Source organism: Zalophus californianus, chromosome 16 (genome assembly GCF_009762305.2).
Source record: "Zalophus californianus isolate mZalCal1 chromosome 16, mZalCal1.pri.v2, whole genome shotgun sequence".
Taxonomy (NCBI): Eukaryota; Metazoa; Chordata; class Mammalia; order Carnivora; family Otariidae; genus Zalophus; species Zalophus californianus.
Window position 1 is genome coordinate 61,583,141 of NC_045610.1, and position 125,997 is coordinate 61,709,137.

Below are 125,997 nucleotides of genomic sequence, written 5' to 3' on the forward strand. Positions count from 1 at the left end.
GTTTTTCTCCAGAAAAACCTTCCTCTTTATTTGTATTCACTTCCTTTGTTATGAAAGGCCACCACCACTAGTTTTAGGACTCATCATCAATTTAATAACTTGGCAGGAAGAAAAGAAACACCCACATTAAATGTACACGTTGGGCTGTAGTAACATCCTCATTTCAGAAATGGTACGACATAGAAAAAAATGCTTTCGTACTTTTGAGAGTTTGCATTTGATACGTTGCATTTGAGGGTGTGTTTTCTCATCTCCTATGTGGGGCTCCCTCAGCTAGAATATGAATTCCTTAAGGTCAAGACCAGTTTCTCTGTGTCCTTCCCCCAGTGCCGGTAGAGCAAGGGTCAGCAAAGGTGGTTATATCCGTTGTGATATGTCTTCGCAGGGATGACTTGACGGGAGCTGGGACTTTTGGCACAGAAAGGCTATGAACATGTGCCTGGCAGGTGCTGGCCTCCACCCCAGCTTCCGAGGGGCCCTGGCCTGGTGGGTCAATGGATGAATGACAGTTCTTCATAACTAATAATTGCAAGCAAAGTCCCCTTTGCTCTCTGGGGAATGGGGGGTAGTTGCTTCATGGCTGCTGTCTTAACGCCAGTGTTTTTGTAATTGCCATGACCCTTATTTTACAGACCACAATTTGGGGCCTGATGTAAGGGATATTTGTATCTTGTCTAGATTTCAGAGGTGCTCATGGGACCAGTGTTTATAGATGCCTGCATATTGGGGCTTGAGTTTTTTCTGCTGATGGGGACAGAGTGAAGAGATTTAAGATACCATGATGTTCATTAGTTCATGATGGTTTGGAGTAGCTTCACCCCAGAGCATACAGTCTTGACAAAAGATGAGAACTTTGGGATCAAGGGGAGAACAGACCAGACAAAGATCCAGTTGTGGCTGTGAATGAGCCTTACTCTCTTTTGAGTCTGTACCTCCATGGCTGCAGCTGAGCGTGGTGGGCGCATCTCGACGCAGGTGATGACCGTGCAGCCCGGGTGGCCACAGCGGGGCCCAAGCAAGGCTCTGGCCTGAACGGGGCACGGTGTCTTGGTATCTTGGTTGCACTGAAGTGCCTTCTCAAGGTGCCTGCTCATCTTGAATTGGCCTCATGTACCAACCTGTGAAGGAGCAGCAAAGTGGGGTTCTCAGCTGGAAGGAGGGCTATTTTGGGGAAGGTCTGAGATCCCCAGTTGCTGTGAGGTTGGTCCCAGAACACAGGGGGGTTTACTGAACACCTCTGCAGACCTCAGCTTTGAGGGGAGAGCTGGCATCCACCTCCTCCCTAAGACCCCTTCACATACCTTACGAAAGCAGCTCCAGAGAGAGGCCATGGGGCTATGTTCACCTTGTACCCTGGGCCCTGAGCTGGAATGTGCCCTGGGAGGTCAGCCCCCGCCCCGCCCCACCCCTGTGACTGTGGCGCTGGGGTCTCGGGGACCAGAACCACTGCTTCACGGCACCCTCCAGGCATCTCTCATTCTCTGAGGAGGTGCCCATTAAATCTCCTGTGAACTACTTACTAAGTGATAAGATGTTTTGATAAATACTATTCTCAAAAATGGAGTTCTCGGGTTGCTTAGGTGGCTCAGTCAGTGAAGCGTCTGCCTTTGGCTCAGGTCATGATCCTGGAGTTGGCTTCTCCCTCTCCCTCTGCCCTCCTGCTCACGCTTGTTCTCTCTCAAATAGATAAAATCTTTTCTTGTTTTTTAAATAGAGTTCTCAGAATAAAACTTTCCAATCTGTGATAGGAGAGGAGGTGTTGAGGGAGTCAACAGCAGGCTCATGGACACGCTGGGCTACTGAAGGACAGCTGGGCCACAGTGTCCCACTGCCGGGCAGGACCGCACAGCCCCGCACACGTGCATGCTGCGGCGCAGTGGGGAGCTGTGGCCCTGGGGGAGGGCGCGGAAGGGGGTCCTGATTATGGAGTGGGACAGTGTGGGGCATGAAGTTTATTATAAATCACAGTAATTGGTGATTAATCAGTCACATCAGAGGTCCTAACCTGGCATCCACCGGCACCTGCTTGGTGGAAGAAGGGCCCATCTGGGGGTAGATGAGGAGGGGGCAGCTTGGGGCTTCCTAGGGGACATGGACAGAGGGCGGGGTGGGAGAGGACCACAGGCACAGGCCCCAGGCTGTACAGACAGGTTCAAAGCGAAACCAGGAGGATTGGTTTAGACTTGGGACCCAGGGGACACGTCTCGCAAGTCCTGCGGACACCGCCCTATGTGGCCCTTCACCTGGGGAGGGGCCGGAGCAAAGTCCTGGCTCTTGGCAAGGTGCCCGTACAACTCAGCACTTAGGGTCTGAGTTCACATGTGTGACTAAAGCTGGGGAAGTCCATGGCCTGACAGAGCCTCAGAAGGCCCTGGCCCACTGAGCTGCTGACGGCACGATGACCCTGGATTTAGATTTTTTTTTTTTTAAAGATTTTATGTATTTATTTGACAGAGACAGAGACACAGCGAGAGAGGGAACACAGGCAGGGGGAGTGGGGGAGGGAGAAGCAGGCCTCCTGCCGAGCAGGGAGCCCGATGCGGGGCTCGATCCCAGGACCCTGGGACCATGACCTGAGCCGGAGGCAGACGCTTAACGGCTGAGCCACCCAGGCGCCCTGGATTTAGATTTTCACTGGACCCTTGAGGAGATGTGCTGGGAGAGGTGTGGCCGTGGCCGGCCCCAGAGCTGCAATGGGCCCACGGAGCTGCGAGCTGCTGCCTGGCTACACCTCTGGGGGCAGGGGGGAGTTTCATAGGTAGCTGGTCCGAGTTCAGTGGAAAAGGCGCCCAGACCCAGAGCCCGGAACGGTGTAGCCCCACTGGCTCTTCCTGTTCGAGCCTGTGCCACCTGACTTGGGGCAGGCCCGCTCTGTACCTCTGTGGCATGTGGAATCAAGAGCCCGGGCCTCGGCTGCTTGCTGCGGCGGCTCTCGGACCTGTGTTTGGGCAAGAAGTGCCACTTCCCTTGTCATCCAGCAGGGGGCGCTGGCGAGCGGGGCCGAGGCGGTGGCCAGCCCGCGGAAGCGGCCCGTCCACCCCAGCCCCAGCCGGCGACAAGCTGCTGGCAGAGCACACCCTGCTGGTAAGCACTGGGAGGAGGGGTGTGGCCAGCAGCCTCTAAGAGAGCAGCTTCCCGTCCCCACCACGTGTGGCACAAAACCCCTTTGCTAACCCACTCAGACGGCGGGGAGACAGGTTTCACAACAGGCCTCAGGCCAGACGAGAGGGTTTCTGGAGCTTAGGTTCCCCATCTGCCCTTTTTCCGTCCTGGGGCTGGGGAGGGGGCACATAGTTGCTAACGCCCTCGGGTGGTGGGGGGGCCAGGGTCATCCTTCCCCCCCCACCACCCCCAGGGTCCAATAGAGGCCTTGTTGGCAATGGGACTGGCTGTCCTTCAGGGGTCCCTCTTGCTGCCCTTCTGCACCTCGAAGCAGTGAGGGTCCCCCAGTCTCCTCCTGGCTACCCCACCTCACCCGTTCCACCTTTGGACCCCTGATCCCGTGGGGCCCTCCAGAGCCCTGCCGCCCACAGCACCGACCTCCCGGCGCCCTCCTGCCCCCACCGCAGGGCAGCCCGGCCACACCATGCAGGGACCCCCTCACCCCCTCCCTCCACGGACTGCCTCTGGCACAGGTCTCATCTCCAGCAAGCTTCCCCTTCTTCAGGGTTGCGGCATTTCCTCCATGGAGCCCGTGCTCCAGACTCCCAGACAGACCTGTGCACCCACCCCACACTGGCCGAGAACGGGGTAACTTGGGCAATTTGGGGAGACGTCAGGCCTACACCCAGTGAAGCACCGGCCAGATGAAACTGGTACGAAAGCCTTCCATTCACTCTTCCACAGCCACAAGTGCAGTGGCTGTGGCCCAGGGGGAAGCCCCAGTACCACCCCATGCACCCCAGCCGCCCCCCACCCCCCTCCAGAGACAAGCAGCAGACACCCTGGCTCCTTTGGGGGAGTTTATTTCCCGGTCAGAAAAAGAGAAGCAGGGTCAGGCTCCTGAACATTCTAGGCCCGGGCCCAACAAGGAAGGCAAGGGGAGGGGAGGCACAGGGGAGGGCTCCGACTGTGCGCGCTTGGTCCCGCAGTTGTCCTGGCTGGGTCCGGGGAGGGCCTGCCGGGGATGGTGGCACCGAGCCTGGGGGCAGAGGTGGCAGGCCAGGGGGCCCAGAGGACGGCACATATGGAGGCAATAAATACTGACAGGCCAGGCACGCGACTCCAGGCCGGCAGGCCCCGGTGGGACAAGTAAGGCTCGGCCGCCGGCTTTGTCTGCCGAGGGCTGGCTGCTGGGGCCGCGGGCTCCAGCACTGCCCACTGGGACAAAGAAGGCAGAGGCATGAGGACACCTGGCCTCCCAGATGGGAACGGAGGCAACTTCAGTTTTGGCAATTTGGCTTTCCCCCAGCCCCTGGAGCCGTCTGCACAGCCCTGGCCGGGGGAGGGGGCTGGCCAGGCCCTGACGGGCAGGGGGGGGAAAGAGCAGCACACCCCACACCTCCCCGGGCCACGGGGACTGCAGATGGGGCAAGGACCAGGGGGACCACATGCTCATGCAGACATGGGGGGGTTAGAGGTTAGTGACGGCCCCCACAGCACACGTTCCACATGTTAAGGCATCATGGTTAGACAGTTACTGACAGCGATGGAGGAACTGACCGGGGACAGGTGAAAGCAGGAGGGTGGCTGGCCCCCAAGAGGCCTCGAATCATGCACCCCACCCCACCCCCACCCCGGAAGAAAAGAACGAACAGGATTCGGGGCAACTGCAAAGGCCCACAGGGACCTGAGCACCCCATGAGATTCCCTCGGAAAAGCCAGGGCCTCAGGTCAGGACAGGTGGGGGAGCCCGAAGGGGTACGGAAGGGGAGGTGGAGGCCTGGCCTGGAGGCTCCCTCCCCCCGCTACCCCCCCAGCAGGGGCAGAAGCAGCTAGGCGAAGACCACCGAGGAGGCTGGGGCCTGCGGGGCAGGGCCCGGAGGGACGGGTAGGGTCGGCCAGGGGGGCAGACCCGTCAGCACTTTGGTAAGGGGTTGGGATGGGGGGGGGGGGGGGGGCGCGTCAGACAGGTCCGTCTGTCTGTCCGAAGGCCTGCCCGCTTCCCGGGCCAGGGCTCAGTCCTTCCACTCCTTTTTGATGGTAAGGTTCCACTCCCAGGACAGGTGGTCAGTCTTGTCGTCGTCTGTGAACCGGGACTTGATGTTGTAGCTGCCTCGAGCCAACATACCCTTGGGCGCCTCCTCCGTGGGGGTCAGAAACTCATATTCCTCTGCCCGGGGCCCGTAGCTCCCCACCATGTAGTCGGTCTTGTCAACTGTGTGCAGGAGACGAGCTGGTCACCAGAGCTGCCTGACCCCACCCAGGGCCGAGGGCACACACTGCCTCCTTCCTCTCTCTCCTGATCCCAGAGCCCTTGGGCGGCCACCTCCACCTTGCCCCTTCCCACAGGCCAGCCAAGGGGCAGCCACTGCATCTTGGAGGCAGGGGTCAAGCACCGCCGCCCCCCGCCCCCCCCCACTCACTCTTGACGCCTTTCCTGTACGTGTGCTGGATGTACTTCATGCCGGACACGATCTCCCGGTTCACCTGCAGAGAGAGAGCCCAGGCAGAGCTCGGTGGGGGCCCTCCAGGCCCAAGGCCTCCCAGCACCTCCCACAGCGTCTGCCTTACTCGGAAAGAGATTTTTATCCGGTACTCCACGCCCTCCTTCAGTACAAAGGACTGCTTCTTGAAGCTCTCCAGGTCGCCTGCGCCCGAGAAAAAAACTACACTAAAAGGCTCAGCTACAGGAAGCTGCTCACCCCAGCACCCCCCACCTGCAGGCGCACGCGCTCCTTCCTTCCCGCCCTCACCCACAAGGCCCCACCCAGGACCCAGGCCGCTCCAAAGCCAGAGCGGGCCGACTTCCTGGTTGCACTTCCTCCGCCCCCCACAAGAGGGCACCCGCGTTCTGAGAAACAGCAGGGTGCCAGCCGCCAAGGACCTCAGCGATGCCACTCACCTGTCAGGTCCAGCTCCAGGGGGCCGGGGGCTGTGCTACACACCAGGGTCAAGCGGGTCACAACAACATTGGGGACGCTGGGGTCTGCGGACAAGGGCAGGTCAGAGCTCCATCCCACCCGACCTGCCGCTGGCGGGCAGGGGGGCTGGCAGCAGAAACCCAGAGGTGACGGGTCAGTCCGCTTACCTGCAGACACAGTTACGCGGCCCAGCAGGGCCTCCTTGTACTTGCGCAGACTCTCGTCGTCCTTGTCCAGCTCCTGGATCTCCTGGATGCTCTTCTGGGCGGGGGGCTTATAGTTGACCGAGTGCTCGTCCTCCTCATTCTCAGCTGCAATCTGTGCCAGCTGCTCAGCCGTGGGCTCCTGCTCAGCCATGCTCACCTCTCGCTGGTCTGAGACACCTGTGGGCAAGGACAGGGCTGTGGCAGCCTGAAGGGACGCAGCGCTTCCCTCCCCGGCCCCTCAGCGAGCCCACCGCCGGCACACGTACAATGTACTGACAGACCCTCCGAGGGTAACCGGACCCCGTATTCCGGTCCAAGGGAACATATGCCTTTTGGGGGAAAGCTACCGCACACAGAGCTTTGCACAAGTCCCAGCACAGGCTCCTGAAGCCCAGAGAGGGCCTCACTCCTTGCCTTGCCCACCTCGGGGACCCGGCTGGAAGTCCTGGCAGAGCATCCCCAAGTAGGACCTGCTCAGCCCTGCTCCCCAAGAAGACCCAGCATACATCGCCCACGCCTGGGGGAGGAGACAGCACCCCCAGCCCCCACTGACAGGGTGGGGTCACCTCGAAAGTCCTGCGATTCTTTCGAAGCTGCCCAGACCCGCTGCCGAGGAACACCTCCTCCTGGGTCTCCCTGACCAAACGCACTCACTGGGCTCTGTCCTACAGTGAAGCAAGGCCCCATCCTGCAAACGCAGGGTTCTCCTGGAGCTCAGATGACCGCGCCAGCCTGAGCCCCACAGGTGGGTCCCAGACGGGCATGAGGAACTCTAACCATCTGCCAACCTTCTTTCCAATTTGTGAGAGTATGTGACCTAGAGTTTGGGAAGTGCTGCAATGCCCACCTGGTCTCAGGACCCTCTCCTCCTGGATCCTGGCCCAGAAGAGCTCGGGACAGCGCTGGGGGAGCAAGGGGCAGCGCAGGGGACAGCCCCCTGGGCTCCCTAAGGTTAAGGATCCCCGTCGCACCCCCCGCTAGAATCGCTGAGGAACAGCTGAAGCCCACTCAGATCCTCTGGCCGGCACAGGAGCGGCCCAGAGCCCAGGCCACGCTAGACCTCAGCTTGCCCCGGAAAGATGAGCAACGCCTCTCCCCACGGGGCCGGGCTGGCTGCCTGGGGCTGCCCGAGCACCAGACCTCACAAAGGGCCGCCGGGAGCGCGAGCCGGCCGGCCGGCCGCCACAGGTGGGGTGGGGCCCGCCCGCTTCTCCAGGCCTCCCGGCCGCTTCCTCTGGAATTCCTCTATGAGGCGCACGCCCTGACGCCACCCAAGTGTGTCCGCAGGCGACAGGCTCCTCCGAGTGCGATGGCCGCGGCCCACACTTCCTTCCGCAAGGCTCCGCAATCTGGGCGGGCGGGCGCACCGCGCGGGGTGCTCGGGGACCACGCCGCTCGGGCCGGGCGCCGCGCCCGCATCCCCGGGGAGGGGGCGCCAGGCCTGGGTCCGGCCGGCGCGCATCTGCGCGGGCGGGGGCGCCGCGAGGCACGGGCGGCGGCCCCTAAGGAGGCCCGCGCCCACCCCCGGCGAGCGGCGCGAACAAAGGCGCGGCGCCCCCAGCCCCAAGGCGTCCCCCTCCCCGGCCCCGCCCCGCCCCGCCCCACTCCACCCCACCCTGCCCGCCGCCGCCGCCGCCGCCGCCGCCGCCGCTCACCGGAGGGTCGACCGCGCCGCTCTCGCGCTCCCTCCCGCACGGAATGACGAACGTCGCCGCCCCGCCCGCGCGCGCCCGGCCGGCCACTTCCGGGGTCACGCGACTTCCGCTCGCGCCGGGCGGGCGGCGGAGGGCGCATGCGCGCGCGCGCGCGGGCTGCCGGGAGCGCGCCGCCACCATCTTGTGGAGGCGGCCTCGTGGGCGCGTCCCGCGAGCTCGGGCCGGCCTGGGGCTTTCCGCGCCCTGCTGCCATTGTTTTCTGGTCCTGGGCGTCCTCGGGGCTCGGCCGCCAGCCGAGGGCATGGGGCAGTGTCACGGCCTCGCGTGCGTCCCCCGTACGTCATGACCTGGCCCCGAGGAGCCCTGACGCGCGTCTGTGAAGCGCGGGGACCGGCGGTCTCGGTCGTCCGACTGCTCCCCGGCCGCCCTGGGCTCCCGGCGCGGCGAGGGGGGAGCCTGTGCCCGAGGCGCTCGTCGCCGCGCGACCTCGGAGGCTCCCCGGCGCGGGTGGCCCCGGTCGCTTCCGTCCGCTGTTCCCCGTGCGCGAAAGAAGCCCCCGGCTGCGGCCGGTGTCCGACCTGTGCCGCGCGCAGACCGAGGGACACTCGAGCCCCCAGCAGGTCCCGGGGCGCCTGCCCACCTGCGCCGCTGCCCTCGGCCTCGGTCCGACCCGCGGGGCCTGGCGGGGATCGCGGCCGGCACGGGCCGGCGCACGGCCCATTCATGGTGTGGAGGGCGTGTTCGGCCACGAACTGAATGCAAAATAGGAACCTGGCTATCTTTGGGAGATTTTTTGATATTTGAGGAATATTGCGGATTTTGGGTATAACTTAGCAGTCGCGCCGTGCGCTTACTGTGCGGCACGGTTCCATGTGTTGCTTGGGAGGCTTCCTGTCGTAAACCCGGAAGCCACAGCCCGCGAATTGCAGGTAGAGGAAAAGGCGCTTTCACATAACGCAGGGGCTTTTATTTATTTACTTGCTTTTTATTTATTTATTTATTTATTAAGATTTTATTTATTCATCCGAGAGCGCACAAGCAGGGGGAGCGGGAGCGGGAGAAGCAGACGCCCCGCTGAGCAGGCAGCCGGATGCGGGTTTCCCTCTGGGACCTGGGATCCCGACCTGAGCCGAAGGCAGCCGCTTAGCCATCAGAGCCGCCCAGGCGCCGCCCCTCCTTTTTTTTTTTTTAATTTTTTTTAAAGATTTTATTTATTTATTAGAGACAGAGAATGAGAGAGAGCACAAGAGGGAAGAGGGTCAGAGGGAGAAGCAGACTCCCCGCCGAGCAGGGAGCCCGATGCGGGACTCGGTCCCGGGACTCCAGGATCATGACCTGAGCCGAAGGCGGTCGCTTAACCAACCGAGCCACCCAGGCGCCCCGCCGCCCCTCCTTAAGTGCTTTTAAAAAAAGTAAGACAGAAATCAATCCTGTCGTAGAAAGTTTCAAACATGGATTTTATTCGGAATCTGTTACTGTGTAAAAACATGCACCCTTCATTTAGCGGCTTAAAACAACAGTTACTCTACAGTTCCTGAGGATCAGGGAGCTGCTTGGCAGGCGGTCCTGGCTCCTGGTCTCCAGAGGTTGCAGCAAGCTGTTGGCCAGAGCGGTCGCCCCTAAGATCTGCTGGAATGCCAAGCTCTTGCAAATGCTGTGAGCAGGAGGCTCAGTTCTTTGTGGGCTGGAGTGATTTAGTGCCCTGGCACCTACAACTCCTGGCCTCTCCAGAGGGCTGCGCACAGCAGGGTAGCTGGCTTCCCCCAGGTGAGGCCTCAGAGGGAGGTGGACAGAGAACAAGAGCCAGGGAAACAGCAAGCACTCAAGACGAAGCCGTGCTGTCTCTAGTAACCTGAATCTCAGAAGCAGGGTCCCTCCTGCACTCTTCTGGCCACACCGACCTGCCCTAGGACGGTGTAGGAGGGGCCACAGGGATGAATACCGGCAGGCGAGGCGTTGGGCCTCTCTTGGAGGTGGCCCACCACAGCACCAAAGTAGAAAGAACGGTGTTATGAGCCCGTGCACCTGCCGCCTAGTTTCAGCAGTTACCAGCCTGGGACCTGTCTGGTTCCACTGTGCCCTCCCTCCTCCCCATACATGCAGCCGGTTTGAAGCAAACATCAGAGGGTATTTCCACCGTCACTATTTGAGCGCATATCTATCTCAAAGGAAGGGGATCCTTTCTGGGGAGAAGCAACAACCACAGTACCATCATCCACTCTGTTCACGCATCCACTGCTGTGTGAGAGACCACTCCAGAATGCAGGGGCTTGGAGCAGGGAGTCACAACTCTCTGCTATTCTTGGGCTGAGTGTAGCTGCAGTCACATCAGGTCCACACTGGGGCCCCAACCCGAGGCCCTTCCGCACGACTCCTGTGCAATTTTGGCAGCCAGATTCCAAGAGCCCATGTTCTTTTTTTTTTTTAAGATTTTATTTATTTATTTGAGTGAGAGAATGAGAGATAGAGAGCATGAGAGGGAAGAGGGTCAGAGGGAGAAGCAGACTCCCTGCTGAGCAGGGAACCCGATGTGGGACTCGATCCCGGGACTCCAGGATCATGACCTGAGCCGAAGGCAGTCGCTCAACCAACTGAGCCACCCAGGCGCCCCATGTTCTTTTTTTTAAAGATTTTTTTATTTATTTATTCATGAGAGAGAGAGAGGCAGAGGGAAAAGCAGGCTCGCAAGGAGCAGGGAGCCCGATGCGGGACTCGATCCCAGGACCCTGGGATCATGACCTGAGCCGAAGGCAGACACTTAACCATCTGAGCCACCCAGGCGCCCAAGAGCCCATGTTCTGAGAGGCCTGTTCACAAGCCTCCATGTGAACCCACGAGGAAGTGCCAGGAGCCAAACTCCTGCAGCTTTTCACTGGTAAAGCCCAGAACTTGAGCCGGCCCAGGTTTAAGGGCAGGGAGTTAGAGTCCACCTCTTTCGAAGGGAAGAAAAGCAAAGAACATGTGGCCCGCACATTCCCCTTCTGTAAACACAATGCCTCCCAGGACCCCCAAAGATCTCCTCCTGTTTTGGCCTCTGCTCAGGGCGCAGGTGAGAGAGAGGCAGGGGTGTGGCTTTTCTTAATCTGAAAATTGGGGCTCACAACCCAGAAGCCCTGCCCCACAGCACCAGATAAACCATCCCATCCCCCTGCCTGAACTGCACCATCTGTGAGGGTGATAGAGAAACGCATTTGCTTCCCACTGGGTTTTGGGTAATTTCTTACGGAGTGGTCAGCATCTGGAATACCAACCAGGAAAAGTCTCAACAGTCCTAAGCATCATTAGAGATCCAAACAGTATTTTCCTTGATTGCCTTGTGAAGGTTCTTTCACTTTTTGGTGGAATCGGAATCAAGTTAAACTGCACGCGTTACAGTTAGATGTGTGCCTGTGTCTTAATCCATAGAATCATCCTCTCTGCTCCATGTAGTGTCCTGTTGAAGGGCCCTGGGGTCCTGTAGAGCCCCCCACGGCTGAGACCCTGGGGGCAGCACCCCAGCCCAGCACTGAGCCATTCCTGTCCCCTGTCCTTTCTGTGGGGGTGGAGAGCGGACCTGTGGGAACCAGCCCGTGGGGAATGTGGTGTGGTGCTTCCTTTAGTGTTTGCACCGTCACAAGGGGGCCGTGACACTATTTTGAACTTTTTATCAAATTAGCAAAGAACCTAAGAGAGGTGAGAGTGCAGATAACAGCATGGCCTTACCTGACACGGGGGTGGCTGGTGGGGCTGGGAGCACGCCGTGAACAGACACCTTACAGTGTAACAGTGTTCAGATGGCGTGTCTCAGCAAGGACCCGTTTACAAACGTACCCTGAGGAAATCACCATGGATGGGAGCAGGGGTTTGGTGACAAGGTTTACTGCAGCATTTTTACGGCATCAAACATTTTCCTCAGATGCACCTGAAAAGCGTGCAACAGCCTCGGGACAGACCACCGAGGGGCCCCGTGCTCTCCCATGTCACAGGAATATCTACGAGGTAATTAATAAATGTTAATGCACAGTACTTAAAAAAACCCTGTGAATTAAAACTTTCCACAGCATTCAAATAAAATAGTAAATGACATAGACAAACTAATTTTTTTACAGCTTTATCAAGGTATAATTTACAAAATCCATCCATCCAAAGTTTATAATTCAATTATTTTTTAGTAACTGTGTAGAGTCGTAGAAACATGACTCCAAACTTTTTTGTTGAGCTATTTGTCCTTGTTGCCTGTTCCCAGCAGCCCCTCTCTCCCAGACCCTGGCAACCGCTGTCCTTTCTGTACCTATAAATGTGGAGTCGTACAACCAACAGTCTTAGGCTGTCTTGTGGTCCCCCTGGAGTGATGTTGGCCCAGAATGTGTACTTTGTCCTGTTTATTGTATAAGTAATAGCACATTGTCTTTTACTCATTTGCCAATTGATGGACTTTTTGTTTCCTTTTGTCGATTGTGAACATTTGCATTTGTCCTTGTGTGAACATATGTTCATTTCTCTCGGGTAGATTCCCAAAAGTGGAATTCCCCGTGTTTTCCAAGGTGGAGGTACCATTTTACAATCCTGCTGACGATATAAGAAGTTTCCAGTCAGGCACACCCTTGATGATACTTGGCATTGTCTGTCTTTTTGATTAAAGCCCAGTGTGATGTGGTGTCTCGTGGGTTTGACTTGCATTTCCCTGATGAAGAGTCTTCCTTGGAACATCTACTCAAGGCTCTTGTCCAGTATTAAATTGGGTTGTCTTATTCAGGTGTAATAGTATTTATATGTTCTGGATATCTTTTACCAGGTGTATGATTTGGAAATATATATATATATATATTTTATAATATCTTTTTTTTTTTTTTTACATTTTATTTATTTACATGAGAGAAAGAGAGCACATGGTGGGGAGGGTCAGAGGGAGAAGCAACTCCCCGCTGAGCAGGGAGCCAGATGCGGGACACTATCCCAGGACTCCAGGATCATGACCTGAGCCGAAGGCAGACACTTAACGTCTGAGCCACTCAGGCGCCCCGGAAGTATATATATTTTTAAGATTTTATTTTTACGTCATCTCTACACCCAACATGGGGCTTGAACTCACAACCCTGAGATCAAGAGTCACATGCTCCACCTACTGAGCCAGCCAGGCAGCCCTGATTTGAAATATTTTCTATGGCTTGACTTTCATTTTCTTTTCTTTCTTTTTTAATTCTATTTATTATTTATTTGAGAGAGAGAGAGAGACCTCAAGTGGGGCGGGGTGGGAGGGGTAGAGGCAGAGGGAGAAGCAGACTCCCCGCCGAGCAGGGAGCCCGATGCGGGGCTCCATCCCAGGACCCCGGGATCATGACCTGAGCCGAAGGCAGACGCTTAACCGACTGAGCCACCCAGGCGCCCCTTGACTTTCATTTTCTTTCTTTTTTTTTTTAAGTACTATATCTTAATTTATTTTTAATTTTTTTTTTAAGATTTTATTTATTTATTTGACAGAGAGAGACACAGCGAGAGAGGGAACACAAGCAGGGGGAGTGGGAGAGGGAGAAGGCTTCCCGTGGAGCAGGAGCCTGATACGGGGCTCGATCCCAGGACCCCGGGATCATGACCTGAGCCAAAGGCAGACATTTAATGACTGAGCCACCCAGGTGCCCCAAAGATTTTAGTTTTAAATAATCTCTGTACCCAACATGGGGCTCAAACTCATAACCCTGAGATCAAGAGTCACACACTCCACTGACTGAGCCAGCCAGGCACCCCAAAAAGGGCATATTTTCTTGTTTCTTTTGTGAATTGCCTATTCATGTTTGGTCTTAAATTTTTGGAATTTTTTGATTTATATAAGTTTTTAGAAGCCCTCCCTGCCCTAAGTTTTTAATTTTTTTGAGCTTCTGCTTTTTTCCATTTCACCTGCAAAAATAGGGATTCTTATTTTCAATATAACAATACCATTAACATACCTACCAAAGTTAACAATGCTTTCTTAGTATTATCAAATACTAAGTGTTCAATTTTTCCGTCTCAGAACTCTTGTTCAAGGGACGCCTGGGTGGCTCAGGTTGGATCTGCCTGATCAGACCCTCCAGGGGTGGCGTGGTGTGTTCCTCTACCATTTTGCTGGCTGAGCCCCAGGTCAGCTTTCAGAGGGCTGTCGGCTTCCCACCTCTTCACCTCAGGGTACACTCTGCTCGTCCCACCTGGAGTGAGGTGTAGCCGGCTCTGGGACCTCAGGCTGGCCCCCCTGTCATCAATTGCCACATCGACCTTTCATCCAATGGCTTCAGCAGCCTCTAAGGATTGTTCTCAACAAGTATTGTTTTATTAGGCATCATAAAATGGTGATTTTCTAATACTTCTGCATTTCTTAGCTGGAATTCTTTTTAAAAAAACCTGGACTCCCTGGCTATGTTATCCCTTCAAAATACAATTTGTATAGAAAAAGAGATTGATTTTTTTCTGTTTATCTGCCAATTTTTAGAATAAATTAGAGCCCAAGTAACCTCCAATGATGAAAATTAGATTTTTTTTTTTCTTAAGTATCAAGGGGCGCCTGGTTAAGTATCCAACTCTTGACTTGGGCTCAGGTCATGATCTCAGGGTCCTGGGATCAAGCCCCATGTTGGGATCCCTGCTCACCGAGGAGTCTGCTTCTGCCTCTCCCCCAGCTTGGGCTTGCTCTCTCTCTCTAAAATAAATAAATAAATCTTTTTTTTTTTTAAAGGTATCATTATAATCACCTGGATGTGTATATATTTGACAGGGCCAATAACAAAAGGAAATGTTAAAGTCTATAAAATCATTAATGGTAACTCGAATGACTTGTGATGGATTTGTACACTAAAAATCCCGGCATGCTCCCGTTAATTAATTAGCATGCTAACACATTTTATAATTTATTTTTACAACTTGCATAGATTACATAAAAATTGGCTCTGGCCTAGCTTAGGCTAAATGATCACGGACAAATTGATATATTTTAAATTAATGAGCTTATTTCCTGGTACTCTGATGGTTTTATTTTTGCATTAAAATCTTTAACTACATATTATTTATTGCTGTTTTCCTCCAATGGTGGGTTGATCCCAGAGTGAGTCATTGATAATAACAGCCAATTAGTGTAAGTCAGATAAACATTTATGAACATTACACAACCATGTAGATCTGGGTTTATTATTTTTTTATTTTTTTATTTTTTTTTAAGATTTTTATTTATTTGACTGAGAGAGACACAGCGAGAGAGGGAACACAAGCAGGGGGCGTGGCAGAGGGAGAAGCAGTCTTCCCGCCGAGCAGGGAGCCCGATGCGGGGCTCGATCCCAGGACCCCGGGATCATGACCTGAGCCGAAGGCAGCCGCTTAATGACTGAGCCACCCAGGCGCCCCTACACAACCATGTATAATTCTGCAACAACTAATATATTTAAGTTACCCCCCCCCCAAAAATCCCCCAGGATATGTGGGTAAGCCACAGTGGAATACAAAGTGTAACCAATGAACCTAACTATAGTACCAATTACACCTAAGGGGCAGAGAAGAAAAGGACTCACCGAACAGCTTTGGAAAACAGTACTTTTTTACTAGATACTCCATAGCTCAACACAAAAGTAACAGAACTCAATACCTTGCGTACCCTGGTTAGTGATCGTGTCTCGCAGGGTTCTCGGTTAGCAGTTCTGAAACTAAATTAGGTAAACACTCATTTTTTTTTAAAGATTTTTATTTATTCATTTGAGACAGAAATAGAGAGAGAGCACAAGCCGGAGGAGCAGCAGAGGGAGAGGGAGAAGCAGGCTTCCCGCTGAGCAGGGAGCCCCATGCGGGACTCGATCCCAGGACCCTGGGATCATGACCTGAGCTGAAGGCAGACGCTTAAGGACTGAGCCACCCAGGCGCCCCCACAGTAGGTTCCTGATGGCTGAAGCTAAAACAGTCTGAGCAACAAAGTAACAGCTCCCAGGTTATGACTCATAGAATCAAATAAATATCCTTGAGTCTATGCTGATATAAATAACCAAATAAGTGGTTAGAAATGGTCTTGCTTAGGAAAGAATTCCAATTAAAGTTGAAGGGGGCGCCTGGGTGGCTGAGTCAGTGAAGCATCTGCCTTCGGCTCAGGTCATGATCTCAGGTCCTGGGATCGAGCCCCGCGTCGGGCTCCCTGCTCCGCGGGAAGTCTGCTTCTCCCTCTGCCACTCCCCCTGCTCGTGTGTGTGTGTGTGTGTGTGTGTGTGTGTGTGTGTGTGTGTGTGTGTGTGTGTGTGCGCGCTCTCTCAAATGAATGAATAAAATCTTTTAGAAAAAAAGTTGAAGGAATGAGGGGAATGTAAAGACACCATGAGACAGTATGGTGACAATGTTTGCCCAACAGGATGCTAAGAATACTGGGCAGAACTTGGAGAAACAGGTATTCACTTAATCTCACACTGTCTCCCTCAAGATAATTGTGGGTCACCAAGTGGAGAGCAGTCACTCTGTAGTAGACACCCAGGGCAGCTCCTACCTGGACCAGTGAGCAAGACCACCTCACCGATAACTAGACAGACCGCCATCCCGGACCCCATAGGATGTGCTGGGAACAGCGCATCTGTGGTATTCTTAACAGGAATGCATAACCCTGGTCTATTCATAAAAAAGCGAGACAATCCCTGATGGGGTCAAACTTCAAAAGTGTCACAAAAGAGAAGGCAAGGCTGAAGACAACCACAGACGCCTTGAGGTCAGCGGACAGGGCACTCCTTTCCCTGTGGACAGGAAAAGCATGTAGGACACAGGCCAACTGGCTAAACTGAAGCAGATCTGCAGTTCAGATAATGGCATAGTGTCACAGTGTCTGATTATGTGAAAGAATATCCTTGTGGTTTTTGTTTTGTTTTTTAAGAGAGGGCGTGGGAGAAGGGCAGAGGGAGAGAGAGAGAATCTCAAGCTGACTCCGGGCCGAGCGCAGAGCCCAACACGGGGCTCGATCTCACGACCCTGAGATGACGACCTGAGCCGAAACCAAGAGTCAGATGCTTCACCGATGGAGCCACACAGGGCCCCCAAGAATATCCTTGTTTTTATTTTTTAATTAATTATTTTGGGTAAAGCGATAGAAGTTTATTAAGTGAAGATACAGAAGCAGCTCTCAAGAGTGAGAGGAGTCCCAACAGGGTTGCCCTATTTTTTATTTTCTGAATATCCTTGTTTTTAAGGAAATAGACACAGAAGGATTTGGGGTAAAGTGGCCTCATGCTGCACTCACTCTCCCATCAGTTCAGATTAAAAAAGTGGAAAATGCCAGCATTTGGGGAATCTGGGTGAGAAGCCCGCGGGAACACCCCATACTGTTCTCACTTCTTTCCTATAAATCCGAGCATCAACACTACAAAGTAACACCTAAGGACATTAACAGTTGAACAGAGAAATAGGCTGACATTACTAGAAATGATAAGGCTAAGACCGAACAGAAATTGGTAGCTGTATCAACTTCAGGAAGAGCTTAACATGTCTGAGACTATTTCCGTAAAATTTACGTAACACGAGGCACTGCCAAGAGATGTGCTTCGTCACATCCAACAAAACCAACCTTTAGTGACTCTGTCGAGCGTGGTGCACGCTGCTAACAGGACACTGAGCTCCACTCCGGCCTCCAGTGCTCCCAGGTGGAGTCCAGGGAGGCGCATCTTATCCGTGATCACGATTATTCGATCCAGATTTTATTTTTTAAAGGATAAGAATAATAAAGAAAAGAAAGTGCAAGCGAAACCACGGGGAGATCCCTCTTCGCACCTGACGTTTGGCTAAGATAAGGCAGACAGGGCGAGCTGGGAACCCCGCGCCTGGCCGGCGGGCAAGCGTGTGCCGGAGCAGCCCTCCGACCCAGCAACTCCTGTCCTAGAGACACGTGTTCACGGAAGACCCAGCACCCCCCCACGCCCGGTGGCAACAGCCCAAAGGCAGGTCCACTGCACAGTGCGGGCAACAAAGCCGTCCATGGTCACAGAGGGTCAGGCAAGAAAAACACTTAAGTGTCGATCCGTGCTAGCAAACGGGTCAACTTTGAAAACGTGACGCCAAGTGAGAGGAGCCTGACACAGAAGGTTACGTGTGGTACGATTCCGTTTACGTGCCACCTCTCAGATCGGCAAATCCGCAGACAGAAAACAGGCTCGTGCACGCCAGGGACTGGGGGAGGAGTAGGGGGTCACTGCTAGTGCGTTTCTTTTTGGGGTGATGAAAATATTCTGGAATTTGAATGTGGTGCTGGGTTATGAGCCTGTGAATACCATAAAGTCACTGCAAAATTAAAATTCTACCTTCCAAATGGGGAAACTTTATGGTATGTCAATTATGTCTCACTAAAGCTGTCCTTTAAAAAAAAGTCCTGTAGGGGCATCTGGTTGGCTCAGTGTAGAGCATGTGACTCTCGATCCCAGGGTTGCAAGTTTGAGCCCCACGTTGGGAGTCGAGGTGACAAAAAAATAATAAAAATAAATAAGTAAAACAGAGCGCCTACAGTAGTAACAAGGTCTGGAGAGCACTGGGGAATCAGTTCTGTTGGTGCCATCACCCTCTGTGTTGATGGAATATGTTATTTTTTTAAGCGTATCTTTTTTCAAGATTTTATTTTATTTGAGAGAGCGAGCGAGCGCGCACACAAGAAGGGGGAGGGGCAGAAGGAGAAGCAGACTCTCCTGCTGAGCAGGGAGCCCCATGCAGGGCTCGATCCCAGGACCCTGGGGTCACGAGCTGAGCAAAAGGCAGATAGATGCCCAACCGACTGAGCCACCCAGGTGTCCCTATTTTTTAAGTGACTCTATCCCTAACGTGGGGCTCAAATCCATGACCCCAAGATCAAGAGTCACACACTCCGCCGATGGACCTGGCCGGGCACCCCTGACATCCTGTATTCCCCTCCCTGCCGCCAGTCTGGCCCCCATCAGAGCGGACATCTGTGAGGGCAGGGATTTGTTTCCAGCACAAGGGGATGGCGCCTGGCGCGTGGCAGGCACGCACGAGATGTGCACGGAAGGCCCGGCAGTGCGGGAGGCACGGACCTTCGACGGCTAGTAGCTGTGGGGACAAAAGAGATGCTCTGAGGCTATGTTCCCACACTTCCTGGACCGTATCACAATTTCTCACTTTCGTCTCCCGTTAGACGCTCAGCTCCCTGAAGGCAAGACCCCAACCGTGCTCATTCCGGGGGTGTTCACAGACACACAGTAGATTAGGGGGCCCCGAGGGCGTCGGACGAGGGCAACCATGGCTCATTGAATCCAGCGCCCTGGCTCCGCTGTCTCCTACAGTCCTCAAGTGGAGAGGCCTGCTGCTTCTCATTCCAGATTGCTCCGTGACCACATGCATCTTTGCTCAACTAAGGAACAGCCAAGAATGTGCTCAGCAGCTGACTGGCCCCTCTCCTCACGAGCCATCTGATGACAAGTCAGGCCCAGGGGCTCCCATTGCTGCAGGCATCCTGCCGCTCCTCCCCGGGGCTGGCTTCCCGCTCATCACGTGAAGAGTAACTCGGACAGGCCAAGTGGATCACGTACCCACTCCTGGACCCACCACTGAGCTTCCACGCGGACCGCCGGCCAGGAAGAGGGCCGGACAGCGTCCCAAGTCCAGGCTAAGGAGGCAGCCCAGTCCACCGGGGTGGCTGTGAGGGGCGCTGGACAATTGCAGTTCAGCCTCTGAGCAGAGAATGCGATGCGCAGGAGAAAAACGTGTAAAACCACCAAATATTATCTCATCTTTCCCTCATTTAACTGTTACTTTGGGGGACGAAGAGTGCTGACCTTTGCAGGGACACCTGACACTGTCCTTTTGGTGGCCAGATGCCCAGTTTGCCTTGGATCACGGATGCCGTCTCTGCATACACAACAGCCCCCCTTCTCCCTCTCAGGAGCATCCCAGCATAGAGAGTTATAGGGTCCTCCAACTCCTGAAATAAAATGAGGTTTCCCGTTTCACAAATAAGGAGTTAAAAAGTTCAAGGCAATCGAGGCCGCTCCCGGCTCCTAACGAGGCTGCGTGGCATCCGGCTCCATCCACCCCCCTGGACTCATGAAGTCACAAGGTCATTTCCCCCCCGTCCGTGGTCTCCCCAGCTCCTGTGATGTCACCCCCTCCAGTTTCTCCTGTCACCTCCAAACCTCCCTGGGCCACACCACCTGCCGCTGCTTTGTTAGTGTCCACGTGTCCAGCTGCTAAACTGACGACGTCCGGCGCCAAGCACTCATGGGACACCTATCCGCGTCTGGGGTCTCTGCCTGCCTCCTAGATCCCACACTGGGCGTCGCCACTTCCCCTGCTTTCCTCTTGGGCCTTTCTCCCCACGCCTGGCACCCTCAGCCATGGCTCTAGCGCCTCTGAGCCGCCACCCCAGCCCCCCCCATTCCAGTGGCTGTCAGTCTGAGTGCCTGTGGCCTCTGGCCTGGGCCCACGGTCCCCCTCCAGCAGGTGTCCTCTTCAGGCAGCCCCCCACCCACCGCGTGGCTGCTCAGCCAGACACCACCTCCCAGGGACACCGCCCCACTGTGCCCGGATCATCTGACCTCAAGCCCGTCCCTCCCTTGCAGCCACAGCAGCCAAGGCCGGGCACATGCCGATCCCTTTCCGTGACACTGGGCTCCTCCAGGGCTGAGCCAGATCATGCCAGTCACCTTTCCATCCAGTGCCTAGTGTGAAGCAGGCCGTTCAAGCGACAGCCACTGGCTCCGCAGCAACAGTGGAGGACTGGCAGTTAAAGGCACCGCCAGCAACGTGGAAATCGCCCTGGGAGCAGCCTGAGCTGCAGGGCACGTCCCCGCCGTCCTGCCACGAAGCTCTGTGCTCCACGGCCCACCGGCCTTCCCAGAGCTCTCTGCTCCACAGCCACCACCACCTTCCACCCACCGCTGCACCCTACACTGTGCCTGTGGGCCGCGGATCTGGGGCCCCTAGGTCTCGCTGGCTTTTAGGCACAGCTGGCACCACCTCCAGAGCGGGGAGGGGAACCCTGAGGACTTCAGTGGGGTCTTCCTGCCCATCCCCCCACGGGGATCTCAGCTGCTTCCGAGCAGCACGGCAGGGCAAGTGACCAAGGGACATCTCTGGCCTGCTCTCTTCGGTCCCAGAGGGAGTCCAGATGGGGCAGCTGTCTACCAGCCCCTCCAGGTCTGTGCGCGTCACTCGACTCTGCCACAGCTCCCCCTAGCATTTCACCGGACACAAACAAGGGCACACTTGCTGGCTTGCTCCTGCTTTGATGTGAGAGAGAGAAACAGGAGAGGGTTATGCTGCAAAGTCAGGGGTGCTGATCCCTGTTTCTGAGAAGCAGAGCACCAGGAGGAGAGGGACAGCCCAACCTGGCCACCTGAAATCTGGCAACAACACGGGGTGCCACAACCCACCTCTCACTCCGCACAAGTGGCAGGTAATGGGGGCGGGAAGGGTGGAGCAGAGACGGGCAGGACTGTTCCCCATGCTCCCGTCAGGCCCAAGCGAGGACTGTGGCAGGGCACAAGTCACATGGCTCCAGTTCCACACACGTCTCTGTTTTATTATGGCAAAGGTGAAAACACCACCTTCCCCACAACAGCAACCGGTAACATTTATCCCAAAAATAACTCGGTACAAAACAGGGCTGCTTCAGAATTTAAAAAAAAAAAAAAAAAAAAAAAAAGGAAAGAAAAAAAAAACCTTTACATGAGTTTTTAAATCCTATTTTAAAACACAAAAGAAACAAATCCATCATTGGCTGCACAGCCCCAGTCCACGGGCCCCTCCCACCAGGGAGCACGGAGGAGACATCTGGGTCCTGCTCCACTCGAGGGTCTGCTGCTCTCCTTAACTGGTGTCCATCTGAAACGCACATGAAAACCGCTCACTCAAGAGGAGGCCCACGCTTCCGGTCGGTCCCCGTCCACCCCCCCGGCGCCCCTGGCCCGGGACTTACTCTCGCGTTGTAAGCATCCAGCTGCGCATCCAACTCCTCTGCAGAAAGCTGCTGCTTTGAACTCCGGCCGGTGCCTCTGCCTCGGCCCCGGCTTCCTCCACGAGTGCCTCTCCGGGTGCCGCCGCCGCCGAAAGCCCCGGAGCCACGGCTTCTAGTCATCCCGCCTCTGTTTACACTAGCAGGGAAGAGGGAACCCGCTCACGTGCTGCGGAAGGGCCTGCAGGACGAGCGCCCCCAGGCCCACGCGGCCCCCCAGCCCCAGAACTCACCTCTGCGTGGGTCTCCGCTGCGTGTCAATCTGTGACGTGACGAGCTGAATGTTCATGGGGCGGCCTGCGGCAGAGAATACAAGAGGTGCCCCAGTTAGGGGGCTCTGAGACGCACCAAGGGGGTGCCACACCCCGGTCTCCATGCAAGCACCGGAAAGGGGCTCTGTGTGTCTCCAAGGCTCCCAACAAGGGGAGCGGCCGAGCGATACCGGTGGGAGAACGAGGTGCTGCCAGTGACAACCCCACCGGAAACCTCCTCGCTCCTTCTCGGTCCGGACTAGGCGGGTGTCTGGCCAGGTGTCCGGGGTGCTCATGGGTGGAAAGGTGTGGGTGGCCTGACGGAAGAAGAACCGGTACCTTTGTCTTTACGACTACAGCCCCGCACTCAGAGGTGTACTATGGCGGTTCTGAGAAGGCTTCACAGAAGTGAGTCTTCCGGAAGGAGCTGAAGGAGGGGAGGGATGTAGCTTGCTGGATGGGGGTTCACAAGAGGTTGGTCCAGATGTGTGGGGCAGCATGAGAGGTGGCAGAATGGAAGAGAGAGACAAAGGGGCGAATGCAAAGTGTCCTCAGCCACAGGATAAGCCATACTCCTGCACGGATGGCTGCCAGCCCCAGAATCCACAAACGAGACGCAGCCCCGCCATCATCCTGGGTCCAACCTCAGACGCACCATCCAGGGGGACGCCGTTGTACTGTTTCATAGCTTTCAGGGCGTCTGCCTTCCGTTCAAAGTGCACGTCAGCTGTTCCTAAACTGCGCCCGGAGCGGTCGTAATGCACAGCCGCCTTCTTCAGAGTCCCGAATTCAGCGAAGAGCTCCTGGAGGCCGGAAAGAGCAACTATTAGTGAAGGGGCTTCCCTTCTGGTGGCCCAGGGCAGTTCCCTGGCAGTGTGAGCTGCTTTGGGGTCATTTCCCTGGGAGGCAGACACGTATGGGGACAGGGCAGTGGTAGTGGAAACCAGGGGAAGGGAGGGGCAGATGGGACAGCAACTTCCTGGAGCAGCTGGGCCTGAGGGCTCCTGCCAGTGCGGGGACCTTACATCTGTCCCAGGATGCAGGTAAAGGACCACAGAGCCCACCAGTGAAGGGAACAAGAGTAAGTCGCTATCTTCTCTAACAGCGGAAAATTGACAACACACCCAAGGACTGTACCAAGAAACAGCAAAGGCCAAGACTGCAGAGCAAGGGATGCTATCCGACACGTGGACCAGCTCCCAGGGCCCGGCGGTTCAGGAGCCCTGACCCAGCCCCTCCCCCAGGGCAGGTTCTGGCTCACCTTTCCCTCTCCTCCTACTCAAGCCTGCCGCAAAGGCTGAAGTCAAGCGCTGCCATGGAAACCGCCCTGACCTCAGGCAGGCTGGGAGTTGGAGAGGGAACCCGGGGTGTGGGGCTACTCCGGCCGCAGGCACACAGCGGGAAGAGGAGTTCACCAAAAGCGGTTTCCAGTGGATGCCAGAAACCACCTTAAAAAAAGTGTTGAGACACCGTGAGTGCTCACCGGCCTTGCTCTGCCCTCCCACGGTAGTCAAACAAATAGCTGGGCTCTGGGAAATTGAACCAGGAAGGCCCAGCACCCTGACCCAGCCATCTCTGGGACTGATCCCCAAAATGTCTTTACTTAATCAGAAAACGAGTTTATATGCCTTTGGAATTCAAACAAAAGAACTACAAAAACAAAAACAAAAACACCCCAAAAAACAGAAACACCCCCCCCCGAAAAACAGAAAACAAAAAAACCCCAAACAAAACAACAAAAAAAGAAGCTTCAACCAAAGTTGGGTTTGAGAATCATGCCACTAAAAAGACCACGGGAAAAACAAGGCACAAGTTCCGTAAGACACGGAGCTTGGGGCTCAAGGCAAATGGAGCAGGAAAGATGCCCAGCACCATCCTGCTTCTGTGCTTTGCTTCTAAATTTCCACAGAAAAAGATCTTTCTCCTCCCAACAAATCATTAAAACAAGTACAAAGTAAACAAAAGCCGAACATCCCAGGTGAGTCAGTAACACAGGGAACGCTCACAGTAGGCCGATCTTCCGCGCTAGGAACGGAAAGCTCCGGCAGAACGCATCTTAGGAAGAGCAGCAGCTCCTCACGCTAAGCTGGGCTCCCGTCTTCCAACACACTGACCTACTTGTCGGACTTTCAACTACAGTGCGACCTCTGCTTGCACTCCTGCGCCCCTGAGAGGGGCCAGGGGCTGGCCCTTGGGTGCCCGGGAGGGCTCACCGTCCTAAGGTGGGAGGGGATTCAAGACCACATCCCGGACAGGACCAATGCGGCGAGGGTCAAGCGCTCACCGGGAAACTCCCGTCCCTTACCTGAATATCGGCGTCGGACACTCCAAAATCCAGATTTGACACCAGCAGTTTCCCACCAGTCTCCACGCCTGCGCCACCCCCAAAGCCGCTGTCGAAAAGGTCATGCTGCCACTTGTCAGGAAGTTGTTTCGGCTGCAGAAGAAAGAAGACACAAGAGCAGACACAGACCCGTGAGGGTCTCTTCAAGACTCCCCCTCGCCCTCACAGCCAACGCTCTCCCGCCGGGCCGGGAGGGAAACGCCGAGACGGGCAGCGCGCCCCTTCCCGCCCACGCCGCGCCAGGCCGCCGCCGACCCAGCGGGACCCCACGGTCCCGCAGCTCCTCCGTTCCCTCCAACCAACTTCCCGCCGCCCGCGCGGCCGCGCCCAACGTCCCCTCGGCCGCCGCCGCCACGAGGCCCGGCGCCCAGCCGAGACAAAGGCCGGGAGGGTCTCCGCCTCCCGGGCCCGGCCCGCGCGCGACCTGCCCGCCCGGCCGGCGCCCGCGCCCACCGGCCCGGCGCAGCCCGCCATCCTACCCGCCGCGCGCCGCCCCTCCGGCCCGCCGCCCGCCGCGGCCCGCCGCCTCCGCACTCACCCTGCTGTAGGGCGCCGGCCGGTTCCTGCCGCCGCCGCCCGCCGCGCCGCGGGCGATGGCCGGCCGGTTCCGAATGGGCCCGCCGCCTCGGTTCACTCGCGCGGCGGCCTGCGCTCCGCCGCCACGGCCGCCCTGGGAGCCGGCCCTGCCGCGGCCCCGGCCTCCGCCGCGGCCGCCTCGCTGGCTCCGGTTCAGCTTAATGATGTCGTCCAGAGACATGTCCATTTTGTCGGCCATGGCGGGCGCGGAATCGGCCTCGGCTCGAGCCCGCGCGTCAGCACGCCGGCGCGTCACTTCCGGAGCCGCGCGCTGTCTTCCGGTGCCGAGTCCTTGGAGAGCCCCGGGATTGGCTGCGAGTGGGCGGTGAGGGCAGGGCGGCGCGTGCGCGCTAGGGACCGAGTTAGGCGAGCGCTGCTGTGAAGGTGCCGGGCAGTGGCCGGTCGTTTTTATACCTTCCCGCGCGGGCGCTGCCAACGGAAGGCGGGCGGGGCAGCGCGAGGTTAAGCCGGCGGGGGTGCGAGAGCGCGGGGCGGAGCGCGGCCGTTGGGGCGGGACGGGCGCGCCGCCCCTCCCCCGCCCTTGCCCACCCGGTGCCTTGAACCTGCGCTTCTCCCCCGCGCACCCACCCTCTCCCCAAGACGGAGCCTGCGCCCGGTCCCGCGCCCCACCCTCTCCTCGCGCTCCCGCGCCTTCGCCCTCACCCTCTTTCCCCGCGCCCCTGCGCCGTCCTACCCCTCACCCCTTCCCCGCGCTCTCGCGACTCCCCGCCACCCCGCACCGTCTCTCCTAACCCGCGCCCCGCCCCCTCCCCTCCCCTCCCCCCGCGCTCCCGTGCCTTCCCCGCACCCCACCCCTTCCCGGCACTTGGCCCTCCCCCCGCGCCCTGGTCCCGACCCGCATCCCCGTCCTCCGCACTCTTGTCTGGTGGTGGCGGCGGCGGCGTTCGCCCACCAGATCTCCGCTGACCGGGGCCGCAGGCTGAGCGTGCTGGGTGGTTGCTCCGTGGTGTGAACTCGTAGTCGGCTGGGTTGGGGTCTCTCTGTGAACCCTAAGTTAGTCATAACCCTTTGAAAAGCACCGTACGGTACGTTTTTGCAATTATTGGTGAAAGCCCATGCTCCGTTTCGTGGACGCAGGGCAGACCGTGCAGTCTTTGTAGATACCCTGAATGTGTAGGGAGCCTCCCTCTTGGGGCGCTCTCTCCCCCCAGGGGCACCCGGGCCCTGTCCGCGCCGTCCGTGCTGACGAATTTGTGCTTGTCCGTCCGGATTTCTCAGGGCTCTGGCAGCAGTCCCAGCCCATGCTGAACCTTGGGCTCAGAGCCGCGCCCCTTTGGGGCCTAGATGCTGTAGCTGTGCAGACTAAGTGTAGCCCCCTGACCTCTTTCCCTCCGCCTGTAGACTCCGCGGTCATGAAGGTGAAGATTAAGTGCTGGAATGGTGTGGCCACTTGGCTCTGGGTGGCCAACGACGAGAACTGTGGCATCTGCCGGATGGCCTTTAATGGATGCTGCCCGGACTGTGAGTGTACCCGGTGTCCCCTCCCTGTTGAGCGTTGCCTGCCGGCCTGGCGGTACCATCTCCCCAGAGATACCTGCACAAAGAGCTTGGGTTTGGGTGTCCCTTTTCTCAAGAAAAGTTGACACGAGAAAGCCAGGTGTTTTGGGCCCATGTTTGTGTAAAGAGCTCATCAAAAGTTTTCTAAGAAAAAGTGATGTCAGCTTTTATGCGATGTCAAAGTCCATGGGCCAGAAAGATATGTTAGAACTCTGGGTTTGAAGATTCTCAATCGAACAAAACCCAGGATATGGTAGGGCTACCCCTCCCCTCACCTGGCACACAGGATCACAGCGGCTAAGGGACCTTTCCATCTTTGCTTCAGGGTTTGGTAACCACTCACTAGGACGCCTGGTTCCACTTCAGCCGAGTCTCTAAAAGTAACTCCCGACTTTTTACGGGGAGTGCTGTCACATCAGAGGTGACGTGACGATGAGTCCCTAGAGTCACCCCCATTCCTAGTCCTTGCTTAGATTCTTCCCGTTGTCCGTAGATGTCTCTTCTCTGCGTGGTGTGAGCAGGATCCACGATTGCTTGCTTTGCTCTGCCCTGGCTGTTCAATATTAACATAGAACAAGCCCTTCCACTCCGCTCGCAACTTTTTCAAGGTGTCTGACCAGGTTTTATCAGATTTTTTCTTTGTGGTGGTTTTTGATTCATCTTTGTTCCCATTATGTTCTGTGAAGTAGAAACGCTTTGAGTGTATTTTTAAGTCAAAAACACATTTTTGCAGCAGTGAATTTTGTTTTTAGCCAAACCCGAGTGAACTTGAACAGAAGGAAGTTGATTCTTGGGGGGGCAAGGGCAGTCCCAAGAAGAAAACAGGACATGGGGTATACTGAGGGGCCACTCTGTCCTGTGAATGATGAGGCCTCTTTTCTGGGGTCAGGTGAGTGCCCAGGATAATAATAGGGCTTTACTTTTTTTTTTTTTAAGAATTTATCCATCAGGGAGAGAGTGAGAGAGGGAACACAAGCAGGGGGAGTGGGAGAGGGAGAAGCAGGCTCCCCGCTGAGCAGGGAGCCCAACACGGGGCTCGATCCAGGACCCCGGGATCATGACCCGAGCCAAAGGCAGACGCCTAAGGACTGAGCCACCCAGGCGCCCCAGTAGGGCTTTACATCTTTTTTTTTTTTTTTTTTTTTTTAAGACACGGCGAGAGAGGGGAACACAAGCTGGGGGAGTGGGAGAGAGAGAAGCAGGCTTCCCGCAGAGCAGGGAGCCCGATGCGGGGCTCGATCCCAGGACCCTGGGACCATGACTTGAGTCGAAGGCAGACACCTAATGACTGAACCACCAAGGCGCCCCATATTCTAGGCTTAATCTTCACATTTGCTTTGGCTGAAAGGAAATCTCATCTCCCAGGACTTAATCCGTCCTGATTTACTCAGATGGGTGGGATGTAATCTTAGGAGATCACTGACTGGTTCTAGTTGATTAAGTTTTACTTAGTAGTAACTCAGGATCTGGTTTTATTGAATCTACTTTAAATCACTCTTAAATGGTTCCTTAGGGACACAGCGAAGGCTGTGGGATCCTGGATGGGCACCTGGAGAAGTCCTGCCTAAACTGGCTGTGGGAGAGTGAGTGGTGTGGTCGGGGTGGCACGGGCGCAGAGCCTGGGCGCCCAGCTGCTGCTGTTGCAGCAGGGCCTGTGGCTGGCATCTCTGCACCTGCCAGTGTGCCCAGGTTTTGTGGAAGGGGGTCTGTCGGCCACGGAGTAGGGAGTTTAGAGCCTGATCTTCAGACCCAAGGTCAAATTTGAGAGCCAGTCGTAATGTGCCCAAGTGTCTGACAAGCCTAGGTGCTCTTTACACGGATGAGGTGACACTGGGTTTCTCTTGCTAAAATTGAGCTCTTGTGAGAACGCCAGAGTGACTGAGGCTGTAATAAATCCACCCCCAGTCCCAGAGATCTTTGGGAGTAAAAGTCTTTTTGAGAGGTGTTTTCATGACGAAGGATTTCCATCAAGACACAAGCAAGTGCTTGGGTGAGTCACCGTCACTGCCCCTGTGCTCATCACATGCCTCAGGCGGGCTGCCTGCTGGTGACATTACTGGAAATGGCTCTTGCCTCAGATGGACCGTGTGGCCTGTGTACTCCCCTGTTAGTGGCCACCAGGGCATCCCCTGCCCCCCACCAGTGTATCCTCTCCTTGCAGGGCTCTCTGATTCCAAGCTGAGTTCTGCTGGGCTCAGGAAGGCCCTGGGGGTGAGGGGGATGTAACCTCAGTCAGGTGTCACACCTAGTGGGCTCTCCTGGCACAGGGTCTCGCCCCCCCCCCGCCCCAGTGGCTAGGGAAGCAGAGTGAGTATAGTAATTCTGAGTAATTCTGTATTAGCCAAGTATATAGTTTTCTAGTTGTTTTGTCATCAAAGTTTCAGAGAGGCAGTGATGTTTTGTTACAAAAAAGATTTTTTAAAAGATTGAAGAACACCACCCCAAACAAGTGAATAAAAAGACGTAGTGGTAGTTGTCCTGACTTGGTGGGCTGCAGGCACCCCTGCGGGGCAGGGACTGCTCGGGGTTGCGGAGCTGCATGCTTTCAATAGACGTGGAAGGGTACCGAAGAGCCCACGTGTGTTCCTGACCTGGCGCCCACATGAGCCAAGTGGCTGGGATGCTGCCCTCTGGAAGTGGCATGTGCCCCGATGGACTGCGTGCCCGGGCCTCCTGTCCAGCCAGAGGGGTGACGTGGAAGTTTCCGAGTGCGGCTAGGTTGGCTGAGAGCACCACAAGGTTCGCAGCCACTCGGTCAGCGAGGAACAGGTGCCAGGTGGGAGCGTTGTGTTGTCTGTGGTATTATTCGCAGGATCGAGCATCCTGTGTTTGGTGTTGAGGAAGGATGGTGGTCACAGAGGTCCAGAGGCAGTCTCTGTCCTGCGAGGAGCCCCCAGCTCACATCTAGGACGTGTGTTGACTTAGAGCTGCTACTGGGACCAGGTGTCCTATTTGTCTGACCCTGGCTTGTCTATCTGGTGTTTGTGCATCAGTGACATTGGGGGTACAGTTAGCATTCCATAGGTGTAGAGGACCCCCAGGGCAGCGATGGGGGGGATGGCACCCCCAGGAGGGGTGGAGGCAGCAAGCCACGGCACTTCAGTGCTTGGGACGCTGACACAGCCTGAGGGAGGTCAGTGTGCTCTGTTGGCACCAGCTGTTTGATGGGAATTTCTTGCTCCTCGAAATCAGAAGAAATCAGAGACCCCTCTATTTTTTTTTTTCTTTAAAGATTTTATTTATTTGACAGAGAGACACAGTGAGAGAGGGAACACAAGCAGGGGGAGTGGGAGAGGGGGAAGCAGGCTTCCTGCAGAGCAGGGAGCCCGATGCGGGGCTCAATCCCAGGACCCCGGGATCATGACCTGAGCCGAAGGCAGACGCTTAACGACTGAGCCACCCAGGGGCCCCTGTCCTCTTCTGGTTACGGGCAGTGTGGCTGTCCCCCCTGTACCCACCCATGGAGGTAGCATTTCCATGCATGTGGAGTGGAGTGCTAGCAGCATGTGCCCTGGGCCCTGGAGGTGGGGCCCTTTCAGCCCCGAAATGAAAAAGAGGTGAAGGTAGCAGCATGCTCACTCCCGGCTGCTGACAGGTGGGGCCGTAAACACCACTCCTTCCACTGTACTGAGTCCCTGCTGCTTAGAAGAGGAGCCTCAGTCCCAAGGTGCCAGCTCTCCTACACTTGATCAGAAGAAAGAGTTCCCTGTTCAGATGGCGGGGGAGCGGGGTGTCCCCAGATGGTGGTGCTGGAGCCTTGGTGTCCCAGGTGAAGTGGCAAAGCTGTGGTGTGTCTGTAGATGGATCCAGACCCCGGGCGGCAGGGACCGTGGGCTAGGCCAGAGCCCTCCCTGCAGCCGAGCACCCCCTCGCAGGGGAGAGCAGAGTCAGGGCCACCACTGCAGGCGTGTGTGTGCGCGCGTGTGTGCGTGCGTGCGCGTGCGTGCGTGCGTGTGCGCGTGTCCTGCACAGCGTGCTCACACTCCTGATCTCCATCTTTCCTGGAACAAGGTGTGGGAGGCTCTGGACACGACGCCCCTGGGCTGCAGGGGGCTGGCTCAGGCGCCTGACGTCCTAGGCCCTGGGCCTTGGCCCCCGGCCGGCTTGACCCCGCCCTGTGTGACTGGCGTGATGCTCTCGCCCCCTCCCGCAGGCAAGGTCCCGGGTGACGACTGCCCCCTGGTGTGGGGCCAGTGCTCCCACTGCTTCCACATGCACTGCATCCTCAAGTGGCTCAACGCGCAGCAGGTGCAGCAGCATTGTCCCATGTGCCGCCAGGAGTGGAAGTTCAAGGAGTGAGGCACCCCCCAACCCCCAGCCGTGGACTGGCCGGCCGTGCTCTCCCCTGGGACGGCCCCCCTCTGGGCGGTGACAGGGTTGACACAAGGACTGGGGCTGCGTTTGTTTTCCTTCAAATGGTGACACTTTATCCAATAAGTAAAACTCATTAAATTACCTGAACCTTGCTGGAGGCCTCTGGTTGCCTGTTTTCTTGGTCCCGTTGCCGCCTCGCCGTGCGTTGATAGGAAAACTCATGAATAAACATCTTGATGAGATGCCACCAAAGCTCTGAGTCACAATCCCAGGAGGAGAAGGGGCGTAGGATCAGCCCGAAGAGCCTGGAGCCAGAGTAACTGGCTCTGGGGGCTTGAAAGGCCTGGTGGTGCAAAGGCGTGTGTGCCAACGGGGGAAACGGAACAGTGGCACTAAGGCCACTCACCTTGAAGCCAGGGACTGCCTTGCAGACAGGTCTGTGCGACTCTGGCCTGGCACAGCTATAGCAGCTGCTGCCCGCGGCCACCTCTGCTGAAAGGCCGTCCCTGAGCAGGTGCTGGTGATCTCGGTCCCTTCTCCCTTGTTCCAGCTTGAGCGTCTGGGCTGCGACGTACTGTACGTACTCAGATGTCAAGGCCATCTGTGTCTCCAGGTGTCTGAGGTCCTCTACTTAGAGAAGAACAGCCTGTGGAAAGCCCCTTTGGGCACCTCTGTTAGTCCACAGCTCCAGGTTGGGTGGCGTCTGGGGGCCATGACCCCAGCCCTGGGAGTCTTGGCTACTACTGGACAGACTGCTGCAGGCTGCATGTCCCTGTGAGCTGCAAGGAATCACTCGGCACTGGTTCCTTCCAGTCCATTCTCAAGGGACACCCCTTGGGGATCACTGCCCTGTGCCTCGTGGGTGGCCAGCTGCTGAGCACTCCGACGCTGCTTGTCCTCGGCACCCCGGTTTTGGCCTCCTGGTCAGTCACCTCTGGGGCTCCCTACTTGCTGTCTGGATGTTGTGCCCAGAGGGAAGGAAGCCCTGGGGACCATCACCCTTCCCCAAGCTGGAGGTCACATGCCCTGTGTCCAGAAACCCAGCTGCCAGGGCCCCGGGGCCGGGATCTGTCCTGGGAGGACACACCCAAAGGAAGACACATTGTGTCCAGGGTGTTTAGGGAGTGTGAGTGGAAGGAGGGGTGCCTGAGCAAGCCTACTGGCCCACGTCCTCTGGCAGCCACACCTGGTGCCCCTGGGGCCTGGGCTCAGCCCCCCTGGGTGCTCCCAGCAGCCCTGCAAACAAACTTAGGTCTGGCTTCCGGGTTTGGGCGGCTACTCTGTATTCTTGAGCCTTTGTGTCTACAATGTCTTCGGATCCGAGGAGTCCCAGGGAGGAGTTCACAGCCCACTAGGAGTGGTCTGCGGCCCTGCAGAAGGCCCCTTGGGGCAGCATGGCAGCCCTGTAGCATCCTGGAGTTTCCTGACCTTATCCCGGCCCCCCCCACCCCCTGCCCCACCTCCCCTGCCTGGGACTTTTCTCCTGTGACCCCGGACTGTGTGCCTGGGGCATCAGACCCTGAGTGCAGCCTCGCAGGCTTTCCGGCCTTGCCCTTTGGGGTGGATGTCCTCATTCTCAGAGGCGTCAACTTGCTCAAGGTCATGGCCCCTCCTGTAGACTGCCTACTCTGCCTACTTTCCTGCCACTTGGACTCCTCCGCACTGCGTGTCCTGGGCTCCAGCCTGGTCCCTGCAGGGCCTACTTGGCCTCAAGCTGGCCGTGCAGTTGCCCACCAGGTCCTGTCCACGTCCAGCCGTCTGTCTCCTCCCAGGAAGCTCAGGGCCCCTGCAGGGTCTTCTCAGGACTCCAGAACCTCAGCCCGCTCTCCCTCCCCCAGGACGCACAGGCTCACACCACCTGCCTTTGCAAACACTCCCCTGGCTTCCCGTTACCCCCCCCCCTCTGGCCCCCCTAGTGCTCCCTTATTTTCCCCTCTGGTGAGTGGCTCCAGCCAGCTGTGCTTTCCTGTTTGGCTGTGGCTTGAGTCAGGGACTGGGTCTGATTCATCTCCTGTTGAACACAGGTGTTCAGGAGAGAAGGCCTGAGGCCCCCGAGGGCAGCCTCCCCGAGGGCAGCCTCCCCGAGGGCAGCCTCCCCGAGGGCAGCCTCCCCGAGGGCAGAGCTGGGTGGGAGGGGCCTCTGGGCTCCTGTCAGCTGTCCGTTGGTCCGGTTTCCAGGGGTCAGGCCTGGCCTTGCTGTCCACCTCCTCCTAAAGGACCCCACCAGTAGTAACCCTGTTAGTAGAAGCTTCCCCCGTGGCTGTGAAACACAATGTGGCCCCGAGGCCCACTCAGACTTTGATGTCTCCTCAAGAAGCCCCGGCCCGGGCGCCTGGGTGGCTCAGTTGGTTAAGCGACTGCCTTCGGCTCAGGTCATGATCCTGGAGTCCCGGGGTCGAGTCTCGCATCGGGCTCCCTGCTCGGCAGGGCGTCTGCTTCTCCCTCTGACCCTACCCCCCTCTTGTGCTCTATCTCATTCTTTCTCTTAAATAAATAAATTAATTAAAAAAAAAAGAAGCCCGGGCCCTGGGATCAGATCCCCTTTAGGGCAGGAAAGTGTTGCCTGGGCACAGTCGTCTCTCCCCAGCCTCATGAGCACCGAGGACCTGGGAGGGGTGGGGGGTGGTAACTGTCAGGGCTGGGGCGCCCTAGGGCTAGCTGGGGGCTCAGTTGCTGCCCCACTTGCCCCCTGCTCGCACTGAGGCCCTATCCAGGCAGGACCTTGGGCAGCGGCCGCGGCATCGCTCCCCACCCCGCCCCCCGCTCCTGGAAGGTGCCGGCAGGGGCGGGGAGGATGGGGGCGTCGGATCCCCCCCACAGGCGCTGGCCCCCCCCACGGGAGGCACGGCTTCTTGCCGCGAGAGGGGGGGCCCGACGGCCGCTCTGCGCCCGCCCCCGCGCCCCGCTCCGCAGATATAAGGCGGCCGCCGCCGCGGCTCCGAGCCCCGCCGCCCGCCCGCCTCCCGCGTCCCCATGGCCCGGCCCGCGACGCTGGTGGCCGCCGCCCTGGCGCTGTGCCTGCTGCTGGCGCCAGCCGGCCTCGCGTGGTACAAGACGGCGGCGGGGCCCAGCTCCTACTCTGTGGGCCGCGCGGCGGGGCTGCTGTCCGGCTTCCGCAGGTCCCCGCACGCGCGCCGCTCCGAGCCCCCAGCGAGCGCGGGACCCCCGGGCCGGGCGGGCGCCGTCGTCGAGCCGTGTCCCCGCCTGCGGAGCCTGGTGAGTGCGGCCGGCGGGGCGGGCGGGGGCCGGGGGGGGGGCGCGCGCGCGGGACGCGGGGGGCGCGCGGGGAGGACCCTCAGCCTCCTCCCGCCCCCAGGCCGTGTGTGTCAAGGACGTGTCCCCGAAGCTGCGGAGCTGCGAGCGGCTCCCCGACGGCCGCGCCACCTTCCAGTGCCAGGCGGACGTCTTCCTGTCGCTGCGCGCGGCCGACTGTCGCAGCGCGTGAGCCCCGACCCCCGCGCCCGGACCTCGCTTGGCCCTCGCCGCCCAGCGCGGGCACCCCAGCGCCCCCCTCCACCCGCGCGCTGAACGGCTCCCTGAATAAACGAGAAGCGCAGCTGGCCTCCGAGTGGGCGCGGGCGGGGCGGGCAGGGACCCGCCAGTCCCCAGACCCCGACTCTGCCGCCAGACACCCCCGGCGCCCCCTACCCGCCGCCCCACAGGTCTCTCAGGCCACTAGCCTACCCCGGAACAGCCTGCACAGGGGCACCCCACGTCCCCGCTGTCTCCCCGCCTTTGTCCACACAGCTCCGGGATCCCCCAGTGTCCTCCAGGAGCCAGTTCCATGTTTGCCCTCACAGCCTCCTCCGACCACCCCACCCCAGGTGGCCCTCCTGCCTGGGAGGGTCCCACTCCAGGCCTGCCTTGCTCCCGGGGTTTCCCGAGGACAAAGCTCTTCCTTACTGGAGGGGCAGCTCCTCAGGTCACTCCTTTCTTGGTGTCCCCTCAACACACCGCAAAGTACTAGGCACAGGGCAGTGAATGCATGTGTTGAATGAGTGACTAGGCCAGGGCAGGATGGGGGGGCGGCTGGACACGAAGTTCCGGGGTGAGAAGGGGCTGCTCACAGGCCGGCCCAGCACTGACAAAGCTGGACGTGGCCTCTCCTGAGGCCGGCGGCTCTGCATTCACCTCTCCCCTGACCCACAGCGAAGCAGGCGGGTCCCCACAGCCGTGAGTGCTGACGCGTGGCTGCGAGGGACCACGGCTCTGCAGCAGTGGCCTCCCTTGCTCCACACTCAGGCTTAATTCCCTACTTTGCTTGTCAGAATCTGGGTTCATTCCTGCCCCCAGCCCCACTGAGGCTGCCCCTGAGTTCCCTTCGGAGCTGGGTTCCAGGGGGCAGGAAGGGGAAATGAGGCCCAGAGCTTGTCTTGGGGTGTCCCCCACCCATGGGGAGCGGCTGGCCAGCTGGGCCTCAGGGAGGCCAGGGGACTGGCCCTCCATTCAGAGGCTCTTGTGGGGGGGTCCCACAATCCCACTGCACCTGAATGGACGTGTCTCCGGGGGCACTGCCTTCCCGGACCCCCAGGATCTGGGCCTCCGCCAACCGTGTCCCAGAGGGCTCCCTGGCTGCCGCAGCCCCCAGCTTAGAGGCGTTGCTCCCGGGTCCTCACCCGTCCGAGTCAATGCAGGACTGGCTGGTCCCTCCTCGCCCCCCTGCTCAGGGAGCCCTGCAGCCCAGGGGTCCCGCAGTCTGAAGTGTGGGGAAGCCCAACACCACTGCACCCCTGAGGCTGGGGACCCAGATGGGGTGGGGGTCTAGGGAGGGCCCTGTGCCTCTCACAACTTACTACCCCAACTTGGGGAGGGAGGGAAGGAAAGCCGGTGGCGGCTGCCCAGCCGGGGGGGTGACGTGAGCTTCCACGGTCACTTCCCTTCCATTTCCCGCATGGGGTTCTAAGTTAGGCCTCGTGAGTAGTTACATCGGAAGAAAAAGACAGGCCAACCGATCAGAGGAAAGGATGCCAGCTCTCCACTTCCATGGGGCCGGGCTACAGGTGCCGGGCCCCACCTGGATCAGCAGCTGAAGGACGGATGCCCTTCTGGGGGAAGGGGCCGAAAAGACACCATCACAGTCCTCGCCTTTAAACAAAACCAACCAAACTATTGCCCCCACCCCATCCAAAACGAAGAGGTGACCAGGGTCGGTAGCCTGCAGCTGCTGGGCTGCTCCCAGTGGGCCCTGATTTGGAAACCCTGAGATTCTCTGGACCCAGTCAGGGAGCCTGAGCCAATTCCTTTCTGGATGCGTGGCCCTGCACAGAACCACGGGGAGCCAGCCTCCCACTGGCCTCGCGACAGACTCCGGGAACAAGCACCCACTGGGCTCTTGCCCCTCCCTCCGTTATGCTCCAAGGGAGGCACCTGAGGTGTCTGGGGGTCCTAAACTGGGGGATGCCTTGCTGCCAGGCTGCCTGCTTCCCCCCCTCGCCCCCCACCGTGTGGAGGGTGGTGCGGAGCAGGGCCAAGAGCCGGACACAGAATACCTCCCACCAGGTTTATTTGGTTGTTCACCAGCCAGTCAGATACAAAATCGAGAACAGTCTGTGGGGAGAGCAGCAAGGCTGGCCCGGGAAGTGGGGGGCACAGTGCCTAAGGGCCAGGCCCAGGGCACCAGGGAGCCCACACAGGAGGTGGCACAGTCTGTGCCCTGAGGAGGAAAGGGGGGTGCCCCCTTCAGGTCACTGCTCCCCTGAAGCCGGCTTCCGGTGAGGCCAGGAAGGCAAAGAGTGCCAGGCGGTAGGGGTGTCCTGGGTCTGCAGGGGCTTGGGGGCGGGGGGGGGGAGAAGCTGGGCCTTCACTGGCACACAGGGTGGCACCCCTCTGGCTGAAGGTGCCCGTGCTCATCCCGCCCACTGGGCCGCTCCCCCGTGCTGGTGCGGAGGGGGGCAGCATCCTCCAAGAGGAGGCCAGGTGGAGAGGGAACACTGCAGCCTTGCTGAAAACTGTGGAAACCAAACCCTCAAGGCATGGGAAGCAGAGCGGGGAGGGGGCTGGCCCGTGGGCACGCTGCGTGACCACCCTCTGCTCAGAAGTCACAGTCGCTCTCCCTCTCGCGCTGCACCTCCTGCCGCCTCCTGGCCTCCAGGAAAGCCAGCTCCTTGGCCTCTTTCTTCTGGTTCCGGGCCTCGTACTCTAGCCTGGGGGCCGGGCTGTGGTGAGCTGTGTGCCCAGGCCTGGGGCCTCAGTGGCTGGCTGCGCCCCCACCAGGCTCAGCCAGGACCTCTCCCTCACCTGTTCTTGATGATGCGCTGGACGATGAGGTCCGTGGTAAGGTCATTCCCGCTGTCGATCTGACAGAAGATGCCCCTTCTCTTAGGCTCCTGGAGGCCAGACGGTAGGGAAAGGAGATGAGGGCCCTCCTCTGGACCCCGAGGAGACTGCCCAGCTGCCTGGGCCTGGAGGGTCCTCAGCCCAGGAGGACCAGGACACCGGTAGGGTTATTCCCGCTGCTTAGCAACCCGCCTCCTCATCCCGGGAGGCCACTTGGCAGTTAACCCCCAGCCAAGCTCCCAGACAGGCACTGTGAGCCCGGGGGCTGAGGGGGCAGGAGGCTGGGGACATCACACAACATCCACCTCGTGCCCAGCATGACCCACCTGGTAAGGATCTGAGCCGTCCTTGTCAGGCACGATTTCCGTCTTCCCGTGACATACCAGGTCCACCTGGGGAGGGAACGGGGCTCAGGGAGACTGGCGCCCTGCACTCAGAGGGCCCTCCCTGGGACCTGGCCCACTAGGAGCCTCACCTTGAAGTGGTCCAGGAGCTCTGCTGTGACCGCATAGGGGGCCCCGATCACCACTTCTGACACATACTATGGGGACAGAGAACACAGACGGTTAGCTCGGACGCTGCTAGGTCAGAGAGTGGTGGGAGAGGGCGCTCAATGGTAAGGAAGCAGGGACTGGGGGGGAGGGGCGCAGCATGGTGGGGCTGGCTGGCCGGAAGCCTGAGGCTCCTGGATGCCCTCACTGCCCCCTCCTCCCTACCGGCTTGGGCAGGAGACCCCACCCAGTGCACCCGCCTTGGCACATACCCGGCAGGCCAGCACGCTCAGGGTCCGCTCATGCAGGTTCATGATGGGGTAGTTCTTCCCCTTGTAGTGGTTGACCTCCTAGAGCCAGAGTGAGCTCAGGTGAGCGGGCAGCCTCGGGCAGGCGGGGGCTGGAATCTCCCCGGCAGCCCCTCACGGGCGCTCGCTAGTGTGGGGAAGCCCCAGTCCCCAGGAAAAGGCCCCGGTGTGTCTCCTCTGCCTCTATCAGCACCCCAAGCCTCACCCCTGTGGGCCGCCTGCACCCAACCTCAACCCCAGGAGCCCCTCAAGGGCCCCCACACCCTATCAGCTGGCCAGGGAGCGAGACCTGGTCAAAGTGCAAGCCGGCGATGACGTATGGCCTCTCTGCCAGGCCGTGCACCTTCTCCAGGAAGTCCACATGGCCGATGTCTGTGCCCAGATTAAGAAGCAAGTAACAGGGAAAGGAGCAGCTGCCCGCAGGACCAGGGGCTCCAGCAGGTTCCTTCGAGCTCTGCCCCAGTCTGGGGGCCATCCCACGACCCAGGGGTGCACACAGGGCCAGGGCGGGGCTGCCCTCCCACTTGGTCCCAGAGGATACGGAACAGGTCGAAGGCGCCGGCCACGTAGATGACCGTCTCCCCTGGCTGAGGTTCCTTCCCGGAAGCAAACTGGATGATCTTCTGAGATGTCTGCAGAAACTGCGACACCCCTGTCCAGGGGTTCCGCCCCCCAGGGCACTGGAAGCCGAGAGCACTCTGGTCAGTGACCGATGCCTTGCAGGCACGTCCTTGATCTGTTCCCACCCCACAGCCCCTCTCCTGCGGCCGGGGCCGCCTGCACCTGCCTGTCTGTCTGGGAGCAGGTATGGGGGCGACAGCCCAGAACTCCAAAGCCCTAGCTCAGCCTGCCAGCTCACTCGGTCACGTGTGTGCTCTTAGCAGGCACACACCTCTGGCAGGACACCGTGGGCTAGCCAGCAGTGCCGAGCCCACACCAAGGCCAGGCTGGAGAAGACCCCGGTGACCAGCGGGACGTGTGGCCCAGGGGTGGACACTGCCCTTGTGGGGACCCAGTGCCCTGAGCCACCTTCTGGTCACCTGGGAGGAGCCTCCTGAGAGTGTCTCCCTGGCAGGGGTCAGGTGAGGGGACTACAACGGGAGAGAAGACCAGGCCGCCTGGTTAGAGGCCACCTGCTCGGAGGCAGTCCTTGCTCCTCCTCCGGGGGCCAGTACCCAGGCAGTGCCTGGAAGGCAGGAAGCTCGGTGAGCATCCCGGCCAGCCCTCCCCCGGGGGCAGCCTGGGGGGCACCAGGTACTGGCCTGGCTGGTATGGGCAACACTCACCTTACCAAAGCTGTCTGCATATTCCCGGTACTCAGAGGATATCTCCTGAATGGAAGGATGGGGGACGTTGAGGAGCCTCACCCCCCGAGCCATGGTCAACCCCAGGGCCTCACAACTTGCTGTCCTGGAGCCCACAGAGAGGCAAGGACAGGGCAGGTCGGGTGTTCCCTCCCTCCCAGCAGCGTCCTCAGCCCTGGGACCTCGGGGATCCCGCCCCCGGCCCCCCCAGACTCACGTGACCACTGTGATGGGCCTTGGTCACCAGCAACATGCGGCCCACGAGGTCCGTGGTGGACACGCCCTGGGTGCGCCGGCACTCTCTGGGGACAGAGGTGGGGTCAGGGCTCGCATCCTGGACATGCTCCAAAGTCCCCACCTGCAGCTCACCCCACCTGAGGGCGGCCCTGCTGTGGCCCAGCCCCCCACCACGCTGAGTGTGGACCAGGCAGCTCCGCGCTGCTCTCGGGCCGCGACAGAAACCAGGACCAGGAGCGCGGGGAAGGCCGCTACGCTTTCATCCACTGAAGGAAATGACAGAGCAGAAGCGTGGCTAAGTCCCAAGTGTGCAGGGCTGGGCGGGCAGGTGCCCACCACACCCATGTCCAGCAAGGCCGGGGGAACTCCAGGCCGCGCTGCTGGGGCAGAAGCCACCGGCCACCATGGCTGAGTTAGGTAACGAGAAAAACCCGCTCCCCGGCCACAGCCCCCATTCTTACTGCTGGCCAGCCACCCTGTGACTACACGGCACCACACGGGACGGCACAGGTCCACGACACTCGAAGCCCCACTAGGCAGCATGTCCACCCTGTTCCAGTCCTGGCCATTTTCCTCGCAGGCAGAAAGAGCCTGGGGGGAGCTTCAAGCCCCATTCCTGACGAGGTGGGGCCCTCACCGGGACTCACCTGTACCTCCCAGCCTGCTTCACTTCCTCGTAGGTGTCACGGCCATCTACAGTCAGCGTGATGTCATCTAAGGAGCATCACACGTGTGAGAACGAGGATTCTCAACCCAGACCACGTGGGCCTACAGGACCCTCAACCCTCATCCCAGGCCGGCCCCGGTGTGCATGGGTTCTTTCTGGGAAAGGACCCGAGGCCGTCTCGGATCCTCGAAAGGCTCGGTGCTGCTCCCCAAAGCGTGGGGAGGCCCCAGCCCCCGGCTGCCCTCCGGCCCGCCCAGAGGCCCCGGCACTCTGGGCCCCAGCCCCACCCACTCACTGCCATGGACACAGAAGTCGCAGCTGTACTTGTCCAGTGTCTCCAGCGTGGTAACGTAGGGAGCCGCCGGCACCACCTCGTCCACCCACTTGATGGCCTGCACCATTTTGTACCTCTCCTCCTGAGTGAACACCGGGGGCCCCTTGTGCTTGGAGATCTCCTCTAGAGCCAGAGACAAGACAGATGATCTCTGCAGGGCTGGACCACAGGCTTGCTGGCCTCGGGAGCCCCCTCCCAGCACCAAGCAGAGTCTGCAACCACATGTGAGCTCATAGCAGGCAGCTCTCTCCCCGGACCCTCAGCCTGTCACAAGGGCAGGACGCCACCCTGTCTCTAGGGGCCACTACAAGTGCTCAGGATGTGTTTGCTGGATAACTGCGTGGTTCCCTCACCCAACCAGAGTTCCAGACGAAGTCCTTAGACAACCAGGCGCTCCGTTCTCCAGGGTCCCGGGAACCAGGTTGTGCGGGGAGGGGAAGTGGGCAGCAGGGCCAGAAATGTGATCCCTTGGCTGCACTGCTCAACCGACCAGCTGAGCTGCAAGGTGGAAAGCCCTGAGTGGGCTCAGCCTGGGGCTGCAGGTGGCATGAAGCTGCTGGGCTGTGCTCTTCGCAAGGATGGCCTTGGGCCTGGCCTGACCCCTTACAGGGCCCTGTAAGCTCAAAGGCAGCAGCCCCAGCTTACCATCGGTGTGCACACCCACGATGAGGTAGTCGCCCATGGCCCGTGCCTGGCGCAGCTGGTTAGAGTGACCGTAATGCACCATGTCATAGCTGTGGAGAGGACAAAATGGTGAGTCCCTGTGCAGATGGGGGGATTGAGCAGCTGGGAGTGGGTGTGTGTGTGGGGGTGCAGCCTTGCTCCTCTGGGGCTTCCTCAGGAAGGCCTTTGAGCAGCTGCCACTGGGAATTGCTCCAGGGTCTGGCCAAGCCTGGGCTTTCAGAGGGGAGGTGGGCACTCAGCTCCCCACACCACTGGTCCCTGGCCCAGACTTAACAAGCACAGCAGGGGCTGGGCTGTGCCCAGGAACAAGGCCTGCTGGTCCCCAGGGCTGGTGAGCACACAGAACAGCCTCAGCTCCTCACAGGTGCCACAGAGCCCTGCCCTCTGCCCTCAGCCCCTCCTCTCACCAAACGCAAACAATGGGGGGCAGGCCCTTTAATCTGTAAACTGACATTAATTTAAACTGGGCTGGACTCTGTACTACCCTGAGGCAAGTGGACAGTCTTCGGGACCAACACGAAACAAAGTCTGACAAATGGGTGAAGGCTATTGCTAGTTTTGGAAATCCTGCTCACTCTCCCGTGGCCTCCAGAGACTCAGCGAGGCTTTGCTCTCTGGGGCCAACAACCACCTCCCTACCAACTGGTTCTAGAGCTCTTATCCTCAAATCTGCGCCTGATTAAGGAGTGACTTCTCAGCTAGAGGCCCACTTGCTCCGTGTGTGCTGCGGAGGACCCCCAGTTGGCCCCACACCAGCTCTGTTTCCTTCCAAAGCCTCACGTTGTCTCCTGAGTAGGTGACAGTGTCCCTGCTTCTCCAGGTGACTCAGGCCACCCGGTGCACAGAGCTCTTCCGCTCCCTGACACCTGTTACTCCCACCACAGCACACCAGGTCCCAGCACACAAGCCTGTGGGGTCACACGATTCTGGCCCTGGGGTGAGAGAAAAGGAGAGTCCAAATCCAGCAGCCTGGCTGGCCCCTGAGCTCACTGGACAGGCTGGGCTGGGGGTGCACAGTTCGGAATGCAGGGTGGTGCTGGGTCTGGGGTGTGTCCTAGTGGCCATGGGTGGCTTGCCGCGGCAGGGGCCTGGTCAGACCAGGGCCAAGGTCAGAGTCCACCAACATGAAGCCATGCTCCCTCTACCCAAGGTGACTCAGGCACAGCTGCAAAGGTATGACAGCCACCCCCCCACACACCGTCGCTCTCCTCTGAAACCATCAACTGTTCTTTCTCTGATTCCATCAGGTGAAGGGTATGAGCAAGCATCACAACAGACAAGCTATCAGTAGAGGTCAGTTTTCCTCTTATCCGCTGACAGCCCCAAACTTATCTGAAAACTACTCCAGGTCTCGGCCGGCCAGAGGAGAGAACGGATGGGCACTGTGGCCCTCCTGGGAGGGGCCCCGGAACCCAGGGGCTTCACTGGGGGTCGTGGACACAGGCAATTCCTGCCCCGACGCTTGCCCAGACACCCGGGAGAATCCCTCCGACTTTGCGGCAGGCAGGCTGGAGAGCCGGGCACGGAGACCGCCGCGAAGACGCTCCGGGCGCACGGCTCCCCGGGTATGAAGTGATCCCGCTCGTCGGGACCGGACACACTCGACTCGCGCCACCACCGGCCAGACTCAGGCGGCCAGGCGGGCGGCTCAGCGGCGGACCCCGGAGCAGGAGCGCCCGCGTCCCCAGGAGGGCGCCGGGACCGGGAGCCGTAGGCCCGGGCCGCCTCCGCCTGCCGCTCGCTACGCACGGCCGCCCCAGGGCTCCGGGCCCGGCCGTCCCCGCCCCCGGCCCGCCCGCCGCCGCCGCCGCCGCCGCGCTCACCAGCCGTCGCACCACACTCGCACGGCGCGCCTGCCTTCCGGACCCGGCGGCTGTGCACCGCCGGCCGCCCCGTGCCCGTTCCGGATCATGGCCCCGCAGCGGCGGCCCGGTGCGGCCGGCTCCGCGACTCCCAGCGGCCGCCGCCCGCCGGCCCCGAGCACGCCTCGGCCCGCCCCGCCCGGCGCACGCGCCGTCACGCGGGCCTCACCCGCCGCGCTGGGCCAATGGCGTGAGCCGCCGGAGCCGAGCCCCGCCCCGCCTGGCAGCCTACCGCGGGCCCCGGAGACCCCGCCCTCCGCCGCGCCGGGCCAATAGCTTGCGCGCACCTTGCCGAGGGGGCGGGGCAAGACCACGTGGGGCTCCAACCGCTTCCCCCGAGGAGCGCCCGCGTCCGTCTCCGCCCCCGCAGGGCAGTCATTCGAGGACACGCGCGAGACAGTGCAAAGACGTTTAATAACAAAAAGGCCTGCTGAGAGCCCAGGCTCAAAACCACCCCTCTGCCGCAAGCCCAATTCAGAAAAAGTTGCTATAAAGTCACCGTGTTTTAGTAAGAAGCAGTAGAAATAGGCTTGAGGCCCCTGAGACTAGCCCGGTGAAGGAGGAAAGGCAGCCGTGTGCTTCCTCCTGACTGGCCAGTTGTGAAATAACCCGAGTTCTGTTCTCGCACAAAGGCATGGCTGCCACCTCTCTAAGAAGAGGCTGGACAGGCCAGGTGTCCTCCGAAGGCCCATGCTCGAGGCGGCCACAACAGTGCAAGGGGCTCCCGCTAGGACCAAGGGCTAAGCAGTCCTCCCGGGAGGATGCTCACAGGACCAGGGGGCAGTCCTGGCCTTGCCCCTGAATCAGAGTTCCATCATCTGCAAAGTGCCAATTGTTCTTGTCCAGCACCAGGTTACGTTTTCTTTCTTTTTGTGCGTTTAGTGCAGCCCTTGCCAAACCAGCCACCTAGGACGGGGGCTGAGCTAAGTGGTGCACCCCGGTCTCCAGGCGGGGGCTCTTCCCGGCTTCTGCACAGCGATTTCCGTGTGTGGCTCCCTTCTTCACCTGCACATAGGGGAGTCGCCAGGGAGAAGATGGGGTCCTGCCACCTACCGAAAAGGGAAAGCTAGGTCAGGCATGCCTGGGAGCCTCTGGCGCAACCTGCCCCAGGGCGGGAAAGCTGACTGAGGTCGCCCTGCTTCCCTCCCCCTTGTCTTAACTGTGGCCAGGCTTTGCTTAGTGGCAGATCCACTGTTCCTGAGCTACAGAACAGCTACAAGAGGGGTAAGCTCCCCGAGTAACTCAAAGGTCAGCACTCACACTAGCTCAGCCTCTGCAGAACTCAGTGTCCTTGCTGGTGATGGAGCAGGGCGTGCACACCCAGGATGGGGCAGCAGTAGCCCCAAGAGGGGTGAATCACTAGTAACGCTGGACCCCACCTTTCACTTGTATGGCCAGGGGCAGGTGGACCAGACCCTCTCCCTCTTCCCAGACTGCAAGACTTGATGGGGGCGGGGGGGGAGGGGGGGGAAGGCCAGCTGACTAGGGAGGTGTGGCCTATAGACTACACCATGAAGAGATCATGTGTCTGACTGAGATGTAGAACCACATATTATAAACTTAAGATACAGATAAGCACTGATAAAGAAAATGAGCTAAGTTAATGTAAAAAAAAAAAAAAGTACAGTACACAATAGGCCCACATTACAGAACACCACAAACATAACATACAAGAATTGCCAGGCCCAGAAGGTGAAGGGATCCTTAATTCTTGAACCCTTTGATTAAAAGAAGTTATTGATTTCCCCTATAAGACCCTGAAAATTCACAGAGAAAGAAAGTGTAAACTTTTTACTCAATACATATACCACGTCTAAATTATCACAAATTCTGTATTAAGGTACAGTTTAAGCTTCCCCAAAGTATGCCAGCTCCCCAAACCAAGTGCACCAAGATTCTGTCTGACTGAAGTTGCCGAGACCACGTCCCTTCAAGGCACCTTCCCGTCCAGGCTGTCTTGAGGTAGAAGGGGGACTCTCCAGGTGCACACTGGCACATCCCCTCTCCCTGCAGGGAGTCACACCAGCCAGGGCGCCCTAGCTGATGCCTCAGCCGCTCCCTGCGGGGGCCACCAGGCTGCAGTCACACCTCAGACACCATCTGCAACAACTCAGAGCATTCTCTATGCTCAGTTCACGAGAAAAGACAGACATGGCCCATCCACACAGGGGCAGGAAAAGGGGGGGATGCACCCGTGCCCCCCTCACCTGCTATAGGGGGGAATCTCCAGGCCCAGCTCATCCATGAGGAGCTGCATGACGTCATCACACTTCCCGTGAAGCTTCAGGGCAGCCCAGTCATCCTTTGGGGTCCACTGGGGACAGGGGAAGGCGAGTGAGGACACCTCACTTCCTCCCAATGGCCCTTTCTCAGCCAGACCTCTGTGGCCCATGAGTTCAGGACACCAACGTCCCAGGAACTCTGTTTCTCCTGTTCTAAGGTCCAGATCTAAAGAGGTATCTCCCGGTGCGCAACTCACCTGCAAGTTCACAATGTAGAGCTTGGGCCGCCGGCTGGGGGGCTTGGTCATGCACCAGAGACGAGGATACTTCTTCAGAACCTGTAGGAATGGACGGACAGACAAAAACACCACACACACAATGGGGAATGAAGCTCTAGGAAGCTAGGGTCTAACACTGAACTGGCAAGGGGCTGGCAGGCTCACTCCCCTCCCATTCCATCCGTGGTGCTGTTCACGTACCTTTAAACTGGAACCTAAACATAGGATTGTGTCGGCTTTGCTGGCAGCCTGAGTGGCTGCCTCCCAGTTCAGAGGCTGCCCCAGCGTCCCCCTCTCCCCAAAGTGCACAATGGTGTCCCGGAGCTGGGCCCCGCACTTGTGGCAGGCCCGGCCCGTCTGGTGCCGGTGCAGGGCGGTGCGCTCGGTCACGTCAAACACCCTCACGTACTCCCTGTTGGGAGTGCAGGCTGTACAGACCTGAGGAGAGAGCACTGTGAGCAGGAGCCGATGGCCCGCACAGGCCCCCGAATCCCAGCGGGACCGCTCACTTCAATGTACATGTTCCCATGGAGCTCGGAGATGGCCGTGCGAGGCAGACCACTCCGCAGGTGGAGGCCATCGCAGTTCTGAGACACCACATGCTGCACCTGGACGGGAGACAAGAGCAAGGCAGCAAGGGGGCTGTGGGGGACTGTGTTCAGCAGGGACACCATCCTTAACCCCGCCCAGAGCCCCCAAGTCGGGGGCGACTCCAACCCTGCATGAAGCCTAAAAGGCAAAACGAGAGAGGCAGGCCGGCCCCAGCACAACTTGGGAGGGCCCTCGGTGGGAAGGGCCCCAGGCTGCCCACAACAGCTCTGAAGCACTTGGTGAGCTAGGAGGGCAGGTGTTTGCTCTCAGCTGGGAAGGGCCCAGACTGACACTCTCTTGGCTCATTAGGTTTCAAGTCACCGAAGGACCGGGAGGATGAATCCTTCCCCACTTGGCTGAAAGTACTCAGCAGAGGGTCCCCAAAGGTTTCCCATGAGCTTCCCCTTTATCTAGGTGGCTTCTGAGATCTGTGTGGACAATGTGATAGAAACACAGGGGAGAAAGAGCCACCAGCAGCTCTGGGCCTGAGGCAGACCCTATACATGATTCCTGAAAGACACTCAAGCCAGGAGTCTAAAACACTGGGTAAGCGCTCATCCCACGGGTCCAATGGCTGACAGAGACACGATGCAGTTGCTATTTGGGCACGAAGGTGGCTCTCCAGGTTCTGCATCAGGCACCCAGCAAGTATACTTGCTAGCCACATACTTGCTAGCCGCACCAGGTTCTTACCAGCTTTTGCTCGTGTAGGCGGGCGATGCTCATGTGGGTGAGGGTTGGCTCAGCCTCACTCAGGTCAGCAGCACTGCCAGGTGGAAGGGAAGCACAGGTGTGGGGAGCTGTGAGGGCAGGCCCATGCTGCCTCTGCTCGACTGAGTGGGAAGGCTGCCCTGGGCTGCTTACCTAACGCTTCTCCCTTTCTGAAGCAGTGTCCACACTCCATTAGGGCCCCGGTAATCTGGAATAGAGGCTGCCTGCACATTCAGAAAGAAAATAAACCCAGTGACAATGCATCACTGTAGGAACTGGCAAAATTCGCAAGAGTGAAAAGCAAACTTTTCTCTTAACGTGTTCCAGGCTTGTCTGTGCACTGGCCTCTATTCATTCCAGAGGCCCAGCGCTTCCTAGTGCAACCTGCCTAAACCCACACAGGGCGGCTCCTTCCCTCTGCTCAGACCCCTGCTCCCACCTGGTCTAGCTCATCCCTCCAGGTTCCAAGGAGTCCTAACGCCTCTGGGAACCTCTCCAGCACAGAGTACAACCTGGGCTCTGCAGCCACACCTGTCCTCTAAACCGAGGGAGAGGACCGGTCAGGCTCATCTGTGGGTCTCCAGGGCCTAGCCAGTGCTCCGGGAAAGTTTAGTAGATGGTGAAACCCCAGGTAGGAGCACTCATCCGTCCCGATTCTTACATCTGGATAGTGTTTCCTGCCCTGCCTTCACAAAGATAAATACCAACGAATTTCTCTAGTTCTCAACCCAGTGAAATAAAGTCACCATGAGAGAAGACAGAAGGTGTGCCAGGATCAAGGAGTCTTGTGTTCCCCAGGCTGTGAGTGACCTGCCTTCTGGGGAGCCCTGTCTCCTCCCCGTAGCTTAAGCTCAGAAAAATGCCCACCCTGGACAGTGTGGTTCTGAATCACATTGAAGAGGAATGTCAGAAATGAGAACGGTAATGCTCAGAGCAAACTACAGAGCAGCACTCCCACAGATGACAGGAACACACATGTGACTGCAAGGAGGAGACCCCACTACCAGGGCTCCAGGGTCTGCAAGTCAGGGTAGTCAGTGCCCCTTACACAATCTCACTGCTGGGCCTCTGAGCTCATCCCTGTTTGGAGGGTCTTACTCTCACCCTTGCCTATAAAACCTTACTCAGCTTTCAAGGCCTGGCCTCAATGCTGCTTTGCACAACAAGCAACTGGATGGCTTTCACAGCTCTGAGGGGGTGTGCGCGCATCTCCCCTCTAGCAACCTAGCACAGCCAGCTTTACCTTAGCTATCTGCTGACATGCCATATCCTCATCACTGACGGGCTTCCTGAGGACAGAAATCCTCAGGGTTCACCTCTGCTGGCCTACGTGTGAGTCGCACTCAACACGCACTCATTGAGCAGACAAATGGCACTCTCAAAGCTGACCATATTCCATGGTCCAAGACAGCCTCTCAATAAAACGTGCCCAAACCCAACGCATTTCTCTCCTTCACCGGGTGTACTCTACTTCTTACTGCCTTGCTTTCTACTTACTTTCTTTCAACGTTTAGAAAACACAACGAATGAGGAATCAGGAGACAGTTCTGCGCTTAGCTCTGCCCACATAATCTTGGGATAGTGATGAACCGTTTTGACTTCAAATGAGGAGGTGCCCACAAACACTGAGGTATTATGTCCTGTTTTATCCCTCTTCCTTTCTTGTTTCTAAATATGTATCACAAAAACTGCAAACGTTTAAAAAGTTGGCAGTTTCAAACCCCACCGAAGTTTCCAGCGGAGTCATTTCGAGTTTCTCTAAGAAAGAATATTTGGGGGCGGGGGGAGGGCGCCTGGGTGGCCGGGTCCGTTAAGCCTCAGACTCTCGGTTTCAGCTGAGGTCCTGATCTCAGGGTGGTGGGATCGAGCCCCGCCTGGCGTGGGGCCCCGCACTCAGCGGGCAGTCTGCTTGAGAGTGTGCTCCGTGCACGCACTCTGTCTCTCTAATAAATAAATAAGTCTTAAAAAGAGAAGAGAGAAGAAAAGAAAAAAAAAAAAAAGAGACGATTAGACCAGCGGGGCGCCTGGCCGGGTCAGCCGGAAGAGCGTGAGACTCTCGGTCTCAGGGTCGTGAGTTCCAGCCCCACATCGGCTGTAGAAATGACTTTTAAAAATAAATTAACTTGCAGAAAGAACATCAGGACTGTTTGTAAAGGGAGTTTTTTGCGAATCAGTACTGACAGAAGGCTCCGCTCGGTCCTGGGGCGAGTCACCCAGAAGGGGGCGCCCCACACCCGCCCCTTGCGCCCGCGGTCCGCCGGGGAGCCGAGCCGGGGGCGCGGCCGCCCTACCGTGCTGATCCCTGCGCCGGTGTAGACCACCAGGTACTTGGCGTTTCGGACAGCGCCGGCCAGCTCCCGGACTTTCCTCCGCAGCTCCTCCGGGTCGTCGCACACCTGCCGAGACGCCGAGGCCGGTCCTAAGCCCCGCCCCCGCCCCCGCCCGGCGAGAGGCCCGGCCCCGGGGGTCCGCGGACCGAGCCCCGCACCGACCGAGCCCCGGGCGCGCCGCAAGACTCGCCTCCTCCTGCCGCCGCTTCAGGCCCTCGCGCCGCCTGCTCCGGCCCTGCAGCTCGGTCACCAGGTCCTCGCTCTCGGCCAGGAGCCGGCCCTCCTCGGCGCTGCGCTCGGCCGCCGCTTTCCTCAGGATGCGCGACACCTGCGGGCGCGGGGCGGGCGGTGAGGGCCGCGCGGGCCGGGGGCGCGGCGCGGGGCGGGCGGCGGCGTACCTGGCGGAGGCGCTCCCGCTGCTGCTCCTCCCGCAGCCTCCGGACCCGCTCCGCCGCCTTGCGCTCCGAGCGGCTGGGACCCCCGGCTGCCATCGCTCCCGGGAGATCCGCGCTTCCGCTTCCGCCTCCCGGCAGGCCGCGCAGCAGCGCATGCGCGCGAGGCCCGCCCCGCCCTTCCGGCCCCGCCTGCGCAGCGCGCAAAGGAAGCACCTGACAGTCTCTTTAAAAGGTGTTTATTGATCATATACAAAATAAAGAAAACCTTATATATCACAAACATACACTATGTACAGCAATAAATACCCGGGGTCCGGCCCAGTGCCGCCCCCCTGGACAATAATTTAGCAATAAATACTGCACAGGGCAGGGTGGGCACTGAGGCCGAGGCCCGCCCCAGGGAGGCCCCTCCTCACCTGGATCTTCATCAACCCCTGCCACAGCCCCGGCAGGTCCCAGGGAACCGCCACATCCCCCTGGTTTCAGCCCTAGGCAGGACAGGCAGGGTCTGATCAACTCTGCTTGGACCCAGCCGCTCAGCGCCAGGAGAGCACCAGAGCTGGACACACTGGACAGCCCTTGTCCTGTTGCCCTAAGATGCCAGGAGAAGGCTTTCTGTACCCACTCCCGTTTGGTTAAAGGCTTCAGGGAGTAGCAAACTGAGGGGATGGGGAGAAGGGAGGGGCTGGGACACAAGGTTGCTGGAGGGGCTGTCCCCTCGCAGTTCATCGGGGGCACACTCTCCTACACTCCAGCTCGGGCTCGCCAGACACCCACGCACCAAGGCGCTGCTCCAGCCTGGGGTGGAAACGTGCGTGACTGGCCCAAAGGTACAGCACACGCTCAAAACACACAGGCCCGAAGCGGGACAGGCCATACCCCTGCCTCTGTGTGTCTTCCACCTCTCCCCACCTGCTCCCAAACTAGACAGCCAACAGGAACGCAATAACGCGCCAAAAAGAATTAGTCAGTGGCTTCTGGGGGGAAAAAAATCGTTACTGTGTTGGTTCCTTTCACCAAACCACAGCCTAAAAAAGTAACTTACAAGATCCCGGAGCGGAAATGGTGCTGCAGAGGCTGTGGCTTGGGCTTCCCAGCTGTGGACGGGAGCTTTAGCCAACTGGCCACCTCAGAGAGGGAGGCAACGGGGACAGGAGGGGGCTTGACCACCTGTCCCAAAGCAGGCTGCGGCCGATCAGAGCCGTGGGCTCAGGCACCGACCACAGGGGCTGCTGCTGACGGTCAGAGTTGCACACACAGACCAGAAGCGCGGACCAAGAGCAGAAGAGCCTCCAGGGGAGACCCGGCATCCGGCAGAAACCAGCACCCCACACAGCTGAGCAGCCGTGTCTTCTCACCTGTACAAACAGCAGTGCCACCGAGAGTGGCAGCAGCCAGGGCCTCAGCGAAGTCTCCCTGGGGTCATACTCAGGGCAGGAACTGACCTGCTCCCACAGGGTTCTCCTCTGAAATCTGAGTGTCCGTGTTGGGATAAGGGAGGAGTGGAGGGCAAGGGCGAGATGGGAAGGAAGGTGCACACCACGGTTTACTTAGCGGGCAAGTTTGGGAGACTTGGCTTCAGCCAAAGCCCTCGATTTACTGTGTCAGAAAAGCCGAGGAGAAAAAGAACACAACACCCTCACAGTAGGAAAACTGAATTAACAAGAATCAGAAAGACACCAAACCAGTCACGTGTGGACACAGGCTCTACTGTCAAGAAACCAAGGCGAAGGGGGAAAGGGGCAGAGTGCAGAGCGGCCCCGTGGGGCCGGCTTGATGGGAACGGGATGTTCCCCCAAACCCAAGGAACAGCTGCTCCAAATCCAAAGACCTTGAAAGGAAGCATGGCCTCACTAACTCCAGAAGCTTCTTCTACTACCTCAGCCAGACCTGCAATTTCTCTTCTACCTGTGCCCACCCTCCAACTCGCCTCTCACCTTCCAAACCTGCCTCCTTCCTCTGCTCTCCAGGTCTCCAGCCTGGCAGATGGCCGACTACCTCCCAGCCAGCACCAAAGTGGGGACCGTAATTAATGGATACGGAGGGCACGGGCTTCTCCCCCTCTTCAGAGATTCTTACAATGCGATTCCAACTCAGTGCTGCTACAACCAACATCAACAACTTTCATCTAGACCCTAGGTAGACAAAGCCACACAGCAGGGAGGGGCAGGAAGCCACTAAGTATTGAGAGTCAACGGTCAAAATCTCCACTGCAGGCTGACCCGGCACAACCAGGAACGACGGGGCATCTAGGGCCAAGAGAAGCCCATCCACATGACAGGAGCATGTCCCCGCTCCTATCCCATGGGTACCCTGGAGATGAAAACCCCGCTGCCCACGAAGTTATACCCTGCCAGGCCGCACTGAGTTTCTTTTCACCAGCCCACACGTCTGTGCTTTACAGGGTTCAGGGCCCCCAGAGAAGCCAACCAGCGACCTCCAGGAGAAGGTCTGGAGGCTGAGGCCCATGTGGCCAGAGACAGGGCAGTAGCCTCTTGAGGGCTGGCACTGCAGGCAGCTCCTGTCTCATGCCTAGGAGGAGCTTCCGGAGCCAAGTCTGGAAGACTAGCTGCCTCTGCCGAGGGGCCCTGGGGAGGTGGGCTCAGCCCTGGAGAGAAGCACCTCCACGAGCTGAGCAGTGTATCCCTGGAAGACACAGATCCCAAAGGGAGGCGACAGGAGGTCCAAAGCCAAGAGGTGGAGCATGTTCAGGGCAAGGTGAGGGACAGGACCTGGCCCTGTAGACCACAGCCTTTGTTTGGCACTGGTGGAGACCCCCCACCCCAGCCCTCAGGAAGGGAGAAGGGGCCACCCCAGACGCGCCCCAAAACCACCTGGCTTTGCTTGGGAAGCATTCCTTCACGGCATGGAAGCACTGCTGGGGTAAGTGGGCAGCAGGCCTGGAAACTCCCACATGGGCCTTGGGGTTCCCCTGATGAGGCCCACGTGAAGCCCATAGGAACAAAGCTGGGGTCAGCGGCCAGAGCCCACACGTGTTGACTAGAGGCCAAAAGGAAGACACCTGGGGGCACCTAGTGACTCTGTGGTCCCTGCAAGTCTGCCAGCCATGGCCAGAGGCCGTGGGCACGGAAGCAGTGGGGGGGGGGGGGCGGTGCTCTGGGATGGCCCCTCGTTTCACCTGCCCTGCCACTGGATCAGCCCAAGCCTTACACAGACATGCGAAGCCAAGGCTGTGCAGAGGTGAGAGCGGCAGAGCCCCGTTATCTGATCCTCTGGGGTCCTGGGTCAGGCACCGAGGCAGAAGGGGCTGGGCTGTTGGGCAGACCCCCAAGCTCTGCTGGAGCAGGCGCTGCCCAGCACCCCAGTCCAGGCCCAGCAAGCCAGCAGAAGCAAAAACACAGCCAAATCCAAAAAACGAACACGGGATTAACAGACACAAGAAGTGACACCCACAGGTCAAAGGTCACCAGAAGCACCAGCACGTGACGCGGCACAAGACCAGGCACAGACGACACCACGGCACCGGCAAGAGACGGAAGCAGGAAGGGCAAAGGAGTAAGTCACTTTCGGTACAATTGCAAAAGAGATAGCAAAGGGCGCCGGGACGCGCCCTGTGGTCGCTCACGGCTTGGCTTTTTTTTTTTTTTTTTTTGTCTTTTTTAAAACTAAGTTTTATAAATAACGTCTGATAACTCTGTGTATATAAAAACTAAACTCCAACAGCCACAAAGACTTGTCCATAAGTTTACAAGAAAGGGATTTTTTTGTTTGTTTGCTTTTCTCTTTTGTTAAACTAGCAAAGTTTCTATTATACTTTCTTTCCTCGTCCATACATACGGTCAAATGTTCTTGCTTGCTTTTTTTTTTTTTAAAAAGACAGTTTTATAAATACTCTGCAGCTCTTTTTTCTTTAGCTTTTAAACATATAATTTAATAACTTTGTAAAAGGAACTCCTCTCTTTTAAATAAAGGGCTATGTAACCACACAAACAGGTCATGTAAACAGTGACACGGGACCCATCGCAGGACACTGGACACACCCTTCACGTATGCTCACAACCTGTGATTTGGTCTTGTTCAGTGCAATGCGTCGGGCTCGAGCGCCGCGGCCCCTGGCCCAAAGCCACGGAACGCCCCATCCCTCCCAGCGCCTGTAGCGCCCAGGCTGGCGGCCCGCCCATCCCGGGCCCTCGAGGACACCCTACTCGTCGGAGCAGAGCCCATCTACGCCCGCTGGCCGCACTGAACCACAGCCCGCTGCCAGCCAGCAGCTGTCAGGGCCTGGGGGCCACCTGGGGGCGGACAGCAGCCCCTCCTGCCCCGCAGCCCTCCCTGCTCCGACACACGCGCCCCCCGCGCTCGTTCGGTCTTTCTCTGTTCCCACAGGGCCAACTCTGGACACCAAGCCCGCACGGCCTTAGTACAAGGGGGACTGGGGCAACCGCACGTCACCGCCGAACTGACCAATCCCAACGTACAAAACACGATGACAACGACGAGATCAAAGGGGCTCAGCCCAGCGCCCCTGGGGTGCAGGTTGTGCTTTGCAGGGAAGGGAGGAGGCAGGAGAGGAAGAAGAGGAGAGGAGAAAGAAGGGGACAGGGCTGCCAAACTCGCCATGCGCCTAACGGCCCCTTGCAGACCCGCCCAGGCAAGCGCGCGTCCCTACGACCGGGCGTCCGTCTTGGACTTTACTATTGTGATGACGCTGGTGGCGGCCACCTTGCCAGGGACGAGGGGCCCCAAGCCGGCAGCGAGGGGGCCCCGAGCCGGCGCCACGGGGCTGCGGGCCACGGTCCTGGCGAAGTTCTGCAGGGCCTCGTACTTGGAGCGCAGCGCGTCGAGCTCCAGCTTCATGCTCGCGTTCTCCGAGGCGAGCTTCTCCACCTCCTGCTGCAGCTCCGCCTTCTGCTTCTCCAGCTCCTCTTTTTGCGTCACCCGCTTGACGCGGCAGCTGGCGGCGTAGCCGCGGTTCTTGAGCGTGCGCCGCCGCTGCTTCAGCTGGATGATCTCCTCCTTGGACAAGCCCCGCAGGTGCTGGTTCAGCTCCCGCACCGACATGGTCACCAGCTCCTCATCAGTCAGGCTGGTGCCATTCTCGCCCGGCTCCCGCTTCACCTGCGGGTAGGACAGTGCACGAGGTCAAGGCTCGGGGGGGACTGCCCACCTTGTGGCCCGCCGCCCGCCCCACCCCTCAAGGCGCCGCCCACTCCGGCCGCTCACCTTCAAGGCCTTGTTTCCTTTATTGGGGGTCGTCATAACCCGGGGGCACAGCAAGCAGGCACTCTGCGAGACAGGGAGCAGAGGTCAGGACCCTGGAGACCACTCCCCTCTCCCTCTACAGGCCACAAAGAGCCTGGGGAAGGGGCCCAGCCCCCAGCCTCGCCTCTCATCTCACCATTCCCAATACCTGGCCCTGAGGACCACCTGCCACCCTTCGGCTAGGTTGCTCCCTGTCCGCCTGTCCCTAGGGAACCCAGTGGGTCTGAGGGGGGAAGGGGAACGGAAGGGCTGTTAGAAAGGCAGAGACCAGAAAAGGGCCTTGGGAAGGGATGAGAGGGATGCAGGAAGGGCCAGCCTAGAAGGAAGCTGGGAGCTTTAAAAATAACCCCAGTGTGCGCCCCGGAGCATGGCTGTTCCTGGCGAGTCATGCTGACTCAGCACATTGCTCCCGCTCCCGCTCCCTCACCAGCCTGGCCTGGCACTCCCCAAGGCTGCCAGCCAACACAGCCCCAGGGGACCCACAGCCTAAACAGAGCACTGCTAGGGCCAGGAAGGCCGGCCTGGCCAACAGCAGGTGAGGGCTGGGGCCAGTGAGCCTGCACCTGCCTACTCCAGGGCCCTACCTCCTATGGCCACCTCCCCTTAGCTGGCCCTGTCCCCACGAAGGCTTAGGGGCCAGTGGGGACTCAGGCCAAGAGGAGGATGCAGGAGAGTCCTGATTCTCCCACAAACTTTTCACTTTGAAGAGCTCAACTGTTTTCAGCATTGGTGGAAGCCCCACCCCCAAGGTAGCAGGCACCCCAGCAGAGGCCAGGCTCAGCCCACCTCCGTGGCTGATGGAGCAACCTTCCTGTGGCTTTGGGTTGCGGCATTTTGTGCCCCTGCCCCACCCCATCCATGCTATTTCCTAAGAGTGCCGGGTTGGCCACCCAGGGGGCCTGCTCAGCCCCATCCTGTCCCCCCCCCCCGCCCCCGGCCCCAGCCAGGGGTCACTGCCCACAGCGCAGGGAACAGCAACAAAAGGGCCTGGGGAGGGGTGGACCAAAGGGCCCCCTCACACCCATTCAGTTGCCCTTCCCACACCGGGCCCTCACTGTCTGCTTTCTCAAGCCCTGCCACGGGCATTTCTGCGCACCTAATCCTGCAATTCTGACTCAGCCAGCCCCCACCAAACCCTTAGGCAAGGACACTCCCTTTCAGCCCCCTACTTTCCAGGTTAGGCGCAGAAAGGTAAATGGCCGGAGGAAAAGTCGGACCACGGCCTCCCTGCTGCAGGAGGTCATAAGCGCTGCAGGCAATTCTGGGCTGGGGGGCCTTCTGACCCTCACTGGGGAGATAAAGCACGGGTTAGGGAGGTGGAGGTGCAAGGTGGCTCCAGGGTAGAGCCGCCACTTCACCTAGCCTCGCCCCGGAGGCGCCTCACCACAGCCAGCCAGGTCACCCAAGGCTCTCAGGCAGGCCCTGAGGCTGGAGTCCCACGGCTGTTCCGGAGCAGAGGGTGGAGAAGACAGTAGCTGGAGATCAGAAGATCCTCAGGGCCCCAAATGCACCCTGGGGGCCAGGATTTCACGGCCGAGCTGGAGGGGCGCCCCAGCCTCGAGTCTGAGTCGGGGTGCAGGGACACTCCTATGGGTCCTTCCATTGTCAGCCCGAAGGAGAAGTCCTGGCACCAGCTCTGCCCGCCAGCCATCCTCCCTCCTCCATCCCTGAATGCTGAGCACAACGGCGACTTCCTGAAGAGATCACACACAAAAGTGCCGAGCGTGGCGGCTGGGAGCTGAAAAGTGCCTCCTCGACAGATTTCACCCTCTGCAGAAGGCCTGAACTCAGCACAAGTGCAGCCACTCGCCTCCTAATCAAAGGTGTAGTGTGAGTGTGTGTGAGTGTGTGTGAGTGTGTGTGCGTGGGCGCGCGTGCATGCGGGGGGGGGGGCAGGGCTCAGCAGAGCCAGGGCTTCAGCCTCCTGACCTGGCCTCTGCCCACCTGGGAACACACACAGATGTGACAGTGATAGCCTTTGGGGATGGACTGAGAGAGACAGCTCAGGGCACCTCTAGAAGGCAGAAGCAGGGTATCCAGGAGGCAGGATTAAGGAAAAGCTTCCTGTTCTCGCAGTCCCAAAGACCGGTCCAGAGCTGGGGCCCAGTCATCCTTTCCCGCTCACCTTCCCCAGAGGCTGAGCCACACTAGTAGAGAAGGCATGGACAGCCCCACGGGCCTGAAATCACCAAGGTACCCTGGGCCACCCCCTCAGGCTGACAGCCAGCTGGGAAGGGAAAACAGGTTCGGACAGCTCCATCCCCTTACCTGGGCCCAGACTCTAGGCTGTGGACACTTGGCAAGAGGCAAGACAGTCAGCCCCTGCTCCTTCTCCTGGCCTGCAAACTCTAGCGGCCAAACCTCCCAAACAGCATAGCCCCAACCTAGCCTGACCTTCCTCCCACCCTGCCCTTCAGAACCACCTCCTGCAAAATCCCTCAGCCACGGAAAGCCATTCTGAAAAAAGTCGAAAACTTAATTTCCACCTAAGAATAAATGAGAAGACTTAAACAAGTACCCCCTTCAGGAATCTGCACTTTCCTAAGATATAAAATTCCAGCCAAAAGATCAGCTGAAGTGTTAAACATCTGGCATCTACAAGCCCAAGGCTAAGTATCTATGAGAGCGTGTGTGTGCTGGGGGGAAGGGGTGCCCCCGAAGGCAAACCACAAGGCCAGCCTGACCTAGCCACGAACCCCTAGGCAAGAATGGTCAGCTCTGGTCGAGACAAAACACCCTACTCCTGGAGTCCAGGAACCACCCACACATTCAGGAAAGGTAGCTCAGGCCACACCACCCTCAGGCTGTCACCCCCGAGAGGCCCGACACCCACCAAGGCCACAGTCCTTGCTAACACCCACACAGCACAGAGCCCCAACCTCAAGTGGGACAACTCTAGGGTGATTGCGAACTGCATTATTCTGCTCCATGCCTTCCACACCAGCCCACCAGCCATGCCCCAAAGGCCAGGCACCCTCAAAGCCACCGCCACCTACAGCTTTGCCCCATACCCCAAGGCCAGGCGGCAAAAGGGGCAGGGCCTGCTCACCAGACACCTCACTCCCCAGATGTCAAAGTCCTGCTGCTTCGGCTCATTGGCAGTTTCCTGGTAGAGCTGCACCTGCTTCCCCTGCCCTGTCCACTGTCCTCCAGGACTTGAGTACAGGCACCCCTTTTTCTCCCACTGACTCCCTCTCTGGCCGGGGTGTATCCCTCTCTTCCCCGCCCAGGGGCTGCCCAGCCTAGCCAACCAGACCAGTCACAGGGAAAGCCTGCTTCCCAGTCTGGCAAGCACGGCCTCCCTAAGCTCCTCCCCTCCTCTCACTCAGAGAACTATTTCCCAGTTTGGGGAACTGTCCCAGACGCTGGTCAGGGACCCACTGCCTAAGAAGACATGCCTGGGATGGGACGGGCAGGCCAGGGGCTTCACATTCTGCCCGGAAAGAAAACCTGCACCAAGGCCCCTCCACCTTCTCCTCACCCACCCTGCCTTCAACTCACATACCAGCCCAAACTTGAACCTCTGCCCCAGTCCCTGGGCCTGGCCCCTTCCTCAGTTTCCCTCCTACTCTTATCTCCCGGCCTTTCGGACCCCAGGCCCCTAGCTCAAATCCCCCCCGCCCCAGACATCAGAATGAGCATCGAGTGACCTCATGCTGATGACTCAGCAAGTCTCCTTCTGGGCTCTGGCACGCGTGTGTCGGAGCGAAGCCGGCGCGAGCAGGGTCTTCCGGGCCCCGCCACGTGCCGCCCCCTCCCCCCCCCCAGGCCCGCCGAGGACCCCTGCGCCCGGGGAGGCGGACACAGACACCTGATGAATCAGCAGCTAGAGCCGGGGCCCCGAGGCTCTTCCGCGGAGCCCTAGGCGCCCCGCTCGACCCCACCCTTTCCTCCCGCCACCACGGCCGCCCCTCCCACCAGGATGCCCGGGGCTCCGCCGAGAGAGCCCCGCGTACGCCCCGCCCCGCCCTCCTCCGTCCCCCGCGACCCACCCCCAGCGTCTCCGGCGCAAGGGCCAGGAGCTGCTCCTGACCCGCGGGGAAACCGAGGCACGGGCCGCCAGGAGGGCGCAGGGCAAACCCAAAGCCAGGAGCGCGCAGCCCGCGCCCCTCCCCGGCCCGCCAGGAGGAGCCGCGGCCCCGCCCGCCCCCACCCCGGGCCCAGAGCCCCCCTGCCCGCCGCCCGCCCGGCCCGCCGCCGCACTCACCCACCACACTGCGGGCCCGGGCGGGCCGAGGCCGGGGCGGGCGGGCGGGCGCTCCGAGGCCGCGCGGGGGCTCCGGGCCCGGGGTGGGGGCTCGCCGCCTGCGCGGGCCGGGCCGAGCGCGCTGGGAAGGCCGGGCCGGACCAGGCTCGGGAACCGCCGCCGCAGCCGCCGCCGCCGCCGCCGCCGCCGCTCCACAGACGTCACATGATGTTTGGTCACGTGGGTTCCATTCATGAAGCGGCGACGCGGCCGGCCGGGGCTTAAAGGGGAAGGAGCGGCGGCGGCGGCGGCGGCTGCGGCGGCCGCGGTGGCGGCGGCGCGGCGCGCCCGCACTGCGCCTGCGCGCCCGGAGCCGTGGCCCGGGCACCGCGCGCCGCGCCCTGCCCTAGCGGGGTCTCGCGGGACTGGCCCCGGGCGCGCGCTCCTCGGCAGGCCACGCTCCGGGCCGCGAGACGGGGGCTCCGGGGGTCCCGGGGGCGCGTGTCCCGCTTTCCTGACCCACGGGACCGGTGCGGCCCTGAGGTCCCCGCGCATCGCGGAGAGGGTCCTCGAGGTGCTTCCGATGCCGCATGGCGGGCACTGCGCGCGTTACCTCGCGTAATTGCCCAGCCGACCTCGGCCCTACCGGGCAGCCGTGGCCTGGTTCACAGAGGACCCGACAGCCTTGTCCAGGATTCAGAGTGGGGTCTGGCCAGGGCCACCGCCAAGGTCCTGCGAGGACTGGGGTGTGTCCTCCCCACCGCCCCGAGACCTCACGTTAGTGATGAGGCCTGGGGCAGCGGAAGGGACTGCACCGTAAACATCTGTTGAATAGTTGATGTGCCCGCCGCACCTTTCCTGTTTCATCCACATCTGTCTGGGACTCCGTTCCCACGAGCCCGCGTCTGCTCCCGCCCCTTCTGTAAGGACTTCTGGATGCTACTCAAAATTCCCAGAGACAGAGGCAACCAGGGGGAGTTGGGGGCACTGGAGCTATCCCATTCCCACTCCCAAGTCCTGGACTTCCCTTCTCCGGTGTAGAGCCAGGAAGGGTGTCACCCCGCGAGGCAGGGCAGTGTGACTCAAGGTGAGCTGGCAGAGGGAGCAGTGAGGGACAGGCGGCGGCCGGGTCTTTGTGGGAATTCAGTGCCACTGACTGATGAAGGCCATCCACGGAGGCCCCCAAAGCCAGGGGCATAAGGGCCCCGGCAGGACCCCCTGCCTGCCTCCAGGAACGTCCCTCTCCATCCCACCGTGCCTTGTACCCTGCTTTGTAGGGTTGTGTGTGGTTGTCTATCCCAAGGTGCTCTTTAAGGGCAGGGCATGACATTGTACTCCAGGGCCTTAATATATCTGGGGCATGACTTTTTTTTTTTTTTTTTTAAGATTTTATTTGTAGGGGGACGCCTAGGTGGCTCAGTCGTTAAGCGTTTGCCTTCGGCTCGGGTCATGATCCCAGGTTCCTGGGATCGAGCCCTGCATCGGGGTCTCTGCTCGGCTGGAGGGCCTGCTTCTCCCTCTCCCACTCCCCCTGCTTGTGTTCCCTATTTTGCTGTGTCTGTCTCTGTCAAATAAATAAAATCTTAAAAAAAAAAAGATTTTATTTGTAGGGGCACCTGGGTGGCTTAGTCGGTGACGCGTCTGCCTTCCGCTCAGGTCATGATCCCAGGTCCTGGGATAGAGCCCCACATTGGACTCTCTGCTCAGTAGGGAGTCTGCTTCTCCCTTTGCCACTCCCCCTGCTTGTGCTCACTCTCTCTCTCGCTCGCTCATTCTCTCAAATAAATAAAAGCTATAAAAAAATAAATATTTGGGCGCCTGGGTGGCTCAGTCGTAAGGCGTCTGTCTTCAGCTCAGGTCATGGTCCCGGGGTCCTGGGATGGAGCCCCGCATCAGGCTCCCCACTCAGCAGGAGGCCTGCTTCTCCCTCTCCCACTGCCTGCTTGTGTTCCCTCTCTGTGTCTCTATCAAATAAATAAAATCTTTTAAAAAAATAAAAATAAAAAAATAAAGATTTTATTTGTAAGTAATCTTTATAACCAAGGTGGGGCTTGAGCTCACAACCTCAAGGTTGCATGCTGTACCCACTGAGCCAGCCAGGTGCCAGGGGCATGACTTTTAAAGTCAACCAAATATAAAGAACTACAGAGGCTTGCCCGAGGACAAAAATGCAGTCCTGTGGGCTCCAGCTTCTCCAGCCTCCTCACCAGCACCACCAGCTCTGTTCTCCTGATCACACTTGATAGGGATGTAGGGCCTGAGCTACTGCTGGGCCTCAAGAGCCGCTCCACACAGCAGGACCCTGGCAGGCCACATGGGGTTGACTTGGTGCTACCCAGCTCAGGCCGGAACCACACCGCCATCAGGAAACATAGGTGATTGGCCCTGGGGCTGGGAGCCACCATGGGTGGAAGCTCACTGGCTAGTCCCCTCATGCCCCCAACACCCCTAACTCCTCAACCCTCACAGGATGGGGTCTGGCTGCCACTCATACGTGGGAGGTGACTGAGAGGCTGATTTATGTCAGGCTGCTGTTCTCCTCCCCCCCACGGGGTACACACCTGGCCACTTCTTCCATCTTGGAAGAGGGGACAGGCAGGCGTGAGGCTGCGCCCACCCAGGGCCACCAGAGAGGTCTGTGGGAAGTGAATTAGGGCCCAACTCACCTGGAGGCCAGTGACACTGTGTGGGTGTGAGGGCTGCCTCCTACAAACAGATGGCCCTGGGCCCTAAGGTCAGCCCTCCGGACATGTGATGGGGGTGCAGGGCTGCCCACCTTCTAATCTCTGGGACCTGTGGGGAGGGCAATGTTCCAGACCACCCAGGCTCCTTTGCTGCCCCATCACCCCAGACTCTTCTTCAGAGGCATGGGAAGAGTATGTGAACAGGGTCCTGATCACCTGCAGAGTAACAGGTAGCTGGTTTGTTGGCATGTCTGGGGGAGGCCATCAGGAAAGAGGACGTGCCATGTTGAAACACCCAAGATAGCCAAGCCTCCGGCGTCTGTCTCTGGGTCCAGCTGGAGAGCCCAAGAGAGTCCGTGGTTGGTCTCACCTGCCCTAAGTCTGGCTGGCCCCCACCCAGGAACAGCACTGCAGCCTTGCTTGGGAGTGATACTGCAAGGAAAGAGGCCCACAGGTTTCAGCATCCCTGCTGGTCCATGCAGCATCACCATGACCAGCTTCTGAGCTGCCTCTTGGGAGGAGACACCAAGACCTGGCTTTCTGGTCCGGCCTGGCCTTCCCTGGGCCTCCAGTGCACTGCTTCCCACTGCAGCTGGCCACTGCCCTCCTGCTGGCACCTCCCAGATGTCCCTCTTCAGCTTGCACCCTCCACGGGCAGATCTGGGGGCCCCGCTGGCTTCTCCTGGAGTTCAGCCAGCCCCCAAACTGACATTGCAAGGAGGCTCAGGGCACAAGGGGATGTGGTTGGTGTCCAAACGGACTGACTAGCCTTACTCCCACAGGGGTCCAGGCAGAGAGAGAGGCCCATGCCAGGGTCCCCCTAGGATGGACTTTTCCCTTCTCTGTCTGGCCAAGGGCTGCCGACCTGTTTGTTCCAGAGCCTGAGCCCAGCTCTCATGAGGGCCACGGGACAGGCGTCAGCCTGGTACAGGAAAGGACTGGCAGAGAGAAGCAGGGCAAGGGTCCCATCCAGGCAGGCAGGAGCCTAGGGCAAAATTCCAACTAGAAAACTGAGGCAGAAGCTGGACCAAGCAGAGGGAGCTGGTTCTTCCACCTGCCTCACCCGGCCCACTGGGCAAAGGGCAGGAAGTTCCTTCATGCCCCACTTGGTAGGTGTCAGAACTGGCAGCGACGGCAGCCAGGAAGGCATGCCAAACTGACCCTCCTCACTGGGACCCCTGTGGTGGCTTCTCTAGATGGTCGCATCGCAATGCTTCCCAGCTAGCATCCTGCAGCCCCTGGCCCTTGAGGCCCATCTCTGTTCTCAGCCTGCCCTGCACCCATGTGAAACAGGTCCCTGCTCCTCCCACAGGGCGGTCTGTGCTCATGCTTACAGTGGCGGCCCTGGATGTCTGTCCCCGTGGGACACTCAGGCCTCGTTCACCTCTGCAGCCTTCTTGCCGAGCTCACTCCCCTTCCTCAGGCTCCATCAGGCTCTCCTGCTTCCCCACCTGTGGAACTCTGGCTTGAGCCGAAACCACAGCTTGATAGCTCACAGGTCCCGTCTGCTGGAACCCAGTACATTCTTCGTGGGTCAGAGTAAAGCCTCCTTGCAAAGCTTGTCTGGACCCCTGTGCTTCCTCCAACACCATGACGTGCCTTTTTCACACTTCAGATCCACCTGCTCACTTCCCTCAGACCCAGAGCGTGTGGGGGCCACATGCCCCCTTGTCCTATCAACAGTGAGTGCTCAGCGAGACTAGCCTTGACTTGAACGGCGTGTCTGGAGGCCAGCCTTGGTCCTGGCCAGGCCTGTGGCCCGACCTCTTCTGGGAACATTTTTTTCCCCAGAGAGGCTGCCAAGGCTCTGTCCGAGAGAGGTGATTCTGGCTGCTCACTGCCCACCCTCATGCCCACTTCTGCACACACAGGGGGGACACAGGCCCTCCAGGCCCAGATATATACACATCTGCTGGTTCTGTGTCTCTGGAGAGCCCTAATATACCTCCCTAGGGGGCTCCTTCCTCACCTGCCCTTGCCCATGGGAGCGGAGGGGACATCTGCCCCCGCTAAGCTTGGAGGTGTGGAGGGTACAGAGGCTGGGCCCCTCACACAGCAGGGCATGCGAAGCCCAGCCTCCGGAGCCAGCTTCGGGTCCCGCCTCGTGACTGAGGCCCAAAGCACCACACTCTTCCCCAGAAGCTCTCTCTACCTGTGCTCACTGAGACTCAGTCCCCCGCAGCCAGGATGCCTTGCAATAAAGGGCTCTAGGACCTGTTGGCTGTGTCTAAGATGACACTCAACAAGGACCCTCTAGGGCCGCTGGGGCCCTCCCTCCACACGGGGTGATGGAAGTTCAAAACAAGGCACTGGGTTGGAAACCAATGTATTTCATCTAAAAGTCTAGGGAGAGAAGTGACAGGTTCTGTAAGCTGGGTGGGGAATGGGAGATATGGACCTCAGAAGTTGAGACTATCCAAAGAGCCCTTTTCTCAAATGCCAAACGGGGATAAGGCGGAGTTGACGGCCGTGGCCCTGCCCACCGGACTCAGGACACTTGGGACCCTCTGGTCCTTCTCACACTGAGGCGGCATACCCCCAAGTGGAGATTGGAGAAAAGGCCGGGGTGGGATGGGGTTTCCTCATTGGCTGGCCTTCCTGGCGGGGGGGGGGGGGCAGGGGAGGGAAACTTGACCTTTGTACTCAGGAGGGGCCAAGCCCCAAGCCAGCTGACCATGGGGAGTTAAGACCCCCAGGCCTCCTGAACTCCAGAAGAGATCCTGACCTGGTCTGGGGGCAGAGGAAGGGGGTCGCTGAGGTCGGAGAATCCATCTGTGTTCTGGGCCAGGAAGCAGTCAGTGACTGCACAAATTCCTGCTGGGAAGTGATGTGGCCCCTCCCTGGTTACAACCCCTGCTGACCCCTGAGTTGACCAGCGTGGCGGGCAGCGGGCTGCTGTGGGGACACCCTGTGTGGCCTGGGGCTAAGGACGGCCAGCACAGAAGCGTCCCAAGCCCAGCAGGGAGGAGGAGGTGGGGAGCAGCCTGGCGAGCATGTTGGACACCTCAGTTCTCCTTGCCTGCTGGGGCCAGGCTTTGGGGGACTGGCTTGGAGTGGCCAGAAGGGGTCAGTGAGGGCCCTGCAGAGGACTCCAGTTTCACCTTGTCCAGGATGGTCTTCTTGATGGAGGCGGGCGAGACCTTCTCCCGGTCAGCCATGGACTGCAGCTCCCTGGGGAGGCAGTGAAGAGGGCTGGCTCCCGGGCTCTGCCTCCCTCCTGGGCCCATCTGTCCACCAGGGAAGGAGGAGCGCCTGCTGGCCTGGGTGCTACTCTGCTGTCCCTCCCACCACAGCTCCCTCTGCTAGCCACCCCTCCCCAACACGGCCCTCTGTCCGCCCCTCACCTCATTCAGATCAGCTCAGGGCCACCAAATCTACTGGCTGCCCCAGCCCCTGAACCCTTCACGGGACGACGGCTCCAAGCCGAGCCACCAAACCCTGCTGTCCGACCGGCCTCTTCAATTCCTTTCTGCTGTCCCAGAGCGGGGGCGAGCGCACGCACACAGCGGAGCCTCCTGCCGGCTGACTGGCGAATCTCCCCAGGAGGAGGGCAGGGAGGAAGGGGTGACCCAGCCCACAGGGGTTCCCTCTGCTTCCCACTGGCCTGCCTCCCCGGCCTGGATGGTCACCCTGGTGTGCGGGCTGCAGGGGGTGACACTCTGTGGGAAGCACAGCGTGGGCCCACAGGGCAGCCCGTCCCCATGGGACAATGGCTGGTGGGGGGGGGCTATAAGCTATGACCCTGGGGGCGCCCCTGCCAGGCCTCGGTAAACGTCTGCTCAGGGAACGGCTGAGCAGAATGTGCGAGGCAGCACTGGGGGCCCACCGTGTGCGGATGCAGGAGGCCTCCACGGCGTTGATGAGGAGGGCGCGGAAACCCCCACTCTCCAGGACATGCAAGGCGTGGATGGTGGCCCCGCCAGGAGAGCAGACGTTGTCCTTGAGCTGGCCTGGGTGCTTCTCCGAGTCCAGTAGCATCTTGGAGGCCCCCTAGAGCCGAGCGAACAGCTGCAGGGTACCTCTCCGGCCTGCAGGCCACTGCCCCCAGCCCCAGCCCCCGTGCACCCGCTGATTCTCCACCCATCCGCCCCCACTGCAACAGCATCCGGCCCGGCAAGGAGTGGCTCCCACCAAAGGACCGGGAAAAACACTGACCAGCAGAGCCTGGGCCCCGAGGCGGACCGCCAGGCGCCTGGGAAGCCCCATCTTCACTCCCCCGTCAGCCAGGGCCTCCAGGGCTGTGAATGCCTGCAGGGAGAAGGCAGCTAAGCCCCGGCCCTAGGCCCTTCCTCCTTCTCCAAGCAACAGTGGGTCCAGCAGCTCTGCCCACAGCGGCCAGAGCAGGGAGCAGGGTGAGGATGTGCCCCCAAGGGCCTGGGAACTGTCCACCACCACCAGTGGCCGCCCATCCCCAGTCCTCACGTAGGCTGGGCCGCTGCCACTGAGCCCCGTGACGGCATCAATCAGGTCCTCCTCCACCTCCGTGCAGAAGCCCACGCTACCCATGAGCTGCTCCAGGAGCCTCCCGTCCTCCACCTGGGCGTGGGTGCCCGTGGCATACACGGTGGCTCCCTCTCGCACCACGACCGGTGTGTTGGTCATGCAGCGGATGACTTTGGGGGCTGGCTGGAACGCCGTCAGCTTCTGGAGGAGAAACCAGCTGTGTCTCTGTACTGCCCCTTGCCCAGCAGAGTGTGCGAGGCATGACTGAACGCACTCGCGCAACTGAGCATTTCCTGGCTTCTTGCTGTGGGCTGGGCCAATGTGCCCATTTCACAGCCAGAGCTCCTGACCACTGTGCAGCATACTGGCCTGGACCCACAGCGCTCACCTTCTCGATGGAGCTGATGGTGACCCCAGCGGCGCAGGACACCACGATGTGACGATCCTCAATGTCAGCGCCAATCTCGTCCAGGATAAAGGGGATGATGTGTGGCTTCACGGCCAGGAAGAGCACATCACTGTGCCGCACGGTCTCCTTGTTGTGGGGTGTCAGGTTCACTCCCAACTTCTGCAGGGAGCACCAACGTGGGCTCAGCCTGCCGGCGTTGCTGGCTGGCCCCCCTAGTATCCTCTCCAAGCTAAGAACCCCACACGTAGAAGAGCACAGAGGTTGCTGAGAACCGTGGACAGTCAGGAGAGGGGGCTCAGGGCATGGAGCTCTGACAGCCCCCAGCCACCCCTCCCACCCTGAGGTAGAAGAAGCTCTCCGCTCCGGAATACGTCCCTTTTGCAAACAGAAAAGGGGTATGTATCCATGCCACGGCCCTGATCCACCCCACCATGGGCGACCGTCCTCCAGGGGTGAGTGGTGTTATGGGTGGCAGGTTCCCAGCTTGACATCTGGAGCCCTGATTCAGCTGTGGCAAACCAAAGCTGTATTCAGTCCCCAGATGCGTTCAACCTGGCCCTGACACTGTGGTCCCAGCTGCCTGGCTCCCACAGCCCCTGTGGAGGCTCCGTTCGGGGAACCCCACTCCAGTCCGGCACACCCTCCCCACCAGCTGCATGTGTGCCTGTCACCCGGGGCCCAAGAGCCGAGCAAGGGGGGCCACCAGCAGGCCAGGAGGCAGGGTCTGCAGGACGCTACAGCATCTCATGGCGGGGGGGTCGCATGGTGTCTCCCACTGGCCCTTTACACCTGGGGCCCTCAGGGTCAAGGCTATCACACACTCTCCCCGGACACACCAACGAGCCCCTTCAGGGACTGCCTCCCTGTCCCCTTCCACTCTGCACCTACCCTGAGGGCAGAAACGGTGGCCAGGTCCATGTCTGGGGAGCTGGCCATGATCTTGTGGGCAGCCAGGATGCCTGTGGGTAACAGAGATCCTTCCTCAAGGCCTCTCCTGGTCTCCCCCATCACAGCCCCAGGACGGAGAGTGGAAATCCCGCCACCCAGAGTGAGAGCAGTTCCTACCCCACCCCAAACATCCCAAGGCTGCCATTTCCCACAGGACTGAAACAGGGCAAGTTTTCCAGACCCGTCCCTCACCCACAGCCGGTAGAAGGGTAATGGCCCACCCCTGCCCACTCCACGGCCTCCCGGCTGCAGGGCCTACCTGCAGCTGTGAAGCCCTTGGCCAAGGCAAAGGCCAGCTGGCCAGCTCCGATAAAGCCCACGCTCATGCTGTCTGGGGCCCCGCCCACAACCCTCGCAGCTGGCACGGGCGCTGGGGGACGCTGGAGGGGCAGCTGCGGGGCGAGATGGGGCAGGATCCAGAGCAAGAAGCTGGGCGGGCAGCGCCAGGCCTAGCCGCTGGCCCCGCGCCCATCTCCGCGCTCCCACCGCCATCCCGGCCGGTTCAACTTTCCCTGACGCCGCCCGCCCGCTCCGACGTGGCAATCACTCCAGTCTCCCCGTTCACAGTTTGCCCCCGACGGTCCGGGACAGAGGACACAGGGAGGGGCGTGCCGGCCTCCGGAAGGGGTCGGACGGCCGCGGGGGGCGACGGCTCGGAGCCCGGAGGCCCCCCCCACGTCCGAGCCCCCCACCTCACCCCCAGGCCGGAGCCGGTGTGCGGATGCGCCTCCCCCCGTGCACCGCCCCCACCCACACCTGACCCCAGCTCGGCGCCCACTCACCCACTCACTGCGCGCAGGTCGCCCGGGAACCGCGGAGCCGCGCCCGCCACGCGGCACCCGAGCCTCGTCGGCCCCGCCCCCGCCTGTTCAACCAATGGGCGGCGCGGCCGCCAGGCGCCGGCCAATCGAGGGGCGCGGGAGGCGCCGGGGCGGTTGCATCATCCTCTCGCCCGGCGCTCACGCCCCCGCCGCCCCGGCCCAGCCTCCCTGCGCCCCCGCCCCGGGTCCGCGCCCCCGCGACCGCGCGTGGGGACTGAGCTCGCCGGGGCTGCGGCTGGCGCGGGCCTTCGAGGAGCGGCCGGGGCGGAGGCTGCCCGCGCGGGGCCTGGTAGTGGGCCACGCGCACACGGGCACGCCAGGGGGTGTCCTCAATCGCGTGGCCCGTGCTAGCTGTTACTTGATCAAACTGTTTGGAGAAGCCCAAACTGTATAATATTTTTGCTTGCTTGCTTTTCTTTTTTTTTTTCTTTTCCGTTTTTTTTTCTTTGTGGGAGGCTTGAAAACAATTTGCAGAATGGAAACATTTTAAAATATAACACTATTTTTTTTAAAGATTTACTTATTTATTTTGAGAGAGTGAGAATGAGAGAGAGAGAGAGAGAGAGTACATGAGAGGCGGGAGGGTTAGAGGGAGGAGCAGGCTCCTCACCGAGCAGGGAACTCGATGCGGGACTCGATTCTGGGACTCCAGGATCATGACCTGAGCCAAAGGCAGTCGCTTAACCAACTGAGCCACCCAGGCGCCCAAATATAACACTATTTTGATACTGTTTTCTCACTTTAAAATGTGTTTATTGTACCGAGAAGCTTGGACATTGGAGAGGATAGCCTAAGCCTTTTCAGAATCTCAAAATCGGGGGCCCCCTGGGAGGTCTAGGTCAATCCCTTTGAGATCCAGACCCTCTTTTTCCCAACTGGGGTTTTCTCTGCAAGTCTTCCCCCCCCCACCCCCCCTCCAACCCGGCTCAGGCATGACGGAGGCCATAGCCTCCGTCCGTAGGAGGTTTACATGTAAACCTCCCCAAAGAGGTGCTTGGGGTGGGTAGTGATCAACCAGTCAACAGATCCCATAGTGCCCCCAGCTCCTGTGGAGCACCCCCATGTCTCCTGACATCTTGTCTGCAGTGTCCATGGAAATTTTTGCCCCTGCATTTGGAGAACAAGTCGTTTTTTCCCTGAGGATGTGCTCAGGGCTCAAGTGAGTTGAGTTTATTTGGGTTTTAGGACAGTCCAGGGTCCCGGTCAGCAGAAGGGTTAAGGGCAAAGTGAGAAGTAATAGTCATTGGCAATCCAACCACCACCACCATCCCCGCCCAGCCCCAGGGGAAGGGGTGACCCGCTTTATGTTTTCAGTTCTGTATCTTAAATGGTAACAAGCTGTCCTCAAACATGATCCAGCATTACCCTGATGTTTGTGCCCCAGAAGCAGGGCTGTGAGCTCTTGTGGACACAGTGGTGGCCACCAACACCAACAGAGCAGTGGGTAGTGATGGTGCATGCAAGGTGGATTTCCTGGCATCCACCACATGGGTGCATCTGAACATTTAGTCCTTACCTTCTGAGGGAGGGGCCATAGCAAGAGGCCCTTCTCCAGTTGGCACCCCCAGGATCCATGCCCATCAAACCTCACGACCCAAGTGCTCCCTGAGACTCCAGCCCACCAACATCTGCCCCCTGACCCCACCCTACTTGTCCGAAGTGGACTGTCTGGGGAGTGGTCCAAACTCAAATGCATAGGCATAAATCCAACAGCCCCCCTGAGTATTGCCTGATTGGACATAATCAAAAGACAGAACCCCTTCCTTTAAAAAGTACTGTTTTTCAGTGATAAGGACAAATAACTCCCTCCTCCAAAAAGAAAAGATCCTCCCACTCAGGGAGTGACTGTGGGCAGGAACAACCTAAGGCAAGCCTCCTGGAGGACTTCTGCCATGTTTATCTTGAGCCCTGGGTCCCCTCCTCCTTTGTCTCCCCCACAGGCCCTTTAACATTTAGGGTAGGTGGAGCACTGGGGGCACAAGGCCACTGGGCAACGAGGAGACTGGGGAGCTGCTGACCATTTCAGAAGTTTGGCTAGAAAAGGAGGAAGACTGGTCGGCGTGCAGGCCTCCCTGTGAGTTAGGAAGGACACGGTGCGTATGCTCATCTGTCACCTGGAGATGGACCCCCTGGCCTCCACGCTCCCCCGACCAGTGAGGGCCGTCAGGACACCTCAGGACACACCGGCTCCTGGTCCCTTTGGGGATCGACTGTTGAGCCAATAACACCTGCCCCCCTCCAGATAAAGGACCCCTGTCAGTGCACCGTCCCTACCAGGCAGGCGAGTCGCCCCCCTCGTGCTCTGCATGGTGCCAGCACAAGGGAGCCCATGGAACCCATGGCTATGCCCCTCCCGGCAAGCCCCTGCAGGAGTGTGGGGTGCTGGTGAACATCACTGGAAGGGGGGAGACCAGCTCGGCATCGCCCTCACCTCCCCACCCCCATTGCCCACAGAGGGAGAGGACAATGCCCGTTTCTTCCTCAGGAGGCTGCCCCTCAGCGCAGGGGGCACCTCCTCCCTCAGTCGGGCCCAGTCTCGGCCAGTCTCCGTGCTCACACTGGGTCACACTGGGGGGATGGCCCAGGAGGTGCCCCTGGCCATCGCCCCCTGGGCAGAGACTGCTCACCAGAGCCAGGATGCGTGTCAACATTGGCCTTTATTTCCTGCTCAAGGCCCCAGGACGGGCCACAGGGCTGCTGTACTCAGGGGCAGCCAGCAGCTTGATCTGGGGCGGCCCAGTCCGGGCTCCTGAGCAGGGGAAGCTGGCTGGAGTGCAGCGGGGGGCAGCCCCGGTGGGCTCTGGTGCCCAGCGGCCAGGTGAAAGGATACTTGAGCGGAGGTCGTGGGCCTGTGAGCACTAGGGAGGTGCCCAGCGCCCAGGCTCTGTGACCCAGTGGCTGCCCCAGGCTGAGCTCTCCCCCTGGGTCAGGGCTGCCCCAGACTCGCCTGTCTGGGGCCCACAGTAGGCACTGCAGAAGCTGCTGCACGGGGGCTGATGGTGGGTGCCTGGTGGGCACTCCCTCCCCGGGCGGGAACCCAGCTTCCCCTCGGCATTCTGCGCTCACTGTGGTCCTGCCAACCCCCTGTGGGCCCCTGCAGGCCCCTGGCACTGTCTCCAGCCTGCTGAAGCTGCAGTGTGTGACCACACCATGATTCCTGTTCTTCTTACAGCCACTCCAAGGTGGGCAGGGAGGGGTCCCCATGCCAGGCTCCTTCTCCTTGAGCTGGTACAGAGCCCCCCAGCAGTGCCCTGCTGAGAGCGCTGTCCTTCCCACACCCCCAGGAGCTGTCCCCTTTTCAACTCTACTTAGGTCACGGCCTGAATGTGGTCTCCAGACACTGGTGGGCACACGGGGCTGCCTCCAAACCCTAGCCTCGATGTCCTTATCTATAAAGTGGGTCACAACAGCATCTGCTTCAAAGGTTTCTCATGTTGCAGTGGGTAGCACTGAGCCAGGGAGGGCCAGGAAATGGAGCAAGAGAGAGAGAGAGAGAGAGATACAGACAGAGATAAGAGATACACAGAGAGATAGACCAAGAGACAGAGAGAAGGGCTGGGAGCTGCCTGGGGGAGGAGGGTGCTTGCCTGTGTCCTGCTCAGGGCCTTCTGCCCCTCTGTCTCCCCTCCCCCCGCCCCCAGCCTGGCCAGAAATCCAGGAGTGGCTCTGGTGGTTGCCTCCCTCGGGCTTGCTCCCTGGGCATCTGGGTTCACCCTGGTGGCCCTCACGGTGCCTGCGGCCCCTGGAGAGCCCTGGTGGGCAGGCAGCTACAAGGTGGGCACGAAGCGGATCCTCTGGGAGTAGGCGAGGTCAGCGATGTAGAGGAGCAGGTTGACGTAGGTGAAGGTGGCCACCACCAGCTGGCTGTCCCAGGAGCAGCTGCCTCGGGGGCAGTCGGGGGGCCGCCCAGGCTCACCGTACTTGGGGTCGAAACAGAAGACGGGCCAGATCACAGCTGCGCTGAGGTACAGGAGCACGGCCAGGAAGGTGTACACCACCACCACACGGTCGAAGGGGCAGCCCAGGCCCCCTGTGCGGCCTGTCACGCTCAGGGCCACCACGGCCACCGTGGCCAGGAAGCACAGGCTGTAGACGGCCACGCACCACTGGGTGGCCACGTAGCGCCCGTAATGGCTGTCGTGGACGAGCGCCCCGAAGATGATGCAGGCCACGAAGGCCTGGACGATCTTGAGGAGCCCCGAGACCGTGGCCATGTAGCTAGCCACCTGGCCCGGCCGGGCCCGTGTCAGGGCTACCTCCGCAGCGTAGGCCAGGAAGAGGAGCCCCGCAAAGACGCTGGCGGCCAGGCGGAAGTCCCTGGCTGCGCAGCCCGCGGGCTCGGGGGGGCACTCCAGCCGGGTGAAGTACAGGGGGTAGATGACCGCGGCCGTGGCGGACAGCAGTGTGGCCAGCATGGCGAAGGCTGCGGTGAAGTTGCCCCAGGACAGGTGCAGGCAGCTGTGCAGCCGGGTGAACTCACAGGCCACCACGAGGCCAGAGAGGGCGAAGCAGAAGCCCCACGCAGCCATGCAGAAGGTGCCCTGGACGCCCGCGAAGCCGCCCCGGTGGGCCACCAAGCTGAAGGTGGTGCAGCCAAAGGCCAGCTGCAGTACTCGGGCCGTGCCCACGGGGGACGTCACAGCGCCCAAGTGCAGGTACCCACCCCCGGGGGGCTCCATGGTGCTGCCCATCTGGCCGGCCTGGTCCTCCCCTCGCTGGCTGCCCGGTGGCCCTGGCGTCCTGGCCTGGCCGCGGCCCGGCTTTCCACTGTGCCCGCGGAGACAGGTGCCGGCAGCCTGCAGTGGCGGTGATGAGGACGCCGCCTGACATTGCAGCAGAGGGCGGCCTCTCCGCCGCCTGAGTGGGGCGGGCCGAGCACCCCGCCCCCCCGCACTATAAATAGGTGGTCACGATTTGAGCCCCGGAATAGCAGCAGGGTGTGTCTGTCCCCAACCCCCAGGGTCATCTGACGCCCCCCTCCGCGTCCCGCCGCGAAGCCCCTGCCAGGACCATTAACCCCTTGGCTGCTGGCACCGGCCCACCTCCGAAGCACCTGCCTCTGTCGGTCAGTTGGCTCCACGGCCTGCAGGGGACGGGGAGGGAGAGCAGCAGACAGGGAAGGTGGGCTCGGAAGCCTCCAGGGTCACCCCTGTGAGGAGGGAGGACGATGTCCGGGAGGCCGGGGGGAGCAGTGGGGGCTGGGATGGTTTCAGGACCCTGCCGTCCAAGTCCCTGGGGCTCTCGCTCAGCCTGATCTCCTGGAGGTGTTGGGACTGACCCCGGGGCACAGAGCTTTAGTTATTATTTGGGGGTTCGTTATGGAATTCTTCGCTTGTCTTTCCTCAACTTATAATAACGCCTAGAAAAAATTCAGGTCTCCCCTCTTCAGGCTGAAGTATTAACAGTATATGAAATGATTTTGAAAATGAAGAACAATTTTCTGACTGTAAAGGTTGTCCATGTGAAGGTTCTGTCAATACAGGAAAAGACAAAGAAAAATCCCCTGTGTTTCTGTTGCCCAGCTCAGCCACTGGGACCATCCTGTGTACAATATACAGCCTTATGCATATTTCTCTTGACTTTTCATTTAGAAAAATTTCAAAGTTACGGAAGAGTTGCAAGATAATACAGTGAACACTCAGATATCTTTCGCCTAGATTCAAAAATTATTATTGTTTTTAAAGATTTTATTTATTTATTTGTCAGAGAGAGAGTGAGAGTGCGCACAAGCAGGCTCCCTGCAGGGAGCCCGACACGGGCCTCAACCCCAGGGCCCCGGGATCGTGACCTGAGCCGAAGGCAGAAGCTTCGCCAGCCGAGCCGCCGAGGTGTCGAGAATTAACTGTAGATTCAAGAATTATTAATATTTTGCCCTATTTGTGTTCTCTCTCCCCCACACAATTAATAATTAATAATGCTAATTAATTCTGGGGACACCTGGGGGGCTCAGTCGGTTAAGCATCTGCCTTCGGCTCAGGTCACGATCCCAGGGTCCTGGGATCGAGTCCCGCATCGGGCTCCCTGCTCCGTGGGAAGCCTGCTGCTCCCTCTCCCACTCCCCCTGCCTGTGTTCCCTCTCTCGCTGTGTCTCCCTCTGTAAATAAATAAATAAAATCGTTAAAAAAATACTAGTTAATTCTGCAGATATGATGATTTGCCACTAGATCCTTCTATAGACACCTCTTAAGAACAAAGCCATTCTCCCACAGTTGGGAAATTTCTTTAAAAGATTTTATTTATTTATTTATTTTAAGATTTTATTTATTCACTTGACAGAGAGAGAGAGACAGTGAGAGAGGGAACACAAGCAGGGGGAGTGGGAGAGGGAGAAGCGGGCTTCCCGCAGAGCAGGGAGCCCGATGCGGGGCTCGATCCCAGGACCCTGGGACCATGACCTGAGCCGAAGGCAGACACCTAACGACTGAGCCACCCAGGCGCCTCTATTATTTATTTATTTATTTATTTATTTGACACAGAGAGAGTGAGAGAGAGAGCACAAGCAGGGGGAGCAGCAGAGGGAGAGGGAGAAGCAGGCTCCCCGCTGAGCAAGGTGTCCAACTAGGTGGGGGGGCAGCTCTCTCCCAGGACTTTGAGATCATGACTTGAGCCAAAGGCAGACCAACTGAGCCACCCAGGTGCCCCCACAATTGGGAAATTAAAGAATGATCACTTGATACATGGTCCTTACTCAATTTTCTCAATCTATCCCCAAAATATACTTTGTAACTTTTATTAATTTAATTAATTAATTTTATTATTATTATTTTTAAGTAGGCTCCACGCCCAGCATGGAGCCAAGTGCGGGGCCTGAACTCAGGACCCTGAGATCAAGACCTGAGTTGAGATCAAGTGTCAGACACTCAACCAACTGAACTACCCAGAGGCCCTGCGCTCTATGCCTTTTAAAACGTTTGCATCAGAATCTGATTGGGAGTATGCATTGCATCGGTCTGTCATGTCTCTCAGTTTCCTTTATTCCAGAATAGTCTCAACCCCCCCATACACACTGTCTTTTTGAAGACTTCAGGCCAGTGTCTTCATAGGCTGTCTTTCAGTGTGTATTGTCTGTCTGCCTGTTTCCCCACGGTTAGATTCTTTTTTTTTTTAAGATTTTATTTGTTTATTTATTTATTTGAGAGGGGGGGGAAACAGCAGGAGAGGGAAGAGGGTCAGAGGGAGAAGCAGGCTCCCCACCGAGCCGGGAGCCCGATGTGGGACTCGATCCCAGGACTCCGGGATCATGACCTGAGCCGAAGGCAGTTGCTTAACCAACTGAGCCACCCAGGCGCCCCCCGCGGTTAGATTCTGCTAAATGCTCTTGGCAGGAAAACCAGGGTATCTGTCGGGAGAATCGTGACAGGGAGGGTCCAGAGCATGGGAGCTGGGCCGTCTGCGTGGAGTGGTGTCCCCACTTCACGCGTCCACATCTCCATTTTCTGCCGCCCTCCCGGGGTCTCAGCAGCCGTGGGGGCCTCTCGTGGACAGTGTTCTCGGCGAACACACACACAACCCCCTCTAACAGTGGAACTGTGGTGGTCATGTGACCTGACGTGCCTGTTTATGAATCCTCCGGAACAGTTAATATAATCGTAAAATAAGGGATTCTCGTTGGTTCTCACGTCTTTAATCCTCTGAGATAGTGTCTGGACGCTACAGGGTGGGTAGGAAGGCCTCGCAAGGCAGCCCTTCCATGGAATGCCCTCATCCTGCTCACTGGGGAGCCAGGCCAGCTCACTCACCCTCAGGAGGAAGGCTCCGTCCCTGGTCAGCAACGTGTGTGCCCTTGGGAAGGATTGTCCGCTTCATTCCTCCAAGTGTCCTCCATGAGCTCCTGACCCTGGGCAAGGGAGCGAGGGGGACATGGGCCTCCGGCGTCGGGGGGGGGGTGCAGGGAGGATGGTTTCAGCTGCCACTGCCTTGAGACCACAGGGAGCTGGAAGGAAACCCTCTCGATCGGAGCAGTTTCATTTATCTCATGCAGACACGTGCCACGCTTCAGCCAAAGTTCATAACTCAGCAAACCCTAACAGTGAACCCAGCCGTGTTTCTCAACCACAGTAACGGTTGCTGGGGCACCACCCTCCCCGCCCTCACCCGAGGGGTCCAGCCTGGAGCACCTGAAACCTTGGGCATTTCGGGAAGACCGGGCTCAGCATTGCCAGCGCTGGGGGGTGTCCCTGGGTGCCCGGGGATGGCCAGCCCAAATATGCAGGCAGAAGGCAGCCTCCCAGGACGCTGGAGCAGGGGTGGTGAGTGAGGGGGTCCTCCCTTCCTGAGGAGACATGGTGGGGGCCTCCAACTGCCAGCGTGGAGATACCTGGAAATCAGGTAAACGTGGAGCGGGGAAATGCTGGGGAGGGACCGGCATGACAGCAACAAGAGTGTCCCAGGTAGCCTGGCCGGCAAGCTGACCTGACAGTGACCGCGGAGCCCAAGTACGGCAGCATCCCCGGGGGTCTGGACAGGGCAGCAGATGATGTGCAAGGGGTGGGGTCAGCAGGCGGGTGCTGAGCGGGAGACCTTCATGAGGGAGCTGGGTCTCAGATGCCAGGTATGCACACCCGTCTTTATCATCCTGCTCTCCGTGGGGAAACTGAGACCCGTGGCCACCCCCGGGGGAGGGGGTCCCCATGGTATGGGGGCCATGCCCAGACTCAGGTCCTCAGTGTCTGCCCTGGGCTTTGCTTCTCCTCATCCCTAAGGGGCTGCTGCCTAAGTCTGGGCGAAGCCCCTGCTGGCCACTGGACCCCCAGCTTTCCCCAGCCCCCCAGGGGGGTGGAGCCAAGCCCTGAGTTCTCTGTGATGAAGCAGGGCAGAGGCAGAGGGGTCGGCTCCGCTGTGGCCCTAGTGCTTGAGTCCTGTCTGTTTCCCCTTTCTCAGTTCTTACCCACTTCCTGTCTGTAAGGGACCTTCAGAGTTGGAGAGCAGATCACAGCAAAGTCTATGTCCTGTGCTTTGCCAGTAGGGCTTGCCTGCCCACAGCACCCATGGGCAGCCTTGGGGTCCTCCCCACGGTCTGTTGGCCACCCTACCCTGGGATCTGCTTCGTGGCTGGGACAGTGGTGAGGACCCCTGGGGGCCTGACACGGGACATGCTCCAGATTCCAGACTCCGACTCCCCACGTGCGTGGCGCAAGGCTGGTGACGACGTCTGTTCTCAAGCCTTCACTAACTTGTCACCATAGAAAAACACAGAGATTCTAGCTGCTCACAGTGTGGAAATAGCAACAAAATTTCAAGTGAATTTAGCCTTTTTGGGGGAGTCAGGGAAAGCCCCCATAAAGCAGGAACAACTTGGCTGGGAGCTCGATGATGACATTAAGCAGGTGTCCATGGGACAGAAAGGCAGGTGTAGCTGCTCTGTGTGCTCAGGGGACACAGAGGCTTGGTAGTCAGACTTCAGGGCCTGAGGGTTGATGGCGCAGGACCGCCTGCGGGGCCCGGAGGTCACAGCCGCTCTGACGACAGGGGGAGGGGAGGGCAGCCGTGTGAGCATCTTGCCCAGGCAGCTGCATCTTCTGGCTTTTTTTTTTAGCAGAATTTTTTTCTTTGGTGGGGGGAGTGCACGCATGCTTGCAAGCAGGGGGTGGAGGTGGCAGTGGGAAGGGCAGAGGCAGATGGAGAGAGAGAATCCTAAGCAGGATCCATGCCCAGCGTGGAGCCCGATGGGGCTTGAACTCAGGACCCTGAGATGACCTGAGCCAAAACCAAGAGTCAGACGCTTCACCGACTGAGCCACCCAGGTGCCCCCCCACTTTAAAAAAATATATATTTTATTTATTTGTTTGTTTATTTTAAAGATTTTATTTATTTATTTGACAGAGTCATAGTGAGAGAGGGAACACAAGCAGGGGGAGTGGGAGAGGGAGAAGCAGGCCTCCTGCCGAGCAGGGAGCCCCGTGCGGGGCTCGATCCCGGGACCCTGGGATCATGACCTGAGCTGAAGGCAGACGCCCAACGACTCAGCCCCCCAGGCGCCCCAGCCCCCCCCTTTTTAAAGCATATGCTGAGCATTTTTGCTCCTGCAGGAATCACATAAGGGAAACGTAAAGTAGCAATGTTTCCGGAGAAGCTGTGGCCTAAGTGTGCCCATGTCACATGGGCAGCCATGCCGAGTACTGCAGGTTTCATGGCAGCCATGACCTAGTGTGCCCGGGGCTTACTTTGTCACCAGCCTGGCAGTAAAGTGTGGCGAGGACTGACCACTTGCCTCTCTCTTATTTTGTCGGGAACACATGGAGAAAGGGTTTATTCCTTTGGTGGAAGGAGTCCCACCAGGCCTAAGCCACCGGTATGGTGCTCAGTGGGCCCGGCGCATCTGAGACACACAAAGCTGCCCGCTGACCCCTTCCGGGCCGCCTCAGGTGGAGCGAGACGTCTGCCTGCCCGCGCTGTCGCCACCCACCGCCCTTCTCTGCACAGAGCTGGTTAAAGGGCAGCAAGGCCTGAGTCCCCCGCCCAGCTCGACCGTGGCAGGCCCCTCCCTGTGAAGTCTCCCCTTTGGGGCGCTCCTTGGCTCCTTTCCCACTGGGAGCGCACCATCCATGGCTGTCTGGGGGCCCAGGAAGGGGCTGCACCCCAAAGCCAGCAGTCGGTCACTCCTGGATACACCTTCTTTCATCTCCAGCCTTTGGCCGCCCCATCCCGACCTCACTGTTGCCCTTGGCCACTGGGACTGCACGGGTTCCCACAGGGGACCATGGAGCAGTGGCCCATGGAGGGGACCACAGGTGGGCCACTCAGGGCCACCTGGGGAAGCCAACATGGGTGACCAGTGGGTCGAAGGTGGGGCGGGAGGCGGCCCCGGAACCCCTCAGCAGACGACCCCAGCACCCTGGGGTTCTGCTTGGGTCCCTCTCAGGCCCACGGTGGCCCCGAGGTGTGGGCAGAGCTGGTCAGACGCCCCGGGCATGGCCCCTGGCCTTGCAGGGAGTGAGGGTGTGGGGTCTCTGAGATTCTCCCCATTCTGGGGACGGGTCTGCCAACTCCTGCCATCTGCGGCAGGAGGCTGGGTGTGGAGCCCAGGCCGAGCTGGCAAGGACCCTGCCTCTGTCACATGGCCTCTCCAGGGGCTTTAATAAAACCCGCTCGAGGGCCGCTTGGGGCCACGCTCAGGTGCCCGAAGCAGGGAGTGCTCAGGAAGCCCAAAGGGCGGAGCAGTCCCACCCCTGGGGCTTTGACCCAGGCGCCTGGTGTGGGTGCACGTGTGCTGGGATGCCGGCCCCCCTGGGACCACCCGCAGCAACAGGAACACTTGCGCTCTGGGAAGCAGAGTGGGGACTGGGCCGGGGGAGGTTTCCTCCCCGAATCTGTATCTTCGCGTGTGCCTGGGGGAACTCGTGAGAACAGATGCGATGCAAACTTTTTAAGAACATGTTCTCTGGCGAAGGAGTGTTTCCCTGGGGTGACAAAAGGCCGCACTGAGGTCTCCAGGGCGACGCAGCGCTGGCAGTGCAGGGGTCCAAAGCACGGTTAGCGGCTCAGCGTGCGCCGTGTCCCCAGACGGAGAAGAGTCGGATGTGCCCACTGTGTTAGGGCCTGTGCCGTGCCCACGCCCCGTGCTTGCTGAGTGTGTGAATGGAAGGGTCTGGAACGGGACACAGGTAGGCGTGGGGCCCTGAACAGGACCTGTGTGTCCAGTGGTTGCCCCCCAGGATCCCTGATGCCCTGGGGGTGGGCTCAGGGGCTGTGCAGTGGGCAAGCGACCCATTCAAATAAAGACGCCTGCAGGGTGAGGCTCTTTTGTTGTCTTTTTTTTTTTCATTATTTAAAAAATATATGTTACAAAACAATATCATTAATCATATATTTCTTATTTTCCTTTTTAAAAAAATTAAAGTAATAAAAAAAGTCACTTTATAAAATAATACAAAAGGCCAGGAGAGTCTGAGGCTGGGGCTGGCCCGGGGGGCCCCCTGGGCTGGTGGGCCGGTGGGCCGGAACCCCGCACGGGGGGCTCCCCGGCGCAGGCAGGAGGGGGCTGGGGCTCCCGGCAGGACCCAGGACTCCCGGCTCTGGCTGGGCCTCCTGAAGGCAGTGGTAGAGGGGCAGTGAAGGCAGCTGTGGGGACACAGCCGGGGCTCTGTGTGCCCTAGGAGGGGCAGGGGAGCCCGGGGAGGTGGCCGGCCCCCAGGGCCAGCCCCCGGGGCTGGGAGCCCTAGCTCCCACTGCTGAGCATGCCCAGCAGTTTACTGGGCTCCAGGCCCTGCTGCTGTGCCACGGTCTGCACATCAAAGCCCATGTGCATGAGGAACTGGGCCACGTTCATCTCCTGCCCCGTGAACTGGTCCCGGATGGTGGGGCAGGAGGGGTTGCAGTGAGGCCAAGGGCAGCTGTCCACCAGGTGGACGGGGCAGCCCTTCAGGGGGGCTTTGCTGGCCTTGTGGCTGTCATGCAGGCTTCTGTCCCAGCAGTGCAGCGCCCGGGGCAGCGAGGTCCCCTTCACCTGGACGTCTGTCCAGTGGCTACAGACAGAAATCCAGGCGGGGGTCACTCGGTGTGGCCAAAGCAGGCTACCACGGGAGATGGGCTGGGTCTGAATTCTGGCCACACAGCTGGTTGTGGACGTGGCACTGACAGCCCTAGGAAGCCCTTCCACAGAGCCAGGGAAGGCAGGTGGCCAGTGGGTGGGGGCGGGGCTGGGGGTTCAGAGCGAGAGCCGGGGACACCATCTCTCCAGGAGCTGCGGACACTGACCTTCGGATGATGATCTCGTGAGAGAGGCAGGCGGGGGCGAAACTGGCCCTGTTGGGGAGGAGACAGCGGCTTATAGCGACCACCTGGGCCCCTTCCCTGCCCCACCCCGGTGCCCACTCCCCTGGGGACCTGTTCTCTCCTCGGCTCCCGCCTCCCTCGTGCAGCAGTGCCTGGCGAGCTGCTCCTCAGGACCAGGCCTCTCCCCGCCTGCCCACATGCTCCCGACTAACCCACGTCTCTCCCCGCCTCCAAACCCCGCTCCGAGTGCATCCCTTCCGGCTGGGCCGCGGTAGGAGGCTAACCCGGACATGTGAGGAGTTGGCTTTTTTTGTGTGTGATAGGCTTTATTTCTAGAGCAGTTTTAGGTTCATATCAAAATGGTGTGGGCAGTACAGTGATTTCCCGTGCGCGCCCGCCCCAACTCGCACAGCCTTCCCTGCAATCAGCGTCCCACCAGATGGTGTGTCTGTCACACTGAGGAGCCCGCACGGACCCAGGATCATCACCCAGAGCCCGGGGCGTACGTTAGGGCTCGCTCTCACTGCTGTGTGTTCTACGGATTTGCACAAATGTATGATGACGCTTGTCCACCCTCTTGTCTCAGGCAGAGCAGTTTCACTGTCCTGAAATTCCTCTGTGCTCCGTTCATCCTTTCCCGTTTCCAGTTCTATCCTTGGTACCAACTGATCTTCTTACTGCCTCACCGCTCTGCCGTTTCCCCTGAATGTCACGGGGTTGGAATCATAGGCCATGTAGCCTTTTCCAGATTGGCTCCTTGCTCCCAGTAACATGCATCTACGTTTCCTCCACGTCTTTCCGTGGTCTGAAAGCTCCCTTCTTTCTAGCACTGGCTAACACCCCTTGTCTGGACTGCTGGACGGCTGCTTCCGGTTCTGCCGTCTGTGAGACCCCTGTCTTTAAGCCCGAGGGTTTTTTTTTTCATTTTTTTATTATGTTAATCACCATACATTACATCATTAGTTCTTGATGTACTGTTCCATGATTCATTGTTTGTGCATAACACCCAGTGCTCCATGCACAACATGCCCTCCTTAATACCCGTCACCAGGCTAACCCATCCCCCCACCCCCTCCCCTCTAGAACCCTCGGTTTGTTTCTCAGAGTCCACAGTCTCTCATGGTTGGTCTCCCCCTCCGATTTCCCCCCCTTCATTCTTCCCCTCCTGCTATCTTCTTCTTTTTCTTTTTCTTAGCATATATTGCATTATTTGTTTCAGAGGTACAGGTCTGTGATTCAACAGTCTTGCGCAATTCACAGTGCTCACCACAGCACATACCCTCCCCAATGTCTATCACCCAGCCGCTCCATCCCTCCCATAACCCCGAGGGTTTGCTGCACATCTGGAGGGCTGAGACGGCGGCCCTCAGTTCACTCACGGCACATCCTTGAGCGTGTCCCGCAGCTCGCGGCCCAGGTTCTGGATGTACAGCCACTGGCCCTCCTGCACAGGCTGCCCCGTGAGGTGCACGTTGTCCACAGTCAGCTGGGCCTCGTCGAACAACCACTGCACCACAAACACTGGGCCTGGGGGGCAGAGCTCAGCTGGGCCTTGCCTCGGCACTCGGCCCCCCAGTCCGGGCTGAGGGCCTCTGAGGTCCCAGCCAGTGCCACGGTAGGCTCACAGACCGGCTGGGCTCCCCCCCAGAGTGCTGGTCACCAGCCCCCTGCAGCACCCTTGTTTGAGGAAGACCCTTGGCACCCACCCCCACCCCTCCCCCAGCCTGGCTCCCAGGGACTCCGCTTTGACCAAAGCTTGGTGATGCTGTCCCTTTGAGGGTGGAGAGGAGGAGGGTCAGCCAAGGCCCCATCAAGGGCAGCGCTGGCACTCGGCTGCCAAGCACATTCCTCACTGTGAATGTGGACGGGGTGACCAACTGTCCTGGTTTGTCTGGGACCAAGTGGACTTTCAACGCTGAGACCAGGAAGGTCCCAGGCAGACCCGGATGACTCAGGTACCCCACTCCCATGTAGGCGGGCAGGGGTCTGCAGACCGACTTCTAGACTCCAGGCTGGAGGAAGCCTAGACCGACACTCCCTGCCCCCCACCCCCCGCCCTGGCCCGTGGGCCCCTCCACGGCTGGCCCCTCACAGCGCAGTGTCGGGTAGACTTTGTAGCCAAAGAAGCAGTTCCACTCCTCTCCATCCTTGAACTGGTGCCGACAGCGCTCCGGGACCACCCCGTTCCAGTACCTGGGTACATGCCATGGGTCAGGCGGCCCCCAGCCCCCCCCGCCCCGCCCCCGCCCCCAGGCGCGCTGCACGGGAGCCGGTGGGCCCAGCCAGCATCCCAGCATCCGGCACCTGATGCCGCGGCGGATGGCCTCCGTGGGCGCGCAGGTGACCGTGTCGACGCAGTCTGTGCGCCGGTACTGCTTGTTGTCCAGGAACCAGCCCGAATCCGCCAGGCCCCGCACCTGGATGGCTGGGTAACCCAGCTCCTCCAGCTGCTCGGCCACGCGGTCCACGTTCAGCAGCACCCCTGTGCCCCCCGCGCTGCGGAGAAGGCAGCACGTGAGGCCAGGTGCGGCCCCAGAACCCGCCCTGCCCCCAGCCCAGCACCCCGGACAGGCAGGGATCCTGATGCATTCTGAACTGCCAACGGGCTCCGTGTCATGTGTGAGGCCCACAGGCTGTGTGGGGTCTCAGAGGCACTGACCCCGAGGCAACGAGCTAAGCGGCAGGCCACCCCACTTCCTCCCACTCCTCTTTCCCTTCTGTCTCACTCTCTGACTCAGTTTCCTTATCTGCAAACGAAGACGACATATGCGGCCTCAGGCCCCACCATCTCGTCTATAGATGTCCTCTGGGCCCCCTGCGCGCCCGCAACCAGGTGTGATCCCACTTACAGGGACCCCGGCCCCTGGAGAAGGTGCCCTGGTCCACCACCGACCCCTCACCGACTACCTAGGTCACTGTGGTCCAAGGCTTCCCAGGCATCCAGCCGCCCTCCCGCTGCCGCCGCCTGCCCAGGCTTGGTGAGGCCGGAGCCCCCGAGAGTCCCAGGCTCTGCCCCTCCTTGCGTTCCCATCCCCACTCCTGCCACAGCCCCTGCGCACTCACGCCCCGCCCTGCCTGGCTCACCTGCTCCCGGCCAGCAGCAGCACCTTGGCCCCGCTCAGTCCCTTGCCCAGGAGCTCTCGGACCACCTCCTGGATGATGAGGGCACCCATGAAGGCATACTCGTCTGCATGGGGGAGGAGAGCGGCTTCAAGTGGGGGCCTGGGCAGAGAGCAAGGCCTCCTGCCTCCAGGCTGGAAGGAGCAGGCGTTCTAGCAGGGGCCTGGAGGCCCTTCCAGGGGACGGGGCCAGGGCTGCGGTGAACTGGAGGGGGGTGGACAGGTGCCGAGGCTGTGCTGGGGGCCCCTCCCCAGGGAACAACCAGGAGTGCGGACCCCTGCAGGCACCAAGCCAGCCGTGGACACCCGGCAGCGGGTGCTTGGGGCAGGCACCCTGGGACACACTGTCAGGGGATTAGACGGAGTTACGAGACCGGCCTCCCGGCCTCGTCTTTCGGGGCCAGGGAAGAGAGAGGAAGGCAAGGGACTCACTCTTCTCAGACTTGGATGAAGCCCCACTCCAGACATCGCTGGAGCAGTAGGGGATGAAGCTGTGACACAAGGACAGGGTGAGCCTGCCGCCGTACTCCTCCGCTGCCCAAGGCCCTCAGGAAGGACCCCCTCCCCAGGAAAGATCCTGAGAACAGGACCCCCTAGGAAGGACCTCTCTGAGGACAAGACCCTCCCAAGGACAGGGCCGCCCAGGAAGGACTCCCCGCCGCCATAAGGGCCCTCCCCAAGGAGGACCACCCCCCACGGGACTCCCCAGGAAAGAAAGGACCCCCCCAGGAAGCATCGCTCTGCTCCCTCTTACACCATGTTGGCATTCCACCAGTGGGGGTTTTCCTCCGGCTGGGAAGACAGGATCCCTGTACCTGCGGGGGGGGCAGAGGCGTGGTCTTTCTGTGCGGCAACAGGGACTACAGGAAGGCGTGGGGTGTGGGCCATCCTACTTGGCCACAACGCAAGTGGATGGGACCCTGGCCCTCTCCCACCCTCCACCGGCTGCTTTGGCCTAGGGATGAGTGGGGGACAGAGCAGCCATGGTAAGCCCCCCCCCGGAGGTTACCTGTGGAACAAGAACGAGGGATGCTAGGTGGGGAGCCCCCGACCTTAGGAGGGCTAGAGAACTGGGGGGCGGGCGGGGTGGGGGCCTCCTCAGGGCTCTAGAAAGCGAGGAGGACAGGAGTTCTTCCAGAAATTGGAAGTGGGAGCCCAGCTTGCCCTGCCCAACCGGCAGTCGGCAGGCAGCCCCGGCCATCCGAGGCTTGCGACTTGCTGACCTGTGCGGGTGCGCGGCCAGTCTCTGGAGCTCATGAGGCGCCGCATGGTGTCATAGCGGGAGTCGCAGTTCTCCCGGTTGAAGCAGTACCAGCCACCTGCGGGCACAGCCACACTGTCAGCGCCCAAGCACCCAGGGGCCTCCGCCCACCTGGCCGCCTGGGCTCCTGGGACGCACCTTCCAGAAAAAGGAGCCACCGCCGACTGCCCTTGGATTCCTTCAGGTAGTAGCTGCAAGAGGGGAAGGAGGAACGGGCGGACAGGGTGGTCAGCCGGGGCTGCAGGACCCAGCTCTGGGGAGGAAAGGGTCATTCCACCTGTCGCCGGGCGCACGCGCCTGCCGCACGGGGGCGCCAGGGGCCAGGTCCCGCAGAGCGCGCGCGGCCCCGCCAGCGGTGGCCCGTCCCGGGAGGTGGCGCTCGCGGGGCGGAAAGGCCCGCGAGGGGCTGTGTGGTCCGTGGAAAATCCCCACGGCCCGCCCCGCGCGGGACCCGCTGTAACCTTGGCGCCAGCGGCCAGGCGGGGGGAGCGGTCTTCGCCGGCCTCGGGATCTCCTGGGACGCGCAGTGGTGCTTGGAGACTGAAAAGAGCCCTCGATAGAGGAGTGTGCGTGGCGCGGGGGCCCTGGGACCCGCCAGGAGGCCGTGGGAGGGCACGGGTGTCACCGGGCCCCGACCTAACGTCTGGTCCTCCGGCTGTCGACTAGCTGAGGGTGTGGGGGGCCCCTGACCCCTCCCCAACCCTCCCGCTTACATCCTTCCTTCATATACTTGGGGGCTGGAGAGGGGTGAATGCCGCACCCCAGGTCCTTCTGCCCCACCTGCGCCCCTTCCCTGTCCCTCTGGCTGGCTGGGATCCCAGGCAGTGCCGGCAGCAGCCGGGAGCAGACAGGGCTGGAGTGGAGCTGGGGTGGGGGTGGGGGTACAGCAGGACTCTCCCCGCCCCGCTGCGTCGCCTCCTCCTGCTGGTGCCAGGGCCACTCGAGGACTGCCATCTCCCCGCCCAGAGACCGAAGGACGCGAGCAGAGGGGCTGGGCACCAGTGGCCGAGGGGTCAGTGCCCGGCCTGGCTGGACGCCAGCCCTCCGAGCGCTGCCGCACCACACCCCACCCCCGCTGCGGGTCCCCGAGCCGGGCCCTCCCCAGGGCCGGCTCCTCTCCCCCGGGGGCGACCAGCGCAGAGACGCCGTGCGTCCGAGGGGGCACGGAGGCGGACGGCACTCGCGCCTTGGTGGCCAGGCGGCCGGAGCCGGTGCGGGCGGGTGCAGGGGCACGCCGGGCGGGTGCGGGCGGGTGCGGGCGGTGCGGGCGGGTGCGGGCGGTGCGGGCGGGTGCGGGCGGTGCGGGCGGGTGCGGGCGGTGCGGGCGGTGCGGGCGGTGCGGGCCTTACCCCGCGGGGCTACCGTCGTTGCAGGTCACGGACGTGTTGAGCAAGAGGTGCAGGCGCAGGTCCTCGTTGAGCTGCTGGGCCGAGCAGGGGTACAGGGACTGAGCCAGGCTTTTGACCTGCGCCATGAAGCTGTCCATGTTGCCCTCCACGGCGGTGAAGTCCAGCGGGAAGCTCTCCACCGGCTGCCCCGCCGCAGGGGCGGCCTCGGCACGAGGCGGGGGCGGCGGCGGGGGCGGCTGCTGGCCGCGGCGCCGCCAGGTCTTCCTGCCTTCGCCGCCCCCGGCCCAGTGCAGCAGGCCCAGCAGCAGCAGCACGCGCACCCCTCGGCCCATGGCCCCGCCGCTCGGGCCCGCGGCCACCTGCGGAGAGCGGGCGGCCTTGAGGCGGCTGCGGCGGCGGCGGGGGCGCCGGGCCGGGGGCGCCGGGCCGCGGGGCGCCAGCCGCGCCTGCTCGCTCGCACCGCTCCCCGCGCTGGGCCCGGCAGAGGAAGCGCAGGCGGCTCGGCGTCGAGGCTCCGGGGGCCGGGCGCCGTCGGCCTGGGCAGCTCGGGCTCCGCGCGCGGCCGGCGAGGGCAGAGCAGGGTCTGGGTGCGCTGGCTCCGGCCCGCGCCAATAAGCGGCGGGGGCCGAGCCTGGGCGTAGTTTGCGGGGGCCGCGGCGGCCCGGGTGCCCGCGCGTTAGATGTGCCGCCGCCGCCGCCGCCCGGCTCGGCGGAGGGGGAGGGGGCCGCATTCGCTCTTTTCTTGGCGGAGGCATCGCCTTTTCTTCCCAAACCGCAAGCCTGACGGAGGGGCCTGGCCTACCCCGCCGCGGCCGCCGGAGGCGCTCCCGGCCCGGCTCCGTGGGGGGCAGCGCGGCCCCGCGGTCCCGGCAGCTCCATTCCCCGCGGCCGGCCCGGCGCCGCCACCCCCGCCCCCGGGAGGCTGGAGGGGGCGGCGGGGGGGCGGCGCTGGCAGGATTGGGGCTTTTCCGCGCCGGGACTCCGCCTGCTGCGCAGGGGCCGGGCCCGACGGGCTGGGGGCGCAGGGCGGGCGCGCTCACCTGAGCCGCCGGGGTCCCCCCTCACCCCGCTGCCCAGACCCAGAGAAGCCCGCGGGCGACCCGGACTCCGGCCCGCCCCCCCTCCCGCCCCGATCCGGCCCGAGCCCCGCGCTCACCGCGGCCGGCCCCGCGGCCCCGGCTCCTCGGCGTCGCTCGCCCTGCGCCAGCCCGCTGGGACGCCGGCTCGGCTGCGCTCCCCCTCTGGCGCTGGCGCGGAGCCGCCCGGGACTTTTATCCAGCGGGGCCCCCGGGATCAAAGCGACGGCGGACACAGGGCCCCGCGCCGAGGGGCCGGCAGCAGCGGCGCCGGGGCCTCCAGGAGGAGCGGACAGGTGTGGCGCGGGCCCCGGCGCCCTTGGTGACCTGCGGGAGGCACCGGGCGTCCCCGGCACGGCGCCACGGGGGAGTCGCCCGATCCCGCCACCTGGATAGACACATTCTGGGCGGCGCTGGGAAGCAGTGGGGCGCTACCACTTACCGAGGTCGGTGGGCCTCGGGGTAGGCTCCTGGATCCTCTCTGCCCGAGCCCTGGCTGAGCGCTCCACCCCAGGGACCCCCAAGAATCTCTCCCTGCTCCAGCCACCACTGGGAGTTCAGGGGGCCAGGATCGATGAGTCGCCGGCTTGGTCTCCAGCCAACCTAGTTCATCGGCCCCATCAGCTCACCTTGCTGGTGCACCTCACTGAGGACAGAATGAGATTCTTTCTCAGAAATCAAAACGGGGGGGGGGGGGGGCAGGTGTTTGCTTAGGAGGCTTCTAGCGGGTGGGTGGGGAGAAAAAAAAAGCATTTATTCACCCTCCACACCCACAAAGTGCCATGAACATCTTTAGCAGACCTTTTCTCCTTAATCCCTCCCATCTACAGTCCAGTGGATGCCATTACACCCGTTTTTAAAGACAGGCCTTGCCTTTTGGGACAGGGGTCCAGAACTGGGGCAGGGCTTCCCGAGCCCCTCTCCTAATTCAGGGCAATGGGGAGGCTGTGTCCTCTGGGGAGCACCTGCAGCCCCTTGTGGGGCAAGAGATTAGAGGCTGCCAGGGGCTCTGGCAGCACCCTCCTAGCCCCCCCACCCACCCCACCCTGCCGACTGCCGTGGGCCCTGAGTGCTCTCTGTCCTCACCAGGCCTGAGGCTGAGTGCTGAGCTGCACACACAGCAGGCTGCTCTGGCTGGTATCCCAGTAAGACCAAACAGGGCCCCTAACAGCCCATGTTTGGGCCCTTGAGGGGTATGAGATGCTGTGGCAGAGCCCTCGAAACCTAAGATGAGTCTGAGGTGCCCCGGAGGTTGGCCTGGCCTGGGGTCATTCAACCAAGGAGAGGGCAGGCTGTGTCACACGCGTGGGTCCTCTCCACAGGCACCTTTGGGGTGGCTGTGTGCCCATTTTCTGGATGAGGGGAACTGAGACTCAGAGAGGCTAACAGAAGTGCTGAGAATGAGTTCTGTTCGTTCAGCAATCCACACTGGCTGTACCCCTGTTATTGAATCAGCTTAGAGGTCATACTTGGGACCAGCCAGCCAGAGGCAGTGGCTTCAAACTTCGGTTCCATCCAGAGAATTCCACCTTCCCCCTGGCCCCAGCTGACCTGGGTTTTGGGGAGAACCTGCCCAAGGAGCCCTCTCCCTCTAGGAGCCTGTTATCCCCGGTCCCAGGCAGGGGAGTGCTACTTTCAGCGGAATGGCGTGACCCAGTGGGGTTGTGCTTCACGCAGACCGGGCTCTGAGCCATTTCCTGGCTGGGAGATTCAGGGCAAGTCCTGTGACCTCTCTCTGTGCCTCCGTTTCCTCTTCTTTAAAGTGGGGTAATGACCGTACCTCTATCAGAGGTTCTTTTGTGGGATTACAGGAGCCCATGCGTGAAAGTGCTCGGCACGGTGCGCGGCAGGGATGGCAGTTACGATTGCCAACAAAATTCCAGGACAAGGGAAAAGCGTGCATATTATACCCACTGGTGTTTGCTCTAATGTGTCCTAGCCTGCACATTGAACCAAAATGAGTTCCCGTTTTGGTTTGTTCAACATAATTAGCAAAAGTGAACAGCTTTCCCCAGAACTTCCCCGTCCATCTGTGTCTCCACCTTCCCCATTCCTGCTCCTTTAGAACTGCACCCCTGACCCTGCTGTGGCAATTGGCTGCTTACCCGCATGCTTCCCCAGACGCAGACACTGGCCCTGCCTTGCGCTCCCGCCCCCGAGGGGCCGGCTTTACCTTCTGCACCCCAGACTCCTCCACTCAGAGTTTTCAACTCCTGGATGCTGGTGGGTCCTCCCAGGACAGCTGGGCTTTCAAGCCTCCCAGCGCTGGGCCTCTGCTTCCAGGCTGCCCTCACCCAGCCCAGAGGCCTCTGTGGCCCTGACTGGTGGGTGGAGGGAAAACCCTCAGCTGAGCAGCAGTGGGTCAGATACCACCTCCCAGCCAGTAGGATGGCCGTGGTCAGAAGTGGAGAACAGGTGTTGGCGAGGGTGTGGAGAGCCTGGAGCCTGCACGCTGCTGGTGGGAACGCAGGCTGAGGCGGCCACTGGGGGACACGGTCTGGTGGCTCCTCAGTAGCTGAAAGAGAATTATCATACGACCTAGCGATTCCACTTCTGGGCATAGTGTCAAAAGGATTGAAAACAAGTGTCCCAACGAAAGCTTGTACCTGGTCGTTCACGGCAACACTGTGTACAATCGTCTAAGGTGGAAAACCCAAATATCCATCACCAAATGAATGGATAAACAAAATGCGGTCTATATGTGTAATGCAATAGTCTTCAGACACGTGCTCCAAAATGGATGAACCTTAAAAGCGTCACACTGAGTGAAAGAAGCCAGATACAAAAGGCCACATATGTCATGATTCCACTTGTATGAGGTGTCCAGAATAGGTAAATCCATAGAGACAGAAAGCAAACTGCTGGTTGCCAGGGGACAGGGAGGAATGGGAAATGAGTGGTAACGGGTGCAAGGTTTCTTTTTGGGGTGATGAAAATGTTCTAATATAGACTGTGGTGGAGATTGTGCAACATTGTGAATGTACTAAACAATTCTACACTCCAAAGCGGTTAGTTTTATGTTGTGCGAATTTTACCTGAAAAACAAAAAAATCAAAACAAAAAACCTAGAGCTCCAATGAGTCTGGCCCATGGTGGTCACCAGGCTGGACCCCAGGTGGCAGAAGATGTGTGCTGGGTAAACTGAGTTGCCTGGGTTGGAACAGGGTGGGCTGCTCAAGCTCTGGAAATTCTCCTGGGACATGTGATGTGCATACCCCCCGTTTGCTCATTAGACAGATGTCTGGGGGATCCCCATGTTGGGGGATATGGCAGCGGGACTGAGTGCCTGATTTCCCAGCCTGTGGCTGCGTCTCTGATCTTTAGGTTTCTTATCTATAAAGTGGGGACAAGAATAGTACCTGCCTCCCAGGGTGGTGGGAACATAAAAAGAGGCAGGACCTCCAGAGGCCAGTGAGTGTGTGAAATACAATTATTATTTTGTCATGGATGCTGGCCATCCCTCAGCGACCAAGGTAGATTGAGGTCCTGAGTGCAAAGCGCTCATGGAATGTCTAGAGGGCAGACACTTAGGTTTGGGGACAAGGAGCGGGAACAATATTCCAAATCACCTCGCTGCAGTGGCCCGCAGGCCAGGGACACCACAGATGCTGGGTGTGGGGCTTGCCCTTCTCTGCCCACTCCCTGCCCCCAGCCGCATGCAATAGACTTCACATTATTCCTGCTTCTTTGCTTCTTGGCTCCCATTCAGGTGGGCAGCAGGTGCTTCTGGCTAAACTTAGATCTGGTGTATGCCCCGCGGCAAGGAAGCTGGGGAAATGAGAACCCAGAGGGGGGCCCTGTTTCCTTAGGAGGGTATCCACAGATATGGTTTGGGGGTGCGGGGGGCTGGCCCTTGGGGAGGAAGACATGGGCGAGAGCTAGCGACCTCAGATGAGCACACGGTTAACTGATGGGAGTTGCGATCCATGTGTGGACATGTGCGCAGTTCCTGGGAAAAGGCAGAGACCGAACATTTCAGGAAAAAAAAGAGCTAGGGCCCAAGTTGGGGCAGGTTCAGGGCCCAGGCTGGCTGATGGCACCGGGGAGGGAGGGAGGACGGCATGGCGGAGGGCCGTCAGCGTTGCAGGGGGTCCCACCTGAAACCCTGCGTGAGGCCCCTTCAGACCAATAATCCAGCCAGAGGCCTGGGCCTGCGGGACCTCAGCTATGGACCCAGTGCCCTTGCCCAGATGTGGGACTGCCCCGCACCACAGGGCTGGCTCCCTCCTGGGGCCCCTTGAGGGCCCTGAGACTGGGTTCAGTCACAGGAGGGCTGCTCCGAGCTCCAGCTGCGGCCTGCCGTCTGGGGCCCAGCTGCCGCCTGCCGGCCTTGGCCGCCTCGCCTCGCACAGCCACCTGGGCGGCTCCGCACCCCAGCTGCTGGCCTCTGAGGCCCAAGAGGGCGGGGAAGTGGGGGCAGACAATCCCACTTCCCGCAGCGGCTTGCTCTGAGAGGAGGCTCTGCTCCCCGGCCAGCCAAGAGCCCATCTCCAGCTAGGAGCCAGGAAGGGACCTTAAGGCCAGAGTCTGCAATCACGGAATTTGAACCCCCTTTTGGTTTTCCCCAGAGCCCCCCACCCCCATCCATTAGCTGGAAATCCCCCTTGGCCTCATATCCTGAGAACTTGATGAGCAAAACCCCTTGCTTGGTGCAGGGGGTGGGGGGGTATCTAGGCTCCTTATGGACGCTTCTAGGTCTGATGCTGGAACATCCTCTCCTGGGAATCGGGGCCATTCGCAGCCCTGGCCTGAGCAGCCTTGGGGTCACCTGGGAGAAGGGACCATATACACTCCTCACGCTAGGACTGAGAGCACGTGGGAGTTAGAGCCCCCCTCATTTGGGGGGAGAGCCTCCAGGGCTGTAGGAGGAAGCTGGGGTCTTGTGCCCCTTGTCATCCTGCTGTGAACTTCCCTCCCTACCCCCCCTCCCCCGTGCCGGAAAGAACAGGGGAGCAGTGTAGGGTTTTCTGGCCCCAAGCTCAACCCTTTGGGTCCCACTGGTAATTTGGCAGGACCTGCCTGCCTCTCAGCACCCCTGACCCATCCTGCCCTCCCCACAAAGCCTCAGCTGGTGGCCGATGGTCCTGGCTGAAGGACCCTCCCGCTCGCTCCTCGCTGGGCCGGAGTGTCAGGGTCCACCTGGAACGGCCACATTCCAAAGCTGGGAGGGATGGGAGGTGCTTCCTGAAAACCTGTGGAGACGGGGCTCTCTGGGGTGTCACGGGAGTGTCCCCAATATGCCAACATGCACTCCTTGCTGTGCAGATGAGGAAGGGCCTGGGGGGGCGGGTCAGGCTGCCCCAGGCCTTGTGGGGAGAGCCAGAGACGGCTCCTCCTTAGCTCTCCCAGCTGCTGGCTCCTCCGCACCCTGATGAGCTCCTGGCCGGCTGGTCCCCATCCGCGCGCGCGGCCTGCGGGTCCCCGTGCCGGCCACAGCGGCTGCAGGCCAGGGAGGCTGCCCATGTGACCTTCGGCCCGTCCTCCCTCCCACCCTGTGATCTGCACGTGGCCTCTGGGGAGGCAGAAACAAACCCTCAGATCTCCTGGCTGGGAACCTCTCAGCGCCAGCGACATCAAAGGGGGCAGTGGGGCGCGGGGGCGGCAGATGCTTCTCTTAAAGGGCCACACCACTGTTTAATTCAAAGCAGATCCTGGGAACAGCTGTCTAGCTACCGCCTGGGAGGGAGGACCCGGGCCAGAAGGAGCCGAGAAGGCAGCAGTCCCTGTCCTCCCCAGACCCCGCCGCCTGTGCTGCTCAGGGCTGGTTAGAGGCTAGGGTTGGGCCGGGGCCAGGAGACACCTTCAGCCCCCCCACCCCAGGCTTCCGTTCCCTGTCTCTGAGGAGGGCGCTGAGGGCCCAGCAAGCACTTAGGTGGGGCTATAGGTTATTCTGCTGGGCAGTACGGTGGCAACTGAGAAACTCCCCCCGTTTCATGAAATCGATGCTATGATCATTCCAGCCTGTGCACCTGTGAGCGGAGGCTCTTATCTGCCTGGGTGTCTGTCCTCCCTGGGGGCCGCCAACCCCAGCTCCCTGCCCTGAGCCCTGTCCCCAGGCTGTCTCCTGGGGCAGGGAGGGGTCTGAGAGAGTCCGGGCTGCCGGAGGGCCTCCGGGACATGATGTCAGGAGGTGAGAAAACAAGAAAGTGGACCAGAGCGGTGCCGTGTGTGGACAGTGGGAGGTTGCCTGGGTTTCATTCTTTGGCATGGGGCAGTCACCACCTTAACGATAATACAGGTAGCTTCCAGAAAGTTCTATGTCAGAAAGTAGATTAGGCTGGTTAAGCTAAAAGTGCTATAATCTTATCCATACATGCATGTAAACACACATATACACGTACGTATGTTTTAAACACATTTTGCTGAATTGTAAGGACGGCGTGGGGCAGGGCTGTGCCTCCCCCGGCCACTTGCTCCTGGAGGTAATAGGAGCTTCACTCCCCAGGCCAGCCAGGAGCTTACCTCTAACATATGACCTGAGGTCCTAAGAACCACAGTTTGGGACATCACGTCTTTGGAAAATACAGCCTTAGCCCCATTTGCGATGCCCAGGAAGATAACCCCCATTGACCTCCTCCTTCCTCGGCATTCGGGTTGGGCAGGGCCAGCCTGAGGAGATTCTGTGCAACCTGGGGCAAGGACCCCAAGCTGGTCTTTTGGCCAGGCTCAGGGCCAGCGGGGGCCACTGTGGGGCCCTCCCTGCCTTTGATGTTCTCCGTGACTCAGCAGCACGGAACCCCCGGCCCCTGAGTGCTGAGTGCTACTGCAGCTCCTTCTACAAGTGGGGAGCCAAGACCCGGGACTTCATGCCCGGACCACTCCCTAGGCTGCCCACGTGCTGAGACATCCCATATAGCATCTGATCCCCTTGGCGCTCTGGAAGCAGTGTAGGGAGGTAGAGGTCCGGGAGCAGGTCATGTGGGCCACAGTGAGAACAGATGAGGGTACATCCTGGGCCACCCACTGTGCAAGAAGGAAGGAGAGAATGAAGTTATGCCTATGTCTCCTTAGTATTCTGACACATACACCTGCTCTTCTTTGCAAAAAGAAACATGGGAAGGCCAACCCCAGAACTGAAAGAAGACTTTTTTTTTTAATTTTTAAAAAGATTTTATTTATTTATTTGACGGAGAGAGAGACACACAGCGAGAGAGGGAACACAAGCAGGGGGAGCGGGAGAGGGAGAAGCAGGCTTCCTGCTGAGCGGGGAGCCCGATGTGGGGCTCGATCCCAGGACCCTGGGACCATGACCTTAGCCAAAGGCAGACGCTTAATGACTGAGCCACCCAGGTGTCTCTGTATTTCTTTCTTTTTTTTTAAGATTTATTTATTTATTTGAAAGAGAGAGAGAGAGAGAGAGAGAGACCGCAAGTGGGGGGAGGGGCAGAGGGAGAAAATCTTCAAGCAGACCCCTCACAGAGTGTGGAGCCTCACACGCTGCTCGATCCCACAACCGGAGCTGAAATCAAGAATCAGACACTTAACCAACTGAGCCACCCAGGTGCCCTAGTGGTTTGTATTCTGAGGACAAAAACAACTACAAAGAGATCTTGAAATTTCCTTAGTAGGTCTGTAGTTAATAGATTGCTGTAGTCATTCCAAAGCTATTTGGAGGGCATTTTAGAACAGAGGATGTTAGTAAATATACTGATGTGACTGAAAACAAGCATTCTCACTTCGGAGAAAGGAATATTTGCTTGAACCATGTAGATTTGCATTTTTTTTTTGGTAGAACAAAAATGGCTGAATATTGGCAATTTCATATGATTCAACCACATATAAATATGGAATGAAGGAAGGGGAAGAAGCCTGAGGCGTGGTTTGGAGGGAGAGACATTCGATGCCTTCAGGATGTCAGCTGTGCCCCTGACGAGGCCGCGGAGGACAGAGGCACTCCACAGCGCTGAGCGCACTCAGCTCCAGGCCTTGGTTTCTAAATCCCATTCCCCTCTGTGGGAGACTGGGGCTTCCTTGAGAAATGGCACATTCAGGTCTGGGACAGGGAACATCCTGGGTGAGCCTAGGACATTGTAACTGGCAGAAGTGAAGAAGTGCTCAGAGAATACTGGAAACACGTGAAAAGGGGTGTATAGTAGTTCTGTGGTTGTGTAAGAGGATGGCTTTGCTCTTGGGAAGCAGGCACAAGTCCTGAGTGTCGTGCACAGGTGTCTCCAGCTTACTCTCAAATGGTTCAGAAAAAATCTACGTGTCTCTATGGGGAGAAGAAGATGATAAAGCAGGTGGGCGACACGTTACACCTGGTGAATCTAAGAGACACCCAGGAGCGCCTTGTACTGTTTTTGCAACTTTCTTTTAAATTTGAAACGATATAAAAATAAAAATCACCCCCCTCCAAAAAGAAGGGAGCCAGAATGAAGGGGTCTCATTGACCAAATCTGGATCAGTTTGAGCATCAAAAAGAATCTACGAATTCATATTAACATTTAAGAATTTTTTTTTAAGATTTTATTTATGGGGCGCCTGGGTGGCTAAGTTGGTTAAGCGACTGCCTTCGGCTCAGGTTATGATCCTGGAGTCCCGGGATCGAGTCCCGCATCGGGCTCCCTGCTCAGCAGGGAGGCTGCTTCTCCCTCGGACCCTTCCCCCTCTCATGCTCTCTCTCTCTATTTCATTCTCTCTCTCAAATAAATGAATAAAGTCTTTAAAAAAAGATTCTATTTATTTGTCAGAGAGAAAGAGCACAAGCAGGGGGAGTGGCAGAGGGAGAAGCAGGCTTCCCCCGACGCGGGGCTCGATCCCAGGACCCTGAGATCATGACCTGAGCCGAAGGCAGATGCCCAACTGAGCCACCCAGGCATCCCAAGAATTTTTTTTTTAAAGGAGGGAAAGCGTTTCTCAACAAAACAAAAAACAAAAAACAAAAAACAAAACAAAAAACCAAACAGCCTATTACGTGTAAAGGAAATGATAAAATTAGGAAGTCATGACTTTGCAGTCATAAACGTAATGAAGGATTCAGACAACAACCATCATCGGATGCTAAAGCCACTGGGTAAATGGCTATTGGAAAAACGTATTTACAGTCTCAAAGATTTGCCCCGCACATGGCTTATTCACTCTATGAAGGACCTTGACCGTGGAGAAATCTGGCAGACCCACCTTGACCAAGTGTCCAGATTTGCTCCCCACTAACAGGACAAGTCGATGTCCTGGATCCCCTGATCTGCTGTCGCCCCTGCATTGCCTCACTGCTCTGAACATTTAGCCCCAGAAGGCAGATCCAGACTACGGAATGGTCTACAGAAAATGGGTCTGGGTTCCTCACAAAATGTGAGTGTCATGAAAAATTAAAACAAGCAAAACAAAAGATGGAGGGTCTGTTGTGGATTAAAGGAGCACAAACAGATGTGTCGACCAAATGCAATGTGACAGCCAGCTGTAAAGGACCATTTTGGGACAAGGGCAAGCCTAAAGTGAAGTGTGTGTTAGATAATATCATTGCATCCATGACTATATGCTTGTTGGGTGCAGGGACAGGTTACGGTGAGGTAGGAGAAGGTCCTGGTTCGTAGGAGGTGCTGCTGGGTGATTTGGACGGGAAGCGCCAGGATATCGTCAGCTGACTTTCAAATATAAATACAAGTGCAGACACAAATGCACGGAGAGAAGGCAAATGTGACAAGCTGCTAACGGTGGTCATCTAGAAGAAAGTATAGAGAAGGAATGGAAAGTGCTGGTTTACTGTATTAAGGGTTTAGCTTTCTTTAAATGTCATTTTTTTTAAGTTTTGTTTTTGTTTTTTTTTTTTAACAAGGGGGGGATGGCGCCTGGTTGGCTCAGTCGGTTAAATGTCTGCCTCCAGCTCAGGTTATGATCCCGGGGCCCTGGGATGGTGTCCCGTGTTGGGCTCCCTGCTCAGTGGGGAGCCTGCTTCCCCCTCTCCCTCTGCCATTTTTTTTTTTTTTTTAAGATTTTGTTTATTTGACAGAGAGGGAGAGAGAGGGAGCACAAGCAGGGGGAGCAGCAGAGGGAGAAGGAGAAGCAGACTCCCCGCTGAGCAAGGAGCCCAATGCGGGACTCCATCCCAGGACCCTGGGATCATGACCTGAGCCAAAGGCAGATGCTTAACCGACTGAGCCACCCAGGTGTCCCTTAAAATTTTTATTTAAGTAATCCTCTACACTGAACATCGTGCTCGAACTCATGATCCTGAGACCCAGAGTCGCACACTCCTCCGACTGAGCCAGCCGGGAGCCCCTACAGATGCCATTTTTTAATTGAAAATTTTGTTGAGATCATGATAGAATCATGTGGAATCGTAAGAAATGATACGGAGCCAGCCCTTGCACACTTTGCCCCCTTTCCAGCGATCATAACATTTGGCAGAACCATGGACAATATCACCACCAGGACAGTGATGTGGATACAGTGTACCCCCCTTGATGTTTCCCTGAGGGTCCCTGGCTTTGCCCTCCTATAGTCACATTGGCTTCACCTCCCCCTCCCCCAACAAACCATTGCCCCAACATCTGGCAACGCTTCCTTGGTCCACCATGTCTAAAATGCTGCCATTTCCAAAAGGCTGTATAAATGCAGCTCTACCATATGCCTGTAGCCTCTGGAGAATGGCTTTTCATGTCTCAGTACACTTCCCTGGGGAGCCACCCAGGTTGCTGGACCCGCAGCTTGTCCTTTTGGATTGCTGAGTGGTGTCCCGCAGGGGGACTGTGCCACAGTGTGTTCAAGCACTCACCCGTTGAAGGACATCCGGGCTCATTCCAGATTTTGGCTATCACAAATAAAGCTGCTGTGAACATTAATGGGCAGAACTGCTCTTCTCTGAGATATCAAATTGGGCAAGAAAAACACGAGCTGCACACAGATGCTGAACAAAACACCTAGGTAAAGACTCCCCTTCCTGGCCTTGCAAACTTCCCAAAGATGACCTTTGACCCCACGGTCTTCTCTGGTGGACTCTGCTGTGATGGGTCCTGGAATCTGGGTAGATCAAGGCTGTGCAGGAAATGCCTGCAGGAGGTGATGGAGTGCTAAGTAAATGTGCTGAGTTGCAGAGAGGAGCCTAGGAAGGCAGGCCTCTCAGGAGAGCAAACACGTGGTCCCAGTGTGTGTGTTCAGCCCCGAGTGTGCAGTCACCAAAGGCAGGTGAGGGGCCTTCCCACTGTGGGGGAGCTGGCACACCCAGGACCTGAATGTTTGGCTCTGGCCTGAAATCAACCCCTGTCCAACGGGGAGCCCCTTTTGGGTGTTTCTTGCCTTCGGAGACTTGTCAAGCTGTGGGTCCAGCACCCCAGGGCTCCAAGCCAGCATGCAGTGTCTCTGGGCTGTGTTCACAGATGCCTCACTGTGTCCTGGTCCAGCCCAGACAGGCCACTAAGGGGAGGTGGCTCTGCCCTGACTCCCGCACTCCCACTGCCAGTGCCCCAACGCAGATCCCACAGAGTTTGGGGCACCCTGCCTCTGATAGGTGAGGATCAGCGGTGGCAGGGGAAGACCCAGTTAGGGGGAGCCATGTGTTTGTTGTACCAGCAACGGTCAAACACCTGCCCCATGCCAGGGTCGGCTCGGCTTACTGTGCCCTCTGAACTGGCACCGTGAAGGGCTCCACAGACAGAAAGAACAGTAAACAAGTGAGCGAGCATGAAAGGCCTATCCTTGTGGAGATGAGGCGGCGAGGGAACCCCTGCAGGCCGACATGCCCAAGAGGCGGGGCTGGGGACAGCTTGGGGTGCAGGGCGCTGTCTCCCACAGAACTGCCTGTGGGGGCGTGATGGGCCGAAGGGTGTGGTGGGAGAGCTTGACCCCGCAGCGACCACAAATGCCCCAAGAGTGTGTGTGCCCAGCCACACACAGACACTGAGACCCACGTGAGAGGCAGAAGTGGATAAGGCCATAGCAAGGAAGGGACAGGGCAGGAGCCTTGTCTCTGAGCCAGTGAAGACCTCGCAGTGGCTGGTATTGGGGCTGGACCACATGACCTTCCAAGTGCTTCCCTTGTGACATCGCCAATGTCCTGTGATGCTCTGTGGCCTCAGGGGAGGGGCTCACCAATGGTGAGAGGGCTCAGTGGGACACTCAGGTCACACTGGGCTTTGCACTGCTGCCTGGACCCTGGACCATGAGGCTGGACCACGAGGGGTGTCCCTGGAGCTGCAGCTACCCTGAAACTTTCCCCAGTTTCCCTCCATTTGCAGGCACGTGTCTGTGTTCCTCAGTCAGTGGGTTCGCAAGAGGTGTGTGTCACCGATGTGAAGGTGAGACAGCACCCACACCGGAGGGGTAGTAGGATTCCACGCGCCCCTCCTCCCCGACCTTCCACAGACTCCCACTGCGGGGAGCTGGAATCGCGGACAAGTTCTCGCTCAGCGTACAGCAGCTGGTTACAGCGAGTCCAGCACCCAGCGTGTAGAACGCAGGTCTCCGACTTTCAGCGAATGCACTCTCTCTGGTCCGGAGCCTGTGGCCGACCTTTACCCTGAGCCGGTCCCTGACCTTCACACCACCCCCCCAGGGCCGCAGGCGGAGGTGACCACAGGGGACTGGGGGGAAGTGGGCAGGAAGTGGGGCAGGTGGGCGAGCGTTGGAGACGGGGGTGTGTGTGTGTGTGGGGGGGTGGGAGGCCGAAGGGCAATCGAGGCCCAGGCCGGCGAGGCGCTGTGGCCCGGTGGGAACCCGGAGCCCAGGCCACGCGAACTCGCGGCCCGCAGCCACGCGGCGCCCGTTGGGGTGTCCGCGGCGGACCAAGCGCGCCGCTAGCGCTCTGGGGTTCAGATAAGGCGTCGGGGCGGGGCCCGAGTCGGGGGCGGGACCCAGACGTCGGGGCGGGCCCGGAAACGAGCGCTAACTCCGCCCCCCAGGCTCCGCCCCGCCACCGCGTGGCTGTGCGTCCGGGCTGTTAGCGAGAAAGTGGTTTGACGCCGAGCTGGCGGCGGCGGGTCACGTGAGCGGAAGATGGCGGCCCCGGCTGGCGGCGGGGGCTCAGCGGTGTCGGTGCTGGCCCCGAACGGGCGGCGCCACACGGTGAAGGTGACGCCGAGCACCGTGCTGCTGCAGGTGCGGCGGCGGCGGGCCGTGGCGGCGGCCGGGCGAGCGGCGGCGGGGGCGCGGTACCGGGCCCGCGCCTGCGGTTGGCTCCGGAAGGCCACGGGGGCGGGGCCTGAGGGGCGGGGGCCCGCGGCGGCCAATGAGCGGCCTGCTGGCGCGGCGGGCCCGCCCCCTTCCGCGCAGGGCTCCCGGCTCTGGGGCTCCGCGGGTCCCCGCGGGGCTGGGGTCGGGCTGGCGGGAGTCGGGGGGCCGCACCTCCTTCCGCCCCACGGAGTCCGCGACAGAGTCCCGAGCCGTGTCCCCATTTCGGGGCGTCCTCCGGCCCGGTGTCCCCCTGGGTGTGCGGCCTTGGCGCCTGGGAACTGATGTGCTGAGTCACTCGCTGCACTTTCTCCGGGACAGCTGTTGCATTCAAGAGGCTTCTCGGGCCCCGCTGTCCAGGGGCCGGTGCGCGTACCGGGAGGGTACGCCGGGGTGGGGCGGTGGCGGACTGAGCAGTGTGCTTTCGGGGCCCAGAAGCGGGGGGCCGTCTGTGCCGGCGACTCGTGGGGAGGACGGTGAAGCCCTGCGGGCGGTGGGGCCCGAGGCTGACCTTTATTCCCAAAGCGCGTAGCAAGAGGCCTGGTGGTGGGCTGTGACGAGGCAGGCCCCGTGAGGACAGGCAGGGTGAACAGGAGTTGCAGGTGAGGTGTGTGCATCTGTGGAGTGGACAGTCCAGCATGGGGTCTGGACTGCGCTTGGTCTGGCAAAGCCAGTTAGCTCATCAAGAGATGGCAACCCAGCCACCAGGCCAGACACGGGGGCTCACAGGCCTGTCGTCTGACTCCTAGGTTCTGGAGGACACGTGCCGCCGACAGGACTTCAACCCCAGCGAATACGATCTGAAGTGAGTTTGCTAGGGTCCCAAGTCCGTGCACCCCTCCCCAGCGCCCTGCCTGGGGCTTAAGCCAACACGTTCATTTTCTCACAGAAACCCAAAGTCAAGGAGTTGGCAGGGCCACACTCCCTGCAAGCCTCCAGGAGAGGAGCCTCCCTTATCTCCCGCAGCTTCTGGTAGCTTCCGGGCTTGCGCTCAGCCTCTACCTCCTTCTCAGGCCGCCTTTTCCCTCTGTGTTGTGTGTCTTTTCCTCTTCTGTCTCCTATAAGGACACTTGTCATTGGATTTAGGGCCCACCCCAATCCAGGATGACCTCATCTCGAGATCCTTAACTGAGTTTTATCTGCAAAGTCCCTATTTTCAAGTAAGGTCACATTCCCGGGTTCGGGGGGTTAGGCTGTGGATGTGTCTTTTTTTAGGGGTCTCTGCAGAGGGTTTTTGTGCATTTGGTGGGGCTCTGAGGGCAAGAAGACGTGGTCTTGCAGAAAAATGGGAAAAACTCAGCAAACTGGGTGGCTCTGGCAGCCTCTCGGCCCTGGAGTTGCATGCATGGGTCTCTGTGCGTTGGCATTTTTCTAGAGAGAGGGCTTTCACCGGATTCTCAAGTGGTCTAAAACAACAAAAGGGTCAGAACCCTGCCTTGGTAGGGTGTGGGTTTCTGTCCCGCCTGAGGAGCTTTTCACCTTAGCAGCATGTCTTAACGGTACGGGTGTCTTCACATCAGGGACAGAGAGGAACCCGTGGTGCGGGAGCCTGCTTTCTTGGGCCTCGCCAGTGCTGCCACTCAGAATCCCAGGGCTGTGCTCTGGGCTGGCTGTCCCCTGGCATGCTGTTACAGAGCCGTGTGCTCTTTCTTTCCCCCTCCCCCCCCCCACACCTGTCAGAAGCAGGTTAGAACTTTCTGAGCAGAGCTAGGTACACGCCCCTCAGTTGCCCCGGGTGTGTTTTTATTTTCTGAGCCTGTACTTGGGCCTGTTGCTGCTTTAGGCCTGGTGGGGTGGGCAGCCCCTTGGTCTGCCCCAGAGGGTGACCCGTTTCTGGTTTCTCCCTCTTGCTCTGTCCCTGTATGCTCGAAGCTGAGTCAGTGCCCACTTTCTCTTTTCATTGGAAGACCCACTGCAGACAGGGACCCGCTCTGTCCCTGCAAGCTTGCGGGCTGTACCTCTCTGTTCCTGCAGCCTTGGGGGCACTGGCTGGGGAGTTGGCTGCATGGACATGCACATCACTCAGCTTGTCCCCTGCTCCTGGCAGGGCTGTGCCAGGCGCTGTATGGAAGCTGGCCTATGTTAGGATCTGCAGGGCAGCCTGTGAGCTGTGGCTTGTTTTGCAGGTTTCAGAGGAATGTGCTTGACCTCTCTCTCCAGTGGAGATTTGCCAATCTGCCCAATAATGCCAAGCTGGAGATGGTGCCCATCTCCCGGAGCCGCGAGGGGCCTGAGAACATGGTAGGTGGCTCTCAGGGAGCGGCCAGCGACACTGCTGCTTCTGGCTCTTTCGTTCAGGCTGTTTGGGCTGCAGGATGCTTCGACATGCTGAGCAGACAGGATGGTCTGTTGCAGCGGTTGGAGGAGCGTGAGGGTAAATGGAGGGCAGTGTGCTGGGTGAGGCCCGTGTCCTCACACCCACACTGCTGTCTGGGGGTCAGCAGTGGATTGGAAGTGAGCCTTTTCAGTCTTTGCTCTGACTTTATATCTCTGGGGGAGGTTACTTGTGCTCTGTCAGCAGCACTTGCCCAGCCTGATGACTCTGGTCATAGAATCGCTAAGCGATTGGAGCCTGCAGAGTTCTGTGGGATGTCGAGTGCAGCCTAGTTTTGGGCGGAGGACCTCACAGGCCTCACCTGGACCACGGCCCGAGTCTTGGACCACGGCCTGCGGTGGTCCACCATATCAGTAGCTTTTAGGTTCTAGAGATTGAGTGGACGACCCCACGGTCATCATGGGTGTAGACGACCACAGTGCTGGTTGCTCACTTCTGTGTGTCTCTGTGGGCCCTGCAGACACTGCAGGGAAGGCAGCCTCCATCCCTGTCAAGAGGCAAGGAAGCTTGGCCCCTGAGGACGTCAGCTCTCTGGAGCTCACCAGGAGTTGGGCGGTGGGGACTGGCCCCAGCATCCCTCTTTTTCTCATGACTGTGGTTCTCAAACTTTCAAGTGGAAGGAACCCTGACTTCCCTTGGGGCTTCCTTGGGGCTGCTGGGGGTCATAGGAAGATTCTCTTGCACCTGCACCCAGAGCACTCCCCCTTTGTTATTGGGATTCGGTGCAGATGTGCCCTTGACCATGTGTCTGGCCAGAGCGGTAGTAGGACTGGAGAACCCAGCGCTCAGCCGTGACAGGTGGGGCTGAGGGAGGTGCTTGTGGGTGTTGGACACACGCTCGCCTCCGGGCTCTGTGCATGTGTGCCCCACTGTGTCTGTCACTCTGCAGAGGGACCAGAGAGGAATTTCTTTTTTTTGGGTTATAGACCCAAGTCCCTACTTACGGACGTAGTTGTTAACCACAAAGCTGCAAACTTGCGCTCATTTGTGAAGAAAGCTCAGGAGACATACCACGCTTGTGATCTATTGCTGCACGACAGGTTAACCCCAGGTACGGCAACTTACAGCAACAAGCAGACGTTTGCGGAGTGTTCAGGGGGCAGCTTCCCATGTGCCCACAAGGTCTTTGCAGCCCCAAAGGACAGGGCTCTCTTCCCCGTGTGCCCTGAGACTGGGACGTGGGCCCGGGGTGGGCCAGCTGCTTTCCTTCCTGACTTGGTTTCCTACACCTGCACCCCTCAGGTTCGCATCGCTCTGCAGCTGGATGATGGCTCTAGGTTGCAAGACACTTTCTGTTCGGGCCAGACGCTCTGGGAGCTTCTCAGCCATTTTGCACAGACCAGGTGAGCGTTCGTGGGCAGGTTCTGCGCTCTGCCCCACTGTGTGGAGAGGGTGCTGCTGGGTCAGTGGGGCTGGTCCAGAGCCACAGCCCTGCGGTTTGCCGTGGCCCGAGGCCGTACCTTTTGGGCTCTGTGATCCTGGTGAGAGGACTGGTTTGAGATGAGGGAGGTGCCTATCCAGCAGGTCCTGGCTGCCCGCAGCTCATCTTTTTTACTGGGTTTCCTCTCATGACGGGGCGATCTGTGTCCTCCTGGAAGGGCAAAGCTGTGCTTCTATCCTTATGGGGGGCTCAGTGAGCAGTGAGGGAACAGGGGGCTCTGGGCTCCTCAGTGGACCAATGCTTTAGGTATAAAACTTCCTTGTCGTGAAAACGGGTCACGTTTAAAAAGAAAATCTTAATGGTATTTGATGTGTCTGTTTCCATCTGGTAATTAACGGTTTAAATGTTATTTCTGAAGGCTTCAGAGCAGTAGCACTTTACATGTTGGTCTTTCATTTTGGCGTGGAAGTCTTTGTCCGCTTGTGAAAGTCTTGGCCCGCAGAGTGGAAGGGACCGTGGGAGGGTGTGGTGGTCACTGTGTGGCCCCGGGCTGGTTGTGTGTGGGCCTCCCAAGGGCGATGTGAGGATGGGGTGAGCGAATGTGTCTCCAGTCCTGAGAACAGGCCTGGCCCTGAGGTTTGTGTGTGTGGAAGAGGGGCCTCCGGGTAGGGCCCTCCTGGTGACAGAGCCTCGCCATAGGACAGCCCACACTGATCGCGGTGCCCATGGCCCCTGCTGTCCCAGAAGCGGACTCCTGCCCCCCCGCAACCTGAGCTGTTCTGTTGGGGCTCCTCCCGTTTCTGATGTGCTGGTCCTTTTATTTATTTATTTATTAAATGCTTTTTTTTTAAAGATTTTATTTATTCGACAGAGGGAGACACAGCGAGAGAGGGAACACAAGCAGGGGGAGTGGCAGAGGGAGAAGCAGGCTTCCCACTGAGCAGGGAGCCCGATGCGGGGCTCGATCCCAGGACCCTGGGACCATGACCCGAGCCGAAGGCAGATGCTCAATGACTGAGCCCCCCAGGCGCCCCAGTGTGCTGGTTCTTTTAATGACATGGTTGTGGGGGCTGCTGTGCCAAGACCACGTGGTTCCCTTCCGCTCCCCACCGAGCCTGGGCCCTGGCAGCCTGTCTTCCTCCCCGGTGCTTCCAGGGAGGACTTGGCAGCCCCCCCGTTCGCTGGCCAGCCACAGTGGTGGCCTCCCTGCGCTGCCAGTGGTGTGTTGTCTGACCTGTGCTTCCCATTAGCTGGGTGAGGCCGGGCTTCTATTACCCTGCTTCCGGAGGAAGGATGGGGTACCTGGAGGGGGAGGTGCTCCTCAAAGCTCAGGGGCCGGGGCTGCGGGTGCTTGCCCTCAGTGGCTGTGTCTGTTTGTCCTTCCTTCGTCTGGACCGCTCCGGCCTGGCGGGGCTGCAGCAAGCAGCCGGGGTACAGAGCTACAAGAAGATGTCACGGAGCAGAAGGGAGGGCACCCTGGGAGGCCATGGGGCAACATTTTCTGGCTGGCGGGGGAGGTCTCAGCTGCACCAGGATCTGGGAAGGAGCCTTCTGGGCCAAGGAGACAGCAAGTGCAAAGGCCCTGCAGCAGAAATGAGCAACAGGAAGGATTCACGGGATAATGTGTATTGTTGCTCTTCCTCCTGAAAGGCACCTAGACCAACACTGAAGGGTTTCGTAAAGATACAAGTCAGAGCCCAGGCAGTGGCTGCACGGGATCATGGGTGGGGTGGGTGATGGCTGGGCAAGGAGGCAAGGGAGGGGGGGAGACAGTGATAGATGAGGTGTAAGGAGGCAGGGGCCTTAGCTCCCCTCCTGCTTTGTGCTGCTGGTACTGGAGGTGTGGTGTTCTGGGCTCTCTGGACTGGGGGTGCTGTTCCAAGAATGGGGGCATACGTGAGCGTGATTCCCCCTCCACCCCGGTGGCTCCCACAGGCAAGTGAGCAGGACAGCGGGGCCTCAGACCCATGGGCTTCGGCACACACAGCTGTGGCTGACCAGTCCCCCCTGTGAAGCACCAGGAGCTGCGGTCAAAGGGTCCATTCCCAATGCTCAGAAACACGGCAGGCCCGCAGAAGGGCCTCAGGTCCCCGGCCACAGCACTGGGAAGGCGGCTGAGCAGGGCCTTCAAAAACTGTAGGAAAACTGTTTATTCTAGAATCACCTATTTGTCAAAGTGTCGGTGAGAGGGGAGGATGGAACAAAGCCGTTTCTAGGCCTGGCATCGCCCGTGCTCGGAGGAGGCTGCCGAGACTGCTCCGCCAAAGGGCAGGTGGGGTCCGCCGGGAGGAGCGGGACGTGGTGCGGGCTGGGAGTCCTGCCTGGGGGTGGGGACACACCAGGCCCTGCTCTCGAGCTGGGCCTGGCTGGTGAGGAGTAGCCCAGAGTCAGGGAGCCCGGCCGTCCTGCCGTGAGGATGCTCCCTCCAGAGGAGGCACCCATAGGTACAACTAAAAACAAAACGAGCTGCACTGGAAACTGAAATCCTAAAGGAATCAGCATCCCTTGTGGCGATGCGCCTTTCAGGACCGCCTGCTGGGGAAACTGCCGATGGAGTTTGAGGAACCGAATGGGGTGGACACAGCTCTTGGGAGAAGTGGCCTCACACCAGGAGGAGCTGAGCATCTCTAATCGACGGGGGTGCCCATGAATGTGCGCCCACGTGGGTGCCCCTTGTTGTGCACGGAGCAGTCTGCATCCTGCGCATCGTTCTCTCTAGAAGCGGCCTCCCAGCGCCTGTCCGCCACCAGCTCTGGCCAGCTGCCCGTCTGGGCCCCCAGGTCCCCGCTGGCGGTGCATTCTCGGGGAAGGGTGCGAGGCCAGCAGATAGGCCCTGCGCTGAGTTTCATCTCAAAGGTTGTGCAGCTTTTCTCGGGAGCTGGTGTTCACTAACCACAGGGCGGGATTCACGTGAGGGAGGGCAGGTGGCATCTTCGGCCCCGGGTCACGGCCTGCACCTGATTAGCTGGTGATGTGCACTGGGACCACGCGGGGGCAGCCCGCCATGTAGAGGTGCTGCGGATGTGTACACGTGCGTGGCCCCCCGACAGACCCTCCTGGGGGGACGACACACGCTGACTCCCCACGGCTCCCGTGCTGGCCGGGGGCTGGCGGCTCTGGGAATTCCGAGTCTCCGCAGAGTGGGACGTGCGGGAAGCTGGTTTTTCTGGCTGATGCTTTTAGGAGAGGTGAGTGTCAGAGAGCAGCTGGTGTGCCGGCAGGGAACTGTTGGAGGGGAGCACAGCCTCCTGGGGCCACCGGTGGTCAGGTGGGGGCTCCTTTGCACAGTGGCCCTGCCCTGACCACCAGCATCTTGATCAACTAAGTGGCCGCTGGACAATGCACCTGTACCACACGTGCGGGCCACAGGGTAGCTCAGACTTTTCTGGTAGCCACATCAAAGAACAGTAAGAACGGGTGCAATTAATTTTAGAATTATGATTGACTTGACTCAGTGTGTCCGAAATGTTAGGCTTTGCACACGTGATTAACAGGAAAATGAGGTATTTTCACATTCTTTGTTGGAGGGAGGGCTTTGAAATCTGGCGTGTCTCACACTGGGACCGGCTTCCCTGCGTGCGTGCTGTATGTGGGGTTGAGAGCCGCTGCAGACAGTGCTCGCCTCCATGTGGACCGGCCGGTCCTCCCGACTTCTCAGCTCTCTGCTGCAGGGAGAGGGGCTCCGGGCCTGCGACTCCCGGGCTAGGCTCTTCCCTGGTGCCCGGGGTCCCTCTGCTCCCCGCCTGGCTTCACGCAGGCCGAGCCTGCGCTCTGTGTCAGCGCCGTTCACTCACTGGTAGGAAACACAGGGCTTCAGACGTCGCTGGGCAGGGCAGGCTGTCTGCGTGTTTCACTCAGGGTTGTGTGACCCCAGGGCACGGTGGGCTGCCTGTGAGCTTGGGGACCAGCCATGCTCCTGCTGAGGACGGTGTTCGCCCAGAGTGCTTGGCCACCGTCCCCCATCTTTCCTTGGGAAGGAAAGGAAACTTCGCTCTTGAAGCCGCCCCTGCTCAGTCCGCCCTGGAGGAGGGGACCCTGTGGCTCCCTCCGGCCCTAATCTCCTTTCTGTGTTGGGGTACGTGTGGCCTGACCCCTTGGGGTGTGGCCTTGCCTGAGGTGGGCCTCCCGGTGGCAGCTGAGCCTGAAGTCCCAGCTCTGTTGGTTTGGGTTGGTTTCTGTCCATTTTGTTCTGGCCTGGGGAACACGGTGGCAGGCTTGTGTTGGCAACACCTGTGTTTGGACCGGCCCATCTTGGTCAGGCCCAGATAGATGAGGTAAATAGAAAGGTCTCCAGAAACCCGGCTTGCCCCCCCCCGCCCCAGCCCAGTGCCCTGCCGGGAGCTGGCCCCAGGTGGACGGACGTCTCATGCCTGTGGGGCTAGCACGTTTGTGGTGAGTGCAGAACATCTGTGAAGCCAACAGCAACAGAACCTCTGCCCTGCCCGGCGTGCCCACTGGCCCCTGGCCCGACCAGAGGAGCACGTTTGCTGGCCTCAGGTGGAGCAAGCATCCTCCTGCCAGGCTGGGTGACGTCTGCCGCGGGGCGGGCAGGCGCCCACGGAGGCTCCACACCAGGCCTGGCCTTGAGTGATGCCTGTGGCTCTGCCTGGGCGTGGGGCGTGGGAGCAGGTCGGGGCACAGGGTCGTCCTCAGGAGGCCCTTGGCCCAGCTCCCTCCAAGAGCCTTGGGGCTTTGCTGAGGTCTCTGTTGCAGGGAGCAGCGGGCCGAAGCTCAGGACCATCCCGGTCCCCGGTGCGCTGTTCTTGGAGGGAGAGCTCTGCTCACTGGCCGGGAAGGTCCGGAAGCCGTTGCGGCCGCCCCTCCCCTGGCTTGTTTACAGGCCTTCCCTCAGATCCCCACACAGGGAATCCGATCCCTCCGGAGGAGCTGCACATCAAAGCCTGGCTGGCGTTTGATGTGCGGGGGCCTGGAGGGCACAGAGGCAGGCAGGCCTTCCCCGGGCACTGCCCCGCTCCTGTCATTTTCTGATTTGTGGTCCTCACCATGGCATCAGGTGCCCGGGGAAGGACTTGGAGAAAGCATGCCGGGCCAGAGGTCCTGAGAGCTCAGAGAGGACTCCCTCGAGCGTGGTGGGCGTCGGCATGGCCAGCGTGTGGTCAGCCAGCTTTCTGAGTCCAGATGGTGCCAGGACTCCCCTCTCTTCCCCTCTGCCCCAGGACCTTGTTTGCTGGACACATCTCCCTCAACTGAAGTTCCTTCATTTTTCCTCTGTCTGACTTTCAGTGAGAAGAGTGTGTGGGCCTTTTGGGGGTCCTCCATTTTCCTGAGGCCTGGGCTCAGGGGGTCTTGGTGGGGGCTCCCTGGCCCTGCTGTGCCCGCGAGCTCACACCTTTCATGGCCAGCCCCCTGTGTTGCTCTGGTCGAGGCTGGCAGCCTTGTCTGGGGAGCAGCTTCATTGTAGGCATGCGTGTGAGGAGAGCACGGGGTGAGCTCCATGGGGGGCTGTTAGCCGAGGGGCCCCCCAGCTTCCTGTGGGGGTGTTGGGAGGCAACAGGGCTGGCCAGGCTTGGGCAGGAGCAGGGCCGCCCCTCCTCCATGGGTCCCAGTAGCTAGCTCTGGATTGTGGGTCTCTGCTCTGGGCAGCACCCAAAAGCAAAACCTGAAAGCAAACAGGAAGAGAGGGGAAAACACCACGCCGAGTCGAGCCAGAGGACTGGATCCCGGGTTTTGAGGACGGGGTGCGTCCAGAGTGTCCGTGTGCAGCTGCAGACCCTGCTGCTTCTGGTCACCAGCTTAGCTGTTGAGTCTTCTGCTCCCTGGCACGTCTGGGTGTTAAGCTACGAGCCCTGGCGGGGCAGCGCCGCGGGGCCTGCCGTCACTCCAGGCCTCCCGCTCTGGTGGGCCCTGCCCCTCGGATTCGCCCTGTGTGGAGGAGGGGGACCGGATGGGGCACTCCAGGTGTGGTCTTGAACGGGCATTCACAGGGGCTGGTGTGACAGCGACGTGTTGGGAAACACGGAAGTGAACGTCCCCTCACTTTGGCACCAGCAGCTTCAGGGCTCCAAAGCCAGGCCTCTGTCGGCCTGCACCCTGTAACTTCCACGGTCAGCACAGGGCCACAGAGCAGGAGTTGGGGTCAGGGGTTGCGCGGGCGTGTGTGGGAGCGAGCATGTGTGCGCCTGCATGCCTGCCTGTCCAGCTGCGCCTTTGGGGGGCTCTTCCCTCCTGTCTCGGGGCCCTGCTTACGAGGGGAGGATGCCCGCCGCCATCTTCCCAGGGAGCATGGCCTCGAGAAGAGGGAAGGTGCTATGGCCCTTGGTGACCTGGGTGGCAGTGTTGAGGGGTGGGGCTGTCTGGTCCGTTTGGTATCTCCTGGACGATGAAGACATGTCTGTGTGGAGCATCCGTGGTGTTTCTGGCCCGTCTGCCCCCGCGTTGCCCTGGTGCCCAGCCTGTGTGTGTGACAGTGGCTGGGGCGGGCTCTCCTGGCACTTTGTGGGGGTGCCGATTTCAGCGGCTGTGGGGAGCCCTCTGCTCAGTGCTGCTCGACCACGTGGGTGTGAGGGCCTGCTGCCGAAGGGGCATCACCGCCGTGGCCCTCCTGCATCGCGGCCCCTCTTACCCTGGGTGCGGGCTGCAGGCTGACAGGCCGGCTTGCGGGCTCTGCCCACGTAATGGATGCCTGCCCCAGCTGCTCCTGGCACTTCAGGGATCAGCAGTGCCCCGTGGGGGACGGCTTCAGATAGAAGCCCAGATCACAGGGCTCCAGGCCTCCTCCTCATTGTTGGCCCCACAGCCAACCGTGAGCCCCCCACGGCCGACCGTGAGCCCCCCCGACAACCGACCGTGAGCCCCCCACGGCCGACCGTGAGCCCCCCCCGACAACCGACCGTGAGCCCCCCACGGCCGACCGTGAGCCCCCCCGACAACTGACCGTGAGCCCCCCACGGCCGACCGTGAGCCCCCCACGGCCGACCATGAGCCCCCCCCGACAACCGACCGTGAGCCCCCCACAGCTGACTGTGAGCTCCCCCTTTGGGCAAGTGGCTCCCTGCCAGTGGCCGAGCGCCTCCTTCTGGTGACCCTGCAGCGGCTGGGCCCGGTGCACTGTCCTGCGGGGCCGCGCTGGGGGTGCTCTGTGAGGGCCCCCGCGGCTGGCTGTGAGGGTTCCTTTGCTCCCCCCGCAGGGAGTGTCTGGAGCAGCCGTGTGAGGCGAGCCCGGTCTGTGTGTACATGAGGGATGAGGTAGGTGAGCAGCCCGGCCCCACCCGCCTGGCCCCCAGTCACCACACGGGCCCAGCCCCGCTTTCCAATCTGGAAAATTCACTCTCTCAGACCCGCCTTCAAAGCAGTGGCCGGGGAGACAGCCTCTGAAAGCGTGATGTGTTTCATGGAAAAAAGCAGAGTGCCGGCTCCGTTGGCGCTAACCACGGGCCGCCCGGGCTGCTCCCCAAACCTCCTCGACGCCCTGTTTGTTTTCCCAGCGTCTCTCAAAGCCTGAGAGTCACAAAAGTGGTTTCATTTTAATAAATATTTGCTTTGCTCCGTGTTTTGATCTTTTTCAAAACCGAGTGCAGCACGGTGCGGGCGTAGCCTGTCCCCACCCGCCCGCCCGTGATGGGGGACCCTCCTGGCGCTGGGTCCCCTGGCTCACAGGGACTTTTTGTTTTGACCCTGGCCGAATGCCCTTCCCTGGCCCTGGGTGGCCACTGTCCCCAAGGGGCCCTGGTGTGGACGGGACCTGCCCACCTATTTATCCCCGCTCGAGGTTCCCTGACACGGGGCTGTGCGGGGCAGGGGTCCCAGGGCTGTCGGTGGGGGGCACCTGGTGGGACACATCTTCCCCCAGAGGAGATAGACGCTGGGCCTCGGGCACCTGGGCTTGGATCGAGGCCGTCGTGGTCGGGTCAGCCTACAGAGGTGGTCAGCCGGCCAGATGTGGCTAACTCAGGCCTGAGCCGTGCCCGCCCAGGCCGCAGTTGGGGTGGGGTGGCGGCTGCAGACCAGGCCAGCCAGCAGACACTCGGGTGCGGGTTGGGGTGTGGGAGCTGGTGTCCCACGGGGGCTGGACATGACCGTGCTCAGGCCGAGGGAGCCAGCGCGAGGTGTTCTTGTCCGGGGCGGCCGGGTGGGCAGCGCTGTCCACGAGGGGTCAGCCATGTGTCCGGTTCTCTCCTCACAGGTGACGGGCAGAGCCGCCTTGCAGGCCACGACGCTCCGGTCCCTAGGCCTCACGGGAGGCAGCGCCATCATCAGGTGGGGGAGCCTCGGAGTTACATTGAATGGGAAAACGGGGTCTGAAGGGAAAGAGGGAAAAGTGACGGAAAACGTGCCCCCACCCCCACCACGGCCTTCTCCCCTCGATCTGGGGCCCTTGCCTGACGGCCGCTCCTGCCCAGGACCCTGTGCCACAGTGGCCGGCTGGTGGGGTGGAGGCTGACAGCACCTTCGGGGGGCTGAGGTTGGCTTGGTCGTTGCCAGAGGAGAGTCAGACCCAGCAGGGAGAGGGCTCTGTGTGGGGTTTCCCTCACTCTCTGAGTCTGCACCCTCAGGTTTGCCATGAAGCGATGCAGCTCTGCTGGGGTCGCCCGGAGCAGAGCCCCAGGAAGCCCGACTCCTTCCCTGTCAGCCGACCAGGCCGCCGGCAGCCCTCTGCTTCCGCTGGGTTCAGCGGGGCTCAGCCAGGGGGACGTGAGCCATCAGGATGAAGCAGGCATCTCGGGGGCCGGCTGTGTGGATGCTCAAGCCAAGCAGATCTCCAGGGAGCCTGCCCCCGCTCCCTTTGTCCCTTTCTCAGGTGGGGGGCAGCGACTGGGGGGCCCCTCCGGGTCAGCCAGGTCTCTGATGTCGCCCTCAGCCAAATTGCCTAAGTCCTTCTCCAGCCCTGGAGGCCCCTCCAAGCCGAAGAAGTCGAGGCCTGGCCAGGAGCCCCGGCCAGAGCCGGTAAGAAACGGGCTGGGTGCTGGGGCTCTTTCCTCCTGACCTCAGTTAGCCTGGGGGTGCGGCAGGGTGGATGGGGGTGTGGTCATCTCTGGGAACTGATTGTTTTCTCTTAATTTCGTTGAGGCACGATTTTAGATGTGCAGTGTGATAGATTCTGATTAACTCGCGTGTCCCTGCGAACACGGTCACGGCCAGGAGAGTCCACCTGCCTGGTGGCCCTGAGCATCTGTGCGGGCTCTGAGTACCCGTCCCAGGCAGTGCTTCGGAGCCGTCACCCTCCACCCTTGTGCCTGGGCCAGCCTGTTGACCGGCTTTTGACGTGAAGGCAGCTTTGGCATCACCTGGCCCGTGCCGTCTGTATTTCTGAGTCGAGGTCCATGCATCCGGTTGGCGGTCTCCTGCCGCTGGCTAGTGGGCATGCAGGGCAGGCCTCCTTTCTTTCAGTTCCTTCATCTGGTGAGGTTTTGGGTAGATTCCCCCCCATCGTGCCACCCTTGCATTCCAGGGAGCGATCCTGTTTGGGTGACATATTATTAACAGCTTCCTTGTGAGTCGGAGTTAACGTTTTAGTTGAGCATCCGTGGTTCGCGAGTAAAACGACCCGTTCTTGGTGCTGAGACACACCCACTTGCATCCTCTCTCTTCTGGGTCCTTCTTGCTTCCAGGTCGCACATCTGGGGAGGCTGGAGGGTCAGGGGCACCGGTGCCTGTGGGGGCGGTGGGCAGGGAAGACCCGGCTGTAGAACAGAGCCTGCTTCCTTCCAGAGGGGCACACGGCTGGGACTTGATCCTGCTCCGTTGCTGAGCCACCCTCCGTGTGTCCTTGCTGAGTAGATGGGGCAGGGCTGGGGGGGCATGAGCCAGTCCCGAGTCCCGTGACCGTCCGTCCTGGGGAGACAGTGGTGGTGGTGCCCTGGCCCCCACATTGATGTGTGGGCTGTGTCAGAAACTCATCTGCAGTCCCCACTGTCATGGCCTTTGTGACCTGGGCCTGGAATCCGTGGCCAAAAGCAGACTTGTGTGGTTGGGGTCTGACTCTGTCCCAGCCTGCTCTTCCTGGGGATGCCTGCGTTTGGGGGCTGGGCCCTGGGGCCAGGGCTGGCTGTCCCTTCTCCCACACTGAAGGCACAGAGGACTCGGGGCATGCGGCCTGTGGGCCGTTGGCTCCTGCTGGCCTGGGCAGGCCCTGGCTCTCTGGATCTGTTGGGAAGCTGCAGATGGCCCTGTGGACATCTGCGGGGGGGCGGGGGTCTGGTTCCGCTCTCCTGGAGGTGGCTGCTGTCTGGGCATAGGGTCCCAGTGCCTCCCTGGGCTCTGAACCTGGGGCCCCCAGGCAGGAGGGGTCCCTGGGGGGGGGCCGCCTGGCCGCCAGCAGCGTGTGCCTTTGATCTGGGCGCCCCAGCAGCTGCCTGATTGTGGAGCGTCCCCCGCCTGCCTGCCCGCCTGCCTCGTGCCTCCTGTCACTAACAGCCCCACACCCGGAGGGCTGGCCAGCCACATGGTGTCTGCTTTGTGTCCCTTTTCAGCCCTGGGGGGGAGGGAAGAAGGGAACAAAACGGAACTTTTGGGGGAACTTCAAAGGTACACTTTGGTAATCAAAAGGAGTTTCCAAGTTTTCCATTAATGTTTTGCCTGTGTGTGGTTTTGGATTTAAATAAAGAGTCAGAAGAGACAGGATAAAATATAGGCAGGTCCTCGGCTGAGAACTGGGATGGTTTACAGACCCGGGCGGCTCTTGCCTTTGATGTCAGAACATTAATTATTAGAAGGTAGTTTTACTGGCCATCAGAGCCGGGTGCGGGCAGGGGCTGGGGCTGCCCGGCGGCCCCTGGCCTGTCCTTTGAAGTCCTTCCGCCGGCCCGGGAGGCCGCCCTGCAGCCCTGTGCACGGCTGGGCCACAATCCCAGCAGGCGTTCCCCACCCCCCGCCCCCCAGCCGGTATGGGGGTCTCTGATCAAAGGCTCCAATGCCCTGGGCAGGGCGGGCGGCTGACGGCAGCCTCCCCTGCCTGCCCCTCACCCTGTGGGGCTTGGTCTGCCCCCTTAGAGGACCTGGGACCCCTTGGTGCCTCTGCCTGCACCTCAAGGCAGGTGTCAGCCTGGCCTCTGGCCGTCCCTGCTCCCTGGTTTGTGGGCAGGTTTAGAGCACGTGAGGCTGGGAGGAGCCCGGCCAGGGCCTGGGGGTCAGAGCAGACCTCGAGCAGTGCTCCTCGCTGCCCTCCGGCACCTCTCATAACGTCCTCCCGTGAGCACGCCCCGCTGTCCCCGCATGTGTGGGCCCAGGGTATGGTTTGAACTTGTCCTAGTTATACGCCGTCTGTGTTTATGGCCGTCCCCAGGCTCCAGCAGCCCCCCAGGGGCCCGGCCGTGGCCTTAATCGGAATGCCGCTGAGGCTGGGTAGCAGGTCGGTCGTGGCTTGGAAAGTGCTGGCCAGGTCACGCAGCAGGTGCCCTCCAGCCGTCTCTGTCGCGGCTGGATTTGGGGGAGAGGAGCCCAGCCTGCACACCGTAGTGGAGAATGAGCACACAGGGAGCCCCGGACGCCCAGGTAGGGCCAGGCGGGTCCGGGCGGCCTTGTGTCAGCGGGGCCTGGGGGGCTTGTCTTCAGGCCGCCGCCTTGATTGGACCCGAGGGCTCTCCGGGACTGTTCCCCACCTCGTGGCGTCCTTCCCTCTGTGGCTTGCTGGGCTCCTCGGGCGCAGCTGCTGGCCTCTTGACTGAGGAGACCCCACGCCATAGCTTGCACTTGCTTACTTCCGGACTTTGGGGGGCTCACATGTCTCGTCCACGGTGGTAGTGGTCTGGTCATGCCATGGGCGTGTGGGTCCCCCCGCCCCCCGTTCCCTCGTCTCCTCTGCTCACTGCTCTGGGTGGTTGCCGGACCCGGCCCAGCCTCGCCCTCTGGCTCAGCCCTGCGGCGGGCAGAGGGCGCCGGCTCCGTGAGTAACTCGGGAGGTTTGGCCTGCGGCCCTCACGTCCTGATTCGTTTAAGCTCCAAGCCTCAAGGGGAAACGCTTCACATTCTCTCTGACCAAAGACCATTGTCAGAGGACAGTCTGGGCTGGGAGTGGGGGAGACAAACAAGAGCCCTCACAGGAAAGCTGGAAAATCTGGGCTTGAGGTCACCCCCAAGTCGGTTTTACATTTTTTTCTCTGTGTGTCATCACGTCCCGGAAAATTACTGTCAAGAAAATGAACCCTCAGCAGCGGTGAGGCCACTTCCGACAGGAGGGGACCCAGGTGCCCGGTGGATGCTCGGCCACTCACGAGGCCGCTGCTGCAGGGTGTCGGCCAGCGCCCAGCCTGCCCGGCCCTCCCGGGCCCTCCACGCCGGTGCCGGGCTTTGCCTTCGGCCGCACCGAGCCTGGTGTGGGGCCAGGGGCAGGCAAGGCCCCACGCCTCCTCCGCAGCTTCCCTCCTGCGCCCCATCCTGGCGAAGCAGGTCACCGTCTGCCGGCCGCCTGCAGCCGGTGGTCGGTCCCTGCGTCCCTACCTCTGAATGGGCTGCGTGTCTGTCCAGCATCTGTCCAGCCTTGGGCTGTCGTCAGCCGCAGAGGGTGTTCCTGCCCCTCCCTGTGCCCCCCGGCCTCCTGGCCAGTGTTACCCACTTTGCAGATGCGGCCGTTGACCTGTCCTGCTCGCTCTCTGTCCACCTGTCCCCCGTCCCGCCATAGGTGTCCCTTATGGTTGCCGCCGCATGCGTGCTCTCTCCCTGAGGACGTCTCCTCCTAGAGCTGTGCTGTCCATCCAGAAACCTCTCCCTAAACGCGCCTAGGACGGGAGCCGTGCCTAGTGACTGCCGGGACCAGGAACGGCGGGAGAAGGAACGGCAGAGGAGGGCAGGGTGCTGGCAGCGTGGGGCGTGAGCACCCGGGCTCTGCCTGGCAGCCGCTGAGCTCTAGCCTCCCCAGCTCCCTCCGACCCCAGCGCCTCTCCTCTGCCGTGGAAGGCCACGCGGAGGTGTTCAAGCTGCCTGGCTCCCCCCTCCATCACTGGGCAGTAGGGTGGTAATTCCTAACAGCCCGGTCGCGGACTTCGGTCTGTTCCTGCGGGACAGGGCCTGCCTGGGCCAGGACATCAGGAGGTCTGGCGCCCGGCTCTGCTGGTGGCTCTGCCCCAGCACTCTGGTTCCTGCGTGGGGCCCGGCTCCTGGCCTCCGTGTGACACACAGGTTTCTGGAGCAGAGAGAGATGGGGGAGGAGGGAAGGAATCAAAAGTAGATCCAAAACCCAGAAGGATTTTGTCCATTTTGTTTTCTGACCGAGAGAGTCCGTGGCCCTTGAGCAGCGCGGAGCCAGTGGCTGGTGTCCCCCATTCTGGAAATGGCCTGGGGAGCGGGCCGTGGGCCTTGGGGTCATCAGCACTGCCAGCAGCCCACAGTCACACCCCAGGTCAGGACCTGGAAGTGCCCAGGGGGACCTCGAGAACCCAGTGGGCAGGGCTCCCTGGGACTGGCCTTGCCGGTCAGGTCTGAGCGCTCAGCCACGGGCCGCACGCCACCCCACGGCTGGGCCCTCCAAGGGAGAGACCGGGACAGGGTGGCCTTAGGCCCGCGCGTGAGCCTGCAGGCTTCGTGCTTGAAGGAACACGGCGGTGCCCGGCTCAGGCGCTTCCACGTCCTGCCCTCGCTCCCCCCAGCAGCCCGCCCCGGGCGCCCAGGCCAGCTCTTGGCCCTTCTGGAATGCAGGCGCCATGGCTGTGGGGGGCAGCCTGGCGCCCGGCATCTTGTTATAAAAAGCTCTGGTGTAGACTGCCCGCAGTGGCGCGGGATCCTTGTGGCTTCAGAGGGGCAGCCCCCACGGGCCTCGGCCAGCCACCTACAGGCCCTGCTGCCAGAACCTCAGCCAGCCCTTGGCAGCTGCTCTGCCCCCGTGCCTCCAGGTCAGAGGGGCTTCCTGATGAGAGCCCGCCTCCTGTCACTGGGCGGGGAGGTGCTTCGCGAGGCCTGGCCCTGCTGTGCACTCGCCGGACCACAGGGACCTAAGGCCTGCCAGGGTGGATGATCAAGGCCTCGGACGTGGCTGGGGAGTTAGCCTTAGGGACCCTGGCAGGTGTGTCGGTCTCTGGGGCGGTGAGCCTGGCCTGCAGAGCAGGACGGGCTGTGGGGACAGCTGTAGGGAGGGTCCGCTGGGGAAGGGTGCTCCCAGAGCCTGCCGGGCCCACGGCCTGGTACAGAGAGGCGGTGGGAGGCGGAGGGCAGAGGGTGGCCTCCTGGGCCGGGACCTGCATGCCCCGGTCAGGCCTGGCCCCCCCCCCCCCCATGGCAGCCTTGGTGCCGAGAGGTGTGCCACTGCCGTGGCCACGTGACTCATAATGGCAGTTACCCCCTGGCGGCGCTTTGGGCCAAGCAAACCCTGCCTCACGATTTCCTACCTTCTCCCTCCTTGCCGCCAATGAGAAGTGATGCTGCCCCTCTCTGCGTCTCCAGGGTGGTCAGAGGGTGGGCTGAGGGCAGCCAGGCCGTGGGGCCAGTGGCTGGCAGGTTTCTGCCAAACCTCTAATTTGGGGGCTGTCGCTTCCCCTGCCCTCTTGGGGAGCCCCTGATGTGGCCTCAACCGGGGTGATGCTCCCCGAGTTTGCTATTTGGGGGACCATGACAACAGGGAGGTTCCCATGGAGACAGGAGGTGAGCACAGGAGCTGCTGGGAAAGGCTGGCCCTCAGCCCACTCCCCAAGCCCCCCAGCAGGAGGGTGCCTGGCCAGCCTGACCTGGCTGTGTTGAGCCTCCAGGGCCCCATGCCCTGCCGGTGAGTGAGGGTCTCTGTGTCCGTGTGGCTGAGCAGGAGGCATGGAAGGAGGGTCTCCAGTCCTGGCCCTCTGGCCCTGGCCACAGGCTGACCGGGGTGGCCAGTGAGGGTATGGGCTTGGCTCAGGGGTCTGCGTGGTCTCTCCAGCTGTGAGGCCCGGGCAGGCCAGCCCCACAGTCAGGAGTGTGGGCTCTGGGGGCCCTATATCAGCTGAGCCCTCTGCCCACCAGCCGGTGGATCGGGACCCTGTGGTGTGCCACCCCGACCTGGAGGAGCTGCTCCAGGCCTGGCCTGCGGAGCTGCCGGACGAGTTCTTCGAAGTGACCGTGGATGACGTGAGGAGACGCTTGGCCCAGCTCAAGAGTGAGCGGTGGGTGTGCCCGTTGGCGGCCCTGTCGGCGGCCCTGTCAGCGTCTCCCTGCCCCCGCATCCTCAGTAGCATGTCTGAGGGTCAGGGCCCCCATCCCATCTGGCCCTATGTGGGGAATAGCCCACGGAGCCTGGTGTGGAGACCTTCCACTTGGGTTGGCCATGGAGACCCCAGACCTTCACGCCCCCACCCACTCCCCCTGCAGGAAGCGACTGGAAGAAGCGCCCTTAGTGACCAGGGCTTTCAGGGAGGCTCAGATGAGGGAGAAGCTGGAGCGCTACCCTAAGGTATGGAGAAGGGCTGGGGCTGGGGGGGACCTGCAGCGAGCACGTGCCTCACCCCCGCGCCCCTGGCTGGGGTCACCCGCGCTTCCCACAAGGCCTGCACGGCTATGGTTTATGACCAGCCCCTCGTGTCTGGCAGGCCAGGGAGCAGGCCAGGGATGGCCAGGGTGGGGTGGTAGCTGGCCCTTCTGCCTGCCCCAGGCCTGGTGTCTTCTAACCTGGGTCGGGGGACCTGGCCATCGTGGGCCTAGGGGTGCAGCGGGACCACTTTTGGCCATTCCTGCTGACACCTTGGCTCCTTGTGGCCCAGGTGGTCCTGAGGGTCCTGTTCCCTGACCGCTACATCCTGCAGGGCTTCTTCCGCCCTAACGAGACAGGTAAGTGGCCCCGCCTGGGCATCTGGGGCGGGAGGGGGGGGTCCCTCTGAGCCCCTCCAAGCGCCTCCTGGCTTCTTTTCTTCCAGGCCATGGGACTGTGGCTGCCTGGCCTCTGGGGGTCATGGGAGTTTCTGGGTTGTTGCCATCTCTGGGGCAGACTGTGAGCTTGCAGAGCATGTCGGGGGTGGGCACAGGGCTGGGGTGCCCAGGTGCTGAGTGCCCCCATGTGCCCACCTGTTCAGGGCACAGGTGAGACAGAGGAGCACCCCCCCCAACCCCCCCCAACACCAGGGCTCTCTGGCTTGGGGCTGCAGCCTGGAAGGAATGCAGCAGTGCCGCCAGTCCTGAATGTCCTCGGTGACCTATGCCCAAGACCTCGGCCTCACTAGGGCAGAGCTCAGGATTGGAGGGCGGGCAGGCTAAGAGGCAAAGGGAGGGACACTCCTGCAGCAGGGTGGGGGCCTAGGCAGGCCGGGCATCTGGGAGTGCTGTGGAAGGAACAAACTTGGATTTCTATCCCTGGAGCCTCAATTTGGCTTGAGGGTGGGAACGGTGTCGTGCAGTACCTGAGGCGGAGGCGGGAAGCTGCCTGGGGCAGCCCGGGCCTGCAGGGTAGTGGGGTTCTGTGCAGAGGGGGGACCTGGCTTGTTCCATCCTAGAATGGGGCCAGCCCTGGAGTGGGTCTCAGCTGGGGCCTGTGCCCATCCACGGAGCTTTGTGCTCATCCTGTGCTCCGTTCTCTAGTGGGGGATCTGCAGGACTTTGTGAGGAGCCACCTGGGGAACCCTGAGCTGCCCTTCCACCTGTGTGAGTTCCAGCATCTGGGCGTCAGTGACCCCCGATCCCTCTCAGTTGGGGCTTGGAGCAGCTTTCCCCCTAGAAGCAATATCGTGGTGGGCTGTCCCAAACATGTGAACCCCACTGGTATCTGAGGCCAAGTCCAAGGACCGTGGGAATTGGGAAGGGGGGTTGGCTTTTGCCCCACCTCAGTAGCCCTGCACCCTCTGCCTCCAGCCTGCCCCCCCTCTCCCAGGCTTCTAGGAGCTTCCCCCTCCAAGGGCATCTGGGTAGGGAGGAGTCAGGCCACTGGGCTGTGCTGGGCACTGTGTGGGGCATGGGCTCCCTGGAGGTAGGTCCACCCCAGGCCACCGAGCCCCTAGGCCCCCTGGCCAGGGTTTTTGCCGCAGCAGGGAGGTGGGCAGAGGGCTGTGAGCTGAGGGGGGCCCCTTGGAAACACCCCAGCTGAGGCCGTGGGCCCTGGGCCTCCCCCCCAATCAGGCCTCTCTTCCCTGGGGAGCATGGACGAGGGGTGGGGGAAGGGTACTTCCCGGCCCAGACAGCTATTTCTCTGCAGTCATCACTCCTCCAAAAAGTGTCCTGGATGACCCCACGCTGACCCTCTTTCAGGTACCGGCACTCGGGCGGGGCGCAGGGGGCCGGGGATGCAGGTGCAGTGGGCCTGGCTCTGGAGGGTGAGCCTCGGTCGGGAGGATAATGACGCTTTGTAGACGGGTGGACTGGGCGGGGGGCAGAGCACCTCTGAAGCTGGTGCTGGGGCTTTCCAGCCTCCTCCGCTTCCTGCCCCGGTGGGGAGGGGCCTGCCCGGCGGGCTGCCAGCCTTCCTGAGCCGGACGGCCTGCGGGCCGTGGAGCTCCCTGCCCCAGAGGGTCAGGGGTCCGAGGCCTCACCTGCAGGTGGCTGGCTGCCTGCAGGGCCCTGGGGTGGTGGCTGGCAGGCTAGCTCGACCCCAGGCCGCAGGGGCCGCTGCCTTTTCCCCTGGACCCCGGGGCCTCTGCCAGGAATGGGCGCTGTGCCCTCCCCACTAGCTGGTGTCTGCTTCCGCCCGACCCTCCCTATGGCCCCCAGAGCTCCTGAAGGTGAGGTGAGGAGCGTGGGTTTGGTGTGGTGCCCTGCCCGGCCCAGGGCTGCCTTCCAGAGCCACAGGAGGGATGTCCTGTCTCTTTGGCCCTGGGAGGGTAGCCTGGGGCCTCCCCGGCCCTCTGGCCTAATGGCTTCCTCTTCAAAGTCTTCTCAGATATTTTAATTAGTACCAGAGGCCGGGCCTTGTAAAGTGGCCGGCAGGCCCTGCAGAGGTCTGAGCTGGGGCAAGGGGGTTTGCCTCCTGCCTGGGGCTGCCACCATTGTGGGGGACATGGGGCAAGATCCCACAGAGGCTGGAAGCTTACCAAGGAAAGGAGCCAGGGTGGGCGGGCGCAGGGTGCTGCGTCCCCCCCACTAGCTCCCCCTTCTCAGCCCCCAGGAGCCCCAGAGGCGCTAGGCCTCTTCCTCCATCCCGCCCTGCCTCGCTGGCCAGCCTGTTGATAAACATTGCATTTAGGAGATGCTTTGGGATGGAGGGGGACCAGCGCCCAGTCCCGCCGCCCCTCCCACCCCAATTGGGGGCCCTGGGGTGCTGCCCGTCCTCCTGCTTGAGCAGCCTGATTCCTGGTGACACTCTGCCCCCTGTTACCAGCAGCTGTCTCCTTTCATCCATCAGCTCTGCCTGGAGCTGCGGGGGCCTCTGCGCGGGGTGGCGTCCCCGCCCGCCCGCGATCAGAGAGCTGGCAGGGCTCGGGGAAGGAAGTCTTCCTCCCTTGTGTGGGTGAGCAGGCGTGGGCGCGGAAGCCGCCGGCTTTCATGTCCCTGGCAGGGCTGTGCTCTGGCTGCTGGCTGCCCGGGAGGCTGCCGGGGGGCCAGTCCTGAGCTCCAGAGAGTGACAGCTTGCGGTAGGTGTGAGGGACGGCGGCCCAGCTGCCCCTTTTAGCCACTGGGCCAGGAGAGGGGTGCGGGGGAAGGTGGGGCTGTGGACAAGGGTGTGGGAAGAGGTGGGGGTGCCGTTGGTGGGCGCAGGCGCCCCCGGTGCCCATCAGATCTGCTTCCTTCAGTGCTGGTGCTGTCCTGAGCCCCGGGGATCCCTCTGCCCTCGGCCTCACGTAGGGTCCAGGGGTCAGCTTTAGCCGGTCCTGAAGACGGCCATGATCTGCGTAGACCTTCTCTGCCTGAGCAGAGGGGCAGGGTCTCCTTCCTGGCGGTCATGGCGGCCTGCTGTGCTGTCTGCTCACCCCTTGTTCGGTTGGAATCCCAAAGATGCCAGCAAGCGAGTGGGGTAGTTCTGGTGGGAGGCTGGGGTCATGAGATGCCCCAAGGGCCCCGGAGGACTCCTGGCTGGTGAGAGGGGTCCTTCGAGGCTTGAAGCCCTGCAGCCCCCAGGCTGCCGTGCCAGGTGGAACATTCTTGTGCTCACTGGAAGTGGCCACGGTGCCCAGAGGGTCAGCCAAGCTGAGACTCCTGGGGAGGGTTGGACACTGTGGTCTCTGTGCCCCCTTCCTGCTCCCTGGCTCCTGGTGCCTCCAGGGCCCTGGTGCAGGCAGTGCCTCTGAATTGAGGCTTTGATCCCAGTGTCGGGATGGGGTGTGGGGTTTTCAGATCTGGCCTGTCCTCAGCTTTGTTCTTCGGGAACCTAGGCTTGGCCTTTGAAGCTTCCTCCAAGAGAGCGGAGGGCAAGGGCTCACCTGGTGGCTGCCCCTTCCGCTGAGGGCGGAGGACAAGGACCCTCTGGCCAGCTTTAGGGCTTGCAGCCCTAGTCCTCAGGTGCAGAGTGGTAGACCCTGGGGTCCCCGCCTGCAGCCTTGAGTTCAGCTCCCTGCGTGTCATCCTTCACACACACCTGAGCAGGAACCCTGCACCACTACCCCCAGGGAAGGAGACAGGAGAGGCAGTTCCCAGCCCACCTGGGTTGGGGTGTGGGGGCCCGCCCCCCCAACAGCGCCCTCCCTGTGGGCGGGGCTTCTCACTGCCTGGCCCCCACTCTTCCCCCAGTCAGGGAACTCGAGTGTGGGCTTTGGGGGTCTGGGGTAGCGAACTCTCAGAGGTAGCTGACCTGGGTAGCACCTCCCTGCCCAGGACGCTCAAAGCCCCTTGGCTCCAGGAGCCCCCCTACTCCCCGTACCTGGGCCTGGGCCAGCCGAGGGTCCCCGCTCTCCGCAGGTCTGGGCGCTTCCCCTGAGCCTGAAGGTGGCCCACCTGGCCGTGGCCGCAGACCCCTGCGCTCTCTGTTCTCCGACCTGTGCTGTCCGTTTTTCTCTCCGTACCTCCCTGTCCCCTCCGTGCGGTCTCTCTGTCCACCTTTATCTTCTCTGACCTGTCGGTCTCTTGAAGTCTCTGCTGAGGGTGGGGGCTTCCGGGCCTGGTTCCCCCAGCTTGCACACATTACAGGAACTTCCTCTTCATTTGGTGCTTGGGGTGGTCTCCTAGCCGGCCTGGCTTGCCCTGGGGTTGGTGCCAGAGGGCAGACTGGTATTGCTGGGCTGGGGGCAGCTCAAGGGGGTGCTGGGCAGTGGACTGCGCTTGCAGGAGAGACCTGGCTGGGGCTGTGAGCCTCCTCAGCGGAGCCCTGGTCCCGGTGAGTGCCCCACAAGAGGCCACCACAAAAGTGGGGTGCAGCCCACCTGTCCCTCTCCTATGGCCTTTGCCCATCCATGATGCCCGCCTGGTGCCCTGAGCTGCCTCCTGTTCTCCCTACAGGCAAATCTCTTTCCTGCGGCCCTTGTGCACTTTGGAGCCGAGGAACTGACAGGTGGGTGGGGGCCCCTCTCTTTGCCCATCATGCCTGGCCGGCCCTGGGCCCAGTGTCCTGGCTCATCATACGCCCCAGGGTAGGGACTTCCTTCCAGTCAGGGAGGGAGATCTGTGCCCGATACCCTATTACCAGGACAGCCACTTGCCTGGGCCCTGTCCCCTCCCACAGCAGAGCAATAATGGGCGGGGGGGCCCCCTCCGTGGCCTGAGGGTGGGCTCGGTGTCCCACAGGCCTCTTCCTGGAGCCTCGGCTGCTGGAACACACGGTCTCCCCGTCTGCGGCGGACGTGCTGGTGGCCAGGTGAGTGCGGGCAGTGGGGGAGGGGAGAGCCCCTGCCCTAGCGCGTCAGCCATCCTGTACCCCAGCCTTCTGTCCACAGGTGCATGTCCAGGACTGCTGGAACCCCACCCCCGGTGTCAGCCCCTGACCCTGCACCCCTTGAATTGGAGCCAATGGCCGAGGCAGGGGCAGTGGGGCTCCCTGAACCCAGCCCCGGGACGGCCCAGCCGGTCAGGAGGGATCTGGGCAAGGTGCCCAAGTGGCTGAAGCTGCCAGGTACCGTAGCAGGGCGCAGCGGAGAGGGAGGGGGCTGCCGACCCAGGGACCCCGAGGTCATTCGGGCGTTCACATTGCAGCCGGCAAGAGGTGAGCGCCACCAGCCCGGATGTGCCCTGTGTGCCGGCCGCAGGACCCCTCCCCACCCTGAACGGGAATAAAGGTGTGAGCTTCTCTCAAGATCCTCCTGTCGTCCTTTCTCCAGAAAAGGGCCCCCTCTGTCCCCTGGGCCCATTGGTCCTGCAGTGGGTCTGGACCTGGGTGGGCCTGGGTGGGGTGCCACGTGCCTGTGAACAAAGGCACAGGGGTCCTCCCTGAGCCGCTGATTTCACCCAGTTGACCCCACGAGTTACCGCTCCCGTGAGGACCCGTGCGAGAAAGGCCCCAGGCATTAGCTGCGGGGCTGCGTGTAGGCAGGGCCGCCTCAGCCCAGGGCACCAGGACAGGGGCTGGGAGGACGCCTGGCGAGGGCAGCCTGGCCCCGCACTCCTCGGCCTGAGCGCACTTCTCAGTGGCTGCGCGCATGGGTTCCGGCCAGCCTCAGCCTTCCCTCCAGGTCTGATCACTGCCACGGGCTCCCCGAGGAGAGGCCGGGGAGCAGAGCTGGGGGGGCCAGCGTGGCGGGGGGGTGCAG

The 125,997-nt window shown here is 60.4% G+C and overlaps 11 protein-coding genes across 30 annotated transcripts; 3 read left to right on the forward strand and 8 right to left on the reverse strand.

The window, feature by feature from the left end:
• Positions 1-4,905: 4,905 nt before the first annotated feature.
• Positions 4,906-7,993, reverse strand: ARHGDIA (Rho GDP dissociation inhibitor alpha). The gene is made up of 6 exons (XM_027568271.2): positions 7,885-7,993; positions 6,191-6,406; positions 6,005-6,088; positions 5,674-5,750; positions 5,526-5,589; positions 4,906-5,317 (listed from the first exon to the last, which is right to left on the reverse strand). The coding sequence occupies exons 2-6, from the start codon at positions 6,378-6,380 to the stop codon at positions 5,118-5,120; spliced, it is 615 nt and encodes a 204-aa protein (XP_027424072.1). The 5' UTR covers positions 6,381-6,406; positions 7,885-7,993; the 3' UTR covers positions 4,906-5,117.
• Positions 7,994-21,349: 13,356 nt separating this feature from the next.
• On the reverse strand, positions 21,350-25,234 carry ALYREF (Aly/REF export factor). The gene is made up of 6 exons (XM_027568159.2): positions 24,936-25,234; positions 24,359-24,490; positions 22,709-22,856; positions 22,036-22,099; positions 21,767-21,941; positions 21,350-21,672 (listed from the first exon to the last, which is right to left on the reverse strand). Exons 1-6 carry the CDS (start codon positions 25,170-25,172, stop codon positions 21,658-21,660), a joined length of 771 nt encoding a protein of 256 aa, XP_027423960.1. The 5' UTR covers positions 25,173-25,234; the 3' UTR covers positions 21,350-21,657.
• Positions 25,235-25,296: 62 nt separating this feature from the next.
• Positions 25,297-30,957, forward strand: ANAPC11 (anaphase promoting complex subunit 11). Of its 4 annotated transcripts, none has more exons than XM_027568160.1 (3): positions 25,297-25,434; positions 26,336-26,455; positions 30,645-30,957. In XM_027568160.1, exons 2-3 carry the CDS (start codon positions 26,347-26,349, stop codon positions 30,788-30,790), a joined length of 255 nt encoding a protein of 84 aa, XP_027423961.1. In that variant the 5' UTR covers positions 25,297-25,434; positions 26,336-26,346; the 3' UTR covers positions 30,791-30,957. The 4 variants fall into 4 exon arrangements, with proteins under 4 accessions (XP_027423961.1, XP_027423962.1, XP_027423964.1 ...); XM_027568161.1 differs by having other exon boundaries at positions 25,313-25,449; XM_027568163.1 differs by having other exon boundaries at positions 25,339-25,357.
• Positions 30,958-33,774: 2,817 nt separating this feature from the next.
• On the forward strand, positions 33,775-34,272 carry NPB (neuropeptide B). Its single transcript, XM_027624450.1, has 2 exons — positions 33,775-34,021; positions 34,122-34,272. Exons 1-2 carry the CDS (start codon positions 33,779-33,781, stop codon positions 34,248-34,250), a joined length of 372 nt encoding a protein of 123 aa, XP_027480251.1. The 5' UTR covers positions 33,775-33,778; the 3' UTR covers positions 34,251-34,272.
• A 2,019-nt stretch (positions 34,273-36,291) lies between these two features.
• On the reverse strand, positions 36,292-43,103 carry PCYT2 (phosphate cytidylyltransferase 2, ethanolamine). Its single transcript, XM_027568532.2, has 13 exons — positions 42,930-43,103; positions 41,068-41,156; positions 40,384-40,545; positions 40,069-40,135; positions 39,402-39,486; positions 39,167-39,211; positions 38,422-38,560; positions 38,170-38,252; positions 37,845-37,922; positions 37,557-37,622; positions 37,408-37,473; positions 37,043-37,131; positions 36,292-36,948 (listed from the first exon to the last, which is right to left on the reverse strand). Exons 1-13 carry the CDS (start codon positions 43,016-43,018, stop codon positions 36,837-36,839), a joined length of 1,170 nt encoding a protein of 389 aa, XP_027424333.1. The 5' UTR covers positions 43,019-43,103; the 3' UTR covers positions 36,292-36,836.
• A 265-nt stretch (positions 43,104-43,368) lies between these two features.
• SIRT7 (sirtuin 7) lies at positions 43,369-49,623 on the reverse strand. Of its 3 annotated transcripts, XR_003515387.2 has the most exons (11): positions 49,499-49,623; positions 49,291-49,428; positions 49,062-49,166; positions 46,924-46,994; positions 46,753-46,825; positions 45,978-46,076; positions 45,670-45,906; positions 45,448-45,528; positions 45,176-45,282; positions 44,640-44,725; positions 43,369-44,017 (listed from the first exon to the last, which is right to left on the reverse strand). XR_003515387.2 is itself a non-coding variant. In XM_027568378.2 (10 exons), exons 1-10 carry the CDS (start codon positions 49,589-49,591, stop codon positions 43,822-43,824), a joined length of 1,200 nt encoding a protein of 399 aa, XP_027424179.2. In that variant the 5' UTR covers positions 49,592-49,623; the 3' UTR covers positions 43,369-43,821. The 3 variants fall into 3 exon arrangements, 2 of the variants coding, with proteins under 2 accessions (XP_027424179.2, XP_027424180.1); XM_027568378.2 differs by lacking the exon at positions 44,640-44,725; XM_027568379.1 differs by lacking the exons at positions 43,369-44,017; positions 44,640-44,725 and adding an exon at positions 44,775-45,068.
• Positions 49,624-49,714: 91 nt separating this feature from the next.
• MAFG (MAF bZIP transcription factor G) lies at positions 49,715-59,001 on the reverse strand. Of its 6 annotated transcripts, none has more exons than XM_027567495.2 (3): positions 58,926-59,001; positions 54,680-54,742; positions 49,715-54,574 (listed from the first exon to the last, which is right to left on the reverse strand). In XM_027567495.2, the coding sequence occupies exons 2-3, from the start codon at positions 54,713-54,715 to the stop codon at positions 54,122-54,124; spliced, it is 489 nt and encodes a 162-aa protein (XP_027423296.1). In that variant the 5' UTR covers positions 54,716-54,742; positions 58,926-59,001; the 3' UTR covers positions 49,715-54,121. The 6 variants fall into 6 exon arrangements, with proteins under 6 accessions (XP_027423296.1, XP_027423300.1, XP_027423297.1 ...); XM_027567499.2 differs by lacking the exon at positions 58,926-59,001 and adding an exon at positions 58,369-58,387; XM_027567496.2 differs by lacking the exon at positions 58,926-59,001 and adding an exon at positions 57,775-58,279.
• Positions 59,002-63,898: 4,897 nt separating this feature from the next.
• PYCR1 (pyrroline-5-carboxylate reductase 1) lies at positions 63,899-68,245 on the reverse strand. 3 transcript variants are annotated; one of them, XM_027626162.1, is made up of 8 exons: positions 68,171-68,244; positions 67,648-67,780; positions 67,329-67,399; positions 66,420-66,599; positions 66,011-66,229; positions 65,744-65,836; positions 65,415-65,578; positions 63,899-64,759 (listed from the first exon to the last, which is right to left on the reverse strand). In XM_027626162.1, exons 2-8 carry the CDS (start codon positions 67,712-67,714, stop codon positions 64,594-64,596), a joined length of 960 nt encoding a protein of 319 aa, XP_027481963.1. In that variant the 5' UTR covers positions 67,715-67,780; positions 68,171-68,244; the 3' UTR covers positions 63,899-64,593. The 3 variants fall into 3 exon arrangements, with proteins under 3 accessions (XP_027481963.1, XP_027481962.1, XP_027481964.1); XM_027626161.1 differs by having other exon boundaries at positions 66,011-66,232; XM_027626163.1 differs by lacking the exon at positions 67,648-67,780 and having other exon boundaries at positions 66,011-66,232; positions 68,171-68,245.
• Positions 68,246-70,707: 2,462 nt separating this feature from the next.
• On the reverse strand, positions 70,708-73,012 carry MYADML2 (myeloid associated differentiation marker like 2). Its single transcript, XM_027626600.2, has one exon. The coding sequence runs from the start codon at positions 72,898-72,900 to the stop codon at positions 71,977-71,979; it is 924 nt and encodes a 307-aa protein (XP_027482401.1). The 5' UTR covers positions 72,901-73,012; the 3' UTR covers positions 70,708-71,976.
• Positions 73,013-80,050: 7,038 nt separating this feature from the next.
• NOTUM (notum, palmitoleoyl-protein carboxylesterase) lies at positions 80,051-88,399 on the reverse strand. The gene is made up of 12 exons (XM_027624483.2): positions 87,809-88,399; positions 86,653-87,011; positions 85,442-85,494; positions 85,266-85,361; positions 84,797-84,857; positions 84,475-84,533; positions 84,008-84,110; positions 83,228-83,419; positions 83,016-83,116; positions 82,303-82,450; positions 80,906-80,953; positions 80,051-80,673 (listed from the first exon to the last, which is right to left on the reverse strand). The coding sequence occupies exons 2-12, from the start codon at positions 86,982-86,984 to the stop codon at positions 80,367-80,369; spliced, it is 1,500 nt and encodes a 499-aa protein (XP_027480284.1). The 5' UTR covers positions 86,985-87,011; positions 87,809-88,399; the 3' UTR covers positions 80,051-80,366.
• A 12,173-nt stretch (positions 88,400-100,572) lies between these two features.
• Positions 100,573-125,543, forward strand: ASPSCR1 (ASPSCR1 tether for SLC2A4, UBX domain containing). Of its 8 annotated transcripts, none has more exons than XM_027626571.2 (17): positions 100,915-101,215; positions 101,582-101,637; positions 101,898-101,992; positions 102,959-103,073; positions 104,410-104,510; positions 111,697-111,754; positions 112,692-112,765; positions 113,062-113,452; positions 119,429-119,568; positions 119,774-119,855; positions 120,163-120,229; positions 120,974-121,036; positions 121,584-121,636; positions 124,754-124,805; positions 125,039-125,108; positions 125,188-125,363; positions 125,444-125,543. In XM_027626571.2, exons 4-17 carry the CDS (start codon positions 103,032-103,034, stop codon positions 125,455-125,457), a joined length of 1,383 nt encoding a protein of 460 aa, XP_027482372.1. In that variant the 5' UTR covers positions 100,915-101,215; positions 101,582-101,637; positions 101,898-101,992; positions 102,959-103,031; the 3' UTR covers positions 125,458-125,543. The 8 variants fall into 8 exon arrangements, with proteins under 8 accessions (XP_027482370.1, XP_027482369.1, XP_027482372.1 ...); XM_027626574.2 differs by having other exon boundaries at positions 100,915-101,198; XM_027626576.2 differs by lacking the exon at positions 100,915-101,215 and adding an exon at positions 101,253-101,434.
• The last annotated feature ends 454 nt before the right edge of the window (positions 125,544-125,997 follow it).

Excerpts from the sequence above, each read along its gene's own strand:
- ARHGDIA (XM_027568271.2), bottom strand. The coding sequence starts at position 6,380 with ATGGCTGAGCAGGAGCCCACGGCTGAGCAGCTGGCACAGATTGCAGCT. Across the intron at positions 6,089-6,190 it reads CCGCGTAACTGTGTCTGCAG|ACCCCAGCGTCCCCAATGTT; the intron begins GTAAGCGGACTG and ends CCTTGTCCGCAG. Across the intron at positions 5,590-5,673 it reads GGATAAAAATCTCTTTCCGA|GTGAACCGGGAGATCGTGTC; the intron begins GTAAGGCAGACG and ends CTCTCTCTGCAG.
- ALYREF (XM_027568159.2), bottom strand. The coding sequence starts at position 25,172 with ATGGCCGACAAAATGGACATGTCTCTGGACGACATCATTAAGCTGAAC. Across the intron at positions 22,100-22,708 it reads CAACGGCGTCCCCCTGGATG|GCCGCCCCATGAACATTCAG; the intron begins GTGCGTCTGAGG and ends TCTCTGCCGCAG. Across the intron at positions 21,942-22,035 it reads CAGCGGAGACCCACGCAGAG|TGTAAACAGAGGCGGGATGA; the intron begins GTGAGTTCTGGG and ends CTTCCCTGCTAG.
- ANAPC11 (XM_027568160.1), top strand. The coding sequence starts at position 26,347 with ATGAAGGTGAAGATTAAGTGCTGGAATGGTGTGGCCACTTGGCTCTGG. Across the intron at positions 26,456-30,644 it reads TAATGGATGCTGCCCGGACT|GCAAGGTCCCGGGTGACGAC; the intron begins GTGAGTGTACCC and ends CCCCTCCCGCAG.
- NPB (XM_027624450.1), top strand. The coding sequence starts at position 33,779 with ATGGCCCGGCCCGCGACGCTGGTGGCCGCCGCCCTGGCGCTGTGCCTG. Across the intron at positions 34,022-34,121 it reads GTCCCCGCCTGCGGAGCCTG|GCCGTGTGTGTCAAGGACGT; the intron begins GTGAGTGCGGCC and ends TCCCGCCCCCAG.
- PCYT2 (XM_027568532.2), bottom strand. The coding sequence starts at position 43,018 with ATGATCCGGAACGGGCACGGGGCGGCCGGCGGTGCACAGCCGCCGGGT. Across the intron at positions 39,212-39,401 it reads AGGCCCATCACAGTGGTCAC|GAGATATCCTCTGAGTACCG; the intron begins GTGAGTCTGGGG and ends CCTTCCATTCAG. Across the intron at positions 37,474-37,556 it reads AGCTCCTGGACCACTTCAAG|GTGGACCTGGTATGTCACGG; the intron begins GTGAGGCTCCTA and ends TTCCCTCCCCAG.
- SIRT7 (XM_027568378.2), bottom strand. The coding sequence starts at position 49,591 with ATGGCAGCCGGGGGTCCCAGCCGCTCGGAGCGCAAGGCGGCGGAGCGG. Across the intron at positions 49,167-49,290 it reads TGAAGCGGCGGCAGGAGGAG|GTGTGCGACGACCCGGAGGA; the intron begins GCGAGTCTTGCG and ends GCGTCTCGGCAG. Across the intron at positions 46,995-49,061 it reads CCGGCGCAGGGATCAGCACG|GCAGCCTCTATTCCAGATTA; the intron begins GTAGGGCGGCCG and ends CTGAATGTGCAG.
- MAFG (XM_027567495.2), bottom strand. The coding sequence starts at position 54,715 with ATGACGACCCCCAATAAAGGAAACAAGGCCTTGAAG. Across the intron at positions 54,575-54,679 it reads AAGGAAACAAGGCCTTGAAG|GTGAAGCGGGAGCCGGGCGA; the intron begins GTGAGCGGCCGG and ends TCCTACCCGCAG.
- PYCR1 (XM_027626161.1), bottom strand. The coding sequence starts at position 67,714 with ATGAGCGTGGGCTTTATCGGAGCTGGCCAGCTGGCCTTTGCCTTGGCC. Across the intron at positions 66,233-66,419 it reads CCATCAGCTCCATCGAGAAG|AAGCTGACGGCGTTCCAGCC; the intron begins GTGAGCGCTGTG and ends TTTCTCCTCCAG. Across the intron at positions 64,760-65,414 it reads GCCTCCTGCATCCGCACACG|GGAGCTGCAGTCCATGGCTG; the intron begins GTGGGCCCCCAG and ends CTGCCTCCCCAG.
- MYADML2 (XM_027626600.2), bottom strand. The coding sequence starts at position 72,900 with ATGGGCAGCACCATGGAGCCCCCCGGGGGTGGGTACCTGCACTTGGGC.
- NOTUM (XM_027624483.2), bottom strand. The coding sequence starts at position 86,984 with ATGGGCCGAGGGGTGCGCGTGCTGCTGCTGCTGGGCCTGCTGCACTGG. Across the intron at positions 83,117-83,227 it reads GCCATCCGCCGCGGCATCAG|GTACTGGAACGGGGTGGTCC; the intron begins GTGCCGGATGCT and ends GCATGTACCCAG. Across the intron at positions 80,674-80,905 it reads CACGAGATCATCATCCGAAG|CCACTGGACAGACGTCCAGG; the intron begins GTCAGTGTCCGC and ends TTCTGTCTGTAG.
- ASPSCR1 (XM_027626568.2), top strand. The coding sequence starts at position 100,659 with ATGGCGGCCCCGGCTGGCGGCGGGGGCTCAGCGGTGTCGGTGCTGGCC. Across the intron at positions 100,761-101,581 it reads CGAGCACCGTGCTGCTGCAG|GTTCTGGAGGACACGTGCCG; the intron begins GTGCGGCGGCGG and ends TCTGACTCCTAG. Across the intron at positions 112,766-113,061 it reads GGAGGCAGCGCCATCATCAG|GTTTGCCATGAAGCGATGCA; the intron begins GTGGGGGAGCCT and ends CTGCACCCTCAG.